This window comes from Dromaius novaehollandiae, chromosome 15 (assembly GCF_036370855.1).
Source record: "Dromaius novaehollandiae isolate bDroNov1 chromosome 15, bDroNov1.hap1, whole genome shotgun sequence".
Taxonomy (NCBI): Eukaryota; Metazoa; Chordata; class Aves; order Casuariiformes; family Dromaiidae; genus Dromaius; species Dromaius novaehollandiae.
This window is the reverse complement of record NC_088112.1, coordinates 22,134,222-22,244,402: the sequence shown is the minus strand read 5'-3', so window position 1 is coordinate 22,244,402 and position 110,181 is coordinate 22,134,222. Positions and strand designations below refer to the sequence as shown.

At 41.2% G+C, this 110,181-nt stretch overlaps 1 protein-coding gene across 3 annotated transcripts; it reads left to right on the top strand.

Moving 5' to 3' along the window:
* Positions 1-31,478: 31,478 nt before the first annotated feature.
* NR3C1 (nuclear receptor subfamily 3 group C member 1) lies at positions 31,479-107,390 on the top strand. 3 transcript variants are annotated; one of them, XM_064521184.1, is made up of 9 exons: positions 31,479-31,696; positions 33,906-35,094; positions 76,730-76,893; positions 81,069-81,185; positions 86,168-86,446; positions 89,455-89,599; positions 99,041-99,171; positions 101,923-102,080; positions 102,999-107,390. In XM_064521184.1, exons 2-9 carry the CDS (start codon positions 33,920-33,922, stop codon positions 103,149-103,151), a joined length of 2,322 nt encoding a protein of 773 aa, XP_064377254.1. In that variant the 5' UTR covers positions 31,479-31,696; positions 33,906-33,919; the 3' UTR covers positions 103,152-107,390. The 3 variants fall into 3 exon arrangements, with proteins under 3 accessions (XP_064377254.1, XP_064377253.1, XP_025973977.1); XM_064521183.1 differs by lacking the exon at positions 31,479-31,696 and adding an exon at positions 31,758-31,838; XM_026118192.2 differs by lacking the exon at positions 31,479-31,696 and adding an exon at positions 32,095-32,483.
* The last annotated feature ends 2,791 nt before the right edge of the window (positions 107,391-110,181 follow it).

Here is a 110,181-nt window from a genome sequence, read left to right as displayed (position 1 = left end):
AAAGTCTACTGTAATTTCCCTTGCACTCAGTGCCTATTCCAGCAAAAGGGAAGTTCAGAGAGAAGGCTGCAGCCAAAGCCTAAGTTCACGTTCTCCAAGGCAACATCTTGCGGATCCGATGCTGCTTGGAGTCCGGCCCTCGGTTTCAGCGGCTGCGATGACCTGGTTTTTCCTGCAGCGATGCTCTGACGAGGGAAGCGCCTGCCAGCGCCTTGGCTTAGCCCGTACGACCAACCGTCCCTTGAGTCGCGGAGGAGGCACTAAGACTAGACCTGAAGTCTCAGGTAGCTATTGATGACGTGTTTTGTTTTGTTTCACCTTTTGGTAATTTTATTTCTGGTACACTTAAGCTTGATTTTTTTTTTTTTTTTTTTTGGACAGAATAAAAACAAATGTATTTTTTGTGCTTATCTTGCTTATCTTTGAAACTGATTTCAAGATGATTTTTTAAGAAGTGCTAGTTACTCATTTGCTATGAGAAACGCAAATCCACCTGCAGGACAGACTGGTATCAATGCCTGCGACCCAAAAGGCTTTGGATTGTGCAGAGCTGGGGTGCAAGTGATTTCTGTGTAGTCTGGCAAAGTCTCCCTGGCAGATACTAGCTAATATCTTCTGGCAGGAAGCTTAGAGGGAGAAAGAGCGTTCTCAGAATTATAAACTTCATTGTGACACCAAGCAATAAACTTGACGTGGGGAGGGAACTTCTATAAAGCAGTGTAAGTACAGTCAATTAATCTTTAGTGACTGCACAGATATACTTAATCATATTTAAGTCTGTTCATATGTGAATGTTTAAATATTTCTGGATGTTCTTTAAAATAATAACTCATATATTGCGGTAGAATACAAACATTCATTTCTTTAGACCCTTCCAACAATAGTGGGATATGGAATTCGTTATCCAGCTATTGCTCTGTAGCTTTTCTCCTCTCAGCTAATTATTACAGTCCTTGTCTAACGATGCATTTGGTATTGAATTATATATTTTTAAAAGTTCTTATGCTTGTCTTAGCTGGAAATATGTTCTGGCCTGTCTTGCAATTCCCTCTGCAGCCTCATTGGAGTTAGGTAATATATACAAAAATATTAAGTCACTGAAATTGTGCTGTAAGTCGCTTGAGTTTTAAAAATGTTTTTTAATGAATAACAATACCAGGCAGCCAGAAACAATTTTAAGGGATTCCAAGCCCTAATGAAGGAAAATATTTAAGGACATCCTGAGCTTTAAATGTATGCCAAGGGCTTTCCCTGCACGGAGCTGAAAGAAGCACGTACCTTACCGTGCTCCCGAGCCAGGGTCCTGGTGCCTGGCCCTCCCCTTGTTTCCTACAGCGAGAACAGGAGGAAGGTCAGCGATGAAGTAACTCTGGTCGACGTTAATTGGGTGAAACGCATTTTCCTGCCAGCACTGAAATCAGATGGGGAATATCTATCCCTTCGGTTATCGGGTAGGTTATAGAGGGTAGCCCTCTACGGTAATTGGGTATGACTGGGAAACACGGCATCCTTCACCAGCTTGTGGGTTTGAGCCAGGTACCGGTGCCCCACGCAGCAGCTGGTGTGTAACAGCATAATGGTGCGGGATTTCCAAACTTTGGAGCCAAAATAGGAAAGTGGGCAAACAAAAAAAATCACCCAAGCAAATCTGAATTAGAGCAATTCATGGTTCAGTTTGCAATCGCGCTTCCTGTTGTGACAAAAGTTTCCCATTCAAGCTTTTATTATGCATTTGAGCTTTTCACAAGCTACCAGTAAACTATTGCAACAAAACCGTGACCAGTTAGTAACCTCTCGGTTGCATCTTAGCTGTACAGTAAGCTTCAGGACAGCAGCCCAGGCCAAATATTTCACTCTAAAAGCAGCAGATTCCACAGTGGGAGGGAATGCCGTAAGCTGTTAGCAACAGAGAGCTCACCGAGCCCAGGGGGTAGTTCGTACATCGTGTAATAATTGGCAATTATAAGCAAACCCCTGCAACCGGATTGATTTTCAGGATTCATGCGTGATACAAGAACGCTGCCGCGGAGAAAGGCAGCAGTTGCCGGAGGAGGTTTCTGCAGCCCGGGGAGGGACGGGGAGCGAGCGGCTGGCCCGAGCGCGCCGGAGGGAGCTGCAGCGAGTGCCGCGGGTTCGAAGCTGGCACCGCAGCTAGAATCCAAGGGAATTTCTCTATAGCTTTCCCAAAAACTGCAGTGCATTCAGAACAGTTACCTAGGCTTTGGGGAAAACGAGCTGCTGTGGGCCCCGTGAGGGCTGGCTCTGGCATGGCCACAGTGGCTGTCTCCGCAGCCGACCCTTCGGTGTGTTGAAAGTCCAGGGAAAAACCTCTTCTGGTGGTGTTTACGAGGGTGCCTGTGTGGGGGCATCCTGTTTCACTCGGAAAAAGGCAGTTTTTGCTCTGGTGGGTTCAGCCTGGATGACCCTAGTTGGGTTACGTTTATAGACCATGCCTTCTGCTGTGTGTTATCTTCGTACGTGGTCTACCCGGGTTTGCTCTGCTGGTCCTGCCGGTGTGACTCCCTGGGCTGCAGGTTCAGCAGGTTGATTCCCGGCCCCATGAGGACCCGGTCTTACGGAAACATTCCTGGTGTTGGACCCTGGTGCTCGGGGACCTTCGGCAAGCAGCCGCCTGCGGCGCTGGGCTCTTCCCGGGCTTGCAGCTCATGGGTCTGTGCTGAACGGGTGAATAAACGCCTTTCAGACTTCCCGTCCTCCTGCGGGGTTTTATACACGAGAAGTTACGGAGGGAAACGCTACAGGGGGTGGTTTGGACTCGGGTCTTGGAGTGGTTAGCTGCAGAGCCAAAAACTAAACCCATCTCTAGACGGGTGTGTGCAGCTCGCGATAGGTGAGGAGCCAAGCGCGTCCCGCTGCTTACGGCCTCGGGCAGCACCGGACTGTGTGCTTCCCGAGAGATCACGTTTTCTATAGCATTATTCTTGAGATGGGCGTATCTGGAAATCAGCAAGACACTTCAGAAAGATCATTTTTGTTTGACTATTACAGTATGAACGTACCTCTGGTAATTGGTGTTTCTCCCTAATTCGGAGTTCCCCTGACTCCAAAAATGGGTAAAACCTTAGTAAGGAATTTAGGACACTGCTCAGAGCATCGGCGTTTGGAAGCAGCTGTTGTTATCTTATGCTTAACCTGAGAGTAGTTATTCTTGGACATACTTTGAAATAATGTATTTTGGTTTATGTCTAAACTGAGAAGAATAATTCTACTGATCTGTGGTGAACAGTTTCTTCCAGTTCCAGGCTTGTTTCTTCAGTGGCGATAATACTGATAGAGCCCAAACTCATTCAGTCTCACAAACCAAATGAATGATTCACAGGCCCTACCTTTATACGTCAACTCTATTTACATGGTATGAGAATATTATGTAAATACCCTGTCTTGCTAATCATACATCTGTATTCATTTTGATGGGAATGGCAATTATTTCTCTCTGACACAGCTCTGTTTAGTGACTTTCTAATGTGCCAGAGATGAATTATTGCAGAAACAACTGTTAAAATCCGCTGTCGATGGTCAACAGTGTACTGCATGCTGGTGCTCCCCCAGACCCGGCGGAGTTTGGACTCGTTCCCGCAAGCAAGTGCTGGGAAAGTGCCCCAAAGCGTAAGCACGTGTGCGCAGCTAGATCTTCTGGTGCCGCAGTGGTATAATACGATGGGGGAAACACTTCTGATATCACACCAAATTTCTTTTTAAATAGTGAAGACTCACAGCCTGGTTTAAATAAAAAAACCGGGGGAGGGACCGACAGGTTCAGGAGTGGACCTGCCTCACCTCTCCCGCTGCTGGTTGCACGGAGGGGACTGGGCTTTGGCCGTTCTTGTTTAACCATCTCTGTGTCTTCTGGAGCTACTACGCTTGTATAAACAAATATTTGGGGCAGGGAGAGATGACAGCCTGGTAATGAGAGCTGTCGCCTGGCACGTGCGGGACCTGGGTGCAGGCTGCTGCTCCAGCCAGGATTCCTGCAAAGTGGAGCCCCTCCGACAGAAGAGACCGAAAGGAAACTTCACCCCAGAAGAGCCCACTGGAAGTGGATTTGCCAGGATTGCTGGATGCTTGGGCACAACTCAGTGAATCTAGGTAAAATCTTGGAATTCAGCAGCACCTGGTGGGAACCCATATCCCAGCCAGATATGGGTATTTTAGGATAGAACAGATACAACCAGCCGGGACACTGAGCTCTCTTGACGGTGGTATTATCCACACCATGTTGGGATGCTTTGATTTCCTTAAACAAAAAAAACCCTTTCCAACTATCTTATCCCTCAGCGTTCCCGTAGGGCGTTGGGGAATTCAAGTCCTTCTGGCCCCTTTCCCTGACCGAGGAGCCCCAGCTTGGCTTGCGGTCTGCAACGTGCCTGGGGTTAAGTGGACAGGCTGAAGAGGTGCTGGTGGCATGGATGATCTAGTGACTGGGTTTTCTCCCAGAAATCTCTTCTGGTTTTTCTTCAAAACTAGTGCCAGCTGCTGAGGCTTCCAGAGCAGATCCCTGAGGACTTCTGCCGTTGTGCAGCTCACTGCAAGAGGAGAGAGCCCCAGCTCGTGTTCATCGCGGGACCCCGGCGAGACAGCCTCCCGCACGCTCGGGTCCACGCGTCTTCAGTGCACGAGTTGCCGTGTGCCTTCTCTAAGGCGACTAACGTCTCAGCAAATTACGGCACTGGATGGGCACCCCTGGGTGCTGCTCTGTCCCGAGTGTGCACGACACTAGAAGAACCAGGGCAGGCGTCTGAGGGGCACTGAGGAAGGCAGAGGTGGTACCCGGCTGCGACGGTACCTGGCGCTCCGTGGCTGGAAGCGTAGCAGAAGCTCGGTGAGAGGTGCCGTGTGCCGTGGCCTGACCCTCCCTGCCTCCGTGAAGGCCTGTCTAGGAGTGCTGCCTGTCTTGGTGCTTTAGTCCGGTACTATTTGCTTGTGTGTTTTGTCTTTTTTTGGTAGAAGGCAAAAAGGGAAAATAGAAACGATATGATTGCGCAGGCTGAGGTAACAAAATTGGGATCAGCGAGTGTGCTCTGCCAATATTTTCTCAAACACTTATCAGTTCATCTCCAGCACACAGTCTCCCTGAACAGAGTAGTTAGCTGGCAACATAAATTCAGGTTTCATTTTAAAATATTGTTTTCCATATACTAAATAGTATACTACTCAATGGTAGTCTAAGGCCAGCAACAGATGTTATTCAAAAACACTTTGGTTTGATGAAGACCGAATTGGCAATATTCTAGGTTTAAAAGATGTTATATCCCCAAGTCCATGTGTAAAAACATTATAGGCTGATGTTGCAGCTATCTTGTTCTTATGTGACTTTCCCACCTATCTGAACAGTGTTGTTGTCAAAGGAGAAACTCTCAGGTGCCGAGAACCCGGTTCTGGATGCTCTGTATCGGTTTTAGGTGACACCACAAACAAAGTAGTCTGACAGCTGTGAAAAATTTTCTCAGCTTAACCCTTACTGATGCATTCCTGAATTTTTTTCAACGGTGTAAACACTTGCTTTGGCAAGTTTTTGTCAGGTGTGCGTTGCAGCCCTCCACCGACATAACACCGAGGCTTTGCTGTGCAAGCATGCCCTCTGACAGCAGCGGCATCGCATCTTCTGCCATCGGAAAATGAAGCGTGCTCGAGCCCACTCTCTTCCTAAGGCAAATTACTCCTGTTGCTTAATCTTGCGCCTGACCAAAAAGTTAATTTTCCTTTGTTTCATGTGATCTGAAATCTTAAATACAGATTTTTTGCACAATTTAATGTTCAGGCAAGGTGGTTCTTGAAGTTTATAGGATGAGAATTTGGCCTGGGAAAGTCCTGCAGCACAGCACCTGAACGCTTGGGAACGTGCAACGTTTATCAGCGAAAATACTGCTTTAGTTCTGCTCCCAGCCGTTGGCACTTCCATCCCTGAAGCCTCTTCTTAAGCATCGAGAGCTGTCATGATTGTGTTTACTCTTTTCATTACCCTCTAATATTATTTTCGGATCTAAAGCATCCTGCAGCGCGCACTTGTCTCGCCTCCTCCCGTGCGCCGTGCTGGGAGGTGCCGCGCCGTGAGCCTTCCTCCGCTGCCGCCCGTAACCCTCTGCCTCTTCCCAGCAGCAGCCTGTGATTGCGCTGACACACGTACCTGTTTTTCTAAAGATGAAAAGAGCAGTTTCTTTGGAAGTTTCTTATTAAACGCACCGTCTTGTTGAGCAAAAACATCTTTTTCTTAGCAGGTTTAGTCTTTCATCACAGATTTGTTCACGCTTGATTTATAAAGTGTTTTAAGTTTTTTAAAATTTGGTGAGCCCAGGAGAATACGTCATCGTCTTGTAGATTGCTTTCTTTTGGTTTTAGGCTTGGGGAAGTTAGCATGTGTTTTTTTACAAACACAAAGCAAGTCGCACAAAAGCAGACTTGTTCTTAGACATATGTTGCTTCAGACTTCACTGTGTTTCCTTCTTGGTTAATGGGCCAGGGTGGTACCCAAAACCAGGTGAAGACCTGCAGAACTCCTGTGCTAGATTCTGTGCAGTAATGACGACTGATCTAATCTCCAGCCTGCATTTTATCGTAAACTGCATGATCTGGAATGCAGAAAATTCAGAATCCCAAACTGCTAGGATTGCTCCAACCCTCTCTCACTCAGATAAATCACCTTCCTCACCTAATTCATGACGTTAACTGTAGTCAGTCTGCTTGCATGAATCAGGAATAGCAGGTTGAATCCGCCTGTTTCTACAGGGCACGAATTGCCTGAACTCGCCGTATGTCCTGGATAGAGCCAAACGCCTGGTCGGGATTGAGCCGGGGAAACACTTGCTCTCTGGTGAGCAGGACATTGCTGTGACTCACGGAGCTACTGTTTGGACTCGGATGTAAGCTAGTTTGTGCCTAAGGAGAACAGACTGTCAAAGCAGACTGGGCACGTAAGGGAGAAGCAGATGGGTTGTGCAGGCTGCCCGGCGAGAGCAGCCCAGGCGGGGTAGGGTGCTGGCTACGACAGCTCGCCGATATCCCTCTCTTCCAGGAGCACGCTGCCTTCTCGAAAGGGTATGCAGCAATGCCCATTGCACCGCTTGTCCACCAAGGCGATCGGTAAAACCACGCGACAAAATTGTGTTGCTAATGTGCTTCCATTCGAGCTATGCCCCTCCACCTAAAATAGTTAGCAAACTAGTAGATACTGCACTTTAATGTACATGGATTTAATGCAAGCTCTTCTGGTGGCGAATTCCTCCTGAGAAAGCAAGCAACAAATACTGCCCGATAGGAAGAGAAGAGCGCTTTCCCTGCATCAGCCTGCTCTGATGGGGAAAAGGAAACATCGAGGAAACTCCCTAGTGTCATAGAGCTTCATTAGTAAATGCAATACAGACCGAATCCTCTAGCAGGTAACTTGATTACAAGACATTTGGCTGGAATTCCACCATTTAACAGCTATGCATGCCAGGCAGAATGAAACTATCTGTGAACGCTTGCTGTCAACTTTTTCTTGTTTTTAATGCAGATCTTATCTTCAAGTGTCCGCCTGAACACTGATGTGGATGGTGAAATGCAACGCGTATTTTGTTTCAGGGAGCAGTGACATCGGGTAAGCGCCCTCGCCGTGTGCCGAGCCGGCATGCGTGGGGCTGCCCGGTGCTGCGGCCGCGCTCGCTGCAAAGCTGAACGTCCGCACGCAGCTCTGCGGGAGCAGCGAGGCTCAGTAATACCAAAAACATCGCTGCTGCATGACAGGAGTCATGTTCTTTGTATTAGTGGTCACGCATGAGTCATGGGGGCCTGCTAATGCAATTTGAATGTGACGTGAATTTTGCAGCAAGGGGTGCTGGCCGCGCTGGCCGCGGGTGCCGGGAAGCTCCGTGCCGTCCCCAACGCCGCCCTGCACGGCCCGGGACAGAGCCGGGGCTCGGGGACTGCCACTGGGCTGAGCAGCTGCCGGTCTGTCTCCAATTCTCTAGACGTCCTGGGCAGCATGGAAAAAAATCTTGCTTAAAAATCATGAGAATTCAAGTCTCTCTATTAAAAGGCCACTAATCTGCGTGAGTGCTGTACGAAGGCCCTTGTGCGGAGAGGGAAGACCGTGAGCTGAAATACATAATATTTTGGCAAATTTGGTCAATTTATCACATATTTGAACACAACCATTCCTCTAGCAGATAGGGCCTTGGTCTTGTCTGAAGCAATGGCGAGCCAATGCTTTGCGTATGGAAGAAGCACAAGCATGGCAGGCTGGTGCCCTCCTGGCGTTCACGCGTCGGCAGAGCCGGGTCTCGCTTCTGGAGCGTCGTGCTACGGCACCGCAGGTAGGTCTGTCGCCTTCAAACTTGGTCAGTCCTTTATGGGACCCGTTTGCGCTTTCGAGCACCAGCGCCGTATCTCGGCACGCTCCACCGCGTGATGCTGCGTTAGGTGGAGATTCCTGTCGTCGTCCCCCCAGCTGTCTGTAGTCTGGAACCATCCTGTTCCTATAGCAATTAAAGATGTGCTGTAGAAGTTAAGTCTCCTCTCTTATCTTGCTGGGCTACTGTCCACCGACAGACTATTGCTGTGATCCATCACAACCTCGTTTTTTGGAAGAGCTCTCTGCAGAGCCGGGTGCTGTGCGTGGAGCTGGCTCAGGTCCCCAGCCGCGGGCGACGGGCTGGCAGCACCCTGCCCTGGCACACGCGGACTTCAGCGACCGCGGCTCTGCAAAGAAAGAGCAAACCTGAGATCTGGACCAAATAGCTAGGTTCTACCAAATTTTCCCATCAGAAATTAAGGTGGTTAAGTTGCTACTTTAAATTCTGATCCTTCCCCCCCAACTCCCCCAGCACTAATTAATATCTGTCTAAACTCTTGGAATATGTGTATATATATGTAGAGTGTGTACGTGTATATATATACACACACATACATATGTGTATGCATAGGCATGTGTGTGTGTATATATATATATATGTTTATTTATATATATAAAAAAAATTTCTCCTCCCCCCCTTTTTTGTGACCTATGTTCTAACCAGGCAAGAGCCCTCATAGGCATCCTCTTATTGCCATGTTTGGGGAAAAAAGAGGGATGGGGCTGGGGGGGAAACTCTCCTACCAAAGGAAAAATTGTAGTGTAATACTTTTGCAGGAAGCAATCGTACTGGGTTGCGTATGTTCTGCCGTTGAAGGATTTCAGTGTGCCGGTGACCTTAGAGGGACTTTGGGACAGAAGCCCTTATGTCCGAATTGGGGTCCTGGCACGTGGTGGAGAGGTCGCCGCGGCAAAAACACGTTTCTTCTGGAATTGGAGAAAACCAGCGAATGAAAACTATGCAAGTCACTGGTGCATAAGTAAGTTACTGCTGCTTGGGCTTTGCTGATATATAGTAAAAGTTATTTTGATCTTTTTTAAAGAGGCATATTACATTAACTGTTACATTTAAATAGTCATTTGAAGCCAGTTTCAAGCCTTACGGATTTAGAAATACTCAATTACCGTACAAAAAAGGCACCAAAAACCTTCACATGTAACTTCACAAACTATACGCAAGCACTAGCACCAATGGGGCTTTTGTATTATACTTCTCTTTGCAGAAAAAAATTGTATATACAAACAGCCTGAGAGCGCCTTATACTTGGCACTATTATCTGATTACTTACACATAAATCTGCTTATATAATTCTACTTAAACAGCACTAAATTGTTTTGCCCACAGTTTACACTCTCATAGCTGAGACCTTGCAGACCTACTTTAAAAACCGACTTAACTCTTTGAACTCTGAGTTGCATCTAGTGTAAAGCATCTCCATAATTTTAAGCAAAACGTTGGGGGGTTGTTTCATTCAGAGTGTTGCAGTCTTAGAACATGTTCAATTTGCAAATAAAACTTAACTTTCAGTTCTGTGACCGCGCTTCCTTTTCTCACCGCAGCTTCCCTGGGGCGAGGGTCCCGCTGTGCTGTCCGCCCTGCCGCGACGCGGCCGCAGGTGGATGCGGCACCTGCGACTACTCTTAGGTGCAGTTACCTGATCTGCATAAAGAATTTAAATGTATGCACACACAATTTTCTTGAAATCATATTTTCTCTGAAAAACGGCCATGAGTTCTTGCAAGCGCATGGGGTGCATAGTAGCAAATGGCAGCAGGCTCCTGCGTGAGCAGCCTTTCATGTCCTGGGCAGAGATGCTGAATTCATTCGGCATCAAAGAATCTAAATCACTGTTTTTGATTTTCATGCCTGATACCTAGCTATGGGGCCTCGAGCTTTAGAACTCTGTATGGATGCGGCCACTGGCGTCTTGGTTTCTATTGCGTGAAGCTACTAGATCTCTTTCGCAGAGAAGCAGCGTGTTGTCCTCCGCGAGCTCCTTCAGCGCCGGCCCGCTGCGATGCTCCCTCTCCAGGGCAGGTATTTCTAGCTTCTCCTCCCCGGGGTTAAGCGGGTCCTCTCCTCCGAGCGGCCGCTCTCAGCGTCCCCACGCAGCGCGGTCACGTCTGCGGGGACACGTGCGCGCTGCTCCCCCTGCTCGCCCGGGCGCTCTTCCCCTAAGTAGTTTACACGTTCTCCAAAAGGTCACCCAGGCAATTAACTTAATAGTTCACAATGTCATTCAGCGACTATTTAAACTCTCATAAATGAATCGACTGCAGTTCAAATGCTTCTTGCTGTGACCTTAGCGGACTTCCACTCCGTTAACTCTTTCCAGCAGCCGGGTCATGCTCCTCGTGCCGAGCAACGCCGCGCGGCCAGGAAAGGCACTACCTGCCCACCTCGGCAGCAGACGTTGCGTGGCCGCTTGTGCCTTCGATCCGTGCGGTAGCCTGTTCCCTAGGCGCTCTGTGTCCGTGCCTCGCGGACCTGTCCCGTGTCTCTTCTCTCCACCGCGCCGGTGGAGCTCGTCCTTGCGTGGAGGCTGCCTGGTGCAAGGTCACGCTGCAAGACCAACGCAACGAGAGCAGGGCTCGGGTTGCTCTGGCTGCTGCTCCCTTTCCAGCTTGTCTTTTGGCAGTTTGGAAACCTCACAGGATGGAAGGGGGGTTCTCCTTCGTCCTTCTGTAAAATGCTCAAGCTCTGCTTTGAGAGCCCCTGCACTGTAGTCTGCAGCTCTCCTCCCGAGCGGCCCGCTCTAAGTGGGATTTCTGGCCAAAGCTGGTAACTCTTTTGGTGTTGACCTTGAGGGATGTGTGTCGGGTGTCGCCTTCGTACGGACTTCTGGGGGGAAATCTCACCCTGCTCATTGCACTGGTGGGAGAGGAGAGTCTCAATCCCACGTCCTTCGTCAGCTTTAGCCAATCCATGGGTGTAAAGGGCCTGATTCTGCAAGCCTGCGTGTTCAGGAGTGCATGTTTTCCCTAGAGAAAGTCTGGGATCTGAAAAATCCAGATCATACTTGCACCCTTACCACCGATTTGCTCTATCACCTTGCCTTGTCCCATCACTTCTCTGGGCCATAGCGTCGTGTTGGCCCAGGCAAAGGCGAGGTGCTGTTTTATGGGGTCCCACTCAGCTCTCGATGGTCTCTGCAAGTTGCTCAGCCTCAGACCGGGATCTCCTGAAGGGCCCGGGACCCACCCCGTGTGCCTTGGCCTCTCTTAAAAAATGCAGTGTAGTTAATGCAGCCCTTGCTGGACACGTCGCCAGCTAGACCTCAGCTTCATCTCATTAATGATGTTCTGTCTGGTATAAAGCAGTGGAATAACAAAAGGAAACGGGAAGACAAAAGAAGGCAAAGCACTTTCATTTCTTTTTTTTAAGGCAAGGAGGTTTCATCTAGGAAAGACCCACGTAATTCCTCTGAACGTGGGCTCTGGCACCACACTTGCCGTGGAAGGTTTTTAAATAAGATATAAGCTTGCTTTGGAAATGCCAAGTGCTGAAACTCCTATTGACTTCCTCAGGGCAGGGATTTGTCCTGATGGGTGAATTTACTCGGGATTACGTAATTTCCAGAGGCCAAACCCAGCAGTGGGAGACAAATCCGTTGTGGTTTGCTGCGCCGGGCAGTGAAGGACGACTGTTTACCAAAACCTTTGCCCCAAGAAAAGCATTAATGACTGAAGTATTTACACATTCAACACGTTTCATGGAAGGAAAGAAGGAAGATGGAAGAGTTTGGGAAAATTTGAGCTCTGCCCCGAAGAGCAACGTTCTCGTGCTCGGAAGGAGCCAGCCAGGCCCTGTGTAGATTTTTTACTAAATTGCCGCTTTTTACGAATCGCAGGCTGTTTTGTGCCGGGCCCGTTGAGGTTATTAAGGCGAGTGGATGTCACACGCAGATGAGGGGAGGCGAAGGCTGTGGGGGATGCGGAGGGGAATCGTCTGCGGGGTTAAGAGGCGGCGTTTAACCCCATTAAGCAGCTTCGTTACGAGGCGAAGGAAAAGGTCCCAGCCCTGGCATCCATTAGCCAGGTAGCAGGCCAAAGTGACAGCACCAGCAGAATGACTAAAAAGACTCTTATCTTGTCAGAGGCAGATTGTTTCTGGAAACCGAGAAATTACCGTGTAGTGGTAGCGGCAGGTTTTCCTGGAATTCTGCATGTTGTACAAAAACAGCTCTTCCCAGACCCAGCAGGCACCAGCCAACCAGAACAGGGTTTTGAGTGGAAAACTGCCAGTTATTCCAGACTGTTGTGATGGTTTCGTGATGCACGCAAGACTTCAGCCGACTGGTAGCGAAGACTTCGGTTTTAAAATGCACGAAGGGTTACACGGTGTATTGGTGAATAAAGCTTCTGCATTCTACAATGAGCCTCCCATGCAGGTTTTCTGCTTTCCGAGGACTTTCGGCAGGCCTGATGGACGCCGCCTCCTTGTAGGCTAATTGCTCGCTATTGCAGGAGGGATTTCACCCTCTCGGCCGCGTCTGCAGCCTCCTCCTCTCTGGCTGGCAGACGGGAACGGAGACACGGGGCTCTTGGAGGTGGCACAGAGCAGATCGCTGGTACCTGCCTTTGGAGCACGTGGAGCCCGGAGGCACCACCGACCCCCAGGCCAGCTGGGAGGTGTTTAACTGCCGCTCTGTAGCTGCAAGAACCATTTTTCTCCTGGGTACCATTTTATAAAAGCTTGTGGTCTATGTATTAGAGGCACACAGATAAAGAACAAGGTCTTAATAAAAGCTGGAGTGACCATTAGCTCAAAGAGCCAGGGTCCTGTGAGCTGTTTTGATTCTTCTTGTCTTCAGAAAACGTAAGTTTGTCCCTTGCAGGGGAAGAAATGGGCGGCGGAGTTTCATTTTCTCTGCCAAAAATCCTGCTCATGTGCAGAGATCGTGCAGTCTGCAGGCCCTGGGTTTTCTGGCTAAACGCCTTATTCCGACGGGCTGGCCTTGCGCCCTTGAGGAGCCGAGCTGGCGTGGCAGAAAATGCACCTCTAAGTATTTATGAATTTAGGACAAAAAAAAATGCTTAAAAAGAGGGAATTTAGGCTGAGGTAGGTTACTGTGCGTCATCATTTGATACACTATTTAATACGGTATTTGCTCGTTCAGCAAGTCTTTTTGAATGAGTTTAAGGCAATGGCCAGGCTGCAGGAGGACCAGGCTGCAACCAAGGAAGATGCTGCCTTGCCTCGGTCCCTCTTCTTCCACTTCTGTTTCCAGAGTTGCTCAGATCTGCGCGAGTATCTGAAATGCACGGCATTTAAAAGCACACAAAACAAAGCATCTACAGCACGTGACTGTAATAGGAACACAGCAAATAGGACAACGATAGTGGATAAAGGATGTCCAGTGACCCGGGAGTTCAGGCTGTTGGGCATGATTCATAAACGCCGAACACAATAGACCATATTTAATTAGTCCGTGATTCCATATTAATTACCCTTTCGTGCCACGTACACCCGGGATGAATAAAAGGTCTTCAAGCAGAATGAGTTTATTTCCTTTAAGGAAACGAAACTGAGAAAAAGGCAGATGCGTGCCAGAGGAAGCTGAGATATGGCTTTTTTCTTGTTAGATTTTCTCCAGGACAGATTTTCAAAAGCTTACTCAGTGCATAAAAGGGTTTTTTTTTTGTTTAAGTCCTTGTGAGTTAAGATTAAAGATAAAACAGAAAATCAGTCTTGAGATATAACAGCAAGGGCAAGAAGGAAACTGTATTCCCCTTCAGTTTTGAGAGACTGACTGAAGCAGTTTGGGTCATCAAAACTGTATTGAAAACTGTTTTTGGTTTTGTTACATTACTGCTTTCTATTGATACTCAATTTTTCCCAACTGTAATTTCTTGATACTTGTTTCACTTGTACCTTGTTATCCTATTTTCTAAAAAACAGCAAGAAATAAGCCATAGTTACTACTACGATATACCATTGTCCTACACGTGTCCCACCTTTCTGGGTAGTAAAGCGTTGCTAAAGCGACAGTATGAGAGCTGGGTGACGACAGCCAGTATATTTGCAGGTATTCCGTCATAGTAAAATACGAATTACAAATGCTTTCCAGGCCTTCCAGCTCTAATGCACCAGCCATCACTTCAAACGCATCAAACCTATTCCAGAAGTTGCACTATTTGTTCCAAGTGATTAAATCTGCATTACTCACGCTGAAACACGTACCCTGTTGAGTGGTACATGGATTTGCCGTCACATTATTAAACTGATGGCCTTCCGTCGTGAAAACAAAGGCGTAGCGAGCTCCAAGGCCCACAAGTCGGTCAGACTAATTCTGGCAGAGACGGGCCTATACTTTTAATTTCTAGGGCAACTTACGCAGGAGAAGCTGAAGTTCCTGTGCAGAACTCCCTGCCACTGAAAAAATTCAAGTTAAAAAGTTAGCTATTTTTACATGTAGGTATGCTATTATTGTGTGCACAACACTGGCTGCCGTGTCCCGAGCAACCGCACAGCTTCCAGGAACTTTTTGCCCGATTTCCACTGACCGAAAGTTTTGTGTAAAAATCTCAGCCTAAATGAATATAAACGTAAAGAGGGGAAATAAGGAACTTCCCAGCGAGGACCTTTCTTTCCCGCGTGCTTCCCCAGCATCCCCTTTAACTCACCCCCTTCTGCAGTGCACAGCTGTGAAAAGTGTTCAGTGCCGAGGGGAAAAAATTACCTCTTTCTAGAGCTAACGTAGGACGTGCGCAGTGCGGTGCGTCGCTCCGGCCGTGCTCGTCGAAGAGCATGGGTTAAGGTAAGCGGCAGAGCGAAGCGAACGCCGGGTTTCCACTTGGAAAGCAGTGTGGCTTTAGTCATAATAGCATTTATTCTTTTTGCCATTAAACACATCCCAGGCCCGTTTCTGTCCGGCGAGCGGCTCCGGCGGCGGCCGCTGCAGCCCGTCTTTCCCAAGCGGGAGGAGAAGGCAACGCGGCTGCTGGCGACGTCTACATTGATGGGACGTGGGTTGCAGCGGTCGATCCGGAGATGGATGCCATCTCACGAGTGACCCAGGAAAGGAGCCTCCAGCCAAACCCCTCCAGGCAAGCGGTTCCTGCCGCTGTGCGCGGCACGCCGAGCCTGAGTTGGCCAACACACCTCGCTTAAACGTCTTACGAACGCAACATCATGAGGTGGAAACGATACAACGCACATAGGACATCATGGCGTTAATGCCAAAAAATTTCTATGCAGTTTATAAGAACCGTGACAGATCTTTAAAACAAACACTTTTCTTTTTTTTCTTTTTTTCTTTTTTTTTTTTAAGACTTTTCAGTGTTGGCAGTTTGAGGAATCTGCAAATTGAATCCATCCATCTGGCACTGGGAAAACAAACAGCATATCTGTGTCTCTGCTCTCTCTTCGCTCCAGTGCTTAAATACCCTAAACGCAAGGAAGGGGCAGAGAGAGTTAAGTTCCTTTACCCCGCAGTTTATCATCTCAGTCATGCTATAAAGAGGTCCTTCAAATTATTTAACAAAATACAAAAGTTCTTCAGTAGTTTTGAACATTCAAAAAAATAGGTAACATCTGAAAACATACAGTTCTTAAAAATGATATAAAGTACTGTGAAAATGCAGGGGCCAGTCCTACTCGCTCACATGCAAGCTCGCATTTCTTGGCGTGGAGTCACCAAGGCCATACAAGGGTCAAAGGCTTTTGTGCGTGCGTCTAATGTGTCATGAGAGGCTTCGTCAGAAGAGGGGAAGAAGCAGCAGTGCTGTTCCAAGCTAATTATTTAAGCCAAGGCAGTCTGATGACGCTCGCGAAAGATTACATAGATATTCAAGAATGATGCTGTAATTCTCTGAATTTCACCAACCTCCTTCATCCTGATTCCTCCTCCATTTCATGGGCTCTTTCAAGATTTCTTACAGTCACTTTTTTCTTACTTTGCTTTGGGGCAGGATGCCAGGAGATACGTGATGGGGTCTCCCCGGCGAGCCCAGCCTCTCCCTCTGGGAACCTTGCTCATAGTCACATGCATCAATCCACAACCCCCTTCTCGTACATGCAGAAGGAAACAGCTCCCGAAATTTGACTGTGTCTGGGCCTCCGTGCTCAAACCAGGGGCCAACTGACAGTTCCCAGGCTGCCATGTGTGTTTTTGTTGTTTATACTTGGTTTATTTTTTCTTTCCTGAAATCATGACAGATATTTTCAACAAGAAAAATTCTAATCCAACGAGCAGCTCTTGATAGCGTACGTGTGTGCGCTCGTCGTGCTGGGTGTGTTGGAAGGCAGCTTAAACCCTCCGACAATCAGTCCGTACAGCTCTGCGGTATTCAGTAAACTGCAGCCATTAACCCTCGCCAGGAATCCGGCTCCTATTTTGCCCCTTTCTTTCGCTTCTTAGGGTGTATCTGCCCCCCGTATTACTTTTGTGTGCATCTTTATTGATTGGCGCTGTGAAAGTGTCTCTGGTCACAACAAACGGTGGGAAATAAGATTGACCTCTGAATCACACCTCTGTCTTCAAACAGGAATTAAAGGATGGAAAAAGCGCTGGGCTCCAGCCGAGGCGGTCGGTGGCGACGATGCTCTGCCGCCGCGCGGGCCTTGCACACCAAGCAGGGCTCACGCGCTGGCTTGGAGGGCTAGTATCTGCTCCTGTTGAAGGATAACCCTGATATCACTTCCATCTAGACAGGTATTTTGTCCTTCAGCAGAACCAAATTGCGTAATTTGGCTACTGATTAAATTCGAAGAAAGTAGTATGAGATTTGAGTCTGTCAATTTTTATATATATGTGTTTAGATCGGCTGGAAATGGATTGCTCTTCACCTTGCTAAACAAGACAGATCTGTAAGGTGCTAATCTGTATCAGAAAAGCTGTAACAACACCAGCCAAATTACGCTCATCAAACTCCTTCCCCACGATATACAACCTCAGTCACATAATCAAGAATGAAAATCGTTATCTATTTCATTCACATCTGTTATTAATTTTTGAAGCCTCCTTTAAATCTGATTAGAACTTTTCATCAAAATCAAACAAATTTTAAACTCAAGGCTAAATGTATCAGGTTGGCTTAGTAATTCAAATACTATTTTTATTTTCTCTTCCTAATTGAATTTGTACATTGATTTGTGTTTCTGGTTCTCTGGAGCAGTTATTATTAACTGTTTATAAAATGCCAAGGGTATACAATGCCCTGTGAAGACACTGGCAGCAAACTGCTTTTCCAGTGAATGTAACCCACAAGTTCTGTCCCTCGCCCAAGCAATTTGCCCCAGATGTGCTGCTTTAGGTCTTCCCTGCCATTCAACTGAAATAAGGTCATTTCGATACGAGCTGTCGGGAACAGCCTCTCCAACGCTCACCCTTGAGGACTGGACTGCAGGAGGGTCATATGAATTTCGAGGGAACATCCCGCTTGACCCGCTGGTCAAGGTGCTACAGGTACAGAGATGAGGTAATTTAATACACGTACTCCATCTTCTCACACGTGTCCCCTTCAGCTTGTGTTGCCGAAGAGCTGCTGGAGCAAGAACCGGGTGTCTGGGATCCACAGATGTGTGAGCAGGGGTCAGGCTGCAATCTGCAGTGCTGTGGTTTCCTGTTTGCTTTTTCAGCTGTTCAGAAAGGTCTCAACAAAAATATTCATGGGTCCCTTGAGGGATACGTCTCTTTATGTAGCCCAGCATCCTAGAGAGGAGCTGGTGCTGGAAGGAGCTCACCCCGCTCGCGCAGGCGCTGAGGCTCTACCCTCTTCCCACTCGGAGACAGGAGGGGTTTTGTCCTGCTTCTGAGTTTAGAAAGAGGACACGAAAATAACTTGTCCAGTTTCGCTTTCCTTCTGGGTAAAGGGAGGAATACATACTCTCAAATATTATAGCAGCTGTTTCAGTATCACTTTGTATAAATGTCTTAATAGAACTATAAAAAATAAGTTTATTAGTTGATTTCTGCCCTCATCCACAGGCAAAACCATTTCAAGAACTACCATTTCAGAGCAGCTAAAGGGACGTCCATTATATAGGCGGTGGCCGCATGAGTGAGTGATGGAAAACCCTCGGAGCCTATGGCTAGTTTCTGGTCAGGCTGAGCCCAGAGACGATGGTATTTGCCATCATCCAGCCTCTAATCTTCTTGTCTCTTCAGCTCAGCTCTTTGAGGGCTACGTGCGTAACTGTGCCAAGTTTTGGAAAGGAGACTATGTATTATAATGCCTTTTTTTAATCTTGCAATCTTTCACGTCTTGTGCCTTGTTATTGCAGTATCGGAAGGAGTCAAATACCGATCTTTTGTATAAGCATGAAAGAGCCCTTTAGGGCAATGTATTAACCTCTGATAATTCCTGTAGTTTCTATGAAAGTGTGTATATAAGTAAGAGTTCATGCTTTGTTCTTTCTTAGCTCTTTAAGTACGACCAAAAGTCATTCTAAAATGAGTATTTATTGTTTTATTAATAATTTTTTCTCCAGTCTCTACCCTCTGCAGGTCAGAAAGAGCTTCACAAATATTAATGAATTACAAATTAAATCTTATACTAGTCGTGTGAAGTAATGTGAGTTTATGGAAGGTGCTAAGGCACCAAGCCTCTTTCCCTTCAACGTTAACCACTCGCTGTATTCCTTCGGGTTTTAAACTCTGTGGTAGGGACGTGTGAACAACAAGGCAACTCTTGAGATCAGAAGAGAAAAGATAAGGGGCAAATTTGTCACTCTATCTTTTCCCGGATCGTGTCGGTTCTTCATATATGTTTATATCAAGCTAGATGTACTTGTCACAGGTTACCCACGTCGGATGTCCGGGGACAGCAGTGCTGCGTCTCGAGCAAGCAGACCTGCTCCGTCCCTTTCTGTGCCCATTCCTGTCCTCCGCATTTCCAAAAGACGGTCTTGCAAGAGAAGGGCTTTGGTGCGTCTCGGCGTCGCATGTATTCCCTTGGTAGCACTCTCTCAAACGGCTCGTTTTTCTCTTTCCCTCTTGCACGACACTAGCTGCTCTCCAGCGACCCGGTCTCGAGCAGAACGGTATCAGGCTCCGTTACGCCCTGCAGCAGGGCTCACGCTGCCTCGGCTGCGCCTGCTACCCAGCTGGCCCCGCGACCGGCGGTATGAAATCGCTGCAAAGCCATGCAAGGCACGGCGCAGCTGCAGGAAAAGCCGGCACTCCTCCTACACACACATATGCACAATCTGTACCTAATAATAGCGTGCTGCAAAGGCCAAGTATCTGTAGGTTTAAGAAAACAGCTTGATAGTTACGCCATACTTTGATCCTACTGTCCTGCAGTCTTCTGGAAGCTCTTATTTGAAAACATCCTCAATCACATTCATTTTGATTTAATTTTTTTCTCTTCTCTGTTGTTACTCCCTCTTTGGTTTGTTTTACTTTGCACTCTACAAATTTGTCACATCCCAAATGGCCTTGATCAGTACCATAAGGCAGTTAACATTTTTCTTTGCTTTCTCAGACAAGCCAAATGCACGCTGAGAGCACTCTGAATAATTTGAAGAAACTGTGCCCGTGGAGGCAGGTGACGCTGTATGGCTGCTATCTGATAGCCCACGAAAGAGCACCACAGGGAGACGAGCGATGTGAATGCTCGGGTTATCTCTAATCGGGTCTCAGGGATCCATGCTGTAGCGGGGTTCAGTATTTGGTCGTTCAAAGCACCTAGTGGGCCTCAGCTGGGAAGAGACGTGGCAGCTCCCTGCATGAAGGACGTGTAGACCCGGAGCTGCCAGGGCCTGAGCTGCTGTCTTCTCTGCTGGCTGGCTGCGAGATGCAGAAGCTCCGCTTGAAATGTGTAGGAAGCATTTTCAGTCTCACCAACTTTATGCAAGAAATGTTCATGATAATCCATAGCAGTAATAAGCCTGGACTTCTCTGCTTCCATGGCAAGGCCCATAAATCATCCCGCTCGCAGAGCTCCTGACTTGCCTAAGCCCCACCTTAGGACGGAGTAGGTGTGTCCGCCCGCTACCTGCCAATTAACGAGCACTTTCACGTGATACCTGAAAAACAACAGAGAAGTATTTTTGTCACAGGAGAAACATCATTTTAGAAAGTTATGTGTTGACCCGGGAGAGTCAAATTCTGCAGCTTTTGTAACTCACTTAACTTCTCTGAACTTCGCCTAAGTAGAAGTTTGCAGGTCTGGGAGTTTCAGTCCTGCAAGTCAGTTTGTGCTTGGGCGAAAGCTCCCATCGGTCCTAATTAGCCAGGAGCCGAGATTGCTGCGTTTGTGCGGGGGGGGGGGGGGGGGGGGGGGGGGGGGTTAGGCTCTCGTTCACCTCAGCACGAATCCAGTGATTTCCTTGAATTTACTCCAAATTCACACCGACAGGCCGCAGAGCAGAACTGGACCTGTCATTTTAATTAGCTGTTTCTTCTAAGAAAAGGTCACATTCATTCCTCTCCTCCTACTTCTGGCTGCTTCAGTGCAGTGTCCACGTAAGAGTAATTGAGCTATCACAGGGAAGTGGGAAGGGTCTCTAATGGGTCACTAAGTGGTTAAAAACATGGAAACAGGAGATAGGAAGAAATAGCTCATTTCACAGCAAAAGGAGATTGTTAGCGGAGTCCCCCAGGGAGCGGTGCAGGGACCTGGGCCCTTCACGGGGCTCATAAGTGGCGTGGAAAAGGGGAGGAGGTGGCAGGAAGCCACAAAGTTGGCTGCTGATAATAAATTGCTCAAAACCCCAAACTCAGATCTAACTGTGAAGAGTTGCTGAAGTATCTCACCATACTGAGTGACTAGATGATAAAATATCAGGCTGAATTTGGTGCAAGTAAATTATAAATAATACACACAAGGAAACGCAAAACACATGAGGAAAAGTATGTGTATGTGAGCAGTGATGAGCTGTAAATTAGGTATTGCCACCAAGGAACACAGATCTTAGATTTACTAGAGATACACGGTTCTATGGAAACATAAGCTCACTGTTTGTGGGCTGTCAGAAAAGGGAAAACAGAATGATAGGCGTTTTTAGGGAAGGAAGAAAGAGCAAAACGGAGAACCTCGCTGCGTTGCTTCTCTCTTATGCTGTACATAGTCCTGTTTGGCCATCTCAGAAAGTATAAGCCAGAGCTAAAAGAGGTAGAGAAAAGGTCAAGAACTGTAACTGCAGGAAGAGAACGGCTTCTGAGAGACTGAAAATAAAAGAAACCTCAGATGAGAAAAGGGGTTGCAAAGGGAGATCTGTAAGATAAGAGGCCTCCGCGCGACAGCCCTGTCGTGGGAATAGGGGACAGTGACCTGCTCTTTCTCATGCTGCAAGAATCAGCGGCATCAAATTCTCATATGCAGCTGAAAACAAACCAAAGGAAGTATTTTTTCACCCAATGTGTGATTAAACTGCGAAACTTACTGCTACCAGATGTAATAGATGCCACAGAATCAAGTAGTTTAGAAAGAGAAATTCAAGGAAGAAGGGTCCCCAGACACAGAGCCCCAGAGCTGTCCCCACCGCTGCGGAGAGCCGGAGGAGTCCCCGCCGGGCCGGTGGCATGTGGCCTGCGGGGTCTGCGGGCTCCTTCCTCTCCGGGCTCGCCCCTCGTCGAGCTTCGCTATATACTCCAAGAAACGGTGCCCGCGTAGGTGAGAGTGCCCACGCCAGTGTGCCACGGTTCCCACGCCCTTTGAGATAACTTAAAGGAAAAAAAAAAACCCAAAAGAAAGCAAAGAAGAGATGCCCAGACTGAACCAAAGCAGAGATGCGTAATCCATTGCAAACCACAAGCTGCAAACCAAGATATTCATATTACATCACCCAACCTCCTCCAGTGTCACATGTTTTGGGGGAAAAAAAGATGAGCTGAAGGTTGCTGGTTTCAGGCTATTTCTGACCAAAAAGTAGGAGAGATACTATTCCTTAAAATATTTTTTCCCAAACTGGTTTTGACATCAGTTGTCATTTGTCTTTTTGTTTCCCTGAAGTGTTTAGGACCCACTTAAGAGCCAGATCTCAGTGCTGTAGGCAATGTGCAGACTCTCAGGTGGCAAAATGCACACCTGTTTCAAAACCTGCATTCAATATTATCACAATAATAGTTAGGTTATCTTTAAACTTATTTGACATTTAAGTATTCAGGCAACATAATTTTGTTTTTATTTGTCATCTGAGGTTAATTCTTCTTTTTGTCACTGCAATTTTAGCACCGATTTCTGTGATATCAGACCAATGCCAAGTATAATCCTAACAAGCCAAGATGCTTTGCGTCATTAGTTTTTTTATTAGATCTCCTGAATAACATGACAGAAGAAGCCTGTTTTGGAACTGAAGTCCTTCAAACACTATATTCTTGTAAAAACTGGAACATTAGAACACAGGGAGTAAGTAACATGGGACACAGAAAGTAAAAAGATGATTGTATGTGAATATTTTTTTCCGTAAGTACCTAGAAGATCAATATCTTGCATCAAATTTGTTTTCACTGTGTCTTTTTCTTCTTTCAGGAAAAAACATTTTAATTTTCATTTCCCATCTCTTTCTTAACTCCCTAGTAATTCTTCAGGCTTGTTATTTAAGAAAAGATTTAAAAATTCTTTCTTTGTATCCAGCATCTACTGCAATTTATAGAATTCTTCCCATGGACTCCTATCTTTGGATCAGACTCTAAATCAGGACCCGTCTGCTGCACTAAATGTGTCATACTTTGGACTTTTGTTTTCAGTTTAAGGAGGTGTCATATCTCTTCCCAGTAAAGAAAGATGTTTTAAAAGGTATATGACATTTCATAAAATAGATTTTTAATGGTTACATTTCCCTTTCATGTATACCCCATATACTCATATATTTCACTTATGAGTCTGAGCTTAAAACTTGCACAATGTCAAATCCCGAATTCCTTTTCATTAGGAAACGCAGTTGCATATAATTCTCTTTTATTGTTGAGAAGCCCTAAATTTATAAAACTTGATTCGAAATTACTAACACGGGAGAGTACGACTTGCTATACAACAAAACAAGTCTACTGTGTTCTGCACTCCCGAAATTTGTCGGCCCCGCGGGAGTCGCACCGCCGCACGCACGCACGCTCCTTCCCGTCGCCAGCGGGTCGGTGCCACGGCTGCTTTGCAGCGGTGTTTTATTTTGCCCCTTTATAGCACCATTACTGCTCAAGCATTCCAGGCTCTTCCGCAGGAGCAAATGAAGGAAAATCAAATCCCACGTTCATCATTTGCACTTGATTAGCACTTGGCAGCAGAGGTACCTTTCTCAGAAACCAGTTTGCAAGCTCAGGCCGTATCCAGCAGTAAGATCTACCTGGCTGGATAATGCCACCCGTATGGAGCTCCCGCTGTTAGGAGCGTGTGGGGGGCCTGCAAATCTCCGTGCCCAGCGCCCACACTTTCCTCCTTGCCCTACAGCGTGGCAGTCGGCCCTTAGCAAAATATAGAGGGACATGTTCCTGCAGCAAAAAGAGCCTGCAGTCTCTCTGTGCAGGGGATGCATCATCGGTAATGCCACGTATCCTAGACTGCATCCGAATCCCCATATCACTCACTGCTGATTTTATTAGGCACCGTGTTGCAGGAAAAAATATTGGTGAAATCAAAGGTTCTTTTCTTGCAGGCATCCTGTAATTAGCTACAGTTTTCTTCTCTTCACAGAAAGGTCTTGATGCATAAAACAAAAGTTTCCTCTTCCTTGCATGTTGTTGCCAGATGTTTCTGCAAAACTTAAAAACAACAAAGTCATTTGTGTGCACTTGCATATGACTTCACCCCTAACGACTGTCTCCGATTGCCCCTCCTCCGAAATTAATTCAATTAGTTCTCCTCCAATTTGTGAACAGTGCACTCCTATTGCCTATTTGTCACAGCATTTTAGTATTTCAGCCATTTGTCACTGATCTATAGCCAGCATTCAGACAGGCTCAGTCTTAACCTTTCCCGATTAATTCCCAGTTGCAGCTGAGATTTTTTCAGTTTTTTTTTTTACACAAAGCAGCTGCAAAAGAAACCATCCCTCAGTGTTTTGTCGATACAAACCCAGAGAGACTAGTGGATTCACCACTCAAAATTGTTGTAATGGCTTCAATAAACACCAAGGGCCAAATTCGCTGCTGATGGAGCTAGAGCCGAAGTTATGCCAGCTAGAGATTTAACCCCACGTGGTGTTTTGTCAGTTGGATGCAGGCTTCATTTTTTTCAGTGTGAATTTATGGTGAAGTTTGGAGGTGTGCTGTATTTTGCCATGAGTTCTGCGTCATGGTATTGTTATACATGAAGTTTTCCTCTGTACTCCTTTCCCTTTCTAACGACTTTTGTGATTTTGCTCTATTCAGGCATGAGCCCGAGAAGGGCCAATGGACTTCACCTTCCGCCGTTAACGTTTTGTGTTTCTCAGACTTGCATGCTTAACACCTATATTGCACCGGACAACATGCATGTAGTCTTTTACTGTTCACTCTTCTTAACTAGCAGGTTAACATGTTTCCTATCCTCAACATAATCACAGCTACTATAAGCTGATGCACGCTTGGAGAAGCCGGCCAAGGTCAGCGCCCCAGGACTTCTCCATTAAAGCCAGTGAACACATGGCAAGTGGAAGATGATTGTGGTCTAGGAAAAGACATGCCAAACCCTGGCTTTGGGAGAAGGAAGGAGAAGGCTTGAGGACTCCAGTGGGGAATTTTCTGTCCTCTAAGTGCTCAATGGAGCATGAAGATTGTGGGAGAGAAGGGAAAGAGAATAAAGGGATTCAAGATGAAGCAGATCAATACATATAAATAGGAAGGAGGATGGGAAAGCAGGAGAACTAAAACGGTTCACGTAGAAGTGAAGGACCTGATGGGAAATGAAAGTGTAAAATATATCAGTGGAGCAGCAGGGGAGAAGGACTAGCACAGTGAATAAAAAGACGTGGAAGAAAGTATAAAACATACAAAGAGTTATTAGCCTAAGGAGGATCAAGGAGGGCATAGCACAGACCTGTGACTGGAAATGCCTGCCTCAATCTATGACCTACTGAAGTTAACAGCAAATGCATGCTTTGACTGAGTTTGGACCCAGGAGTACGTTCAAACAAATAAATTTGCGGTCATGAGGATGCTGCTTTTCACATACTCCTAAGGAAACTTGCTCCTCTGCCTATGGAAAAAGCAGCTAGGAACCCTCTTCCTCCACCCCAGCTTGGCTGGAAAACCACTGACAGGCAGCAGTGACTGGCCGAATGACTGATGTCTCTTCAAAAACTAAACAAAATGACTTAAAAGCTGATAGGAAATAAAACAGACATCCTTATAAGACAACCAGGATCCCAAAAGATTAGTGTCTGTGCGGAGAGCATTAGAAATGGGGTGCTTCACTCCCTTTTTGTAGCGAGACAGTGGATTACAAAGAGAGGAGGAGCTCTCCCTGTACAACCATTGCTTTTCTCTAGCTGTGCTGGATACTCAGCTACAGGAGTAACATTTTGCAGGAAAAGGCAATGCTTCCCTTATTTCTGGAAGTACTTAAGGCAGTAATGGTTGGTTATTTGTAGACTTTATATAGTATTTATTCCCAAAGTCCAAATTCTTTGTTCTGTATAATTCTGAATAGTCATCTTCCCATTCCTGGTATCTTCGCAGATATTTCTTTCCTGAGACTTTATTTCATTAACATGACTTTTGGTCACTGCTGCTACTACAGCCTTGATTTAACTAAATTCTTTCCATTCCCTGTTGTCTTTGGGACAAAGCTCTCGTTCTTCAGCATCTGTTTTTTTCCTTCAGCTTATCTACATTAATTGCTTCAGAGATCAAAGACATCATTTGTGGTCCATTTGAATACTTTAACTGAAATACTGGTAAATCAATCACTTAGCTTGCAAACTTCTCTGTCCTTCCAAGAAAAAGTAGATCTTGTCAGTTGAACTTGATCTCCATTAATTGCTAGCCACCATGTTATACACTAATTTCTTGAAGGTTACAGAGCAAGTTCTTGCTATTCTGTTCCATGAGCACATCAGTAAATAGTTTATCTGGAAAAAAAACTTCAATCGTTTTTTTCTAGTCTGCTTCTAGCACTAAGAATGATTTAGTTCAGCTCCTCAGTGGCCTATATAGGTCTGCCAGCAGCGACAGTTCTGCTCTTATTGGGCCTATCAACAGTTTGTAACCAAAGAAAATTCCCAGTATTTTAAACTTACTTGTGTACGATCATTTTACTGCCATTATTTCCTTGAGTCTAGAATGTTCGGGTTTTTTTCTCAGTGGGACTCCAGACCATTTTCGTACCTAGAGCTTCCTGTGGATGACGTTATCCGTGTTCACGTCAAAGTCGTATGTATCATAAACTGCTTATCTGTTGCCCATACTGATCCTTGGACACACAGATTTATGTTTGCGTGTAGTCAAGAAAGTACTTTAGTGCCTCAGACGTTTCCTTCTGAGATCTGGTTCGGAATGTGGTAATGAATCTACAGCTGGTTCTCGGGTGCCATGAATTGCCCGACCTCCTCTATACAGGTCATAACTATGACTTGTACGATATTAAAGTGATTTAATGACCATATCCAGTTTATATATAGTTTAATGCCAATATTTTGTGTTTGTTAAGGATGAGTCGTTATCTTTACAATACTTCTATGTCGTGGGATGAGAATGTACAGTCATTTATATATTTTAATATATTACTATTCTGTATCTTTTAATTACTTATATATTAATAATTGCTATTACTTATATATTAATAATTGCTATTATATACCTACTAATTTTTCATTGGCAATACAATGTGTTAGCTAAAACCAAATTTCAATCCTTCTCCTGATCCTGTTTTTTCATGACATTTATTAGTTGTTCATCAATTCAAATATATTAGCTTGCGGAAATAATTCTTCCCTCTATTATCTAAATATATTTTATTATTTAGACAAAATATTAATACAATGCAATTTATAGAAGTTTTGAGATGGACAAAAAAATTCCTTTACTTGAACTTTTTAGTTAATTGTTTATTTGTAAAACAACCACAGTATTTGTATGCTGATTGTTACACTGAATAACCCACCATTCTGCTCAGGTTAGTGGAAAATAATCAAAGGACTTCTCTGTGGAGTACGTGGCCTTAAGATGTCCACCAGACGGGAGTCAAAATTATCCCGAACACAACTTAACACATATGTTGACAGTCTCGGCAGGACAGAGAAATCCTGTGCTGGCCTGACACAGCGTAAGAAGAACCACATATTCTGAGGCTGCATTTACACTAGAATTTTTCTTAACATTTTCCTCCAGGGCACCAGTGAGGCTCGGGCGGCAGCAGTAAGGGCAGCTGTGCTACGGCAGGAGCATCCTCTGACCAGCGTCAAGACACCTCGATACACCAGGGCTGGGAAGTCGATTAACATAGGATTTGGATGACACTATTTGTCAGAACACTACACTCACTTCTAAAATCGAAAAATAACTTTATTTTTATCTGAGGATAAACATTTATGTATTTTTAATGTGAACATAAAGCAAAACTGTTTGAACTCAAGAAATAGAAACTCATGCTTAGTAATTAAAGTATCCTGCAGGTAGCTTATTTCCAAGAAAAGTTGTAAACAGCTGTTGTTTACAAAATTCTAGATTTTTAAGGAAGGGACAAAAATAATCGTCAGTGTAATGCAGGCCATAGACCTTCAGCCAGTCAAATTCATGAACTTCTAAACATTCAGTTGAATGAACTGCAACAAAAACCGTAAGTCTTTTAAAGCCTAACTTAATTGACCCATATTTATAAACTAGCAAAGAAGGGTTTGGTCTAAGTTTGACCTTCACCATGTAATTCATTTTTATGTTGTTCTGTGCAGAGTATCATGCTGTTATTTGAAATATTAACCAATATGTACTGAGTTTTTAAATTATTTTGACAATGCTGGAGTACCGTAGGGAAATTCTGTGTTTGAAGGAAAGCAAAGGGAGCAGGTACGTTCAAGTTGTTCACAGCATTACTCACATGAGGCAAGAAACATTCATTCGAAGGCAGGTGAGCAAGGCGAAGCAGAGCTGCTCTGCCAGCCCTGCGCGGGGCTCTGCAGGCTCTGCACTCGCTGTGTCAGCAGCACTTGTAGCTAAAAGGAGGGAGAATCAGTAATGGTCTTTCCCTGGCTTTATGTATGAGAAGCAGAAAATATCTGAGTTATTTCATCTGCTCAGTTGAATGCAAATATTTAAAAGGGGACTAATTTAAAAGTCAGAATTCACATGTATGGTAGCAGCTTGAATACGAGGAACAATAACTCCAGATTTAGACAGGATGTTGTTCTATACAGTTTACCAACAAACTGCGAGCTTTACCAACAACGACCTTGGAATAAATGCTCCTGTGCTTAGCAACAAGTAATAAACATCCTTCACAAAAGAAAGAACATAAATCACTCTGTCCTGATCAAATTCCATTTCTGCATATATAACATTCTGGTTCGCTGCACTACTCCTCTCATTTAAAATCTGTAAGATGTTCTTTGCCTGCTGTTTTGCACTGCTGCACATTGTCACTGTGTGATGCTGGTGAATAAATTCTGTACAGTAATCTAAATCCGATCATTTCAGATAAAAGATGGTATCAAGATACGGAATTGTTCATTAGAGAAGGAATGTCCTACACATTACCATGAAAAAACAGCTGTAATCAAGCATTTGAGTGCGTGTTTATAAACAGTTGTACTCTTCTAAATGTCTCAGAAATAAACAGCTTTGGTATTCAAGTTCCCTCGAACTACAGAAAGTTGGGAGTGAGGCTAACATGCTGTGGTGTACACTTTCCAGAGCTCCTCTAGGACGAGGGGCCGCAGATGCAGGAATATTTACAGAGCAGTAAATTGGAGTAAATTTTCTAGGTACGGTCCCAGAAGAACGTTAGGAGGTTCATACACTGAGAGACATTTTTGCTTTTATTTAATACCTAGGTCCTGTACGACGTTCCGGTACCTGGTTAACAAAAACTTTAGCACTTTTTTAGCACTCGTGAATAATCTGACTTCTGTTATTCTATTTCGTTTGTATGGGAAGACGTGTTTCCTATTAGTTTGAACTAATAAATTCACTGCATTGTTCAAAAAGTATACAAAAACTGCTTTAAATACTTTTTAAAGTATGCCTTTCAAAAATCCATTAGACTAAAAGAGATTGCAGAAGAATATCTAGATCTTTAGAACCTTTTTTTGTAATATGTGCAGCATAAATGAATATTAAGCTAATATTTCATGCATTTACTTTGCATACTTAAATGCAAATCATATCTTCCAAAAGCAAATGTGACATGGAAAAAAACATATTAGTTAAAAAAATTAAGGACAGATTAAGGGTGCTTAAGGAAATGTGCTTTTATTTATCCTTTTCTTTTCCTTCATTATGGAAAAATACCCAAGTCTGCATTCAAATATCTAGAAAGACAAAAAATGTATTTCATTACTGTAATCTGTAAAGTTATTTAAATAACTTTAATGCAAACACCATAACTATTTCCTGGTATGATTGATATTCTGATATGACTGCATGTATCTGATATGATTGCATGTCAACATAGCTCTAATAGAAGCGTTATCTGGTTATTATCTCCAAGTGCATTTAATTGCCCCAAATCACACTGACCGATATCTTTATAAACGGGCAATTAGTGTTTCTCTCCCCCTCCATCACCTAAATTTCTGCCAGTTCGGGGAAAGCCCTGGCCCTGCACGGGAGGGCAGCCTGCTGCTTCCTGCCCCGCCGCCCGCGTTGCCCCAAGGCAGCAGGATTTCCTACTTTATCATCTAATTCTCTGATATTTTTGACTGTTTCTTCACGGTTTTCGCTAGTCTGCCTCAATAAGGGGATGAAGTAGATGGTCTCCAGCACAAGGTACGAGCAGCGGGGAAGTTCTGCTCTCCTTCACAGTGACAATTTCTGGTCTTTTCTCGTCAGGAAACCTGTCGCCAAGGAACGACCGCGGAGGGAGCGGCGTCAGACCAGCAATACTCCATCGACATTTTCTTTTTTATTAATACCTCTGCTTTAACAACACCCCCCCTCACATTTTTCTCCCACAAATGGGCGTAGAAAAGAGACGTAACCAGAGTTTCTTCTTCCGATGCTCCTGCAGCCGAAATCCCGTTTCGGACCGGTTTAATACCCCCCCACACGCACTTTTTTCTTCCTGTTTAAAAAGCCAAAACCCGCTGAGCTCCCAGCGAGGCGCCCCCGCACCGCCCGGGCCGAGGCCCCCTTCCCCTCGGCGGGGCCGGGGGTGCCAGCTGCCCCCGGGGCCCCCGCGCCGCCCCGGCCCTCCCCGCGGGGCGGCCGTTACTGCCCTCAGGGCCCCTGCGCGGCCCCGCTCCCCGTCACCCGCGGCGCCGCTTTCCCGCCACGCCGCTCCTGAGGCAGCGAGGCGGCGCCGGCAGGGCGCGGGCCGGCAGCGGGGTCCCCGCCGGCGCCGCGGGGCCGCCCCGGCCGCCGCGCAGGGGCAGCGGCCCTACTCGGCACGGCCAAGGGCTGCTGCGGAGCGCGGAGCGCGGTGCCCCCCCCCCCCCCCCCCCCCCCCGCAGGCAGGCGCCGGCCGCCCGGGGCTCCCCCCCACCGTGGTAGGAAGTCGAGGAAGTGAAAGAGGAAAGAAGCGGGGCGGCGCGGCGCTTCCTCCGCCGGAGCAGCCCGGGCTGACGCCCGCCCGCTGCCGCGCCGGCAGCCCGCTCCCCGCGCAGGGGCCGCGCTCCCCTCAGCGGCGCGGCGCGGGGGGCGAGGGGCCGGCGAGCCCGCGGGGAGGAGCGGCGGGCGGGCGGGCGGCCCCGCTCCCCCGGGCGCAGCCTGCAGTTGCCCGCCGCAGCCAACAGGTCGCACCGTTCCCCCTCGCTTGGGCCCGGCGTCGGCGGCCGCTGCCCCGCGGTGCCGCGCGGGGGGCGGCGAGCGCCGGCGGGCCGGGCCGGACCGGGCGGCGCGGCGCGCTGCTGCCGCCCCTCCGTGTCGGCTGTCTCCACTCCCTCTCCACGTCGGGGAGGCGGGAGGGAGGGAGGGAGGAGGGGGGGGGGAAGGAGGAGGCCGCCGCTGTCCTCCATTTTGTGGCTGGGGCAGAGTATCGCCGAGCGCCGCGCGCGTCGCCGCCTGCCTGAGGGAAGGGGTGGGGAGACGGCGGCAGGGGACAAAGTCTGCGGGGGCAATTAGCGCTAATTAAGGCAGGGGGAGGGGCGGGAGGAGGAGGAGGAGGAGGAGGAAAGGGGGGAGGGAAGCGGGCGCTCGCTGCCTCCCCAACTCCAGCAGGGGCGGCCGCCGACTTCCTCCCTCCGTCCGTCCGTCCCTCCCTCCCTGCCCGCGTCCCTGCCCGCCTGCCCCTTTCCACCCTCCCCGCCGCCCGCCAACTTGTTTATTCCGCCCGCCGCGGGGGCGCGATGGCCGTCGGCGGCTGAAGGAGCCCCAGCGCCCCCCCCCGGACGAGGTAAGGGCCGCGGGGCGGCGCGGGGGCGGCGGCGGCGCCCCTCGGGAAGGGCGCGGGGGGGCCGCGGGACGGGACGGGCCGGGACGGGGCGGCCGGGCCGGGGGGAGCCGCGGAGCGGAGCGGAGCGTCGCCGCGGCTGGAGGTAGGTCTGCGGGCGGCACCGAGGCGCGGCCGCGGGGGGCGGCGGAGCCCCCTCGCCCGGCTCTTCCCCGCCGTCCGGGCCGCTCGGCAGTTCCTTGGGAGAACTCGGCGTGGACGTTTGCCTGTTTTCTTGTTTTTTTGTTTTTTGTTTATGTGGGTTTTTTTTGGGGGGGGGGGGACGACAGTGAGGAAAAGGGCGCAGAAAGAGGAGGGGGAGTTGGGAGCCCGGAGCCTTGCAGCAATGGGCCGGTCTTATTTTGCAGAAGTGGGTGTGCCAGGGAGACAGCTCAACAGGTCTCGACACATTTCTCCGAAAACTATACTTTGCCGAGGAGAATTTGTTGTAATCCAGCGATTTTAAGTGCTTGCAGCAGCTTTTTTTTTTTTTTCTTTTCCCTCCTCTCCTCCATCCCGCGGGCTCGTGCAGCGCATTTTTGCCAGCTCCCCGCTCCGGGTGGGTTCCTGCCTCTTTGACATTGGGGGAATTGTCAAATGGAGTCGCTTCGTTTTTTCTTCCCCTTCGCGTGTTTAAAAAAAAAACCCCAAAACAAAAAAACTTTTTCTTCGGTCTTTGTTGCCGCGCTCATCTCCAATGGCCAAATACTATTTTAGGGCTGCTCGTGGCCGTCGAGGCGAGAGGATGTCGGTGAGTGCCGCGGTTGCGTTTCGCACTTGGTGTTTTGGTTTCGCTCGGCGGCAGCTGTCAGGGCAGCGGCGTGCGGGCTGCCCGGCTCGGGCGACGGGGAGTCTCCGCTTAGCCTCCCTTAAAGGTCATACGGAACAACACGGAGGGATTAAGAAAGGTTTTCGTCTTAAAACTCTTCCAGCGGGGAAGGCTCTCCCCAGGCCGCGCGCAGCTGGGGCCACCTTAACGTTTTGCCCATGGAGACTTTTGTTGATTGCAGGCTTAACTTTGGCACACAAAAAGCACGAGCGAGCGCTCGTCAGCAGTCCAAATTTAATGGGCCACAAAGTCAGGGGACTTATTTATAAGAGGACTGTGAATTTATTGTGAGCGCTTTTCTGTCATCTTGCTTAATAGGTATTTCTGTAAGGTTTAATTTTAATGTTGCCCCTTTTACGGGTTTAGCTGTAGCGCGAGCTGATCGCGTTAGCTGTTTACAATTAGCGTTAGGCCGTAACCGAGCAGTATATAGAGTCTGCATGAGAACTTGCAATTATTCTGCAACTGCTTGTACTCTGTGCTGAAAATAAATACGGTAAATACAAACAGATGAAACTTGTGATACTTATTTTCAGTATTAAAGTTCCTGGAGAATAAGCATAAGCTTTTAAAAGTGTTTGAAGCTAATAAAAAAAATTCCACTTTATTTTTATTTATAAAATTGAGATTTATTTAAAGAATTGTGTTGAGTTTATTTCAAGATTCACAAGTTGCATATTAAGCTTAACTTATGCAAAAGTAGCAAACTTTATGTGGTGTGTTCTGCGGTGGAGAAGTTGTACAGAAACAGCCAGTAACAAAACATTTAGATTTTTGTCTGGTTGGTGGTAGATACTAAATTTGAGGGTTAGCTTGGGAAGTTTTGCAGTTCTCTGTCCTGAGTGATGCATCTGAACACCCCAGAGAGAGGGAGGAAACTGACTTGTAAAATGCAGTAAATAACCCTCTCCCCTTCCCCGCTCAAGACTTGCGTAAATACAACATAAAATTACTTTTTTCAAATTTGTAAATTGGTTACTTTAACGATTTTTTTTGCTCCCTTCCTTGCTAAGATACATGCTAGAGCTGGAGTGTGTATTGAGAAAGATGTCTTCTGTTGTAGTCTGGTTCTGAAATGTAGTATGCAAAGTGACTTACCGCTTAATCCAGGTTTAGCAAAGATTTTTAAAAAACGATTTTTTGTTACCGTGAGAATTAAAAAAGAAAAAAAAGCTGTGGCTTTGAGAAAGATATGGCATATGTAAGTTCATAACTTTGCTTGCCGTGCCTTTTTTCTCAGAGTGGCTGAACCAGGTTCACCAGATTAATGATCTAGACTTTTTTGGTGCTGCTGTGAAACTATCCTTCCTGTGCTAACTTTAAATGCTTCTGATCTCTTTATAGCTGATGTTAAAGTAATGGATTCCAAAGAATTGCTTAACTCCTCAGATCAAGACGAAGCAAGGAAAAATGTGCTCATCAGTACCAAAGGAGGGATTGTGATGGACTTTCATCCACCCTTCAGGGGTGGAGCTACTGTACCAGCCCCTGGACCTACGTCTCCGCTCCCTGTGTCTTCTCAGCCAGATTCCATTCAGCAACCTGCTTTGGCTGACTTTTCGAAAGGATTAGTAAACAATGTGCCTCAGCCAGATCTTTCCAAGGCAGTATCGCTGTCAATGGGACTGTACATGGGTGAAACAGATGCAAAAGTGATGGGAAATGACCTTGGATTTTCGCAGCAGGGCCAAACTGGCATCTCTTCTGGAGAAACGGACTTCAGGCTCCTGGAAGAAAGTATTGCAAGCTTGAACAAGTCCTCTAGCCTGGCAGAGGACGCAAAGGGAGCAATACCTTCTGACGTGCCACTTGAGCAGGATTTCTCAGTCATGGCTAGCCGCGACGTCCCTCTAGAGTCAGGGACTTCAGTCCAAAGCCAGGCTGGCTCTAATGGTGGCAACTTGAAATTATTCTCTGAAGACCAAAGCACCCTGGATATTCTCCAGGATTTAGAATTGCCACCAGTTTCGCCTGGCAAAGAGCCAAATGGGAGCCCGTGGCGACTTGACCCATTGCTAGATGATGGTGGTTTGCTGTCCCCCATATCCGCAGATGATGCGTTTCTCCTGGACGGAAATCTAGGTGAAGACTGCAAGCCTCCTATTTTACCTGACACTAAACCTAAAATTAATGACCGTGGTGACCTTTTACCCAGTCCCAAAATGCCAATGCCTCAAGTGAAGACAGAAAAGGAAGACTTCATTGAACTATGTACTCCTGGCATAAAGCAAGAAAACATGGGCCCAATTTATTGTCAGGCAAATTTCTCTGGGTCTAATATACTGGGTACTAAAGTTTCTGCCATATCTATCCATGGTGTCAGTACCTCTGGGGGACAGATGTATCACTATGATCTAAATACTGCATCGCTCTCTCAGCAGCAGGATCAGAAACCAATTTTTAATATCATTCCATCTCTTCCTGCCGGTTCAGAAAATTGGAATAGGTGCCAGGGATCAGGAGATGAGACTTTAGCTCCTTTGGGAACGCTCAACCTTTCTGGCAGACCTGCTTTCTCTAATGGCTATTCAAGGTAATTAGTTTTTGTTGCTTTTATTAAAATACTGCAAGTATGTTCAGCACGACTGCATGTGTGCTGGCTTTTTTTTTTTTTTTTTTTTCCCCTCCCCAAGTTGGTCATCTTTCTCGTTTGTTATGTGTGGCTGTCTGCTCGGACGTCGTTGATGTATAGTTATTATATAGTATAGCAGGATCTTTAACCAGGTGTTCAGCAGTGGGTAGTGGAAAGAAAAGAGGAGGGGAGCTGCCATCCTTTTAAAGGCAAAAACTGTAAGATGTGACCTAAAGGGAAAAGTGAGCATGTGGTAGAAGGGTATGTACATAAGGCAGTCTAGAGAAAAGTGTTTAAGCATATACAAAAGCTGCTTTATTCTCAAGAATTAGAGGATCTATCACTGTGGATTTTTTTTCTAGTGTTACTTTAATGTTAAGCACAAAAATAACTTGGTTGCTGGGTAAATTTTTGGAGTTGCATTTAAGCTGAACTGGAGTTTTAGCTTTGCTTGATATTGCATTTACCTTACATGGACAACAAGATTCCAAGTAGGAAATACTCAGCAGTCTGTTTAATAACTACATTTGAAGAGAATATTTGCAGTAAGACTTAACCTTACCTGAAATTAAAATCTTGAATAGAGCTTTAGGAGGGCTTTCTTATAGGTGGCTTTCTGAGAGGAAGGTATACTAAGGAGAGATGATTATTATATTATTAATATTATTTAATAATACTAATAATATTAATATGTGTCTTTATAGTAGCATTTTCTAAAATTAATTTGGTAGTGTAGATATTCGGATATATTTTCAATGATCAGGTTAATGCTTTTCCTCGCCAGTAAACAGAATAGCGGCAGCTTTCTCAATGGGTACGTAGGTATGTCTTTTGTCACAGAGGACAGATTCTGATTTCGGTATGGATGCCTATTTGTGTGTTTTTCTTAGCTATTATTTAATGTATCCTTGCACAAACACTGTGTTTGGTCTCAATTGAGCAAGAGTTTTTGATATGTTTCTGTGGAGCCTCAGTGAGAAAATGTCTCTTAAAGTCGGTATGTATAAAATCAGTGTAAAATCCTACTGAAATACCTGCTTTAACTTTGTTTTTATTACCCTAGTGACAGTCAGTTCCCTGATTGTTAGCTCTCAGTCCGATTGCTGTCCTTACGCATTATTAGCTACATTTTCCCACATTTGAAATGAGATGTAGGAGGACGACTTGTTAGTTTTCTTTCTGAAACTAGCAACTTGCTTTCATTCCTAGATTTCTTTAGTAGTTTGTGATTTTGAAGTAAAGATGCAATTTTCTTTGGTAAAATATTTATAGTAATTTGTAATATAAAGAATCCAGAAAGGAAAATGAAGAATTATGGTGAAATTCTGTTTTTATATATGAATATTGAATGTACCATATATATTTTATATATATATAATTTTTTTTTTTGACAATATAGAAGTCTGTTGTGCTAACCTTTTGCAAAACCAGTTCATGATGTTTTTAATTTGTGTTTGGGGGTTTCTGTGGGTTTGTGTTGCTGTGGGCTTTTTTGGTCTCTGCATACTTTTAATGGCAATCACTTAAAAAAAAGAAATATCAAAGCAAGAAAATTTACTTCTGAATTTGGGAGATTAATTTCAATGCCTAAGCAGATTCCATATAAATAATGGAAACATGCATTTTGAGAATATTTCTGTGAAGTCCGTGGATTGTTTTTTATTTTACAGGATTATTCGGTTGGAACCAAATACATTCCTATGTGGATGGTTTACAGTTAAACGTTTGCCAGGCTTTTGGTGAATTTCACAAACGCCATTTTTTTTTACATGCTAAGTTTGTTTCTGATAGTGTCGTGACAAGCACCCACTACAGCTACTAATGTGTGCCAAATACATCGGATCCCGAAGTAAAGCGGGGAGCAGTGCTGGGTGTTAGCACCGCTCTTGCGGAGCGGCGTGCTCGGGGCGGTTTTGCTGGCAGTGGCGCGGCGTGGATACGCAGGCAGGCACCGGGCTCGCAGCCCCGCGGCAGAGGTGCTGCTGGGGGAGCAGCATCCTGAGCGTTGCAGGCAAAAGTCTGCCTCAGCCACTGATCCGCATTACTAACGTTGCTCTCCAAGTGCTCACGTTCGTGCTTCCTACAAGATTGTCTTGCATATTAATGCTTCATTTTGCTTTATTTGAGATAATGGATATTTTTTTTTGTAATTTAAGCAATGTAGAAAAAATTTGGAGGGGGGACTCCTAGCTGAGTTTTGCTTTAAAATGCCTTACTTCCAGCATTTGTGGAAGTTGTTCTTGCTTACCAACCATTTTTTAAAATGCTAAAACCACAACTGCAATTCTAAAAACAATGTTGTTTGTTTTTGCTTTGAAAGTTTTGTGCAAAATAGAGGCAGCTCTTCTTTCTTAAATATCTTCAAGAGGCTAATGAATCTTAGACTCCTGGTGTTTAAAACAGGGATTCTTCTTCCTAAGCCTTGTCAGAATCATTTGGTCTGAGCTCAGTTAGTTTAACTCGATGTGTTGTGGATTTGTTTATTGATCTTGCAGAAGACCTAACAGAACTGGCATATACCCCATTTGTTTCAGGAACAAAAGAGTGGCTAGCTGGCCAGGCTCCTGTGGTCACCCTCCTGTCAGGATACTGGTTCTGTGAGGTGAAGTCTGGCATCTTGAGAATTATTAAAATTGCATTTTCTATAGGAATGATTTCCTGGTTTTGGTGGTCTTATTTTACTGTTCATAACAAGTTAATTATATGTTAAACATACAAGGAGAAAAGCTACAGTTCCATTCTGGTGTTGAGATAGTATTTAATATTACAAGTTTTTCATGAAATCAGTAAGATCTCTTTACAGACACAAAGTCTTGAATTGATGTCATGTAATCTTTGAGTATTTTTACATCTCATGAAAAGTCAGCATGTTGTCTTTAATGAGATCAGTGATAATCAGGGCTGAGAAAAATACTCGGTTTGCCTATGAAGAGTAGAAAGTATTCTAAAGTTAATGCAGCTAGTTACTGCTTGTGCTGATGTGCAAAACTTAGAGCTGCAGCTTCATATTTTTCGTAGCTAATATGCAAAATCTACTGAAGTAGCAGCAAAACTTTAAAAAATTTAGGACAGCTTCATTCTGGAGTTACTTTGGCGAGATTTCTGATCTGGCTAAGTAAACTGTTGATCAATCAGAAACAAATTAAGAAGAAGAATAAGAGGAAAGAGTACGATAACAGAAAAATTGCCTTTGACTTTTTTTTAAATAGAAGAAGTGGGACAGTATTTGGAAGAGGAATAAAACAAACTGAAAGTATTTGGTAAATCTTTCAGTGAAGAATTTGAGGTTTTGATGGTATCTATCCCTAATCTGATCTTATTTGTGACCTATTCCATAGGTGCCAGTGAAATTTGTTAAACTTCAAGGAAATAATTTTAGCAATACATGCTTATAAAACTCTTGAGTGGTATATACATTAAATCTGTTGCTCAAGTTTTTTATTCCTCTGACTTCCTGGAGATGTGGCTTATTGTGGGGGGAATGAAAGATAATAAGAAACGACACAGTTTTCTTTCTTTATTTTCTTTTTTGCTTAGCCTACAGCCAGAATTTACAAAAACTGGGCCCCATTGGCAGTGTTACGGCTTCTAGTATTACATTTGAAATCGTTCCTAGTATTTAAGCTTGAGGGGAATAAGGATCATTAAGGAAGCTTAAGAAAGGACAAGAGAGGGAGAATATTTTAAAAAAAAAAAAAAAAAAAAGAAAAGAAAAAAGAGAGAGAGAAGAATTTTTCTGGTCAGTTGTATTCAAAAGTCTTACAGCCTTTCTTCTAGGAAAAGTTGCCTTTTTGTGCGTGTTTAGTGGGGATTCTTTTCTGGAGGCAGACATTCTACTAGAAGGAAGGGGGGTGGAAGTGATCCCTTGCTAGAAATGGTAAAGGTCAGTTGTCCCTTTGTCTTACCTCATTGTTGTGGCTTGGCTTTTGGCCAAGGCCAGTGGCTTGGCACCACTGAGTATAGTACTCTAAATGTTATCTGACTCAGCAGTATGTAATGTATGGCACATGCTGAAAATGTTCTTTTTTTAAAAAAATACTAAAATAAAAGTGTTAAATACAGTTGTTATTTGGAGGGAACGCTTTGGGTGTCAATAGTATATGCTGTGATTTGTCAGCTTAATGTAATGTTGTACTTGGTTTTAGAGTCTTTCAAATACACAGCAAAAAGAGTTTCATTTTTGGCAGAAACGACTGGACCAGGAATGTCCTGGAGCATGCAAAATAAGGCAGTATAAAAATCAAGATACCTAGATAAATGATAGTTTGTGTAAGATCCAGTCTGCTTTTCCTCATTTTAGCTGGCCCATTCAGCTAGTTGATAACTTAACTACTAGCTAGCTGCTAACTGCTATTCCCCCTATATTTCCTCTGTTTTAAGCCTAGTTCTAGCTTATAGAAAACATTGTTTTTTGTTGTCTGTTGCGAATTTCTTTTTTTTATCCATCTTAGATAATAATTGAAATTATATGGTACCCCACTGTACTTCTCTGTTAGCAGTAATAGCAAAAGTGTAGTTTAAACCAATTCTATTCATGAATCTTTTTATGAAAGTGAAATGTATGATGTAGCAGTTGCACAAGATACATATTTACTGTATTAAAGATGACTCTTTTACACTGTGCGAATAATTTTTTGGGGGGTTGCAAATTCTCCTCTTTTTCTATTACTGCTGTTCTGGTGATGAAAAGTGACTATTGCAGTTACATATATGCGTAGAATAAACTAGAATTATTTCTACATTTTAAAAGGTTGCTGAGGTCTCCTCTTCTAGCCACCGCCCAGCAGGTTTGTGTTTGGTGGTTCCCGCTAAACTGCCTGACTTCAAACGGTGAAAAACATAAGACCCTGCTGTTGCTGTCTTTAATGTAATGCTAATAGCAAAAGTTTGACTATTTACAGTTGTGCATTAGGTGAAATCAAGATACATTGTTTCTCTTGTTTCCACCTGGAAACCAGGTTTTGCTCTTCACCTTTGCCAATGGCAGTTCAGCATTTCGTGTCCACGAGTACTGTTCTCCAGTACATATGCCTGATCTAGACTGGTTTCCAAGGCAGTGGTGGTTTCAGCAATTAACACTCTGCAGCTAATCCAAAGTGTGATGGGAAAGGTGGTTCGCATACCGGTGTTTGTTTAGGCTTAAGTAAGGATATCTTTCACAACTTTTTCACTCTCTAGTTCATAAGATGTAGCTCAGTGGAATGGGTTTTGTATTCTTTGACTAGTTTGACTCCTCATAAATGCTGGTTGCAAAAATTTTAGCCAAGGTCCTTTACATTTTATTCCTTATTGATGTATAGCATTTCTTCAAGAGTAATTATCTGTTAATTTCATTAGCCTTTTACCTATTGTAAGCTAGTCATATATATATATGCATATATATATATACACACATATATAAAAACATTTTTCAGTAGTCTGCAGCTTTTCAGAATGCTTCAGAAAGATCCAGTGTTGATACTGCAGTCTGGAATGTGACTTGCAGAATTTTTCTTAGGGCATTTTGTTAAATTTCCTTACCACTGAGCTGAGAAACACCCACACTCGTAGCAGTGGATGTTATGATTGGTGTCTTATCTACAAGCCTTACAAGAAGAGGGCAAGTGCTCAACACTCAGGAGTTTGTCTTGGAGAAAATGAACATATGTTTCTTGATAATAACTTTTTTCCTCTCCCAAAACCCTTGCTTGCGGAATATGGCAAGGCATAATTACACTTAGGCTCATTTTTAGGGCAGATTAAGACTGCCTGAGTACATATTCTACCACAGATGTGCTAATATAACATCAGAATTTACGTGTTTTGCAGACAGCTTCAATGTCATTAGTCTTGAGCGAAACAAAGTATCAATAAAATCCTGTTTTCAACCCAAGTTATAAGCAATGGGAAAAGCTTTATAGAGCTGCAGTTGTGATTATCTTGTCTTTGTGTTATTAAAATAACTGAAATGGTGTGCAGTCTGTAGCATACAGAAATTAACTTGAAAAATGTTTTCATAAAATTTTCAACTTGTAGGTGTTCTTCGAAACACAAACAAACACTTATATGGAAAAAGGTAGCTTCTGGAAAGACTATTTAGCTGTATAGTCCATTGTACAGCTAATCCAGAGAGCTGCTTGTATTAAACTGTCTTTGGTTTTATAGCCTTTGTCTCCATGAGCCTGGCAGTGTACTCAAATTTAATCTTATAATTTACTGAAGAATTACTTTGTTGCATATACAGATTATTTGCATTGTTTTCATAATGGAGGTTTCTTGACTGATTCACCGTAGTATGAAATCCATTTATAATACAGCATTTGCTTAAAGAGCCAAAACACTTGTAGACCAGGAGTTAATCCTGTTCTGGATTCTGGAAATAATAAGATACTGTCAGTTGATAACGGCTAATCCCCAGGGGATAGAAATGAACCAATACAGCTGGAAGAGCTGACACACTTAAAACTTTCTTTTTTTTTAATAATTTCTCTCAGTGCATTGTCTTGGCACTGACTTCATGTCAGCTATTTTCAAACATCTGTAGGAAAAATTTAAACAAAACAATTACACTTACTCTGTGTGTGCGTATGTGAGGGTGAGAGAAATTGTGATTACTGCTTTGCTGGTCCCCTAGGAGGGAATCTAAACAGCCATTAACCTGTAATAGCTGTGTTTCTTCAAGGTTATGTCGTCAGCGGAGCGCGCAGATGGTACTCCAGGAGTGTCTTGGAGCACTTGGGTGTCGCAGGCTGAATTGTGTAGGAGCTGAAAGACTAAGGACATGCAACTCTGCCTGCCTTGCTGTAGGCGTACGAGAAGGTACAGGTAGTCCCCCGTAACAAGTCCAGTGTTGTGAATTATTGTGGTTATTGGAGGGGTGAGTAGTTGTTTTTCCAGGCATAGTGTATTGTGTTTGGAATACAATTTAGTACAATTACTCAGTCTCCTAGAGTTTTTCTTCTTACCTCACGTTTTCTACAAAGAAGGTCTAATGTTGCAGGCATGCTTCCTATCTCTCTAACTGATGTTAATCAGCTTATACTAATCTCTGCTGTGATATTGAGATATAAAATACGTATATGTATGTATATTTTATATTTTATATATATATATTAAAAATATATATACTTTTTTAACCAGAGTTCGTTCATTCCTGGTTCAAACGGTGTCTTTATGTGCTGAAGTTGCATAATATGTTGTTTGAAGTATAATTATACATAATGTGGCAAAATATATTCCCTCTACTTCTGCAGCCTCAAGAGAAGTAATGCTGGAGAGTGCATGGAGTTTAATTTTGTAGTGTAGATGGTGTCAGTTTTTCATTCTGCTCTAAAAAATGAGAATTAAGTTTAGATTCTGGGATGCTGTTACTTATTCAGGATACCATGTTCAATACTGGATTATTATAATAATGGTTCCTTAAATCAACAATCATGGCAGTCGCGTGAAGGTCTGGAGGAAACAGTGGTTGTCAAAAGCCATCTTGGCCTCTTCTTATTGAGTATATTTCTGTATCAGCCAACTGCATTCTTTATTTATCTGTATCAAACTGTTTAATTAAAACTTAGGACTCCACCTATACCGATGGAGCTCTCACTCCACATTAAGGTTCTCTAGAAAACTACAGCTCCAATGGACTTTGAAAATTAATATCGGATGAGATGTTAATATTTTGTTGTGGAGATGCAACTTCTATTTTTTGGTCAAAAATCTTAATTCTCCTGAGATCTCAAAGGCAGAATTGCTTTTGGGGAAGGATTTCCAAAATAATAATGATGTCTGTCTTGAATTGAGTTCACTGCTACTGTAATTTAGTTAAGAAACTGAGTTCCATATTAGATTGTACAATAATACATTCTTCATGCTATTTGTAATAGATTTTACAGTTACTGTGTGTGTCAGAAAGCAGCTGGAGATCATGATCATATTTATGCATCATGGTCACACAAGATTTAATATGAAGCTTCTTAGCAGCAGGGCACAACTTACTCTTGTGTTGCTTGATTTGGATATTTCAGATTCTGTGTTGCTTTCCTTTTCGTAACAGTAAGTTTTAAGTAAGTAAGTACTGTTCAGGATTCTAATTTGATTTTTAAAAAGGAAATCGGGTCACAAATGAGTAGTCTGCCTCATAAAACACCACTTGTGAAATCTGGCAAACTCATTGTACTGTCGGATAAGAGTGAATAATTAAATATCAGTGAACAATGTACCGTATCAAAATAAGCAAATAGTAGATGTGATTTTACAGCTTTGTGGCTTGGTTTCTGTGTTTTGTTTTGTTTTTCTCTGGAGGATCTGAGCTCTGCAACTTTCTCTAGCTTTCTAAGATGCTAATAAAGATCAGTAATTGTCCTTTACAAATCAGGATTTTGAAAGCTCTGTTGCAGTAGACTTCTGGCTATGTCATGGACTTCAGTCCTGCATTGTACTGGAAAATTTGTTTTTTGTATGTGCCTGCTCCTGAATATTTGAATACATGCTTCTCCTGGAAGCTTTCACTGAGAAGAGTTCTTTTAAAACTCAATACCGCCCTTGTTCACAAGTATGCAGTAGCTTGGATTATCTGCGCATGGTGGGGTGGGAGGGGAGTGTGGCTTTCGAAATTTTATATTGCTTTCAGAAAATGCGTTTGTGGTCTCGGGTCAGAATCTTCCAGCCTTTATATGGCTCCTCTTCAACGTTTTGTGAACTCTGTTCGGTGGGTGGGAGGGGTTGGTGTTTGCTTTGTTTTTTCTTTCTTTCTCAGATTGGTGTTTAGAAAGGACACTGCTGCTTGGTGTATTTAGGCTTCTTGCGTTGTTTTTGGCAGTAGCCCATCCTTTGAATTTTCTAAATCGTGTATAATGGATCTCTGAACCATGCCTTCACATGCCACTGTATGCCACTTTTGAGCATGCAAATGTGAAGTGTCATGATTTTTCTTGCAAAGCTTCAAAAGGGTAACTGGTCTGTGTCCAGCGCTCTTACGGAGAGTTTGGTATCTGTGATGGAAAAGAGCAGCGAATGCAGTTTATTTTTGCTGTCAAGTGGGTTCTTCAAGTAATGAGGTGGTATGATTTGTGTGTGATAATATATGATAATAAGTTGCATTCAAATAGTAACGAACCATTACTGAAAGGGGAACTGTTGCCCCTATAATGGTGGTAGGACATGATGATGGGTACAAATGCCAGTTACTGCATGGTAGAGCATCTGCATAAGAACACAAGTCACAATTTGTGGTGTTTGTCATGGTAAATTGAATTTGGTACGCCACTGGCTTAATAGTCTGTGTTGGAACCTAATTCTCTCCGGACCTCCTAATCAACTGTTTAACTATCTTTAATTCATTCAGTAGCAGTTTAAGAGAAAAGGATGCGTAGCATGCTTTTGAAGGAGATTAACTCTCAAATAAATACTTTTTCAGGAAAGGATTATGCAGTATATGAGTAATCTCTAATATCACTTAAAAATTAGATGTGTATGAATGCATTTATAATGTGCTATCATAAATGGGATATGTAGTTTTTTCTTTTCTTCTGTAGCTTTCCACTTAATCAGAAGGTTAAATTGTTAATATATTTAGATCAACACATCTAATCCATAAGTGTATTGTATATCTCTGTGTACCCATATATTATTTCTCTCACTTATTCTTGTTTCTTACCAAGTTTATTGTTTGCTTTCTGAAGCACTAGTTTATTTCTCTGTCAAAGCTGTAGTCTTAAGCTTTTTTAACAGTACTAAAAATATGTGCATATGCTGCATGCACACATGTGGATTTGTTATGCAAGAGCGCAGTTCATGCATGTTAACTTAAAAAAGTGTACTTGCAGGCTATATAGTTCCATGTCTTGGTTTCAGTCTGAATATTACCTATGTGTACTTTTCCCATCTACAGGTTTCTTCTTGATGGTTTGTTTAGCCTGTTGAATTTCTGTTAGCCCTCTATTATATATGAATTGCTCTACAATTAATTGCATCATCCCAGTATAAAGTTGATGTGTCTGTAGGGATGTAATTTGTTGTTTTGTTTTTTTAAGAACTTAGGCTGTTGGTCCTCTTAAAATGTGAAGTAGATCAGATGCGATACAAGCCAGTGTAAAATATTTAAGAATGGTATTAACCAAAAATAGTCATTTAAGATGCTTAAAAACATGAGCAATACTGAATTTGGTACCTAGAAAAGCTTTAAAATGCTAGAGATGAGTGAAGGAATGTGGAATTTCACTTTACACTTTTTTTATTTATTTGGAGAATAGATTTAAAATGTTTATTGGAATAATAGCAGGCTGCATATGAAATGACCGATTCAGATTCTCTTTGAATGGTGGGGTTCCTTAGGAGCATGTCTTTCTCTCTAACCGGTGAAGAAACCTTTGTTTAAAATGAAGATCACATCAGCAGGTGAACAGTGAGCTGGGTGAAATCAATTGCATCTTGAAACATCAGTGAAAACATTTCCTGGACCAAAGATCTAGATCTAGATTGATTCTAAATAAACAAGTTTCAAAAAAGAAAAACTAGATCTCTAAGCTGTACTTTGGCAACAAAAGGTGTGTACTGTCTTTTAAAGATGGTTGAGTTAACAGTTTATTTCCATTGCTTTATGAATACTGGGTTTTTTTGGAACCTTGAAGAAATTATTGGCTATGGGGTGTTTGGGGGGGGGGTAGGGGAAGTGCAAACTTGAAAGAATTGTGATCTTCAAGGGAGGAAGTAGGATAAATGATGTGGTTGGAGAAGAGCTTATGGATCTTCTGACCCACCATTTTGTATTATGCTGTCTTATTAATAAATGTAAACCGCAAAAAAATAAAGTACAGAACTGAATTTTCACTTGCTTGAAGAGTCTGCCAAGCGTCATGGCATTGCTGAAGTAGTGGAAAAATACACAGTCAAGCGTGTATTGATGGCATTATTTTTCCTTGGTATTGGTTCTCTTTCTCTCTCGTGGTCCCTTCTTTTGGAATTGTAATGTTAACACTGATTCAAACTTTCTGCAAAGACAAAAAAGCTGTTATTGTGGATATAGAAAGTAAATAATTCATAACTGCAGAATGTCAGCTGGGTTAACTTTAAATTCATACATTCTATGCAAGTTTTGGTTTCTTCTCACCCTTCCCAGGTTTTGCAAATGATGCTTATCTTGCACTTTCTTTTGTGCAGCATCATGTGTTTAAATATGGCAAAACAGTTATATTTCTTCGTTTTTTTTTTTTTTTTTCTTTTAATGTTGGCTCCTGCTAAAGTCCTGCTTCTTCTAAGGCTCACAAGCTTAAAACTATATTGGTTAACAATGAAAGTGTCATTGAACTAATGTAATCTCCCTGGATTTCAAATCCTTACCTAGTGTGTCTGCTTCTTGGATTACAAACTCCATTAGTCAGATTGCTGTATTTTGTTTTGTATTAAGTGCTAAAATTCTCGGTACCAATTTGAAAGCTTTGTTTTCACCTCACTGTTACCTTGTATTAGTTTGTAGTAAGCCCAGATTCCAAATGCAGTGGTCGCGTAGTCGTTCTTTAAGTCTGATAAAATACATTTGGTGCTGCCTCTAAAATGGAAATATCTGAGTAATGTGAATTCTAGCTACTCCTTTAGAAAGGTTCGATCATTCAAAAGCTTCAATATTCAAAAAACTAGCTTTTAAGTCTGTAGCAATAGACTTTCAATGCTGTTTTTTATAGGGCTTGTTAGAAATGGCTTTCTGAAAGCTGTTGTTTATATGCGCACAAGAATCTAGATCTTACATTTCTGGGGGCTGTTAGGGATTTCTTTAAGAAAATTTTGGCTTAAGTGTTTGGAGGAGAATCTTTCTTTACAAAATCTCTGGTGATTTTCACACTGTTACAAATTTGTTAGAGCCACTCGCTGCCTCCCCAAGACGTTTTCCTCCAGTACTGAGCCGTGATCAGAGGTGGGCTCCTAGGTGAGGCTAAAGCAGCAAGAGAGGCTCTCGCGAGGACGCCGTTCTGGGGGGTTTCCACCCGTTTTTCTCCAAGGGCAAGGCTCGGGGGCCGGCAGGGCTCGGGCGAGGAGGGTGCCGGCTGCGAGAGGAGGGGAGTCTGGGCACCGCTCAGCAAGGCTGGAGAGCAGGCAAATGAGTCACCTGGAAACTGGGGCAGGGTGCCAGTTTTTAAGGCAAGGATCAGCAGTTTGTGAAAACTAGGTAGTGAGAATGCTGTAAGCACATAAGCAAATAAGTAAAGGGGGAGGGGGGAAAACGTCATGCTATGTTTTTGTTAGTGCTTGCAGTAATTCAAATGGTGGCATTAGAAAGGAGCCTCAGATCTAACCCTTTCTGTCATTGGACCTTTATAATAAATGCAACCTACAAATGCATAAATCCTATTTAAAATGTGGTGATAACAAGCGTGGTGAAAATTTGCACCAGATAAGATAGAAGACTTTCTGTTTGGTACCTCACTTGTAGGCCCTTAAAGTTGTCACGTTGTGTCGGATTGGATTTTATTATTGTAGCTTTGCAGAGGTTTACACTTAGAGCTGTGTTGCTGGTGCGACTTCTGTGAATAAGTGTTTGGCGAACACCAGCGAGATGCTTTCATTTGAATTCAGCTCAGGTCAGAATGGAAGTCCGAACTGCTTGCAGATTCAGGAGCTGCTTAGGGAGATATGCTGTCATTCTTCTGCAATGCAAATGAAAATCAAATATGTGAGGTAGTTTCTTTAATTATATAATATGTAGGTCTGTAGCTCATAATCAGTCAAAGAGAAACTGAAAGTGGGAAGAGCAGATACATACTACTAGAGCTTCCCCCCAATGTGTAGGGCCTCGCCCGCTTACCTGCCCTTTCCTGGCGTGGAAGGACCTTCTGTAGGGACCTGTCTGGTGCTTGATGAACGCTTGTAAGTGAAGCAAAGGGAGGTACATCGGGATCGGAAAAAAGACAAGATTCATTGCCAAGAAAAAGGGTTGCAGATAAGGGTTTGTGCTGAAAAAGCAGAAGGTAGATGTTTTCAGTGGTAAGAGACTGGGTTAAAGACTGTCCTATGTTATATCTTAAAACTTTTTTTAATATCCTGAGGAAGTTAGCTGTTTTACCATAAGTACCATTGCAAACAGATTCACCTCTGCATAACAGTTCTGTCATGAATGCATGCAACTGTTCTGTTACCAAGTTTTAACTTAAAACATGCGTATATTTTGATACGGAAACTCCAAAGACGTATTAGCGAGTTATTTTTATAATGCTATTTTCATTTATTTATTTCAGTTATCACCTCTGGTGGATTGCAGAGGAAACAGGCTGCGTTGAGATGGAAGTGTTGTACTGTTTTCATTTTTCCTTTTTTTAATATCAGAAAAATAAATTACTGTATTCTCATTTAGCTTGGTAGGATTAAGCCTTATGAACATGCTAAATTACTGTATTGAAGAGATAACCTGCTATAAAAAGAGTAGTTTGAAACAGAATAAAACATAAAAAGTAGAAGGCTGTAAGTTGTACTTATTTTCAAACAAAATAAGCAAGCTGGCTTTTACTACCTTACTGAAATACCCAAGTAAACATAGATTAAAATCTGGTTTCTGATGGGCTAAAAAGGCACACTGTCATCCTTTAATTTTATACCTTATGTCGTTCCCTCTTGGTGGAAAGGGGTGTGATTCTTGTAATGCTTTCTGTATTATTTACTTTGACAAAATCAAATGGTACTGATAAGCTTAAGGCTTAAAAGAAAAAAGGATATTAAATTTTTTGCTCTCTTCCTCTTATTTGAAGTAGCAGAAAGTGCAGAAGAGATCCTATGTCACAAATACAGTCTTCTGACAAAAAATGCTGCTACTTTAGTACTAGCTTCTTTCAGAAAAAAAAAAATTATCTAACCTGTTCTGTTTTGTTAATCCAGACCAGGCTTCTTAAAGGTCATTTGGCCCCATTGATTTCTGTGGGAGATAGTAATTTTTTTAAACCCGAGTCCTGGTTTGTTTCAGAGTCCCTTGATAATCGTTCCTTTTACTGTATGGATTTTGCCCTGTCTGAGGATCTGTTTCTGTTAGCACCCCCCACCCCCATTTCTGCCACTTTCTGATCTGACAACCTATTCTGACACCTTCACTTTAATAAAAACCAATTTAGCTAGTTTTGTAGTGAATTAACTTTCCATAGTTTAGAGGAGATGAGTCTGTTCAAAGAAGTCACAACTTATCTGAACATTATGTGTATGAGTTAATATAGCTGAAACCTAGTGCCAGAGCTTTTGGTATAAAATGTAAGTGTTGTAAAAATCGGAGTGCTCAGAATCCTTTGAGTAGGAGAGCGTTCAGTTTGACACTTGTTTGTGCAAGTCTGGGGCGGTTTGTGGGGGTTTCATGCAGAAATGTCTATTGCCCAAACTGTTAGGGTCTTGAGGAGAGACAGATACTCTTCTGGCCTGTTCTTTGTTAAGAACAAACTTGGGTTCTTTTTTGCATCTGAATCTTTTTCTAAGTTCTATATAAAAGAAAGGAGATGCATTCAATAAAGCTTTGTTCACTTGAGTTTTTCCTGCTCAAAACTATTTGTAATGGGCCTGCTTTTGTGAAGATGGCATAGCTGTCTATCCCGGGCCGTGCGTTGGGAAATGAAGTGATGACTTTGAAGGAGCGCTCTGAGAGAGCTGTGGCGCATGCTGTCACTCCTGCATCGTCCTGTGACAGGGTTTGCAGTCCTCTTTTGCAGGATGGAATAGCTTTTGGGGTGGTTTGATTGTGCACTTGAAAGACCTGTAGAGTTTAAAACAAACAAACAAAAACTTCAAAGATGTAGAGGTTAGTTGGCTCCCACCTAAGTCTAATTGTCCTTTTGAAATAGCCCTTCCAAACACGTGCAACCTACTAAATGGTGCCTGTCTGTCAGGTGCTAATTATAAGATAACTTTTCCTAGACTGTTTAAAAATTTCGGTGGTGGCTCAACACTGATAATTTGCCATCATGTTGTAAGAAACTCCATAACTGAAGTCTGAACTACTTAAGGATATTTATGGGATTGCGAAGTTGGCAGCCATCCCCAGGTGGTGGAAGCTTCCACCGACACGTCACTTACTGCAGTTTTCCAGGCGAGTTTCTTCAGTGGCACCGATACGGCTGTTCTGCCCATCCGCCCCAAACAGTGCTGTACTTTTTTGCGCGTGTGTGTGTGTTTGCTTTCATACTTCATTTTGTCTTGAAAAATTACAAGTAAATGAAGGTAATGCTAGAAAGCAGGCTGTTCAGAATGCTGCCTAGGGAAACATTTGAAAATCATCCTTCACTTTTTTCATGTAGTAGTCATAGTTCCAAAGATATCTAAAAATTAAAGTCTTCTATTACGTTAGATTACTCTGTCATCTGTATTATCTTCAATAACTTTCCCTGGTTGTCCCTGTTCCCCACTTCAGATTGCTGTAGCAACATTCAAGAGTTTTGTTTTTGCTTCTGTGCTGCCTAGCTGTAACAACCAGAAACGGTCAGGCTCTCGCTCCTGCAAAACTCGAAATTCTTTGCACTTACGTCACCACTTTCTCTTCAGCTTAACTGCGATATGTTTATAATAACACAGTAAATACAGATTAATAGAAAAAAATCAAAAAAGTGTATATTGCAGTTTCATTCAAGAAAACTTGGAGATTAACAATATCATAGCCATTCTAATACTACTCTTTATATTTGTCTTCTAAAACCAAAGGATAAAATTCAGTGCTCTTACTTTTATGTATACTCTTTCAGATAGAAATGATTGTTTGTTATTTCTTTGTAAGCAATACCTCCTGGTACTTTTAAAGCTCACATTTCAAAGATGCATTCAGTGGAGTTTCCTTGCAAGATGAGTGTTGGATATTGGGAAAGAGTGTGAAGTTTGGTCGTTGGTTTTTGGTGGTGTTTTTTTGGTTTTTTTTTTTTTTTTTTTTTTTTTTTTTTTTTTTTGAATGGACATGGACAGTCATTGGTGTCCAGTAGGTAAATAATAGGCCTGTTACCATGGGATCCAGGCAGTCTTCTCACCACTAATCTGAGAGGATTGACCAAATAACTATGTTCACCTAGCATACAGTGAGTTTCATTATTTCTATAAATTTTCCCTGATTAGGAATTCTAAACAATTGACCCAGAATTGTAATTTTAGTGAGTAAAGCTGTCTCTGATGCATAAACAGTGAATGTATTTTGGAATCTTTAATGTACCTTTTGTCCTGAGTTTGTTTTTTTTCCTGATCTTTTTCTAAGCAGAAAGAGGCGTAGTGTTAATTATTTCTCCTTTCTTCTTCGTCTGAAGGCTAAGAAGCAATTATCCTTTTTTGCTTTACCTTCTAACTAACAGGTCTGCATCTCATTAATCTTCAGCAATTCAGGACTGGAAGTGCAATTCCTTGATTCATTTTGTGGTGGAACCACTCTTCCTCATTGACAAAATAGAAATGTGGAGATAACTTGTTTTTTTAAGTTAACAGTAGGCTTTGCAAATACTCACCTTTTTCATTTCGACTCTTTCCAAGTCATCTTCAAGAACTGGGCTTCAGCGCTGTGGAGTGTTGCTGGTTTCCCCATTGGTTTTGCAGGGGGAATGAAATACGGGATGGCAGTTGACCTGGGTCTCAGGTGGCTGTCTTAAAGTTCGGTTTTCCCTAAACTTCCTATGTAAGGCTAAAAGTAGGCACCAAAAGCCTGCCTATCTGTATCTCTGGTTACCTGTATCCCATAAGAAACTTTGGTTCTGGTCTTTCTACCTTGATTATTATCTACTTAATTAAAAGAGGAGGGAGGAAGAATTCTCAGGCTAATGTGGTATCATGAAGATAAATACATTAATGATCTCTGGACACCGTGGCAACAAGGGCAGGAGCTTAAATTATATTACTGCTTCTCCCTCCAGTTCACCTGCACAGTGAACGTATAGAGGATGATTATAGGACAACAGAACAAACGGCTGCTATAAATAAATACAAGGTATATTTTGTCCTGCTTCTTATCTGCACCAGTTATTGGAAAATAAGCTAAACAGATCAGTTACGAAAGTGAAAGGTGTAGATAATGCACAGTATTAATGGCTTGGACTTGGCCTTTGATACAGTGTAAAAACTGAGTTGACAGTAATACACACAAGCTAATGGCTAATACGTGCTTGGTAAGCATTGCTGTTACAGCTATAATGATTAGCTCCCCCAGCTTGTTTTTTAAATAAATTTTTGTGAGTGTAAACGAGCCTAGGCTGGGTGCAAGCTAATGACGACATTGCCACTGGATGTTGCTTCACTCCAGTATCTGTTGCTTTGCTCTCTTGTTCTTTTTTCTGGAGCTGAGTCAATAGATATTTTCAGATAATTTTGAAAAGTGGGGTTTTTTGCTTGCTAGTGTGTGAACAGCCAGGTTTTTACTGTATGTCACAATTTTGTTCATAGCAATGTAAAAACAAAGTTGTATAATTGTATTTCTACACCTTGGTTTCTTGAGGAAGAGCTCTTTATCCTCGTCACATCGCTAGGCTACCCGAGATCCAGCTTTTTCCAGCCCTGCCGCTTGGTCTGTGCGGTTGGGTCTCTGACTCTTCCCGTTACAGGCGCTCTTATAAGTACGCCTCCGTTATGTTCGGTTTACATTCCTGTGTGAAATGAATGTAAACTAGAGGACGTTACCACTTTCCTCTTTCTGCAGATGTCTGTGGTGTAATCTGGTTTTGTTGTTTTATTTATTTATTTTTAGGATCTTCCTGGGGAAAAAAAAAAAAAAAAAAGATATCGTGATACTGTTGATACTTGGGGGAGGAAAGGGGTAGTTGTATTTTTTTTACCATTCTGCACCTCAAATCTGAATCTGATGTTTGTAGCAGTTTTACAACACTTACTAGCATTGACACACACTCTTTTGATTTGGATCTCTGATTTAGCCAAGTCTCTGCTTCCTTTTTCGCTTATTGGAGATGCAGTGAAAACAAGATCATTCTTAGTGTATATGTACTCTTCTCTAAGTGGATGGTTGGTTGTTTTTTTAATATAGCTATATGTATTTTAATGCTCAGCTCTTTTGGAAGCTCTTGGCATAAGAGGTTTACGTGAATGAACAATTGTGCAGAAAAATTGTACATATACTTGCAAAAGAATGTTGCTGTTCTTTCAGATGGTGCTGTCTTCTACCTCTCTGCTGTTGGTGAGTTTAGTCCTGTTTAAAAGCTATTGAAAGTTTTGTATTTTTAATCCTTTTAGTGCTGCTGAGGAAGACAAGTGGAAAGGAAGTGAGAGAATTGCATCTCCTTTTATGTACTGATGGAAATTAGATGACAATGTTTCTAATAAATCCTTTCTTGTAATTGCCTTTTAAAAGTCTTTGAAAACTAAGCAGAGGGTGTATTTGAGGTGTGTCTGTGTTTGTTTTTTAATCTGAATTTACATATTGGGAAATTACCAATACTGGAGGGGAAAAACATTGTTTAGAGGTATGAGTCAGGTGTATACCAGAGTGTATTTTAAAATCAAGACATAGTATAATAATTTGTGGGAGAAGGGGAGTGGAAAGGAAGACTGGAGAAAGAGGGCAAGAAAAAGGGGAGAAAAAGAGAAGTTAGTAAGCTTGTTTGTTGTGTTTTTTAGTACATGACTTCCTTTATGCCAGGCACGTGGGCATATGAAGCGGATCCTCAGCGTGAAATGCCAAACTTAAAAAAACTGACTGTCGTTATTTCGGAAAACTAAATTATGTTCATCATTCAGACAACTTTTTAATAGTCTCCTTCCCCTGTCTCTCTATTTATGTGCACACACAGATAATAAGTAAGCAACCAGCCCTGCGCTGCGTGAGCTGCTGGGTTCTGGAGCGGCTCCAGGACTCGCCCCGCAGCGTACCTGTCCCGGGCGCCCACGGCGGCCGCTGCGCACGGGCGGGCGGACCCGTCGCACGGTTGTTCCCTGGCTTCTGTGCAAGCTGCTGGGCTGTCCGCAGTAAAGATGGCTCTCTGTTCCTTTTTTCTATGGTATTTGAAACTGGGTATTTTTCTGCTTCCTGTCCTTCTAGATTTAGTATCTGCTTTTCTGCACTGTAAATTACTGAGGCTTATAGAGTTGTCTTTCTCTTTGTTACAGTAATACTTTCCTTAGTCATCCCTCTGTCCTAAGTCATGTCTAGCCAGCACTAGATACAACACTAACACCACCTGCCTCAATGTCCTCTACTGATAGTTGCCAGGTTTTTTGTCAAGGAACCCAACCAATTAATTCCTAAAGCCTTTGGAGTCGGCACATAAGCACCGCTCTTGGCCTTTGCGTACGCTCTCAGGCTGCACATGGCCGGAGCTCTGCCCCGTGGCCCATCCGCTCTCCCTGAGGGTCACGTTCTGACTCTTCGGTCTCTGCAAGCTCCTCCTTCCCAGAAGCAGGGGGGAGCTAAAGAGTTGTCTTCTCTGCTGTTCTGCACTTGGTTTGGGTCTGATAGTTACCGCCAACCTCTTCTTTACAAATTCTGGCTTCACCACTTCCCCTTGTCTTCACGTCTTCTTTCTTACCTGGGCCTTTTGTCTTGTTGCATGTAACTTTTGCTATTCCGAACGTTGACTTCCTGCAAACAAGTCTTTCTAAATAGTGCTACTGCATTTGATAAACAGGCAATTTATAGGATTGCAGTTGTCAGAATAGGTGTGCTGGAATTCACATCGCTAGGCTTTTCTGGCCTTTGAAAACTCCTTTGTTCCCGTCCTAGTGATACTTGTTTGCATTATGCCACCAGCTGGCAATTACTGTAGCTACGGATGAGAATATTTCACTGTTTTCAAAATGAAGCTTTACTTTCTAATCTGTCATCTAATTAGATGTACATACAGAAGGACAATATTTGATACTTAACATTGTTTGAAGAAGTAATGTACCAGTTTGAGTTTAGTGTAGATATGCAAATGTAAGGCAAGCCTCTGCAGGCATGGGTTTGAAGTCCATGGGTCAGTCCCAGCCTGTGAGACCTGCTCAGTGTCTTGCTGATGAGCCTCCTCCGAGACACGACTTCCGACTGCAATAATATGAGTGGGCTTAGTGCTTGCTGACATCAAACGCAGATGCAAGTTCAACACATTAGCACCTGCTATTCTGTGAATGAGTAACAGAGTAAGAATGAAACTTCGTACTCAGTATCTTTAAGTCTGTGAAGCCTTTTAGGTTTTTTAAGAAGTGAGATATCTCTATGTTTGTAGTTTATTTTTTAATTCTGCAATGTTTTTACACGGTAGACTTTCGTTTGGCTTAGAAATGCCCGGACTGAGGGGGGTTCACAGCAGTCTGTGATACCAGTCCCAGGGGACTGATGGGCAGCCCCCAGGATGCCACTGCCGCATCGCTGTTTTCTTCCCAGGAGGCTCCTTTGGACGCCTTGAGCAGCAGCCACCACCCAGATGCCTTCTGCGTCAGTGAGCAGCTCGGCCCCGAAGCTGCTGCCCCGTGCTAGTGGCACAAGGGAGAAGGAGCTGCTGCTCGGCCCCGTTTGGATGAGACAGGAGGGACGCGTCCCACGCGTGGCCTTGCTGCCGCGGCTGTGCTTCGCAGGGCGGTCCCAGGACCGCCCTCCTGATCAGCAGGACTGATGAAACCAGCACCTAGGCGACAGTACTGCTAGCTTGAAATTGCACAATTAATAAAAGCGCCTTGAAAGCGTCGTACGTGAAGTTGGTTTCCCTTGCCTCTTGTCATTTGGAATATTTACAAACACGCGTCTGCAATTTTTTTTTCCTCTTGAATCACAAGAGCTGAACAAAAGAAACATTGCTGTAAAGTGACTAAGAGCTCTGAGAGTGCCTGGCATGACGGAGATGTCATGCGACTTGCCTGTCTTCAGTTTTGAACGTGCTCATGCCCTCACTGCTTATCTGCACCCTGCTCCAGGGATACAGAGCCCAGACCAATGGACTTTTAAATAAGGAATATGTACCCAGCAGAACTGTGTCTTATTAATAATACAATTCTTTCTTGTATCTAATTGTTCTTGCCTCCTTTGACACAACAGGGTTTTAATTTTATATAAATGTTTGCTAAGCACCTTTTAAAAAAAAACTCTGCTGTGCTCACACAGAATTAACTGCAGCAGCCTTCAGCTGCGAATGTTTTAATCATTGTCTGTTTTGTTCTTCCTTCCTTTCTCAACAGAAAACTTAATTCTTTTGGATTCATGGATCCACTTTACTTGTTGTCTAACCAGCAATAACTGTAAACAACTTACTGTAAATAGGCTCTGTGCCAGCTGGCCTCCAGCGATCCTGAAACTTGTGACTTGCATTCAGACCTAGAAGAATGCCTTTTTACTTGGTCATTTCCTTTCCTTTCAAATACAAAAAATAAAACTTTTTTCCTCCAATTAAATGGCTTTCCTGGCGTAAATATTAAATTGGGAAGGATATTAGAGCTAATCAGAACATTTTGGAGGGAAGCTTTTGGCCTTTGCTTAGAAGCCTTTAAGAAACAGTATCGCAAATAAGCGGCTTGTCTTGAGATTGGTCTCTCAGAGTTGTGGAGCAGCTCTGCGCTCCTTTTCTTTACCTCGATTAGCCATTCATTGTTTGTGAAAGCTAACTTTGACCCAGTTTACTCAGACATTCACAGTGCATAGAAACTCAAAGCTAGAGCTCTGTGTGTGAGAGCCACATGCCTTGCTTGGGGCTTGTCCTGCCCAGGAGCCTAGTGTGTAGTCAGCTGCTCCTGCTGAACCGCGCTGTGCTCGCTCCTTGACCACCAGCTTTTAGTGTAGCTGGCATTGAGAGTTTACTTTGAAAATTACCTTTCCTAGTATCATTTTCTGCTTATTTTGAACTACAAGGTAGGAGAAGATTACCAAGATCATATTAAGTGAAGTGCTTTAGGTAACTGGACATATCCAGCCTCAGTAACCTGGCATTTTACACTTGTGTGGCTAGACTTCCTCCAATATCTGAGTGGTCTAATTCTGTAATGTTAAGTTAAATATAGGTGCATTGTAAGCTGTGGAATGACCAGAGTTCATAATGAATGCCTGTAACTGATCCTTTTGCCTATGTAATTATGCTATAGATTGGCTAGGAAGGTTGCTCCCTTTCCTAGATCTCTTTTTTTTTTTTTTCTTCCTCCCTTCGAAATATTATTACATGTTCCTAAGCCAGTCCTTATGCTAGAAAAACTTCAACACGGGGAGTGGCGTTCACAGTTGTGCCTCTGTCTCTGGACAGGGAAGGATTCCTGCAAAGACACTAACACAACGTGTGTGTTATTCATTCCGGCTCATGCATTCTTCAGTCTGGGATGGCTGTATGGGCAGGTTATTTTGGTGGTATCCTTTTAACCTCATATTACATATACCAAGAAATTATGACTGGGTGTTAAAGCAAATATGCGTTTACAAGGAATTTTACAGTAATGGTTTCTTAAACAGCAATCTTAGATACAATCTCTGTTGACCTTTAATTTGAAGTCAGAAGAAAATCTGAGAGTATCTTGGCAGTACAATTGAAAAAGCAACACGGATATTCTTTGTGGTTCATTTACTTATTTGTTGTATAGAATCCGGTTTCCAACTTAATTTTATCTCTTTCTGTAATCTGTAAAAATGCTTATCTGTTTAAACAAGACTATCCTCGTCCAAGTAATACTGCTTTGTAATAGCAGTTGTACTTCTGGCAACTACTGGGCTTGTTTTGCCTTCTTGGGGGTAATAGAGCTGAATACTAAAACAGAGACTAGCACTTGCTTTGCAGGAACAGTGCTGAGGGAGTGGAAATCTGGATTTGAATAAATGGGTACGTTTTCTGAGTTCGTTACACGGCTTTAGAAAGTCTAAGGAAGAGATCTAATATTCTGTATTTTTGAAAATCAAAATAGTGAAGAAGTTTAGAAGACGGAGGATTGAATATGGAAGCCTTGTTGCTGGTTATTTCAAATAAATTTGAAGTAAAATGCTTATTTTATATGAGAAGGGCGTGGAGGAAGCTTTCCTTTAAACCTGTGCATGAAAACTTTGTTTTTGTATCATAATTCAGAATAAATTAAGAAACTGCTTTTGAAAGAGAAATTATTTCTAAATTTTTTAAATGTTTATCTTCACTATAAATGTTCCATATCAACACTTCAACACCTTAAAGCACACCCAGTGCATTTCCTGTCTCCATGATCAAGTTAGTATTTCTCAAGTGCTTTCTTTGGTCATGTCAGGTTCTTTCTTTATTGCGAATAGCAGTCCTTATCATACTTACGAAGCCGTGTTACTAATTGGTGGCTTTATTAAAACATATTTAACAATGAAAAGGAATAAATTTCATTATTTCTGATGTGCTGGTCGCTTGAGAATATTGTAAGCTATAGTAAGCAATCTTCTGCTGCTACAGTATGAAAGCAGTAAAGAACAGTTTATTTCATGTCTTGACAGTTTGTAGGAAGAGAGTTTTAGGTACAAAGCTGAATATGAACACACATATTACTATATACAGTTAAGCTAAGGCTGTAACTAGTTCTCAGTTAGGCTCTGCATTATGTAACCTCTAGCGTTTTCAGGCATCTGAACATACTATATTCTCATAATGCTTAGAATTTGGAAAATACCTGCATGTATGCGTACGGTTTGTGTGCATGGACACAAACATGCACCCAAATCTGGTCCATAACCTCCTGCTGTGTAGTAACAACATGCTCGGTTAATATAACGTTGGGATGTTCTCGAACAGGATTAGCAGCGAGCTGTGGAATCGGTCCTCAAGCCATTTGTTTTTTCCCTTCATCAAAAAGTACTTAAAATGTTTTAAGTTTTACTTTTAAAACTTGGAAGTACTACTAATACCAGGATTTGAGAGTTGACTTGATCGTGAGGTGCAGAAAAATACTCAAGTGGATGTTTGTCTTTGCTTTTTTAACTCTTTGGTGCATGTGTTTTTCTGCTCAGTACAGATTTTCTTGAGAAAAGAGATTCTCACAATTGTGAACTCTTAAGCAGAGCTAAAGGAAAAATGCCAGATGCTGCAAGACTTGTGATTAAAATTGCAAGAATAAGCAGTACAGGGAAACCCTTATCATTCTCTCCTTGAAAAGGCTGGCCTGCTTATCTCCAGTTCTTGGCCTCACTCAAGCCATCTACAACGAAGATGAAAAAGTACAGAGCTTTGGCTCTATTTGGTATTTTTTTCATGGACTGTTGCAGTGGAAAATTGGTTAAAGTTGCATCCATTCCGAGCTTCTTAAAACACTGCAGCTTCCAAAATACAGAGAAGTAGCTTGAAGAAAGCAAGCTTGCAGTTTTGTCCTTTTAGTGTCATCAGCGGAAGCCAGCTGGTCCGTTTCTCTGGCGCTTGCTTTGTTTTTCTTCTGGACCTACAGGGTCCCCGAGCATCAGCATGAACAGCTTTAGAAGCTAGTGAGAAGTGAAGATAGTTCAACAGCCTGCAGAATCAATTCTTATTCCTTAACGAGCAGAATATGAATTAACAGGAGAATCTCTTTTATGTGTAGGAAAAACTGTATAGAATGATTATGCATTGAATGGATGAAAAAGTACTGTGAAACTTTTCTAATGCATGCAGATACTTGCATATCTGCACCTGCGCCTGAGTGGTGGAATTGGTGCGTGAGCCCATGGTTAAGAAAATAATTCCTTCATATCAGGGCAATATTTATGCTAATATTTATACTGTTAAAATAACAATTTGTAATTCATGTATAGTTTATATTCAGACCTTAGTTAATCACATCTAAATTCAAGAGTGCTGAGATCTCTAATTTAGGAGAATAATTATCTGAAGTTCAGTTCCCTACGTTAGGCAGTGGGGGGAGAAAAGGGCTTGAATTATTCTTTGGTGCTAAGTGTTTCACTGTTTTGACTAGGTAAGTGTTCATTGTAGCTTATGCTAAGTACCTCTTTTGGTCCCTGAAGTTAGGTGAAATTAATTGGGACCATAACTGTCTTACATTTTTATCTTTTTGTTTTTATTTTTTAGGATGTATTAATTCTTGGTTGTTTTTCATTTTCAGAGATGGTAGGTTTTTTGTTGTTGTCTCAGGCATTTAAAAAAAACCCTGGAATTTGAGACACTGAAACATTAACACTGTATCCATTTTGAATGATTCACATATTACTTTACCTTTTAAAGTCTAGTTCATCTCTGTCAGCTAGATCCCCTTATTATATTGTCACGGATGTATTAGATTGAGGAAACTTCTTTTAGGCAAGTCAGAAACTAAAAACACTTCGTGTGTGCTGTGAGAATGACTTTAAAAAGAAAAATCTGTAGGCTGCTTTTGGCAAAGGAAGGGCAAGTGCCCCTCAGACTGACAGCTAATGCCTGTCTGCTAACAGCCACGGCATTGCATGTACCACCATAAATTTGTTCAAAGTGAATTCCTTTTAAAGCATGCGTTTAACCACAGGCTTTAAGAAGAGTTTACTGAAAGAGTTAAGTGTGGAATCTGTGCAGTTTGTTCATATCAGCAAACTTTCTTCTTTATCAATTTGACCTTTGTTTAATGTTTCTCAGATGAAACATGTAAGTGATACAACAGAAATGTCGGACGTATCTTAGCCACTACTTCAAAGACTGTATAGTCTAGCAAAATTTTAGCACAAACTAGAGCAAAATTTTAGCACAAACTAGAAATAATACAAGTCTGTGATGCTACAGTTACTTATTTCTCCTGAAAAATAGTTCTGTGGTAATTACATGTCATCAGAGGCTACTGAGAATCTGAACTAGAAAAGAGAAATGCTCTGGCGCCTAGAAGGAGCGAGGAACCCATCTGATCCTGATGGTAAGGGTCAGCAACAAGTGCAACAGTTGAAACAAATCTATATCTGAACTTCTACCTCTATGAAAAAAATAGTGATTGTTTTTGTGGTTTACAGTTATATCAAGAACATGGTTTCTTGAGTTTCAGTTGTTTCCTTCTGGTGGTTCTTCCATACCAAACCTTTGGCTATTGATGGGGAAAGAAATTTTGCCTTTTCTGTAGGGAGGATTTTCTCTTGGTCATTTGGACAAGGGTCTTGACGCATCTTTCTTCGGTGTGCCTAGGAAAAGGGCATCAGCACATGCTGGTTGAAGAGCGTTGCCTGCAGGCAGGCTGTCCATCAGAGCAGTAAAATCTTCTTAAATGTTTGTGCGTTTATACTCTTAGGCTTTTCTTTCTTAGAAGGTGCACTCAACTAACTAAAAACATAACAGTAAATTATTTGGAGCTGGAATCCTGCTCGTTTATGCCTAGCTGTCGCTGCACTTCGATGGGGTCCTGTGCCGTGGAAGTCTGGGCGACGGTTTGTTTTGCCTCTGAAGGACTTGTTACGGAAAAAGCTGAACGTGAAGCTAGGATTTGCGTAAAGGAAAGTTGTATTGCAGTAGGGTGCTCTCAGTGATGTTTGATTGACGCGGGTATCTTTGCTTTATTTGTTTTATGTAAATATTTTTAAAAGGTAAGATTGATTGATTGTTCATCTGACAGGTAGCAGAAATGTTTGAAGGAGTCGACAGATAAGCTGTCCTTTTTCTTCCCCTCTCCCCCCAGCCTGTGTCTTTGGCTTTGCCAGATTTTGGTTCCATGTATACTCTTTTCAGTTTCTTGTAGTACTTTCTGTGCTTTGAAACTGTTCTTAGATGCAGCTTAAAAAGGACTATTTGTACATTGCTTCAGTTTCATGAAAAACATGAGAAGCTGATGAAATACTTGTTTTTACAGTAGCTTTTATAATTCTCTACGGATAGTGAAGACTTAGTGGCTAATTGATAGGCTCTAAAATTTGGATCAAACATCTGTTTTCTTTAGATGGTGAGTAGCATGATCTCTAGCTGCTGCTTGTTAAAATCATCATGCAGTGAATTCTACCTTATATTGTATTTCTGAAGGAAATAGGTTTTCCTTTATTCCTTAAGGAGTACTTCAACTGTCTTCCTGGAACATGCTTTGATTAGAGAACTGTATGGAAGCAGTATGACTGTATCAGCTGAGTATCTGTCCAATTTTTGGTCCAGTTTCATCTTTCCATGTGATCTTTTCAACTCATTATCTTCATACTTTAATAGTTTAGTAGTAGTTATGATAATTATATTATCAAATAATATGATATGTATGTAAACTAAGCAGCAGTGACTTAAAAGCTGGTTGAAGAACTGAATGCAGTATATACTGCATGAAGTACATCTTGAACAATGACCATGATTTATTGCAATCAGTTAAAATTCTCTGTCTGAGGTACCACAAGCAGGTCTAATAGCAAAGTTGAGTGACCAGACTGAGTATGAAAGTTGTTGGAAGATGATAGATAGTGATATGTTGTAAAAGATTTGTAATCTCCATCAAAACCTTTATAAGAGTGGATATTATTGTAATTAACACTGAAATTCAAGAAAGGAAAGAACAGTTTCTCACCAGGAAAGTTTTTAATAACCTTCCAAAAGAATATGGAAATTCCCACCATTTAAAACTTGAAATGGTACATTTAAATGATCATTTAATTATCATTATAATTAAACGTAAAATGTACAGAAGAGTCTTTAATACATAGAAGGTGCTCCCAGAGAAAAGGGGATGTACGTAGATAGGTGTGTACAGATTCTAGGGTTATCTTACTATTCACCTCTGTGGTCGTTACATGAGAGAGAGTAAACAGCCTGCTAATGAAATTTGCAGATGGAGTTTAAATTGGGAGGAGCTGTGAACGCCGCTCAGGAAGAGAAGATATACAAAGAGGCATAGATTAACAATGTGGCCAGGAAACGATGCGAGATTCGGCAGGGCACGAATGCAGTTTCCTACGTCTAAGCGGGGGGAGAGGAAGAGGACAGAGGAAAGTGGATAAAGTAATATGAAAAATACAGGAGAGGTACAGAAAGCAAGGCCTAAACATAATGGGAGGGGGGAAAAAAAAAGACAAGAAAAGGAGCTCTTTTAAAGTCCAGGAGTATGAAACAACAAGGACTTGGTGAAACATCTTGATAGTCTCGAGTGTGACATATGGATGCCAAGTGGAAATAAAAGCAGATAATAGATAACATGCATACTTAATAGGTTGTTATAATAGAAATTTTATCTTTAACTGCTTAACAGTGTTGACAAAAGTAATTATAGCACTCTGCCAGATAATCCAATAAAGTTGATTTACAGGTGCCACTAAAATGATGTACAAGAGCTATATGCATCTTACAAGTCTATGGTAATACTTGTTATTTGGCCTTTTGAAACCTGTTACAGAAGCTTGGGTGGCTGATTCTGTTTCATTAAATAAGTGTGTAACTTTTCTTCCTGTTTGTATGTGGGTTTTTTAAGAGTAGTTTTGTATATATTCTTTGTATCAAAGGTGGCAGAGGTCAGTAAACATAAAATTAAGCAGTATTATTAAAGGCATTAAAAATTTGTATAAGATTTAAGAGAATACATTTTAGACAGGTTTGCTGAGTTTTAAGCTGTGACATGTATTTATGCACAGGTCTGGATATGAAGGAGCATCGAAATAAATTGCACCAAAGATTGGAACTTAAAAAATGAAAGCAAACCTTTCAGTAGTGTCCATAGTGGGAGGGCTTAGCCTTTGCCTTGGGGAGCTTAGCAGTGTGAGATCATAGTGCTTTGTTCTTCAGCTACTTTCTTATTTTTAAGTCACCAGGAATTTCTGAATTTGCTCCCTGTCTTTCCTACAAGAATTACTGGATGCGCTCACTCTCTAATGGAATAAAAAAAAAATACCGTTAATTACCTTTTTAAGTGATTTTATTGCTCGTGAATAAGTGTGGAACATATCTACACACATATGGGCTAGCACCTTACAAAATTATTAAATTGAGTTGGCCTTGAACCTTGATCCTGGCCTCTAGCATCATGAAGAACATCTTGCAATCATCTTGATCTGTAATTAAGATCTCAAAATCATCCGAAGTGTTGTTTTTTCTTCAGCAAAGTAACCAAGATACCATGTTTTTGTTGCTTTTTGTTTTTTGTCTCAGAAGCTATTATGAAAGCTGATTTTCTCCTTCCTAGATTATTGTAATAAAGACAGTCTCTCTTGATACTTACTTTCATTGTACTACACTACATTTCTCTTATTAAAGATAGGCCAACATTCTTCCTCCAGCTGTTTCTTTAACTATTGATTGCTTTTCTGAAGACAACTGGATATAACATTGAATTGAATGTAAAACATGCCCTTCAGAGGGGATCAAAACCTACTGAAAACATAGCTGCTGTCTGAAATTGGGGTAAAATGCAGTGGAAAACAGAGTCAAGTGGACTTGTTGAAAATACATGGAGCAAACAAGTTTCACTAAAAAAAATTTCTGTTATTAAAGGAGTACATTTGTACAATAAGTTCACTTTCGATCATGCCTATATAATATACACCTGTGTTAAATGTAAACCCATATTATTTATGGGCTACTCTTACCCCAACTAGAAGTACACATTCAGTATTGAAGTGGTAATGTTTAGATTTTTCAATTTTTTGATTTTCAGTTTTATAATGAATACTGGCTGAAGTGAATTAACAGTATGCACCTCGATGATTTAATAATTCAAGATTATATTGTTGCTGTATCTGTTAGAAACGTAGCACTCATTTCACTCACTAATTTTTTGGACAGGAAAAGCTTTGCTTCTCTTTCTCACCTTAATATAAACAAGGAGGCTATCTCAGACGTACTTCTGACATTTTGAAGTTATTACTGTGTGTTACGGGTATTAGGTAATATAAAACAGACTTTTTTAATTGTGAGGTGGGATCTCTAGCTATCCCAGTTAAAAGTAGATGTCACTTAAAGAGACTTCTTTTTGCTGTTTAAGAACCGTGTTTAAACTGTGCGCTGGCTCCTTTTATTTTGTTCACTGGTGGTTTTTGAGCTTGCGAACTCCCGTTCAAAGTTTAAAGAACAATAACTAGTCAAATGTAAAATAATGTCACTTGAACAACCTATGACTCAACAGTCAACCAAGTCATTCTGGATCCATATCAAATGGACTGAGGCCAAAATCTAAAATTGGCACACATTCCCTTCCCTCTTCTTCATATATTTCCACTGAAGCAGAGCCTAGAATGTAACACGTTGGTTAATGTTCCATGATAAACTGGTTCACGTGTAAATGTATTCTTTTTGTTGACAAAGTCTGAAATCCTATGCCAGGAGTAAAGCCTCGTTGTGTGAGGCTTTATGGAGAAAATATATGTTATGCCCTGAAGAATTTGCCATCTTAACTTTTGTACTATTACTTCCACTTTTAAACAGAGCTTTCTTTAAGTTGTATGGAAAGAAGGGAGAGAAATTCCTTGCTGCATCTCTTGCCCTGTTTCCTTCTTTGCCTTCTCCTCTTCGTCCTCCTCAGAAAAGCTAGGTTTTTATATTTGCTTTCTTATTTTTGTTTACTAATTTTATACAGCAAAGCAGAAAATAATTATACAGACTAAGTATGTTGAAGAAGATTGTGTATATGCATTCATAAAAATCAGTGTCAGGATTCCTGTTGTAGGATTATACTGGTAGCAGAAAAGTCTTTTTAAATAGCAGAAATATACTTTCTAATTACAAGTCTAAATCTGTTTATAGCTCTCTATATATGATTCAGTGTGATATTATACCAGTATTATCCTTCAGCTTTTAAAATATCTGTTCTTTGACTGTTGCAATTAAATCTTTTACTGTACTTCTTATAGTAACATTAATATTTTTTCTATGTATATTACAGTCAGCTTTCCAGATGTCTAGTATTTTTTCTAGCAACAGCGTTTTGGCAGCCTGTGAGTACAGTCCTCTGATTGACAGAAACACTCGCATTGAGAAAACTAAAGCAATGTATACATGCTCACATGCTGAGGTCATTAATGGGACCCGGCCTGTTTAGTATTTTAATTTAAGTTCCTCCAGTGTGACACGAATAAGGTCGCTGTCATAAGAAGTAAAATACAGTCAGCATGTATGCGAGAAGTATAGGCTAAGCCAAAATGTTGCTGTGACTGTTTCAAGCTCCTTGGTCTGTTTTAATAACAGCGAACTCTCTCTATGCAAGAAAGCTGGTGTCTTGTTGAATTCCGCGTTCTGGCGGAATGGAATTAGCGTTGAAAGAAGGCTGTTAAGATACTTTGGTTAAGGTACATTGGCTTTGGGTTTGTTTGCAAGATTCAGAGTTTCAGAATCAGAAAACTAAGAAACTGCTTCCAAGAAGGAGCCACACATGCAGAAGAGCTATCTCTAGCTGTTGAGACCAGAAAGAGCGCTTGCTGCCTTCAGAGATTGAATGGAATAGGAACAGTCTCCTATGTTGTGTTTAAAATGAAAGTAGATTTGTATAAATCAAATTCTGAGTAATTTTTGTACTTCTAACTGCATTAGATAGTCTTGCAGTGTCGTCTTCATTGCAGTCTCTTTCGGCGGAGACACCTGCTTGCACCTTAGCTCATAAACACAGCGCATACACGTGCGTTACGGCTGGATGCTTCTGCGAGACGGAGATCTTGACAGCTGAGTTTTTAGATGATCCAGAACCATATGTAAAATTCATGTGTAGATCAAATGCAGATTTTGCCATCCAGCCAAGCATCAGGAATTAGGATGGCCCATGATAATTTGATTCCATATTTTAAGTAAAAGATATATTAGGGAAATACATTTTATTACTTTTTTTACTGTCTATTTAAGGAAGCAAGGACGCACAATGACAGTAATAAAAAAAGACCTTTGGAAAAATATGAGTAAACTGATTCATGTAGAAATTAAGGTAAGATTTTTTTGTCTGTTTCACTTGAGTACAGTAATAAATGTAAAAGTTTAGAGCATACAGCTTAATTATCATATTCTGGTCATAAATACTTTAAGGCTGTAGTACATTTGAAATCCCAGGAGCTCCAGCTAAGGTTGCAGCTGCAACATCAATTACCATTTATCCATTCCAAGAAAGCTTTGCCTGTGCCCTTGAAACCTTTACATTTTGGAGAGTATCCAAAAAAAAAAAAAAATCACGTCACTCACTTGCGTTAGTGTTTCTTTTTCACTCCTGTGTGAGCTCTAAAATGGTAGCAGACGCCATTTTAAAGTAAGGCGAGCCGGTGCCTTTGATGCACGTGGCTCTGGAGGGAGCTGCAGTAGTGTGCGACTTCGGCAATTGAAGAAAGCTCCCTGGGGCTCGTTTAAACTCCCGGCATTGGCATATTAATTAAAGAACAATGCTGAGACCATGCCGAGACACCTGTGACAGGCGAGGATTAGCATCCTCAGGTTTTAGCGTGAGTACCACCTGGGAGCGAGGCGAGAGGTGAAGCAGCCCTGTGTCCGTCGGGAACCTGCTCTGCTTAAACACCTTCACTTTCCTTCCTGTGGGCTTGATCAGAGAACCTGTACAAAGTTCCTTCTCCTTATGCTTTATTGGTATTTGCCTATACTTTCAGGGTTTTTTTTTTTTTATTTAATAGAATATAATTTATAAGAAACGAAAGCAGCATCCTCAGAACGGTAGCGTCTGCCGTCTCTTCCTCCCGTTACAAAAACACACACAAGCTCCCTGTGAAGCCTATTCTTAGTAACACTCACTCATCGCCGAAGCTCTACTAAGTACATATACTTAACATTTCTAGCTGTCCGGTGTGGGCAGTCTTGTAAACTAGTGCGTTGTGTTTGTGCGTGCATCGTGTCCCCGTGTCACAGGGCGTGCACGTCGCTTCTCCAGCAGTTGTAGTCGCCGTCGATGCCAGCAGCTGCCATGGCTTGCGCTCCTGATGGCCTTCACTAGAGCTCTGTATGGTGAGACACGTGCTTAACACAGACATGGGAAAAGGTATGATTTCCTATATATTCAAAGTTTATATATACTGGCTTTTTTAATTAAACAAGTATTATTTCTTCATACACTTATGGAGAGCAGAGTTTTGGCTTGCAGTTCAGGCTCTCCGTGAGAAATCTTGGCTGTGCAGAGATCAAAACCTTGCCAGCGTCAAGGAGTTGGGTGGTTCTGTACAGCAGCACTTACAGCAGAGGCATGCATTCTCTTTTAGCTTTATGTATAAATATACGCTTACTATTTGAAAACAAAATACTTCATTGTGGATATATGTATAGTCTTTCCTCGATTTAGACTGAAACCACTTTTTGTTTTGAACTCGGTCTTGATGCTTTGGTTAATGTCCTTGTTATGACATATGAGAGTTGTTGGAAATGTAAGCAAAAAATGTTGACTTAATTTGAGGCAACTTTATACAAAGCAATGAATCATACAGTCTGTTTTAGTTGCGTTAAAGTGAATGGTAAGATGTGTGCTGTTCCATAGACACAGAGGTTAATTATGAGACTTTGCTGCTTTAGGTATGTCTCGTATTTTAAAAATATTTTGTGAATTAGAATCTTAGTACTTTCTTCTTTTAAGTTTGCTATAAAATACATTCTGAGGTAGAGACAACTGATGTAGAGACAACTTCAGGAAGAGCTGTGATTATACCCACCAACCTAACTCTAAAATAACATCTCTGCAATGAGTTTCTCTATTCAGAAATGAAGCAAATTTGGGCATGGTCTCTCTCTTTTACCCATTCTTCATGTTGTTATTATCTTGGTTACCAGTACTGTTATAGGTATGTACACAAAACAAGATCATTAATCCCAAATCTGCTTCCCTGGTTTGTCCATTCATGGTTAAGGTGTTTATCTAGGTGAGTGATAAAGAGGTGGCGTTAATTTTCTTGACTTTCAGAGGGGCTACAGAACAGTAATACTGGATCTTTTTATTTGCAGACTTTCGTTAAATACTGTAATCTGTTTTAGGTATTTAATTTATCGCGGTGTCATTGGGAATGTGTTTGTAATCGAGAACAGTTCTTCTACCATAACAACTCAGTTCTGTTTTTAAATAAAAAGCAGGAAAGATAGCTTAAGTATAGATAGGTTCTGTATAAAAGTTACTTTTTTTTAATTTGATTTGGTTTGGGGATACATACATTTTTTTAATACATTCAGGTAGCCAGTAGGGATGTTTGAGTCAGCATCCTAAGAGGTCATTGACTTTGACATAAATTGCAGTGTATTTGATCTTCATTGACCATATTTGAGCTTTGCGCATACTCGATGTTTACCAGATAAACGAAAAGATACAGACTTGTATGGGTTGAGTTTGTAGACAGTCTGGAAGGAAAACATTAGTTCTTAACAGCTCTTACCAATTTTCAGTCCCTTTCAAACTAAGTGATTGTTTTACAAGAGATGTTGTAATGTGCTTCCCTGGAGTACCGGGGTGTGGATTCTGCCCTGGCTTTGTCACAGAGATCTCTCAAATGACAGTCAAGTCTCTTAAGCCAGACGTTTTAGTGGAGTCTCCCAGAGTGCTTAGGTAAAGGACAGCAGTGGCAGCTTGTTGCTCTGTATGCGATCCCTTCCTTTTTCTCTCTGTGCAAAGTCTGTACAATCTGATGCTGAATAGTACTATGCCATAGTAATTAAGAAATGAAAATTAGCAACAATATGGCATTTTCATATGTGAAATATTAATAAACTCAGCAAAATACATTTTTGAGATTGTTTTCAATTGGCAAATATAATTTATTTTAATATTTTGATAGATATTTATAGTTCTAGTAGAGTCGCCTTACAGTTTTTTTCTACTTGATCTGAAAACTGCTTCCCTGCTTAAGAAGGTATCAAAAAGTACAGTAATCAGCAGTTCTCTAGTTAATAAAGAAATAAACAATTCAAAAAATGTAATTAAGTGGTGTATGCAGCCGAATGTTTACATTGTGCTCATTGATAAAAGTTAAGAATGAGGCCCAGATGGCAGTGACATTGAAAATAGTTTTTCACTGTTATTCTGATACTACTTATATGGATAAATAACCTGCTTTCAAAAATACACTAATTAAATACTGAGGTGGCTTATGCTGGAGAGCCAAGACTTATGGCATATAATATTTTGTGGTCTAGATTTAGCATGGAAGGAATGCAACTCTCATATGTGAAGTGTTACATTAGAAGTAGGAACAAAATGAATAGACTTATTTACAGTACTTGGAACCTAGATAAATTTAGTCGATCTTTGAGCTGTTTTTTTTTCCCACCCTCAATGTATCCTGTCCATTTCTTTCAATGGAATTGGCAATCAGATGCGAGTAAAATTTTCTTAGAGGTTTTCGGGAGCCAGTTGCAGGTGTTCTGTTTTTGTAATTTATAGTAGCACCAGGGAATACCTTCGTTGTCTGAATGTCTAAGAAAATTCTTTATTATGTGTTTCCTCGGAGCTTTTCTTCAGGGTGGGTTTTTAGAAGGTGAAAAATGCTGAGCTGACAGTTTCGACTTTGACTAGCAGCACCATAGATTTCCTGAGATGCTCTTTTTCCTCTTCTGTAGCGTATAGTTGTTTTCCTTATATATACTTCATTTTAAAACGGTTAACCAAGTGGTATTTTTTTTTCTCACTGCACATGTGTAACTTGCTATTGGTGCTAATTTTATTTAGATTTTTTTAAAATAATTTAACTTCTACAGTTGACCACTGCCTTCCATGCTGTCCTGTTTCAGAGATCAGGGCAAGTTTTCAGATTTCACTTTGGCTAAGGGGATTGAAAAAGGGACTAAAAAGAGCTTTGCATTAAAACTGCTGTCTTGTAAACAGCGTGGGAGTTTCGGATGCAGCGGCTTTGGTTCTCACACTACTGTGCTTGCTCGACTGCCAGTTCGGCAGGGCTGGCTGCGCCAGCGCTTTGGCATCACCTTGTTTCTCCCCTTGTTCTCTAAGCCGGAGCGGATTAGATCTTATCGTGATTCAGTATTAAAGGTGATTGAAGTTATAATTCTAAGCTTTCATTCACTAGTAGAGAGTTGTAAGTTGTAGATTGTAAATGACTAATAATTACAGTTGTTGAAGGTTTTTGTCTCTTCATTATCTCGTTGGAGTTTTTTTCATTTAATAACGTAACAGGAATGTAGTATATTTTTAAAGATAGTGTTTATTGATGTTTAACATGGGTAGGAATGTATGTATTCTGTGTTGTATCAGAGAGATTTTATAATCTTCACAGTAAAGACAGAAGAAAGCAGGAAAAGAAAAAAGCAGTTTTTTTTCACGTAGTGCACAACCGACCTGAAGAAAGGTTTCTTCAGAGGAGCAAATAACTTTATCTGTCACATCTTTCTGCTCAAAATTTTATAGTTAATTACAGGGCTGTCAGTGTTACGATCAGCCATATCTGATATCTCGGTTTTAATTCTCCTGCCAGAGGCTTGTTGTTGTTTGTGTTTCTGACTCACTTGGCTGTTTTTCCTGTTCGCGCTGCTCCAGCCGCCGGCTCGGGCTCCAGCCTCCGCGGCTCTGCGGGAGCGGCACGGACGCTGCTCCGCCGGGGCAGGCCGAGTCCGAGTCCGTCCTGTGACGGATAGGCTTTCCCTAAAAAAAGACCGTCCCTGGAAGAGGACCCTGCGAAATAAAAATTCACACCACCACAAACTTTATCACACCCTTCATTATTAAAGCTTGAACCTTGAGCCTAGTTTGAAAGTCTCTGGTAAATGATTAACAACAAAATGGTTTAGTGCAGCAGCTTAACTTCTGCAGAGCTGGTTACTGTAGTTGCATCTCCTTTTCTTTAAGCCTTTCCATTTTCCCTCTATGTTTCCTTGACTAGAAATGGCAAACAAATGCAAATATACAAACAAAATTAGCTAATATATAAATAATTTCAAAAAATACATGTGAATAGAGTTCACTACCTTTTAAATGGCTAATACCTTTCCTTCCAAAATAAAATTAAATTAAAGGTTTTGTGCATTCTGAAAATTTGGAATATGTTTTTTCAGGCTCTTTTGTGCATGTTTATTTTTTCTTTCATTTAGTTAAGGATCCTGGTTTATTAGGTTTTTGTTGACTTTAAAAACCTTTCTGCTAATAGCTAAAAAGTATCTTTTTATTATTAAAGCACTTGGATTGTATTTTCCCCCTTCTTATTCCTTCCTTAATATGTGTTTGCCTGTCTTTTACTACCTCACCCTCATACTGTATAGGTAAAAGATTTATATTAAACCTCAAGCCAGTTTGGTTTAGATACAGAACTATCACATTTTTTTACATATTCACTTTAGCTTATAGTCTGGTATGTGAAATTCTTGCATTTAGTTCTTATGCGCTGTAATCCATATTGTTCTCCATATTTCAGGCAAACAGAATTTTATTTTACACAGCCAGGGAACAGACAGTATCTGGCAGTTTTCCATACAGTTAGTAAATAGTGGCCTTATCTGACATAGCCAAGCTTGAAAAGATATGCCAGGAGCCCAGATTAGATTGCTGGCTACTGCTTTATTAATCAATGTAATAATTTATTTTTAGTTTTGTAAGTCATATCATCTGTTTTCTTTCTCATATTACATTTTCTATGCTACTCATAAAGAAAATGAGCCCTATTAAAAATTAAAGGTGATTGAACAGTTTCAGTAGACTATGTTTTGGCACTACCATAGTTTCTGTGACACTTGATGAATGTTTCCTTAAAAATACTTTTGTCATAAATTTATAAGGTATAAAGAACTTAATTTTTGTATCTAAATTAGCTGTCTTCAAACTATCTTTAGAAAGATGCTTCCCTCTTTTTCTGTTTTTAAACAGTTTAAGGATCAGAAGTTCTCAATTTATATTCCTCACTTAAAATTATAGACTCCCAGCACTGTTGAAAATTTAGCTGTATATTTCAGCATTTAAACTGAGATGTTCTAGTATAAGAAAAGGAGCTACTGGGCCTAAAAACTTTAGAAATAAAGCAAATTAGAGTAGGTTTTGACTGGTCAGTGATTACTGTGGATTACTGTTTTTAATAGTTTCTGGTTTTTGAGGTAAGAAATAATCACCCAGTTTATTAATATAATTTTTTGCTTGTGACACTACAAAGTAGAGAAACAGTTTAATCCCATTTTCCAAATGGATGGGTAAGGTGCAGAAAACCATAATACAAGAAACTAACGTATGTCTCACGTGATAAGGCAGAAAGCTTTGTAGTTGAAGAAATCGTCTAAATTATTTGTCCAGTTAGACAGGAGTGCTGGGAGGGACCGAAGACTCAAATGTGGGTTCCCAAGCCTCCGGCTGGATTGCTTTCTGAAGTGTTAGTGGAAAGCCAGGCCTGCCCCACAGTGTGGTAGAGGAGATAGGATGTTGACATTGCCTGTGTTATTTTTAAGGCGGTGCTACACTTACAGGATTATAAGCAAAAGACTCTTTGTTGGGAGTCTTAGTAAAGTATAGTTTTATCTTTTCCGTATGCTTAAGGTGATCTCTGGTATTTATGCCCGTTCTGTAAGCAAACAGCAGCCAGCGTCAGCAGCATCTGGCCTGTGCTTCTCATGAACGTCTTTGTAAAAGCTTCTTCACTATCGCTTTATGAAGTTTCAAACCTGAAAGTGAGGTTAGTCGTTGAAGTGACAGAGCGTGTGAAACCAGTTTAAGTGCAGGGTGCTTCTGCCTGCGCGTTCTTGCAGGAGGAAATTTTACACCTTAGCAACATTATTCACAAAACATACGTATAAAGAATTTCATTTAAGTTGCAAAGTGAAGCACTGAAAAGTTTAGCGTGCAGCCATAATTAGGCCTAGTCTTGGCCTGCATTATGATACAGCCTTTCCTTGTATTGGCCACCTACCATTTTGTGCAGACCTCTGCTTCGTGGAATGCAGAGTGTGGCTTGGGCTCGACTAGGAAGCAGCCAGTGAGTATTTTGTTGTTTGTAATTAATTGTATGGCCAAAATCCTCATGTGCTTCACATCATATAAATTGCATTCTGCAGAGAGATGGGCTCTTTCTGATGCTTAGTGCTATATTGAGCATTTCAGACTTCAATTTTTATCTGACACACAAAGATACCAAACTCAGGTGAATTTGTTCAGTAATTTTGGAATCCCTACTTTGAAATACCTGAAACTTGATTTCTTATAATATTGAGTCTTACCCTGATCAGAGATACACAAGCTGCAGCCCACACATGGCCAATTATTGGAGGCAATTTGAGATTATGTAGTAGGCTGCAGTTCTGAATGAATCGTGCGGGCAGTTTTAGCAGCCTGCTCTGTATTTCCTGAGGCAGTCCAAAGGAGCACAGAGACTTAGCTTTATGAATACAAAGTAAAGCTGAGACTTGCTGTGAGCAGCAGGCCGGCCTACTACATGCAATACACATATCATCTGTTTTGAAAATGCACACTAACCCAGACATGTGGCGGGCAGAGCTGCAGAATGCAGGGTCTGTTTGACCAGAGGAGCTGAGCATCAGTCATCTTGCGTGTGGTGTGCTCAGAGCACAGCTCCATTGCCTTCTGCTTATAATGTGCATTTCTTCAAATCATATGTCACATCTCAAATTCTGCATTAAAAAGACACACCATTTGCTTGTTTCCAGAAAGTTTGGTTGATTTTGATCAAATACCATCACACAGAGCTTTGTCGTGGAGGCAAGAATAGGTTTGTGTTCTCAGCTGCCCTAACCATGAGGTTTCCTTTCCTGCAAACCCAGAACCATTAGCTTCTGTCTGCTAATTCCTCCACTGGAGGAGACAGCACTGTACAAAAAGTAGCTTCGTTACATTACGTTATTCCTTCCCAGAACACCTCTGTACTGAAGAAAGCAGACATGCTTTGTAAAAATTGATGAGCATGTAATTAAAGATGCATGTATGTGAGGACACCAAATAAAGGTAACTGGGACGAATTACCTTATGCACTTACTTAGATGTTGAGTGCTCGATTGTGCAGCCTGAACATTGTTTTTCTGTAGTTTCATGTGCATAATTTTTTACTCTTTAAAAGAAGGAAAAATAATTAGAGAAAACAGAAAATCCATCATGTGGATCACAGACATGATTAGAATCATTAAATGACTGCCACTTCAGTTGACAGAGTAGCTAGCGATGGTGCTGATGGTTGTCAGCCTCTTTGTAGAGGCACACAGTGGAGGAAATGCTACTGTATTTCACGGTTATTTTCTGAGGGCAAAGGAGTGACATGACAGATTTCAGTTCTTTTTCATCTTTTGGAAAGAACTGTTCTTTCTTCGATGGGCTTTTTTCTTCCCCTTTTCCTCAAGGTTTACTCATTCCACCTCATTCTCACTGCACGCCCTTCCTATTGAAGCCTTCGCTCCACTCCTCCTTCCAGTCTTCTCATTTGGCCTAATTTCTGTTCTTCAGTCTTCTTATCACAGCCCTTCTTCCAGCATGGTCTAGCCTCTTGTGCTGCTATCTTCTTGTCCATGTTTTCCTTTTATTGCTCTGCCTTCTTTGCTCTATCTTAGATCCTGATCACCTTCACCCCCAGTTCATCTCAGCCTCTGTTTTTTGGGGTTTTTTTTATGCATGTATCTGAGGCCTCTGTGTGCCTATACTGGCTAACTCTTTTTTTCTCTAGCTTTAGTAACTTTCACTTTTCTCTGTCCCATATTCATCAAAGTATGGACTTTGTTGAAACATTTCTTTCTTCTGATTTGACTTTTTTCCCCCTTGGTATTTGAATTGTAGGATTCCTGCTCCTTGCATCTGCTTTTATCATCTAACTCCTTCCTGAGTTTGAGCAAACATTGCAGAGAAAGTTCCCGGACTCTCTGAAACACTGGACTGGATATTTCTCGTTGCTCTGTGGGGATGGGACATTCAGAGGGGATCTGCTCAAAGCTACGGCCTTCGAAATGCTGGAGCATTCTGATTTGGGCTGGAAGTAGAGTTTTTGTGAATGTTTGAGAACTATGATTATTTTTTTTTAAATACATGATCAAGTCTGGTCAGATTTTCTTGAGAGAGAAGGTAATTTTTAATGCAAAAGCCAGCCCCCACTGAAATTTTAAGTCCACATCAGGAAACATGAATGCTCTGGAGCATTTCCCTGTAAAGGCTTCAAAGGTTTTAAAAAGTGTTATTTTCTAGCCTCATCTGGAAAGCAGCTGGAACCCTTTTGGACAAAATTTTCTGTGAAAAATACTTAAGCATACAGTATAGAAATTTCATTTAAATGGTTTAAATTTTGTAAAAGTAAACTCAACAAGGAGGTGCTGAGGCCTTAAATAGGTAATGCATCAGGTGTGTGTGGATCGTTCGCGTGTGCTGGGTACGTTTAGCTGTGAACTCGGTCGGAACCATCGCTGGTTCTGCCCTTATGGCTGGGAGCAGCTTGGAGGTACAATGGGTTCTGTTTGTTGTTCTAACAGTAAAAATAGTTAAAAAACTAACTCTTCATTTGTAGATGGCATATATGTTTACATAGGAAAAACAGATCCTGAGATTAGGAATATTTTTTTCTGAAATGCTGAGGGAAATGATTGTTTATTAATATAAATGTATATGTAACTTAATTTGCACAGCTTCTTGCGTAGAAGTGTCTCAGCAGAACTCCATATGGTGATGGTGGAGAGGAAGCTCCCGCAGGACTTACTGTCCATTCCCCGCAGTCCGCAGTGATGCACACAGTGCGGAACGAGTGAGAGTGGGTTGAAGAGGTTAGGGTAATGGCGCAGGACACGTGGCTTCAGGGACGTGCAAGAGAAGTCATCCTGACCACGTCAAACAGGTGGTGAAAAATCCATGCAGCTTTATTATGCATTACAAAACACATTGTTTAACAACTTCAAAGTCTGGTGAACTTAAGTGTGCAGAGCTTTAAGTATTTCAGGATAAGGGCAATCAGTTTTTTGCAGTGATGGATAATATGTTTGACACTATTCCATAGATTTTAATTAAAAGTATCTTTATGCTATTTTTTTAGCCCTGGAATGAGATCAGATGTAAGTTCTTCTCCATCCACAACCTCAGCAACGACGGGACCACCTCCCAAGCTTTGTCTGGTTTGCTCTGATGAGGCTTCTGGGTGCCATTATGGTGTTCTTACTTGTGGCAGCTGCAAAGTGTTCTTCAAAAGAGCTGTGGAAGGTAAGATATGTTTTGAGGAATTTGCTATTTAAAAACATAAAATCCACGTATGTAAAAATAATTTGGTTTTGAGCAGTCTAATAACTTCACTAGAATCCATGTTATTTGTAGAATCCTACTGGAAAACCCCAAGCATTATAAACTGTTCTTTTCATAGTAAGATAACATTGATAATGGTGTGATTTTCTGAAGCATAGATTGCATTTACATTTATAAAATGCTCCCATTCACTCACAGTGTAAAAGGATGTATTGTTATCGTGGCTTTTTGTTTCTTTTCTTTTCTTTGACTGCGTTGTTTTTGTTTATTTGTCCTATTTATATATGGTTATGTGCCTGTGTGACAGGACTCATGAAGTTTGTCATTTTTAATTTTAATGTTAGCTGGTTTTTGTATAATACTGTACAGGAAACCTGACAAATCTCTCATATACGTAATCATGGTAGTTGTACATAAGGTTTTTGCTGTAAGCAGTATTGATTATATTACATAAATGTCCATGTGTGATATACTAGGGGTAACAGAAATATGTATGTGGTTTTGGACCATTGAGATTTCTCTCTAATAATAGGAAGAAAATCATTCTAGAAAATAGAAATGTTGGAAAGCTAAATTGAACCCTGTCCGGTGTATAGCAGACTAAGTAATGTATGATTTGGGAGCTGCATAAGTAGCCATTATGCAATGAACTAGGTTGTACCCCAGTGCCTGACTCCTCTTCAAACCAGAGATGCAGACAAATTGTGAAAGACATTCTCGGTGTCTCTCAAAGGACAGCGATTCCTGAACTGTAAAATTATGTCATCATCAGTTACAAAAATCTCCTACAAGGTTTCTTGTCTCGTGCCCTTTTGATGCAGTAGTTAATAGATATTTTGAAGAGAATCAGACTATTTTTTGCAACCATTTTTGCAATTTGGATTTCACATGAGGAAAGGGAAGCTGTGTTTGACAAAGATGTATCAGGATTCAGTGCTTCAGAAGAAGCACTTCCTCCAAGTTCCCAGCTTTCTCAATGATGCAATAGGAAACTTTATGGAATTCCAGGGTTTCTCAGAGGGATGAGAGAAGTTAAGTTTGTTTCTGCTAGACACAGCAAAAAAGGATGTCAGTTCTGTGGCAAGATGAAGCTGTTTCTGAAGTGTAACAAGAGACAATACTAGCTCAAATGCAAAGCACTGAGCTGTCTTTGCAATTTCTGAGCTGCTTTGGCTAGCTGTGTGCCTCCCAACTGGTCCCATCTGGAGTTGTGCTCCCATTTTGAGCCAGGCTCTTTGTTTGGAGCCAATGATTATCTGCAACTTGGATTAAAATAACGTCACTGGATGTCCCCTGAAAGAAGTATTATGTAGGAGCTGAATGTATATCATAGTGACAGTTTTGTCCTTCTCAAGCTTAAAAAAAAAGGGAAGTATTGATACATTAAAAAAAAAAAATCTGTCCAGTAATTTCTTTTGATCAGTGACACAACCTTGCCACATATTGCTCCACAGGGTATCTCAACCTCAGTTCATGTGATTAAATACCATGAGTGTTTTCAAGAGCTCTTTCAGGATCAGTTCATTTTAAGATGGACTTAAGAAATAAATAATTCACTTTTGTCTCTTAATAGACATTTTTCTTATTTGGAATATATATATTTGTTCTCTAATATCCTTTGTTTTAATATCTGCTAGGCATCCATTAGTGTACAGATCCACCAAACTGCATGTTGGTTATGCAGCCTTTAGCCCAGAAGTCTTTTTTGTGCCTTTTTCTATACGCATATACACTGTGACAAAAACAGGATACTGGAACTATTAGTATCTTGAAAATTAGTATAAAGTATATTTCTTTCAGTAAAGAGCAGAGCTAGAGGAAAAGAGAAGGGATAGAGATGGACCAGCAACTGTATATTTAGGTACAGTTCTTCATGCAAACCGGGGTCCTGTCTTGAGGAGCCCAGCACAGCCAGAGCTATCTGGTTCTTATTTTCACAGTGCTTCAGAACCTGGAGCCCTCACGATCCGTTTTCTCCTGTACCAGGATCAACCCTTTTCACCTCCCAACATGTTACCCACACCCTTCTGCCAGATCTTCATCACTTTTCCCCACCTCCTTTTCTTCACCTTGCTCCAGATCCTCACACCTTCTCTGTACTTCGATCCCTCCAACACCTCTGCCTCCTATTGTGCTCCAGATTGTGCTGCTTCTTCAGCCTAATTGTCTGTGTAGCACTGTTGCTCCAAATCCTTTCTGCACCATTTCTAGCCTTTTTATGAGCCAGTTCGCTCTAAGGATTGGTTAGTGGACTGGCTGGCCAGCCAGGACAAGTGTGCTTGCTGTTCTGTTTGGATGCTGGTACTGCCAGGAGGTTATACGCTGGTTTTGGGACACCAGGTAGGCCGGGTGCCCCTCAGCAGACATTGACCCTAAGTGCTATACGACAGGTTACATATTACGCAAACTTGGTCAGAACAACCTTTCACTGCTCCCATTCTGTTCCAGAGTCTTGCATTCTTCATATTTTCATAGCACTCAGAGCTCAAGCCACATACTTGTGCTCTGGATTGTAAGATGTACAGCAAGGTTTTCCTCTGGGCTCTCAGTACACTGCTCACATATGCAGTAAATTGTCTTGGAAGCATCTCAGTTTGCTCACTACCAATTTTTACCACCATATTATTTGTTAGGTATCTTGCTCTGTTTTTTAAGCAGCAGATATAACTGCGAAGCATTCTTCTGTGCAACTGGAGTGTCTTCTGGGCAATGTTCAGATGAGGTGAAGCAGAATGTGGAATCAGCTTCCCTTTTTTCACAAGATTTTGATGTGGCAAGAAAGCTTAAATGTAATGTAATACAAAGAGATAATGTAGCCTTCACCAAAAGAAGGCAAGAATGGCTAAGTAGTAAATGTAAGAAGCCAAGCAGTATTTTCATGAGGATGAAGCTCTTTGTTGGAAAAAAAGGGACAGCTCAGAAAAATCTACTGCTGAAGCATCCTTATTTACAGTATTTACTATACCATGATCTGAGTAAAACATCTTTGTGAAATGGGAAATTATACTGCCTGCTCTGTTGCAGTGATTACAAATATTTATCTGTTTGTTTCATGTGTGTTTACGAATACATTTGCTTTATATGTGTTAATATACTAATAATGGTAAACAGAACAATGATTCATGGGTCTGTTTACTAATTTATCTTAGAATACAAAGATTATAGAAGGCTCAGTAAGACTCCTTCTTCTTTAAATGAAAAGGCTTTGGGGGTTCATTTAGGAAAATGCTCAGGGCTTCCTTGGAATATCAAGAAACTTGAAGCACTTCCCTGGAAAGCAGCTTGACTAAAGCCATAGTAATGGACTTTGCATACCCATAATCTTCACAGCTGGTTTGAAACAAATTCCATAATCAAGCTCTTTTTCTGCGAGAAGATTCTTAGGACAGCAGTTGGGTTCTCTTGTTAGTAACTCAGTACTTGGAAAATGAATTTGTTTCTCTCACTATAAGACTATCAGGACTTTGAAATACAGTGTAAAAAAGCCTAGGTATCAGCTTTATCCCCACCAAAGGTGTGAAAACACCTGTTTTTTGATCCCTAGCTGGGAAAAGGATGTCTTTTAATAAGATCTTTTTCTACAGGAAGTTATCTTTGGACAACTGTTCATACAATTCAGATAATTAAGAATCAACAGCATACTTGTCTAGTGTTGCCCTACTCTTAAGAGCTAAGAAATTCAGTTATTTTTAGTTCTGTTTGCCATATTTCTATGCTGAACTCTGTTCTGAATCTGTGAATCCATAAAAATGCCAGCGAATTTAAGTTTGTCCACTTCAGCCTCTAAAACCAATGAGGAGCTTTCTTGACTGTTAAAATTTTTAAAGGTCTGTCTATATATCTGTAGAAACTTTGAAACTAATACTTCTAAAATGTGTTTATGAGTTTATTTACATCTCTTGTGAAAGCATTTAGAGGATACCCCTTAGAGCATAGCTTTGAGAAATTAAGAGAAAAATAGTTTGAAAAATAGAATTTGCTCGTTGACAAGTAGCAAAAAAGATTTCTTCCTATATTTATTGGCTTAAGTGTGTAAATAAAAGAACTGTGTTGGGTGTTTAGAATTAGGAAATCATATGGGTACTGACTACTAACTGTAGGGCTTCTGGTTATTTTGTTTGTTTTTATGAACACAGGGCAGCACAATTATCTGTGTGCTGGAAGAAACGATTGCATTATTGACAAAATTCGGAGGAAAAACTGTCCAGCGTGCCGCTACCGGAAATGTCTTCAAGCTGGCATGAACCTAGAAGGTAACTTTAAAATATTTAAATTCCTTTCTTTCTTTCGAGTAGTGTACAATGAAGGTCGGGCTGCTTATGAAGCTAAACCAAGCATTTGAGCAGCATTTCAATGCATTAGAAGTACATATCACATTCTACACTATGTATAAGACTGTTCTTTTAATCTAGGTTTCTCCTATACTTTCATCTCCTTATTCAATAGCCCTGTCTTTCAATATGTTCAGTGTAAGTGAGTCATCCACAAAAAACAGGACTATTTCTTATTCCTGTCAGCACATATCCATATCTTGTTTTCTTTTTCACTGAATCTGAGACAGCAGAACTCTAACAAAAGTCTAGTAAGGAAATACTGTGCATGCCCATTTTTAGGAAAGTGACTTGAAGCTGCAAAACACAAAGGGAGAAGCCCAGGGACATGGATCTAGAATTGGACTGGGACCTATATTTCAAACCAAAGAAAAGGAGAGTCTTTTTATTCAGGCTGTGAATGCTTGTCTTTAAGCATCTGTCAGAATCTCTCTAGTAAACATAGTAAATAAATGTAAATATGCTATGTATTTATTCTCTGCTAAATCCTGGGTGGCTAATGAGAAACTGAAGACCACATCAACTAGAGATTTAGCAGCAGTTGTAAAATTGCTTAAAACATTTTCCCTGGTGTAAGATGCATTTTATGCTTGATATTTTTTCCTGAGTTGTAGCAATTAATACAGTACTTCCTAGCATAGTTATCTTGGTGATACCTGTACAATCAAAATTGTCGGATAAAATTAAAATGTCAAAAATGTATTTGTCAGATGCAAATATAAACAGCTTTTATTTCAGCGAAAACAAGGTTCTTTGGTAAAAAGTAAGTGCAAAGTTATGTTAAAGAGAGAATGCTCACATAAGAGTCTATGTTAGCACATTCTTTCTTCCTCTTTTCTGCTTTAACTTCTCTCAGGCTGATGAATCATCAGTTTTCTGCCCTTCAGGTGGTTCTTCATGCCCCTTTCTTCACAGCAGAAGGGGGAAAAAAAGCAACAGTCTGATATGCTTCCCCTCGTATCACATGCTTACAAATAAATCCCATACTTTGGACTAGAGATTTGTGGGGGTGGCTTGGCTTGTTTACATATTATTTGTGATCTGTATGCAGGAAAAAAGGGTATGTGTCTTAACAGACAAAATCTACACCAGTGTATTCAAAAAGAAGTGCTAAAAGTAAGTGAGGTTGTGAATGAGTGTCTCACTGGAGCTAGATATAGCTTCCTGGGCACTCCCAGCGGGTGAACCTTGCACTTTAAAGATAATAGCAGGGTAGTCCACTTACCTAGTCTTGGTATCCAAGGTAGGAACACGTATTCCCTACTGGGGTTGCTATGGCCAGTAAAGCCTAGAGAAAGTATAGAGTAATGCAGGAAGGCACAATTTTCATTTCAAGGTGGAAAATAATACATTTTGTTATAAGACTTTTTTTCTAATTTTTTTCTTCATAGTTGTTTAAAAAATATAGGTATTGAAGTACTTCAAATGTGTAAATTAATCTACATGAGTAAAGCATCTTATATGTATGTTACTTAATATTAAGCCTTTCCATTCCTGTATGAGTGTATGTGAGCTCTTTTTAAAGTAGACTCCAATATAGCTAACCTCAGAAAGGCTCTAGGACATGTTGCGTGAGTTGCCTTTCTGCACCAAAGAAAATGAAAATTGAATGGTGTCTCAGACACCTGCCACTTTTCCATGTGTAGTTTGAACCTTCCAACTATATTTTGCTTGCCTGAATTTTGGCACAGAGAATCCTAGAGAATACTGATTTTTCTGGAGGATAGCTATTATGTATGTTGTTAGAAGAGGTGAAAAAGAAATAGCTTTTTTGACTGAGAGGGAAAAGGGAGCTAGCAACTCAGCAATGCAAAATGTGGAAGAACCCAAGGTAGTGTTAAACAGTGAAAAAGAACTATGAAAGCAGTGATTCATCAGACAAATCTGAACAGATGGTAAATTGGTTATACAGAAGAAGTAATAGAAGAGAAAACAGAGGCAGCATAAAGTGCAGAACAGACCCCCAAAAGTTAGTGTTCCTTTTATCTTGGCTATTTTAGGATCACAGTTCAAGAATTACTGTTGTTTAGAAGATAATAATTAAATTTGCATACTTTTTAGACAGTAATTTCTTTTTGAAAAGTCATCAGGTGTATCCTAAATGCATAAAAGGCACACTTTGAGCAACTACCAAGTAATGATTATGAGCAAACCAGTTAATGAGTAGCAAGAGATCAGAATAGTCCTGTCATGTCAGTCTGAAGGTCCCTTTCACTTAGCCTGTCTCCCACACACATCATCTTTGCTTCTAGCCATCTTTACCTCATGGATTTCCAGGGTATAGTTTGTTCAGTAGCTGCTGGTAGACTTCTTCCATGAATTTGTGCAATCACTTTTTGGATATATGTAAGTTCTTGGCATCTAGAGCCAACTCTGGCACTGAGTTTCTCAGTTAGGTGTTATGTGGAATACTACTTTTTTCTGTTTTAAATCTACCATGTGATAATTTAGTTCTTATCTCTTCTCATACTGAGACAAAAATGGTTCCTTATACACCAAAACTATGTTACTTAATCATTTTCTATTATAATCATTTTAGTCATCTGTCATATTTTGACTGTCTTTAGCACTCTTTTGTGAAACTTTCTTGTTTCTGCTGTGTGCTTTCTTGAGATGGGGGTGGGGAATGGAACAATATACAGCTATCAAGCTAGAAGTATCAAAGATTTATACAGTACAATAATGGTATTCCCTACGATAGCCTTTATTGCTTGAATTCTCATTTTACGCTTTCATCATTAAATGTCCCTAGAGACTCTTTGGCCTCTTCTGTTTTCTCCTATTTTCAGAAGTGATGTGCATGTTCTTCAGGTCATTTCAGGTAGTGTTTCCATGAAGGCTTTAGTCTTTCACACTCTATCTGCTGCCTAAATTTTCCCTCCAGAACTTCTTTCCTGTTCCTGTGTCATTGGCACTTTCATGGATTACGACCTGCTGCTCCTGAGCACTTCATAAGAGTGTCCAGCCACCCCCTGCGTTTTGACACCTTTCCCTTTGGCAGGCCACCCAATATGGCATCACAGCACTGACAGCTGAACTGCCTGCCGCTTCGTATGGCGGTCTGAAGACCGTCCTTTGCACGAGGGGCTGTGTAGCCATGTCTGGAGAGGTCCCCTCTGTGAGAGTGCTTCCTTGTTTACCAACTTCGTGCTATTCTGCCACAATGTCTGCCTCCTTCTGAGCTACAGTGAGGCTTTTAGCCCAGATGTTACAGTTTCCCTTAAAACTTAGCTGATGAACTTCTCTATCTGCCCGAGTTCCTCTCCTGAGACCATGGGCTGCCGGCGTTGCTCCCGTGCGCAGGTCCTCGTGCACTCCGCAGTTAGCGCAGTACGCGCGGAAGCCCTTATGATGCTGTTGGATTCCAGACTGCCAAGTTCTTGTTTGTTGGTTTGTTTACCAAAAAATCCTGGATACTTTTATTTCCCTGCTGGGTTGATCTGTTTGGTTTATCTTTTGTAATTTGCCTTAAGGAGTTGGCTTTAAATTTGAAGTATTTTTATATTTGAAAAGAAATTAGAAAGAAATACATTATCTCAGCCTTCTTTTTTGAGAGTTATAACTTTATATCTAAGTCAGGTCTAGTAGCATAGCCTAATAAAATTATAATAAAAAAACCCAGATCTGATAAGAAAAAGTATTATGCAAGAATTTATCAGACTTTCTGGGCTGGAAATTTTCCATACCAGGTGTCAGCATTAAGCTGAAGGCATGTGTTTGTACATTTAAGTTAAAGCAGTTCATTACCCTTGTTCTCAAAAGCAAATATAATAGGGCGGGGGGAGGAGGAAACAATGTTCAATAGATTTTGGAGCAGCAATTTCAAAATTTAGATGAGAGGAACAAAAAGCTCCAAGGAAATGACTTTTGCTATTCCCCCATGAAAATCTGTGCAACTATGGTCAGTATATAAACTGCAATTTATGCAAGGTCCGTAGAGAATTTGTTATCTTTAGCAATTCAGTTTCTGGAAATTCTGTCCTAGCCAGTGGCAGAAACAGGGTCAGGAGGGGGATATTATATTCTGTTAATCTACAAAGGTGATAAATTTCTGCTAATTAGAGATTCTACATTGGTCATTAAATTTCTGGTTCTTACAAAGGAACCGCATTACGTGATTTTTTTTGTGTTGTTGGTCTGTCTCTGAAATTCCAGAGTAGAAATCAATCAATCAATCAGTTGAGGCATAGGAAAGGAATTGGGTTTTATTTCAGTCTCGGTTAAATAGTATATTCACTTTTGCAGACTACATCCAAGAGAGCTGAAAGCCAAATAGAAGATTCCATTATTTGACAATATGCTTATAAATTGTTACTTCAACTTTCTCTAGCTTACAGCTAACATCTCTGTGTGATGCTTTATTTATTTGCCATATGAATTTTATGGTTTAATTACTGCAGCAGTGATTTATATGCAAGGGAGTTGGCAAGAAAAAGTCTGCTCCTGCCCAGCACTTTCCCAAAAATGTTTTCCCTGGCTCCAGAGATCCACTAACTTCCCACCCTTGCCTGTATTCTTTCCTTTCTTCTGCACAGTTCCTTGGTTAATATATTAAGCAAATTATAAAGTGCCTGATCCTGCAAGCATTTCCAAACAGGTGTCATGCTGCTACAGGAAGTCTCATTGCAATTTTGCATGTAAAAGCAATGTTAGGCTCAGGCCCCCTTACAAATATTATTTAACATTTTGAACATTACTGAAAATGTGCCTTTCACTTAGAATACTTTCACAAGAAATTTAATTGGTATTGAAGTGAAATTATTTACAATTTTATGAAAAAAAATGCTTTAAAAGTTTCAATTGGCTTCCTGCAAATGCAGGAAAATTAAAGCAGCATTTGCTCTTTTTGTTACTGTGTGGTTACTTTCCATTATCTAACCTGTGACTCCCAAAAACTTTCCTAGCTCGAAAAACAAAGAAGAAGATAAAAGGAATTCAGCAGGCTAATGTAACGGGAACAAGGGATGCTTCTGAAAATCCTGGAAATAAGAGCATCGTTCCTGCATCACTGCCACAGCTAACCCCTACCCTCGTTTCCCTGCTGGAAGTCATTGAACCAGAAGTTCTGTATTCAGGCTATGACAGCACTCTACCTGACTCGAGCTGGCGTATACTGTCAACTCTCAACATGCTGGGAGGACGGCAAGTAGTAGCTGCAGTAAAGTGGGCAAAGGCAATACCAGGTAATGTGCAAATACATTAATTAAAAAATGCAGTCTTTTCATTATAGTTAAAAGTCTGTCTTTGCACTTGGCGTCTTTCAAGGCCTTCACACATAAAGTTCTAGTAATGTCTGAGTTAATTCATGTCTCAAATACTTTTGAGGTGAAAAAGCAGAAAAAATACAGGTGCAAAAATTTACTTATTAGGATTACAAATTAGGTCCTTTTAGTTGAACCCTTTGACCATTCAGTGTTACAAAAATATTGAAATACAGATTTTTTTAAAAAAAATACATAGGGAACTAATTTTTAATTAGCTCTAGTTCCACCTGAATCCTCAGTTAAATATTTCTTCATTATTTTTAGCAATAAGTTTCTTATGACTTTTGTAGATTGGTGCAGTACCCATCCTTTCTACTGACTTGCCTGGGGCTGTATTTGTGGATGGTTCTTTTTTCCTTCCCTCAGCATATCTGTGATTTTTTCTTGACTGGGAATAGTCATTTGAGTGTCCAGTTCCAGAGTGGAAGTCTAGATGTTCATTTTCTCCCAAGCATTGAAGCTGCGCTATGAAACTGTCACATGGGGAAATAGGAAGGTGTATTGCTATTATGTCTCCCATCTGAAGACAGAATTAGCAATTGCCTTACAGAAGAAGGAAGTAATGTCAAATCTCAGCCTTGGACATAATGTATATCATCCTGGTGTATGTCTGTAGGAAAGGTCAAGACCACAATAAAGTTGAAGATCAGTATTTTACTGACAGAACAAAGACGAGAAATATTTTTCTCGCCTTCACTTCTAGTTGGTACTCTTAGCTATCTGTTTTCAAAAAACCTAGCCAAACGCACTTTGATAATGCACGTGTTGCCCAACGGTAACATCACATAACAGGTCTGCCAACTAAAAAAGTCCGACCGTGAAATTTATTCTTCCATTTTACATTATGGTCTCCCTTTTGAGAAAGGGGAAACAAACGTACTAAAAATAGTGTTTTAAAAAAGAAAGACTAGACCCAAATAGGTATGTCGAGGGGAGATGTGACTAGAGAGATATATATGTCCATCAGGGCTTTTCTGCAAAGGGGAATTACTCTGGATTAGCTAAGCCCACATTAGGTGAAGTTCATATGTGCATACTTTCTTCCAGGGTAAGTCTTTAGGAGACCATCTGCTGTTCTGAAATACAAATTCAACAGTTCTGTGTTCATCATCTCCTCTGAACAGTTTCTCAAAGTAGGCAAGCCCTTCATGTTAGAACATACTATTCATGAAAAGCCAATCTTTTACTTAATTATATTAATAGGAACTGTTCTTCTCATATGTCTTTTATGGTCCTTTTCATGACTGCTAAGGTTTTTTTCATGAGCATGTTTAATTTATATATACTTCTGCCGATTGTACCGCATGAAACAGACTGACAGTAATCCAGCATTGGTTGCCGCGTGCTATAGCCTGAAATCCTACAGTTAGGATTTCAAAATAACTTTTTTTTGAGGAAGGTTTGAGTAAAGATTTCAAGATTTGACGCAGTAAGTTCGAAATGACCTTGAAATACCTTGCTGCTATTTTAGAAATAGCAAATGGTAGTTACTGCTGTCTCCAAAGCCAAAAGCTTTTTTCAAAGTTGTTCAGTTGTACCAGGTTTTGGTAGGTAATAATCCACTCTGTGCTAACTATTTAAACATCTTCAGGAAGTAGTAGTGTGTTGAACTCTTTAGATATCAGATGTCTAATGAAATTAAATAAAATCAACTTGAATTTAGACTTTAATAGGATTCAATGTGGCAGTCTTTTCTTGTTAAATGTAGGCAGGACTTGATAGAAACTACTCTTGGAAATTAAAAGCTGCCTACATTTTAAGTCTGCTTAAGGGACCAATTTTAAGATTTTACACATTTCCTTGTTGCCTTGATTGCTTCTATTCATTCTGTATATTCTTATAAGATTAGGAGTGGTTAATAATGATGAGTAATGGGAGGCATCCCTTTTAAATTCAGTATAAAAATACTGTTGAATGAGAACAAAATTTGAAGCTAAACCATTTATTGTCCGGTAGACTGCTGTCTGAAGAAGTAAAAAATACTGTTATTTTTGGAAGATAGCCAAATGACTTTTAATCTATATTAAATGTAATTACTGTCTTTCTAATCCATCTTTAACTGACCATTGGTTCCAGTGATAAATGCACACACATCTTCCATTTTTTTAATATTACATTCCTTTCTAATATCTGTAATAGTTATGAAGAAATACCTGTCTGGCACACACTGTTCATCCAGAAGGTAACTACCTTCTTGATTGCTAGAACCCAGGGCTTTCAGGCTGCATTTGCTTTTGTGGATGGGACCCTGAGAATTTCTTTTGAAAGTCTGTCTGTAAATGCATATGTAATGGATAATGCAAGGTTCAAGAGTTCTTTATGCTGCTTTCTTTTGGATATCTTTCTGTTTTATGTATTTTATATCATCAACAGTTATACATTCAAACCAGCTGAAGATTGAGTTATGCTAAAGGGCTTCTATTCAGACCTCTGAAGTCTCATATGTAGTTTGTCATACTGCCCAGAAAACGTAATTTGAGTTCTATGATTGCAGTGCTTAATTTCCTCATGTGCAAATTTTCGCATAGGCTAAGGATTCCTTAGTGGTACTCTGAGTACTTACATGTAACCTTGGTAGCTGGAAAATCGCGCTGAAATTCTGCACCCCTTTCAAAGTGCATTTTGTTTCTGTCAACAAGAGCTTTCACATAACCCCCCCTTTTTTTTGTTTGTTATATTTTCTTTTTTTCTTTCTCCAGAAATGTAATTGAAAGTACAGTACTTGATTGAATCAAATGATTGTAATTTGGCATGCATTCTTTTGTCGTTTCAGGTGCTGTCATCACAGTTACAGAAATTGTTACGAAATACACATTTAAAAATAGTAACACATTAGTAATACATAAGTTGTACTGATGATAACCATGATCCTTTTACAAAGTTTTTTCTTTGCAACCAATGCTGTCAAACCTCAATTTTTTTTCCAGGTTTCCGAAACTTACATCTGGATGACCAAATGACCCTTCTGCAGTACTCGTGGATGTTCCTGATGGCTTTTGCTTTAGGATGGAGATCATATAAACAATCAAATGGAAATCTCTTGTGCTTTGCACCAGATCTGATTATTAATGAGTAAGTCCTATATAAGTTATCTTCCCAGTTTATCACGGTGATACTAGACTCTGCAGTATTTTTCTGTTTTGTACTTTAGAGATCAAATCCTACGTAAGGTGTATCATTAGGTAACAAATTCATGCAAAGATCAGAAATCAGTTTGTCGTTTGCAACATTATTTTCTTTTAACAGATTGCTTAAGGTTTTAAAATTAGTCATATGAAAGAACAGTATTTTAGACCTTAAGATTATTTTTAGCAAGTTTTTGTGGGTATGTGTTTGTACTAGAATGCTTCATATTGTAAATATTCTTGCACCATTCACTATAGTTATTAATTTTATCTGAGCCAACAAGCTGAAGCTAAAAATTTCTTTGGGATGGAAAGAGAAGTTTGGCAAATTGCATAATGTTCTATATATTTGTACTTTCGTTGTATGAAAGTAATACTATGGTTCTCTCAATTTAACTGAATCCTTGATTAGTCGAACATTTATAGAACTGATCTAGTTATCTAAGCCTGATTTAAAATCTGGCTAAAAAAGACAAGATTACAAATGGAAACAATGTACCTCTGTTTTATTTTGGTATCAATTTTCAAGACGAACTTAATTTGCTACAACGTTTGGTCATTTTTTTCTTGAGCTGAGCATCACGCTGCTTGTATTTTTCAAAGTCCTGTTGTGTAGTATTTCTGTGTTGTACAGGAGTGGAAGAGGGAATTCAGGGTTGTTGAGATGGTAGACAGGAGGCTTAATTTGAAGTGCAGTGGCTGTAAATGTTTTGTGTGGAAATATGCATGGTTATGTTGCTGCCCAGATACTATTTAGAAGGTGTAGTAACAGGTGAGATTGGGTTGTGCCTTTGCGTGCAGTGTGGAGAGCAGATACTCCATCTGAAACCCTCTCATCCTGGAAAGGATTCTGGAATTAATAGACTGTCATACTGTGCTGCCTTTTACTTTGAAGCAGTTTCCATGGTTCTGTGTCCTTCAGCTCGTTTGTAAAAGTCATTTTCTTCAGGGAGGTGGGAGAACGTCCAAGCAGTCTTTAATAAACTTTTCAAGTGATCTTTCAGTCTTGCAATTCCAGCGAGGCCAGCGATATCTGTAAAGCCTGTGCAGGCATTTTGTCTGTGTTTTGAATTAATTGCTGAAAATAGCCTGTAGATGTAGATCTTCGAGATTGCTGGCCGGAGCTATTCAAAACAGTTTATCCATCTGTAGATTTCAGTTAGCATGATGCTGTCAGTATGGATTTGCCATTTGTCTTATCTGTTTGTGGGGACCAAAACTATGAAATATGGCTACATGGGGCTTTTGAAACATACATCACAAAATCTTTTCAGCATCACAATTTCACAGACAATAATTTGAAAAGAGGTACGAGTGACAGTGTGTTATTCATGCTGGGTGTTTGAGTTCTTAGCTTTCATTGGGCTTGCAGCTCAAAGTCGAGGTTGCTTTAGAAAGCTTCAGTCCGGAAAAGACAGACAGGAAATACGGTATGTTACAGGATCTGTTGGTAAATGTTTAGGGGTGGATTATGAAGCTGTCCTGTTGCACAGATAGCAGCTGTTTTCCAGCTTATTTCAGATTTTTGAATTTACTGTAGCTTTTCCTTACTGTGTGGTCAGACTATTTAACTGCCTCAATTTTTCTATCCTTAAAATGGAGGCAATACTAATCCCTTTGGCTTTTTTTTTTTTAAGATATAGTCTTAATATTTCTGTGCCTGTTGCGCTTCAGTGTCACATGTCCCAAATCTTTTCTGTTTTTAAAAAAAGAGCTAGTATTTCTTGTATTTTCTATGAGATTAGCCAGTTATGTTTCAGACCTTTCTAACTGTGTATGTATTTATTCCCCTTAATGTTTTCAGTATAAGTATTTGCCGAGGCTTTTATAGACTTTAATCATTTCTTTGTAATAATTATTTTGTTTAAAAAAAAAAAAAAGGTGGGGGCAGGAGATATATGCCCATCTCTCTACTTGTGTTTAATAAAGTCCTTAGAATATGTCTCTGGAATGAAATAGTCTTCATGTGGTGGAATTAATTCAAATAACAGATACTGTCACTAATAAGAGTAATAGCCTCTAATTTGCTTCAAGTCAGAGGTCTCCTGCAGTTTTATCACAGGGTCAAAACCACAAAGTTTCTCACTTAGGAATGTGTCTGTATTCTCAAAAAAATGTGCAAGACTTATCCTATTCTACTAAGTATTAGTTCTCAATTTTTATTCTAGTTATGGTTTTGCTATATAGATTTGTTTATACAAAATGACATTTGTTTTCAGTAGAACATGTATACTGAGAGAACTGCAATTTCTTCTGACTTTTCCTCCTCCGATGTGCTGCAGGTTCCTCATAAATCTCTCTCTGGTTATAACTTTGTATATACCATGCATCAATAAAATACAGCCACATCTGAGTTAAGCAGGACAAATACTGAATAATATATAAAACCATTGCATAAGTTATAAGACAGTTTATGAAGCACAACACCTTCAGGGAAAACCAGAAGGGTAGTGCTGTTGGGAAACATTATTACTCATGCAGAAACGTGGGCAAGAAAGGCTTCATGTACACTAGGAGAAAAACACTTGGATTTTCGTAGTCTTGTGTGCTCTCCATCTGCCTGATACATCATGCAAAAGACAGCTCAGAAACACAGTATCCTCTAAAAGCCACTCTGGGGTTTATTCATTACTGAGTTAAAGATGGTATCACTAATGCTACTTTCTGAGATGCATCTTAGTGATCTTTCACACACCCCCCCCACTCCCCCAATTAAAGCACTTACTCAGCTTAATATTTATGGTATGCTAGAAACAGGTCTGAGGTAGAGGGATAGGTTAACTTTATTTGATACGAGAACCAGATGTTCATACAGAGTTACCACTAGCTGCTGTGTGTGTAACAAAATCAGAACCTTAATTTCTGTTGCCTGAAATTTAGGATCAGGGTCACTTTTACAGTTAACTGAAGCTGTCTGCATCAGATTTTTGGCTTCCTATTCAATCGTTTCTGATTTCAATGTAAAGACAAAGCTAGAAGCATAAGTTGCTCAAACTTTTAATTTTTGGGATCTGCAAATGACATTTCCACACATCTGTTCTTTATATGAACGTTTTTCATTTGTAACTAAGAATTTGTTTCGCCCTCATATTTATTAATTCCAGTTGCAAGACATTTCAGTGGAGGAATGGAACAAAATTATATATATTTTTTTATCCATATTGAATTAGAAAACAATAATTCCAGGAGGTCTTCTGTCTCTTCAAGCTTCAACCTTTAAATTGAAGATGTATTTATTCTTCTTCAGTGTAAGTGTAAACAAGTTGAGGAGTAAAAAACAGCTCTTTTCTTAAATGCATCTTCAGAGTTGTATTTTTGTTAAGATTACATTATTTAATATAACTCCAAATGTATTGCTGAAGTCAATTCTAGTATCAAAAAACCTGAGAAACATGTAGTCTGTGTTTATATGTTCCCTCTTTGAAGTTAGCATTTGGAAATAGTTTCCTGAAAATACCAGCTGTCGGTGATTACGCTGTGACAGGTAAGGAATGTGGCTGGTACCAGGGAAGAGACTGCAGCGTGCGTTTCTAGCCAGGAATGACACGTTGGTTTGTAGCATTCCTAGGTTTTATGACAAACAACCTAAATCAAGAAACCAAATAGACATGCTGCTTGTAATCATATTATTTCTTTATCACCACACTTCTTCCTTTGTATCTTCATTACAGTAATAAACTAGAGCTGGTCTCAAACCACTTCCTTTGCGCCATCATTACTTGTAGCTTGCAGCAGCGTAACACAGGTAAAGTATTTGGTAACCTGAAGGCAGGCAAAGTTGCTGAGTTGTTGTTGCAGATTATCTCCCACTGAGAACTAAGGTCCTATCCTTACTGTTAATGGGGGCAGGAGGAATAATATCTAATAACAGGGAACACAGTCCCTTCACCTCTGTTACTTGTATCGTTAAAGATAAGTGCAGTAGCCTGTATTTTGATTGTCTGTGGTTTTTAAATGCTTTTTTAGAAGCATTTGTTTTATTCAGCTTCTGAGTTTTGAAGATTTGTCCTACTCTCATTTGGGTACAACTCAATATTTTGAGCTACAGGTAGAGAAACGTTCTCTGTGAAGGGTTCTCAAAAATTGGGCTTTTAAGCAGACATAACTGTGCTAAGTATTTTTTTAAGACTGAATTCTCTGTGGTAGTTTTAAGTCCTTCCCTTGTTGCATGGCAGAGTCGGAGCACCGTTAGTCTTTCATGAATTTTTCCTTACACCAACCCTGTGCAATATTATCCCTGTAAAATCATTGCTACTGTTTAGATATGGAATAGCTAGATCCACTTGTTCATGTGGACACTTTTTAGGCAACCACATGTTGCTGGACTGTACATAAAGAACCTGTCTAACCTATTAGGAATTTTGTCATCCTACACTTTCAGCTAACGGCTCCTTAGCATTTACAAATGTCTTCCTTGTGAATGCACAAAAAACTTCACAGAAATCAGTGGACTTGTTTTGCTTAGTGCTTAGGTAGTTTAGTTGTTATAGTGCTGAATGCCACAATTCATTCATACTTACGTAGATCCCTCCATAGTCGAGGTTCCTGGAGTATTGTCAATGCAGTCTATGGTGGAAAAGATAACTAAACTCTGTGCTTGTTCAGTCTTAAGCTGGCAGCCTAGTTGTTTGACCATGCTTCTAAAAATTGAATTCCCTGTTGAATATTTTATGTCTGTACTTTTATCATTTATTTAGGGGGAAAAAAACACCAAAATTCTCCAATATATTTGGATACTGTTTATCACATATTGGTTATCCTAAGGTAACATATCTGGCAGGGCTGGGTAGGATGAATTATAAAGTTGTTGTGCTATGAAGATAAATTATTTCCCCAGCATTTGTTGCAGGAAGGTTCAGCACAGCAGAGCCGTAGTCGTAAGCTTCACCTTACTGATCCATAGTATTTATATATAGCCTTTTTTCCCACTTTGTGTGTCTCATAAAAGGTGAACATACAAATTTCATTTGCTTAATGATCATGTGAAAGTGGAAATGGAAAACAGTAACTCAGATGCTGCATCTGTAAAATGAAGCTTTTAATTCCTCTATGAAATCAGGAAGAGGGAAAGAGGAGTTTCTGAAGACCCAGCTATCATTTCTGCAAGAATATAAGTCACTTTGACATTCTTCCTGCCTCTGATTTTTCTGTGCTCCTAACTATTCCAGTTAATCAAAGTCTTGAAATGAAGGCCTCTATCTTGTTCTTCAGCTCTTACAAGCTGAACAGTGGTGGCTGGGGTTGGGGCAGTCGAAGTAACTTGCTGCAGATGTTCCTCTGATGAGGCAATGAAGGTAGCAGTGGTTCACTCAGCTACTTCTAGCCTCAGAATTTAAGGAAGGAATAGAGCAAAGGACTTTGCAGAGCTGGTGATGGTAAAACTAGGCAGGACAATGGGAAAGATTTAGTGCTCTGATAATGGCAATTACTGCCTGATCCAGTTCCCATCTCAGTTGATAGAAAAATTGCCATAGAGTTATATAGGCCCAGCTTAGTCCTGTGGTTCATAAAATTGGCATTTCCTTCCACAACTGAATTCTCTCCACAAGGAAAAAAAAAAGTATGAATAAGCTATTGACAGGTCTTCCTCTCCAAGCAGGTAGGATGGAGGGTAAAAAAAATATCTTGTTCTGCTTTTAATCAAGACAGAGGCAAGAATGTATTTTGAGTTATTCTAAGGTTTTGGAAAATATTTTAACTTTAGATTTCTTTACTTCATTTCTGGATAGAAATAATATGCTTTAGTGGATTAGTGTCTGAATATTCAGTAAGATCATCATTTTACATTTCAAAACAAAAATGATTTATTATGTGGGTATGTCTATATCAGCTGGCAATTTTATATGTAATATATATTTTATATATATAAAAATCAATTCAAGTTGTTGATAAGTTTGGCAGCTCAATAAATCTTAGGCTTTAGGCCATCATTTAGTATTTGGGGACTGTAAAAACCTGTGATTTTGTAGTATTGTATAACTGTTTCCACAATTTGTGATTCAAAACATGCTTTTGTTAGAGTTGGCAGTGTTATTATATCAGCGTAAGGCCTCCCATTTGTGTCACAGTGCGCATAAAATTACAGTGAGCAGCAGTAAGTAATGTACAGTTGCATTCATCAGATGGTGAATGTCATTTAATTGCTTCATAGCTTTAGAAAGAAGCTTTTGAAAGTCCCCGTCTTAGATTTTTGACTGTTTGCATGCTCATCATCTTAGCTGTTTGCTGTTCTTGGGTTTGAAGTCAAATCTGATCTCACTTGTCCTTATAATAGTACAGTATATGCTGTTCTGAATATCTGTGTTGGCATTGTTCAAACATAAAGAAAGTACAACCAGCTTTTATGGTTTTATGAACAATGTTTTATCAGTTCTCTTATTCCCAGAATTTTTTTAACATTCATTTGTAACTAATTCTGTGGAAAGTCGGTATTGCCTGTTTTTCAGAATAGCAGTATTTTGTTTACTGATTTTATTCTTTCGTAGGCCTAGCAGAACTAAATGACTCACAGCAGTGCTGAAAATCATCACATGCTTCCGTCACCAACGTTCACCCCGCACAGAGCGCGTCTCTACGTTAGGTGTGGATTACCTAGGCTTTCATTGAGCTAAAACTTGCGCCTAGTGCCTAATAACTTGCGTATTCTTCATTCATTGCATATTCTGATAAAAAAAGAGGAGGAATGCCAGGTGATTTAAATCAGGCTAGAGTTACAATCACCAAAGCAGGATCCCCGCAAAAGTGGCGAAGTGTCACTAGTCGTGTAGGTCTCAATGTGCATGATGGGTGATAGTGGCGAGAAGGCCGAGCTGCAGTGCTCTGCCCGCGGCATCGCGCGAGTTGGCTGCTGTTTCCTCAGGCCTCAGCACTTGCTTCAGCGGTTCCTGCGCGTTTGGGAACGCAGACGCTTGTCAGCCTTACCGCTTCCCGCTGAGGAACTGCTTCGGTTTTCACCAGAGCTTTCTGAAGACGCTGCAAAGTCAATATTGTTCTGTGAACGGTTTCTACTAAGAAAAAATCATGTGCAATGCCATCGCTAAGTACAGTACCTATTTTAATTAGCTTAGTACCTAGCTTAAACATAATATCAGGTTTACATGGGGCTAAACTACCGCTTACAGTTGTGAAATGTCCTCCATAGGGTAATAGTGAGACTGAGAAGGAGGTAGGAAAGCAAGCCCTGAGGCCGTAGCTCCGCACCGGGTCTGTGCTGGGAGGAGCGCCCTTCCCCAGCGCCCTCCGCCAGCGTGCCCGCCGCGGCTGCGCTCGTCCGAGCACGCGTGCCAGGCGGTCGCTGGGGGAACGTCTGGGACCTCTTCCCAGACTGTTTTCTAGCGTTAAGGACTAGCCAGCGCAGCGGCGTCCCTGTGCTCTGACGCAGCCCCAGGCTGTTGCCCTCCGGGGCATAGTGCAGAGCTCATCTGTTTACTCAGACTTATCTGATGGGAGGGGAGTCGGGTTTTACTCTAGTTTTTTGAGGACTGCAATTTGCATAGCCTTGGTATTTCCAAAAAAAACTGTCTGTCTTTGTATAGATTCTCAGACTTGTGGTGGTGATTGCATTTATAGCAGATGGAAATAAATGACAGGCTGATCCATTTCATAATATTTATTTTAACCTTCTGCCCAGAAGTGGTAATATTTTTACATGAGGAAAACTGCTGAGCCCTGTCACAGAATGTGTTTAAATTACTCAATTTGAAATATGTAAGATGCCCTTTGATACAACCCAAAGGGGTTAGCAGAAAATTTGCCAAACAGTGCTTAGTGCTTTATGTCAAGTGGCCTAGGAAACATCTTACATCTGAACATCTTGCATCTATTCCTACTATGTGTGACGTGTCTTGTGAGTACTTCATATTCTCTCTGTTACTCCTTGATTATTGAACTTAACATAATGCCCTGAGTTCATGTCTGTGCATGCAGGTGTATAGCTATAGATGCCATTTGTGTATAGGTTAGTGCCACAGATGGTCCTAGTACGCTTCAGAAGGAGTTGTCCATCAGCATGCATTTGGAAATGATGGCTTGTCTAGATTTGTACTAATACTTCTTTTTAATACGGTTTATGATGCTTTCCAGCAGGCTTCTGAGGTTGTACTATGTAATTCTCATGTGGGGCTAAAGGAAAGAACTGAAAAATTATAGCAACTTTGGAGGAATTTGTGCAATTTCATAACCAAATCCTACTCTTATGGTGTATAGGGATTTAAGTGGGTTTGAGGGTTTGTTTTTGTTGTTGGGTGGGTTTTTTTTTTTTTTTTAAGACTGTCACACTGAATAGGTGTTTTGAAAGAGGTGACACATCATTAAAGAAAAATAAATTGCTAGCATCACTGTAGGGAGATTGGATAATCACTGTATTTGAAACATACTCCTTTCCTCTCCAACAGTTGGTATGAAAAATGTTTGTATTATTATACATAAATCTCTTAGGCTCTTCAGAATTAATCTGGTCTTGATGCTGATTTCCCATCCAAAATTGTAATCCTGCAGTATTCACAGTAGCCAGTTATAACAGCATATGTAAAGAGATCTGTTAATTCAGCTGAGGTACCAAACAAAAAGAGGAGTTCCTATCTCGATGCAGGGTTTCATTAAAATAGAAAAAACTAAAAGGAAAATAAGCCTATAAATACGTAGTGTTTGTCACCTTGATTCCAAGTAACAGCTTTCCAGGATTTTCCTTTGGTTGTTGACATTTCTTTGTAGCTGTGGTTAGAAACTTTATTGTTACATTATACCAGTAATAAAATTTAATTGCAATACAGAGCATCTCTTTAAGAACATAAAAAGGTACATGTGAAAGAATAAAGTCACTTTGAAAATAGGGAGGTAAGAAAAGCTGATGTTGTCACTAGTAAGCTAATGTGTATTAAGATGAGGTGGAATTCTCAAAGGTATTGATGAGAACTAGAGAAACAGAAAAATCTTGTCTCTACTGTGTAGCGTATCGTTTCATCATGGCTCTTTAAACCATTAAATACTTCGGGACTGCCAGATTTGGAGAATTTTGTCAAACAGTGATTGAACTTGATTTTTGCATGAAGTTTGTGATGAAGTGTCACAAGTTGTCCATTGATAAAAGACAGCGCTTGCCGATCAGTCCTTGTTGAAGACAGGCTTCTTTTATAAAGCTGGGACTGAATACCTCATATTCTAGTCGTTGCTGTTTGAGGCCACTGTTTATATGTGGTGACCAAGACACTCACCCTAAATGAGTTCACTGGAGAAAATGGAAGATTCTTTTTCTGTCAGACAGATGAAATACAAGCTTGTCATCTGCCGCTACAACCCCCACTGCTCTGCAATGAAGCATGGAAAAATCTAGATTTAGACTTTTTAGAGATCTAGACATTTAACTAATTTTTATGCTCTTGTTTCTCAGGCAGAGAATGAATCTACCCTGTATGTATGAACAATGCAAACATATGCTTATGATTGCCCGAGAGCTATCCCGCCTTCAAGTTTCATATGAAGAGTATCTTTGCATGAAAACATTGCTTCTCCTCTCTACAAGTAGGTGAATAGTTAAATATATGTGCAAACAATGTAAGTTTAACTTGCCAATATTATGAGATCTCCATCTGTAGTTTAATATTGTGTTAGGTATCTGACAGCAAATAAAAGCCAAACTGTTCCAACTGGAACCTGACCATGTAGTGTTATTGAGGGAAGCTCTGCTTTTAACAGATATAGCAAGACTTTTACTGAGTCTTCTTCGTGCTAAGATATTAAAGATTGCAGTTGTGATGTTTTGAATACAACAGGGAGTCTAACTCAAGACTGCAGTTAAAAATCTTCAAAAAAAAAATCATAGATTCATAAGCATAAACTGGGTGAGTGGCTCAAGATCTCAAGAAATGGGCAAATCTATGACTTTATGCATACAAAATCTTTAAGAAAAAAAAATAAAAGAAAAAAAGACTGTGAGCAAGTTCTGGTCCAGTGAAGCTGCTCCCCCTTTCCCTCCCCCCCCCCCCCCCAAAAAAAAGAAGTTATTTAACTCCCCTGAAAGTTACTTAAAAACTGGCTGTTAAATACAACTACAGCTTCTTGTGTTTGTAACTAAAAAGTATGTGGTGGATTTATCATACATATCGTAAGATTTGTGTAATACAGTATGTGATGGTTTTTACATATTTTTCAATGAAATATGCTGTAGTTAAAAAAAAAAAAAAAAAAACTCATGATGTAAAACTCTGGGTTTCTGTTGCATGAATGTCAAAGTACAGTGTCAAAATATCCTTTTTTAGAATATACAGAAATACACTAATATGAAACATGATGCAAATAATTTTCACAATGTTAATTTTATTTTTATTCAGTATTCATATTCATTTGTACCTAGTGATTTTTTTCTCTCTATGGGCAGTACAGTGGCAACTACCTAATGACCTCAGTTTTAACCCAGGCTCTATTGCAATCCAGACACTTGCTTGAAGTAATGAAGAATCGTGTTTCTGTGTATGTGGATAGGCATGCATCAGCAACCTTGTCTTGCACAGTTCAATCTGTTTGAACAATTAAAGCTGTGTGCCTATCCGTACTGGAAAATTTCCATCCTATGTGACATTTCAAGCATCATATTAATACCCCCAGTTCCAGAGGGCTGACACAGCTGAATTCTGAGGCAGTGACTGTAGCTTTCCTGGAGCTGTTGCTGCTTTTATTTAACAGAAAATTATTTTGTTTTAGTACAGGGACAAGGCATGGTATGGTAGTATGCTTTAAAGGTATCCAGCAGTAACAGCAATACAAGTACAGATTTTTCGGCAGAGGACTCCCACATGTTTAAAAGCAAATACTTTAAAGAGTTCATAAGACTAATTAAATACACCTTAAATATTCCTTATCTGTTTTTTTTCTAGTCAATAATAGCATTAATTCTTTTAAACAAATAAGACATTGGTAGTTTCAGGCTTTTTGCCTTATAAACGCAAGAGGATCTTGTAACCAAACACTGTGAACCGGAGGGGTGATGGACGTGCACAGGGGAGTTGTCCAGGAGGAGCGAGCTGCCGTTATTAGCCCCGCACCGTTCGGGTGGCCAGGCAGGACCTTCCCGGGCGGCTCACCGTGGCGGCCCGGCAGAGCACCCACGGAGCTTCGCGCTCCGCGTCCAAAACTGCGACAAAGGTCCTTTTGAAAGGAAACTTGCCCAGTCTTAGCTCCACACTGTTGTGTGTTGTGTAAGATGTTTGAAACTGAAGATTTAAAGCAATTTTTAAAATCTCTCCTGGCAATTCCTCAAGTGTTCTGGATGCAAGGCAGGCCATTCAAAGATCAGTGGTACGGCGCTCAGCATGCTGTTCTACATACGATCATGGTCCCCCTCTGCAATATGCAAGGTTAAACATTTTTCAAATCTCGTCTCATTTAAAAAGAAAACTTTAATCACATCAGGATAAAGTGTGCACTGTCACCTTTTTAGTGGCCTGTTTCCACTGTCCCTCCTCTTTTCCCATCATTCTCCATCTTTAGCTCTTCATTCCTGTCACTTCACCATGGTGATCCAAGGCTTTGAATCAAACATCTTCAAGACCACTCACGTCCATATGCCTGATTTGTTTACTGTTTACTAGTTCTTGGCCTTTAGAAAGACCTTACTAATAAGAGAACGTGGGCACAGGGACTTAACGTTGACTTGAATTTGACTGAATACGGGCCACCTCCAGGTTTCTCATCCAAGGCTCCTTGTCCATCCAGTGCCATCCCACATTCCCACCCCTGTTCCAAAGAACTGTCCAAGACCTGATACCTCCCCGACTACTCCCAGGGTTTCTGTGCCGGCAGTCAGTTTGTTGTCCAGTCTCTTTGTTACTCCCTTGCCTGGACACATTATTTGATCCTCCTTTTTCCTTCTGCACACAGAATTTTCATGGAATCTTTCCAATTTTGCATTCTTTCCCACACATTGAGAACACAGGAATTCCCAGCCCTAGTTGTTCTTTGTCAAGGCAGTTCCAGTCCTCAGTGTTGTTCCCTCCCGTGCTCTGGTTCTCTTCCCTCTATTTGTCGTCGGGTTGGTTTGGGGGATTTTTTTTAATTTTGCTAGTAGGTCTGAGGCTATTTGTCCAACTAGTCCTCCAGTCTGAATTTCCTCTCTCTTTCCTTGTCTCTCAGCTGTGCTTTCATTTCGTAAATCAAAATTTAAGTCATGGATTTATTTTTCTTTTGGCCATTTTTGTGTAACTAATGTAACAAAAGTTACATAACGACACAGTCCATAGATATGTAATGTCTTAAAGCTTGATGTCAATGTTGCAGTTCCTAAGGAAGGCCTGAAGAGTCAATCTTTGTTTGAAGAAATTCGGATGACATACATCAAAGAGCTGGGAAAGGCCATAGTGAAGAGAGAAGGGAACTCAAGTCAGAACTGGCAGCGATTTTATCAACTGACTAAACTGTTGGACTCTATGCATGATGTGAGTTTTAAAATGAAAGCTGTAAACATGCTAGATAGATAAGTTTGGGGATATCGCAGTAATCTCTTCTATCTTTTTTTTAATTTAAAGAGATAAATACTGGGAGGTATGCTCCCCTTTTGTCCAACTAGAGAAGACTAATTGAGAGAGACTGACTTTGTGCTTTCAGAGTACTTTCGGACTTCACAGCAATTAATTTTATAATTAATTTAAATTGAGATCTCTTCAGTTTTTAAAAATTATGTTACTTTAAAATGGCTTAAGTCAAAAATTTTGAATTACTTTGTAATAGTAGGGGAAATCTGAAGTTTCAAAACAGTATTGTCTCAAAGACAAACTATTCAAGAATCTACGAAAGTGTTTGAAAGTATGTTAAAGTAATGAATCAGTGCTATTTTTAGTATTAGTAGTTTAATTTTGCAAGGATTTTCATAATTCAGGCTGTCTCCTCTTGTGCTGTGCAGTCTAAGTCCAAAGTAGTCTGAGTTTAAACTGGATAAGGCAGGAGAAACACTGGGTTGTAGAAATCACTTCTTTTCGTTAGTTTACCAAGCACCTGGAAAGAGGTAGATCAAAACCTTATTAAGATTATCCACATCTATATTACTTATATGCTAAAATGGGAATCAAAACAAAATCTCTTCAGTGTTTTTGAAGACTTTGCAAGGTCTGTTCACCTGTTCTATATTAGAATGGCATGTACAAGAGCTCGCTAAGTAAAATGAGTGTAACCGTGAGTGCGTCTGCTGAGCGTCACACATATTATCCAAGTAGTGTGAGGAGTCCTTAAGGTAGCTGGCAAAACCGTTAGCGTTTTGGCCTGTGACTTGCAGCGTAGGCAAAAGTTACCAAGAAATAGAGATCTAGTGCTTCTGTATGCATTTCTCTGAAAGTAATTCTTTGCTTTATCACTTGTAGGTGGTTGAAAATCTTCTGAGCTTTTGCTTCCAGACATTTTTGGATAAATCCATGAGTATTGAGTTCCCAGAGATGTTGGCAGAAATCATCAGCAATCAGATACCAAAATATTCAAATGGAAATATCAAGAAGCTCTTATTTCATCAAAAGTGACTGCCTTAATACAAAAGGGTTGCCTTAAGAAAACGTCAGATGATAGCTTTTTTTTAAAAAAAAAAAGAAAGTAAAAACCTACCAGACTCGTTAATTTTGTCCTTGCAGCGGTGTTTCTTTTGTAATTATGCACTACATGTGGTTTACAGAGGGCCAAGATTTAGGCTATAGAAGCAGCGGATTTCTCACATTCAAGAAAGAGTTGGGGAGAAAGGAAAGGAAAATAAATCTTATTTGTCAGAAATTATGTTTCTCCCCCTGTGCAACAACCATGGATGTATCAAAACCACCGGTGACAAGCTCTGAGGCTGTGTTATGAACATTCTGCTAATTAATTTCTGCAGTTGGCTGGAGACAATTTTCTAGGCTTTTTTTTCTTTTTTTTTTCTTTTTTTTCTTTTCTTTTTTTTTTTTTAGTAAAGTGTTTTGGAATTTTTTTTAAAGTTAAGGTAGCATTTTGGTTTATGCATGTAACCTGAAGAAAGTTTACAAGTGTATATCAGAAAAGGGAAGTTGTGCCTTTTATAGCTATTACTGTCTGGTTTTAGCAATTTCCTTTAACTTTATATACCGTGAACTAGGCTTGTTCATTTTTTCTTACATAATTTTTTTGTAATACTTCAAGATGCCTATTGTACAGCTGGTTTTTTAAGGTGGGGCAGCTCGTAGCTTTCCTAAATGACCTCTAGACATTAATCCTTGAGTATATTCATGTGAAAATGGGTTGGGATTTTCTAACCTAATAGCTTTCAACTGTCAAAGAGACCGTAAAAATTAGGCATTTTTTAAGGGTCAGGGTGGGTGGGAGAATACTCTCAAATCTAATTTAAATAGATACAAATGAAATACATACTTTTGGTATAAGTGCAAAAGTGTTGGATATGCAGATTCATAGAAAATTAACCCAGTCCTAACTGGATATAAATGAGCAGGTTATTTTATATATGAAAAAAAAGCCTGATTTTTGCATATAATGCAACAGCCATAACTTTAAGAGTCATGGGCTGCATTGATGCCAAGAAGATCAGTCCTGACTGCCCATCAGGAAATTTTCAGGAAAATATGCATAGCTTAAGAAAAGTTTACTTCTGTGTGGAGAAACTCACATTTTCTATACACTTAAATCTATCATCGTACAAGTATATATGGAAAAATATCATTGACTTAAGAGGCAGACTTGTAATTATGCCCAGTGGTTTGTTTTTGTTCTGTTTTTATTGTATCAGTTCTAGAATTTTTTCTTCGATTAGATGTTTACCTTCATGCAGGCAGTAAAACAGACCAACTGCACTGACTGATCGTAACTCGCTGGATATATGGACTCCACGCTCGTGTGGTTAGGTGCCCGTTTTCACGTCTCCATCTGTCACTGATTGGTTCATCTTCTTTCCTGGAGAGCAGGAAAATGCCGCTACTGATTTTGTGGTCTTAGAATTGTATGTCAAACTCTGTCTTTGTAAGGCTGCATCCCGTCATATCGAATTACTAGCGTGCCATAAATTTACCATAGGTCTTGTGAATTTCTCCTTGTTGCCATTGATAATTATATTTTAAAACGTTTAGAAGCTGTAGTAGCCTTTTCTACGTGCACCTTAACAATTTTCTGTATCTCAAAATTTAAATATTTGCTAAGCCACTCTAAAATTTGATTTTTACTCAAAGTGGCCAGATTATTTGTGTAACAGAAATGAGAAAAATCATCTGATAAAATACAAAGCCTAATATATTTTTATATTTAGTTATAGTTTCAAGTATGTATAATCGGTATATTCGCTGATCTGAGAAAAGAAGGGAAGGGCTACTGCAGCTTTAAAAGCAATTTATTAAATGATTGTAAAATAGCTTGTATAGTGTATAATAAGGATGATTTTTAGATGACAGATTGCTTTATCATGATACATGTAATTATATTTTTTGTAGGGGTCACAAATGTGTGGAATGGTAACCTGTACAAGTTGTGGTTTGTCTGGAAGTCGTCCCGAAGGCATTGGTGTTCAATATCCAAAGACGTGCTCTGTCTGGAAAGAAGAACCTGTGTTCAGTGGGTAGTTTTAGGGTTGATTTCGCATTTTTCAAATCACTGTGTAAAAATTCGAGTTGGACCTTGGACGGAATACTCCTATCTGTATGTTTGGTTACCATTCCCGTTTCATTGGAGAAGCAGACCTCCGCTGCAAAAAATGTAAGCCGAAAAGATGCGTGTGCGCATGGATACACACACCTCCGAACATACGGGGTTAATTTCATATACAGCCTCGCATACCACAGCAAAAACAGCTTGAGAAATTTGGCAATAATATGCATACAGGTACCAGCAATATGTAAATATAGAGCATAGGTTGTTCACGATACACTAGTACATTTCTATTGTTCAGCAAAAGTTTGTTTCCAAGTGAAATAGGAAACTAAATTTTCATCCTTTCTTAAATCTCTTTTTGAATGTTATACCTATTAAAAAAAGATACTATATTCAGTACTTTGGAGTAAAATATCTTTAATAAAAAAAGTAATCATTCTCTTCTCTTTGAATGATCTGTAAAGATTATGTACATTTTGTAACAGTTAAGCTAAACTTCAGTATTTTAATTATAGCTTTCAACCCAAGTCAATGAAAATATTTATGCGACTTGTTCAAGATACAGATAGGAGTTTCTTACTGCTTGGTTTCAGAAGGGCTCTTTATTTAAAAGAAGAGCTGGAAAACTGTTCTTTCTTTAGAAAATGTTTTAAAAAAAAATTGAACTGGGAAGCTCAATTCACTAATAATCTCATTGCGATCCCCGGACACCTCGGTTTGGGCTCGGGTGAAGGAGCGAGCGAGGGGCCGCGCGGGGTGCTGCTGGGGGTGCGTGCATCCGCACCCGCATCCCCGGCGGTGCCTGTTTGTGCGTGCCAGCAAAAAGTAACTGCACCGGACACGAACAAACTGTTACCACCCGGAGACAGTGACATAGGAGAAGAGAGGCTCTCTACCCCTTTCAGTCTATATGCCTGTATATTCATCTTTAGTTTAAGGATTTAAGGAAACAAAAGGAAACTGTGATGTTAGCAGAAAGCGTTCATCCTGTACGTGCTGTTAAGTTTTAAACTTCACGATTAAAAATACGTAGTGCTTTAGTGAGCGGTGAGCAGTACATGTTGTGTGTTTCAGTCGTCCTTGTAGCACTGGGTAGTATCTGCACTCTGGATAAAGCAGGGAGACTCGCGGCTCCCGTCCCTTCAGTGCCTTATCGCGTAGTGCATGCGTCCGACGGAGGGGCGGCCGGCGGCAGCCCCAGGAACGGCCTTACCCAGGAGACGCCGGGTCGCGGGGATGGAGAGGGAGCAGCTGTGAATCTCGCGGGGTCTGGTGGTCGCCCGAAGCCAACGCTCACCGGAATCTTGGATCTCACGAGGAGCTTTGCAGCTGGAAGGAAGGGGAAAGCGAGGGCGGGAGTCTGGAAATAGGTGCCAACTTCAGCCTAAAAACGACCTCTCCGGTTTCACAGAAATGGTAGAAAGCAGGAGGGAAGTGCCTGGACAAACGTCAGCTAAATCCCGTTTCCCTTAGCGATGCTTTAATGAGTGAGGACTTGAGGGTCAAACCTTAAGAGCGAGATTATTTTTTTCTTTTTAAAGATTGTATGTATTATATACCAGTTAAGCGCTATCCTTAGTCCAGCCTGCAACCAGGCGTTGCTGAGCCATCAACGTTACATAGGAATCAAATTTTCAGGAAAGGATTAGAGCCTCTTTAAAACCGCAAGAGGCATTGGTTTTCTAACGAAAGGCTGTGTGTATGAAAATATCCCCCACCTCCGAACTAACTTGCATAACAGCATAGATTCAACAATGTGTCATTATTCTATTTTGTATATTAAACAAAAGATATATAATGGGGCGGATCCTATATCATACCGGTGTATGGCATTATTAAAAAATCATTATTTTTATCACAGTAATTTTAAACAGCATAAAAAATTAAACCAGTGACTCCTGTTTAAGAATAAAAGTTGTAGTTTTTTATTCATGCTGAATAATTCTGTAGTAACAAGTCTGTAGTTTTCACCTACTCAGTGAAATGTTGGACTGTAAAAGCTTGTGTGGAACTGTTGAACATTTATTTTTTCATTTAAATTTGCTGTTCTGGTAATACAAAACCACACATCTGTACAGAAGTTGCAGTAAATGTGAGTCATTTACAGCAATGCCGAATAATGGACAGAAACCATATAATAAAATTCTGCTTTTTTCATTAAATGGCTTCAAAATGCTTTCGTAGAGTTTTTGCTGTGTACCTGAAGAAGCTCGCTAACGACAGTTGAAGCAGTTCATTTATGTCGTTCTCATTATTCGCCACATATGCAAAACTTACTTATGCTGAAGCCAATTTCTCCTGTAGTTAAGTCCTGGAGTGGAAGAACTTCTGGTTATTAAGTTCAGATTAACATTGCAATTGGAAATCCTTAGTTGCATTTTCCAAACCTTGCCAGATCTGCTGTTCAATCCATAACTTCCGTTCTCCGGAGAGGAATCTGTGCTGGTTTGCTAATCCATCAAATGCAGGTCTGTGCGTTCAATCGAGTGGCTATGTGCACGTACCACCCAGGTATGCGTAGATCGGTCAGGACAATTAAACCAGGAAAACCAGAACACAATGTGTATTTAGAAAAAAATTAAAATTTATGTAAAACATCTTTTGTTATTGCAATGTTTCTTAACAGTCTGGTACTTGTCAGCACGTTGATGAACGCTCCTTACTGAGGAAGGTCCGGGAGGCTGAAAAGCCAGAGAAGGAAAATAAGTAACGTGTGCGTGTGCTGTGGGACTGGTTTCAGCAGAGTTTCTGCACACGTTAGCAGCCTGCACTTGCACAGCAAAAGAGAGCAGCGGGGTGCCAGCCCGTGTCCCACCATGGGAAGGTGCCCGGCCCGTGTCCCACCATGGGAAGGTGCCTGGCCCGTGTCCCGCCAAGGGACGGCTCCCATCCTGTGTCCCGCCATGGGAAGGTGCCCGGGCCGTGTCCCACCATGGGAAGGTGCCCGGCCCGTGTCCCGCCAAGGGACGGCTCCCATCCTGTGTCCCGCCATGGGAAGGTGCCCGGGCCGTGTCCCGGCCAGACTCCGGCTGGGCTGGGCTGCCGGGCCCGGCAGAAAGCAGCGGGCGGGTGGTGGGAATACACGTGGGAAGGAGCGGAGGGGGCTGGGGCGCGCGCCCCTCTCCCGGGATGCTCCTGGCCGGAGCAACCTGCGGCGTGGGCAGCCAGGGCCGGACCATCCCGCTGAAACCCCGGCACCATGCGGGAGGGTTTTTCCTTAACACAACTTACTCCTTCACCCCTCTGGATCAGCAATGTACGATTAGCGCTACAATAAAATCCAGTTTAATTGCAACATAAAATGCCAGCTTCCCAGCAGGGAGCAATTTCTTTGAATTGTGCACAATTAAAACAAAGGCTTACATAAATTTCACTGCTTCTTTTCAAGCCAGTTGTCCATAGAGCAGGCTGAGATGCAACACAAGAGCAAGGTTTATGATAACCATACATGTATTGGTCTAACAATTATGAAAAGACACTTTAAGAAGATATATACTGAGGTAAAGCAATCACTTTATGACCGCAATGCCAATTCAAAGTCTTGGCTGTGCATCGGTTACTAAATGGCTCCACCGAAATCTGGTCTGCCCCGCTGCATTTGCAGACTTGTTTACACTGAAAGTAAAATGCCCTGAAATTGCACCAAAAAGCCCTGCTCTGTGAGCACCCTCCATGCCAACCCGAGTCCCCCCGGGCGGGCCCCGGGCTGCAGCGCTGCCGGTGAGGAGCATCCCGGGATGCCGAGGCCGTGCGGGATGCGGCCCCCGGGCACCGCGGTGGTCCCGGCCCCACGCAGGTCGCCCCGGCACCTCCATCCCGGCTGCGCAGCGCGCGTCCCCAGCAGAGGCGCGACCAGGCCCCCGTGTCCAGAGGCTGCACCCGGAGGAGCCCGTTTTCTTCATCAAAATTACCCATCATTTCCCTTGGTGGACTTAAAAACATCCTGCGTGCCCCGTGTTTCTAAAACAAAGTCAGAAGCGTGAACGTTTCCCTTGAGAAAGTGGAACCGGAGCGGCGGTGGCGATGTAAGTGGCATCCTTCTAATTATGGGTGCTGTCGATTCAAGATTAAACCACATGAAAAGACGGAGGGGAAACTGCTGACACAGCGTTTAACGCGGCCACTAATCGCGCTGCCGATGCGCCGGGACGGGGTTTTCCTTCCCGCCCGACGCGGGGCCGCTGCAGAAGCAGCACCGTGCCCCCAGAGCGGCTCCTGCGCCAGCACCGCGGCCAAGCGGGGCCTTCTCTTTCTTCTTTCTTTCTTTTCTTTTTTTTTTCCTCCTCTTTTTTCCTTTTTCCTGCCCCCCCGCGTGGTTTAGGAGCGACTCCAGCTACAGCATTGCCCTGGGAAAGGGAAGGGGTCAGGAGCTGAAGTAGCAGCGTAAGGAGATGATAGATGCGTGTATCTATATGTATATTCATCCTTGCAAGACTTTTTCCCCTCCTTTTTTTTAATTAATTACTCAGGCCAAGCGCCGGCCCCCCACGTCTGGGCTCCCCGCCTCCAGCAGCCCCTCCTGCCTCCCGGGCACCCTATACATAAAGACTATATATTTGCGTATAAGAAGCATGTATGTGCGCGTCCCCCCCCCATGGGTGCAGTTTTAACCCCCGTCCCAGCGCGGGGCCGGGGCGGCGGGAGGGCTTGGCCCCCCCGAGCCGCAGCTGCACACGTGTGCCTGTGCCACAGTGGTGATACTATTTGCAAGGGGAGGAAAAAAAGAAGGAAAAAAGGAAGAAAGACACAAACTTTGGCCTGAAGGCGCATGGTGAAGCAAACGGCAGTGGTTATGACCAATGCAGGGAAACGCAGCGGGGTGCCCACTGCCTGGGCTTCTCCTTATGGGGCATAGCAGTATCTTCAAATTTTAGGTGCCCTACCAACAGCTCCTGTTCCATCCCGTGCTGAGCAGCGGCGGGGAGGTGGGACATGACCCCACGCTGCTCTGGG

What these genes read in the sequence shown, in the direction of transcription:
- NR3C1 (XM_064521184.1), top strand. Translation starts at nt 33,920, where the DNA reads ATGGATTCCAAAGAATTGCTTAACTCCTCAGATCAAGACGAAGCAAGG. An exon ending in GTGGGCAAAGGCAATACCAG is followed by an intron (nt 86,447 to 89,454) that starts GTAATGTGCAAA and finishes TTTTTTTTCCAG; the next exon opens with GTTTCCGAAACTTACATCTG. An exon ending in TGTTGGACTCTATGCATGAT is followed by an intron (nt 102,081 to 102,998) that starts GTGAGTTTTAAA and finishes TATCACTTGTAG; the next exon opens with GTGGTTGAAAATCTTCTGAG.